General features: G+C 44.8%; 2 protein-coding genes across 4 annotated transcripts; one reads left to right on the top strand and one right to left on the bottom strand.

Moving 5' to 3' along the window:
- Nucleotides 1-87,474: 87,474 nt before the first annotated feature.
- On the bottom strand, nucleotides 87,475-123,387 carry LOC119033286 (B-cell lymphoma/leukemia 11A-like). The gene is made up of 3 exons (XM_037123610.1): nucleotides 122,909-123,387; nucleotides 119,345-119,737; nucleotides 87,475-90,661 (listed from the first exon to the last, which is right to left on the bottom strand). Exons 1-3 carry the CDS (start codon nucleotides 122,961-122,963, stop codon nucleotides 88,686-88,688), a joined length of 2,424 nt encoding a protein of 807 aa, XP_036979505.1. The 5' UTR covers nucleotides 122,964-123,387; the 3' UTR covers nucleotides 87,475-88,685.
- Nucleotides 123,388-127,936: 4,549 nt separating this feature from the next.
- cep170ab (centrosomal protein 170Ab) lies at nucleotides 127,937-143,952 on the top strand. 3 transcript variants are annotated; one of them, XM_037115663.1, is made up of 19 exons: nucleotides 127,937-128,143; nucleotides 129,654-129,797; nucleotides 129,890-129,979; nucleotides 131,194-131,272; nucleotides 131,485-131,543; nucleotides 131,947-132,109; nucleotides 132,786-132,923; nucleotides 133,090-133,524; nucleotides 133,630-134,000; nucleotides 134,104-134,232; nucleotides 134,332-134,464; nucleotides 135,723-137,195; nucleotides 137,312-137,555; nucleotides 137,733-137,841; nucleotides 137,949-138,107; nucleotides 138,508-138,596; nucleotides 138,997-139,090; nucleotides 140,912-140,963; nucleotides 141,085-143,952. In XM_037115663.1, the coding sequence occupies exons 2-19, from the start codon at nucleotides 129,693-129,695 to the stop codon at nucleotides 141,336-141,338; spliced, it is 4,176 nt and encodes a 1,391-aa protein (XP_036971558.1). In that variant the 5' UTR covers nucleotides 127,937-128,143; nucleotides 129,654-129,692; the 3' UTR covers nucleotides 141,339-143,952. The 3 variants fall into 3 exon arrangements, with proteins under 3 accessions (XP_036971558.1, XP_036971566.1, XP_036971549.1); XM_037115671.1 differs by having other exon boundaries at nucleotides 129,651-129,797; nucleotides 133,630-133,835; XM_037115654.1 differs by having other exon boundaries at nucleotides 129,651-129,797.
- The last annotated feature ends 227 nt before the right edge of the window (nucleotides 143,953-144,179 follow it).

Genomic DNA, 144,179 nt, shown 5'->3' with positions numbered 1-144,179 from the left:
ACACACACACACGTAGACACCATGTTCCAGCATTAGGCGAGTGTTCCAAGGCCAATTTCACCACCGCTGAAAGTCCCTCTCTCCCAGAAGCCCCTTTGGTTCAGAGGGTAGACCGGCCAGCGATTGGCCGGTCAGAGGCTAGTCTAGTTGGTGATTGGCCAGCGAAGGCCCCTGGTGCACGGTGACAGTAATTAGCACACGCCAACCATTAACAAACACAGATTAGGCATGAACCCGCATGGCATGCTGCCATCGCCGTGGTGTGTGGATGTAAGTGTGTGAAGGCTGGTATTCCCCCGTGAGCGTCTGAGTCGCTCTCATTTTCTGCCGTTTGTTTCCGTCTGTATTCAAAACTTGGCATGTGTGAATGTGTTTGTTTGCTGCATATGTGCTCGCCTTCTTTTTCTGCCTGTGAGTTTATCCTCCAACCTGTCTGTGTGCATGAGTGTATGTGCAGGCAAACGAGTGTGTCATCGAATGTGTCTGTGTGTGTGTGTGTGTGTGTGTGTGTGTGTGTGTGTGCATTTGTGTTCAGCCTCATTTCCTCTGTGCCTGCTGGTCAATTTTGGCATTTGGAGAGAAAGATGCTGTGCATTCCCCATGGCTCCTCCGCTTCTAGCTCTGAATTAGAGATGGGGCTATGATATGTGGAAATGATTTTTTAAACACCACCAATCTCTCTTTCTCTCTCAATCCCCCCACCCCCCTCACCCCACCCCTTGGCTGGTGAATCCGCCCTGCTGTGTGCGCTTAATGAAAGATAAGAAGGGTCCTCCACCACTGACACTGAGCCACGGACCCTCAGAGGACTGCGCTAATCTGCTTGGCCCCTAATGGGGGCCACTTTGTGTCTGCCGAGGATCATTTCATATCAAACAAATTGTGTCCTGTGAAACCCATTACATTTTTGGCCCTTTGGAGATGCTTCGCCCTTAGCTGACACATAGAGGACATCCTCGGCCCGACTTTTGATGCCGTAAATATTCCTTAAGATGGTCTTACACTGAGCAAAGATGAGCTTTGTGCATCTTTAAAACCTGTCTTCTCTTTCATTAAACAGAGATGGGGAGGGTGTGTGTGTGTGTGCATGGGGGGGGGTTTAAACGATGAATGAGCGAGGCAGCGAGAAGAAAAAGAGAGGGATAAGAATGTGGGAAATGGAGGATGGAGCGGAGGGATAACAGAGGGAGTGATGAAGGGTTAATGAACTCGGATTCTCATCTTACATCTATTCAGTTTCATAATTGTCTCTCTGCATGCGGTCTCGCAGCGTATGCCATCAACATCAGGAAATTCAAATAATGTTTGACACACGTTCTAAAATATCTTTATTTACATGTGATGACGGCCTTGTGATTATGCTATGAAAAGAGGGCGATGACACGGAGCTCACAAACCATTAGTTTCCAGCTTTCGACTTGGAATGCAAGTTGTTTTTTTTAAGGTGGAAAACGTGGTTAAAGGTGGTGTAAAATAGCCAACATGAGGAGGTGTGAAAACACCATCACAGACAACATGTTCCTAATACATCTCCACTCACCCTGCAAGGCACAACTGCCATGGTAAGCAGCAGCAGCTGCGACACATGTATAGTAAATTTCTATTTGTATTGACAATAGTGTAATCTGCTGGGACAGGTTCGCCCCTTGTGCAGGTCATCACTCTTAATGTTTACGTTATGTGTCTGTCCATATGCATGCGCGCGTGCGTGTGTGTGTGTCTCTGCAGATTGTCCAGTGTGTGTTTTCAAGTGTGCTTGTGTCTGTATGTGTATGCCATCAGTTCTGCAAGGGAGAAAACGGGTAGGGGGGGAGTAGAAAATGATCTGGGGGCCGATACATATGAAACAGGAGGGCTCATACATAAACATAGCTCCAAGGCCCCGGGGCCAGGCAATCTACGAGGCAAATTGCTCACCAGTCAGCCATGGAGGCCGCACTGTTTACTATGCATGAGGTCTTGTGACATGCTTTAAAGCCGCCCCTAAAACAGGACGACTGGCCCACTGGTATCGAGGAGTTGGCTGTTTCTATTACTATGGTATTCTTTCCTGTGAAAAATATGTTGTGGGTGGAGAACGGATCATCGTTTTACTCAGCCGAGCTGTTGTGCGGGGGTACAGTAGATGCCGCATGAAAGGCAAAATATGGGTGTAAGGGTGTGACCGCATAGCTGTGTGTGCATGCCTGTGTGTTCATTTGTGTACGAACTTAGGGTGAAAGACCGTGTTTGCGATGCAGCTACGGAGGGATTTCTATGCTGTTATACAGATTATTTCAGGTGAAGGTTTAACCTTTATTTATAGCAGACAGGAGATGTGGGGATGGATAGATGGCAACACAAGTTCCTGACACACTTTGTGTTGGGCAACTTGGATTACCTTTTGACTGAGTGTTTCCATTGAGAAGCAAAAATATCTATCAGAGTGAAAATGCAAAAAATGCGACTGAATGTGCATTTCCATCCGCTAATGTCAACTTAATATTCAGAGTTCGCAGTGTCGACAAAAACAGCTGGTGGCACGAATTCTCCAGTTGTCGCCACAGCATGCTGCAGAAGAAGAGGACACAACAAGGTAAAGTAATTAAAAGATGGAAAATAATGTAGAAAACTTGATTGGAAATATTCTATATATGTTTCTTTCACATATTATTTAATGCATTAACCCATCTTTATTCCTCTCTGCTCGTATTCGCCGTGCTCTGTTAAATTAAAGGCAAGGAAATGTGTCATACAACTGTAAGTAAATGAATGATTAGCTTTCACTGTTTATGTTTTTAAGTCACTAAGAAAGGAGAACAAGCTCACTGCACATGCTCACAATGTCCATCTCTGGTGTTTGACCAATCACCAGTGTAAATTATATCGCCACCTATTGGCCTGGCATGTCTCTTGCAGGGCTTGCAGTCATTTTTGCATCCTATTGCGTCTGAGATATTTTGCTGAACGAAGATCGTGTGGACACGATTTAGTTTTTAAAGAGAGGGGGAAAATATCTTCTTGGAAGAATATCAATATTAGTGTGCACAAGGTCTTTGAAGAGGCTGCGAGAGACGAGACAAAATACTGCTGAAAGAAAGTTTGGTAAAGAGAGCAGATGACAAGCCGACTCTGGTTGTTCCACAGCGACTTAACTCCACCTTTTAGCGTCAGGTCAGTGTGCTATGTATCGCAACAGAAGAGTATCAGGAAAAGAAAAAAAAACAAACAATAGGCTGAATAACCAGAGAATGGTTATTTCAGTACCATCTGCAACTTTTGGTGATGGAAATGGAAAAATAACTGTATTGATGTTTGGGAAGTGAAACAGACTGCTTGGTGGAACCAAAGCTAACCGGAATCGAACTAGTGACCCGACGTGCTGTACCAGTCGACTACCAAGTTGCCCCCTGCTGCCACTTTCCATCTCTACAGAGGAAGCTTGAGTGACAAATATGGCATATTGCTTCAATGTGCATTATTCCGCGTCCCCTTCAGTCTGTTTCTGTTGCAGTTTGTTGCATTTTGTTTTTTATCTATAGATCAACTCTTCCACATCAGTCAAGCTTTAAAGCAACCCATTTTGAAAATGTGAATGGAAATGCGCTTAAATTGACATTCTTTCACTCGGAGATGCCGGCTGATAATAGAGGTCTGATAAAATAAATGGTTTCTTTCTCGTGCTCCGTTGCTCTGTTTCGGGGAACAATCCAAAAAATCAAACAAAGCGTCAACCAGAACAACAGCAGCCTGTGTCAGAATCACACAGAAACTCTGTTTTTAATCACAGTTTCTAACATTTGTCAACACCGAACCCAAAGTATCCCTTTTGTTTCATGCGAGTAAACATTTTGTGAGAGAGATTGATGTTTTGGTGTGAAGCTCTCTCAACACAACAACAAAACTCTGAGGCTGACCTCCCATCAAACCCCGTCATTACATGTGAACATGGCTGAATACAACAGAACAACATAACCGGTCGGGAAGAGATGTTAACATGTAAACAAGCTGTCGGGACCACATCTGCTCCAGCCTGCATTTACCAGCCCGGCATCCCAGAGGGAGCCCTCCTCAATTCAATTTCAATCTGCTCGACCCCCAGGGTCCAAGTTCAAGTTCAAAGTCAGGCAACCGTGGCCCCAGCAGGAGAATTGCCCACCCAGGAGTCCCAGCCCAGAGTGAACTATTCCAACTACAGATGAGATCAGGACAAATCCAATACCAGATCTATTCAAATGTCTTTTACAAGAATGTCTTTCCACCAGTGTGCATGTGTGTGTGTGTGTGTGTGTGTGTGTGTGTGTGTGTGTGTGAGAGAGAGAGAGGGGAGGGGGGAGACGACTGTCACATTACAAACACCTTTGCTGCCGCTCTCTCTCTATTTCTCCGTCTATCTGTCTTTCTCCCTCGCTCTCTCAGGCTATAATTATGCTAATAGTATGTATATAGCTGTGGCCCTGGAGGCTTGGGGCGTATTGAAGGCTCCCAGGTCTTTCTCTCCTGTAACAGTATTAGGGTGCTATTGAAAAGCGGACAGCGGGTGAGAAGGGGGGGGAGGGGGGGCAGGATAGAGAGATAGCGCGGGGTGGCAAATGGGACATGACCACCGTGCTCTCTGTCACGACGCCGCCCATTGTCTGGCCAAAGAAAAGGGCCTCCGCCGCCAGTGGGACAATAATAAAGGAGCAAGAATGGGCTGTGCATATTAAACAACACGACGGGCCGCAAAGACCAACCTGCATGGGTACGATGAAGGGGGACGAAGAGGAAAACAGACCGAGAGAGAGAGAGCAAGGCGGGTGTAGGAGGAGTGGGAGGGAGGAAAAAAAAGGGTGGATCATGTGAGAAAGGCACAAAAAGAGGCAGAGGCACAGAGATAACTGTAAAACAAAATGTGGGTTTTGTTTCTTTAGAGAGATGACACCTGCTTATGTCAGAGGTCTGCTTCAGCGTATACAATGGAGGCCTGACGCCACATCCAGGCTAACCTCTGTTCCGCTAGCTTCCGTCTCTGCGATCTGTGACTGAGGGTTTCTTTTATCAGCCTCTCTGGAAAATGTAAACATGATCCCGGGCTCACTTGAAGTGGGTCCCAGGGATCCCGCTCCCTCATTATGAGTTTAAAAGAACACACTCTTGCAGTGCTTTCCCCTCGATACTCCTTTTGATTTGTTTCAGAGGTCTGCTACACAATTTACGCCTCACCCTCTGTGATGTTTGCTGGCAGACGTTTGGATGGAGCTTCACCCTCAGTAACTCCCAAAGAAGTCTGTTTGGATTTCTACTTTGTAACAGTTTGTTCATTAGAGGCCTGACAGGTAGCTTCACCCCAAACATAAGTAAATGTGTAGGATGACATGCTGCACGTGTCTTTGTCTAAGTTAGTTTTATATACAGTGTGTTCCTGCACAGTCCATAAAACATACCGAAACGTGATACATTTCATGAGATATGTCTCTAGAAACAATGTTTCTTGCTCATTTCTGTCACATTAAACAAAAGTAAGTGGCCAGTTTGGGGCCAAGGGAAATACTTTTCTACATCATGTCAGTCAGAAGACAAGAAAAAAGACATTTTGAGAAATACATTGATTTTGCACTTAAAGGTGAAACATGTAAGATTTTGACACCCTGGATTAATGGGGGGCTGCATATCACTAGAATAATTGCTAACTGCTGCGAACTGTATTCTTTTTATACATCCATGATCTGTAGCTACCATTAGCTTGTAAGCTCAGTTAGCCGTGCAGCTATCCAACCTACCAGAGGAGTGTTGCTGTTCACAGTGCTTTAGAGCCGTGGGTTGTTGAGAGAAAGAGGTTTTGAGGCCCTGACTGGCTGGTTAGCCCGCTAACTTCATGAGATATCAAATAAACACACTGTCCTTAAAGGACCGCACACTTTCATACTGTTTTACTTGGTTTATATTTGGCGGACCCTGCCACCTTCTTAGTTTCAAACAGCTGCACTGGATTATCTGCATTATATAATCATATGTGTATCATCAAGGTGATATTGATATTCATTTTTTAAAATATCACAGTTATTGTTAATACAGGTATACTGTGACACCCCTAATACAGGGTTAATAGTATACAGCTGTTAAAAAGACAATACAGACAATACACAAAGTTTCTGTCTGGATATCGATATATTTACATGGATAAGTGAGCTCAGTTTTCTTTTGTATTACAGCTGGAACAAAACCATTAAGTTCCAGTTTTACAAAAGAGATGCTGCTCATCAAATCATCCAACACCTCCTGCAATAGACTGCGTAAACCCCAGCCTCCTCCCTGTGCACCCCCCCGCCTCCCCTCATGGGTCCTGAGTATATTGAGAGGTGTCAACAGTAGAGGCGTGGGTGTGGGAGGCTCCACCATGCTTCACGGCTATCGCATGTGCCTCGGCGGCTCTGCAGCGTGGCTACCATCTGTCCGCATGTCACACAGTGCGCTGCTCTCTCACTTTCCTCCCTCTGCCTCTCTCTGCACATCTTCTGACCTTCTCCCATCCTTTTTAATCCTTTATCTCGCTTTTGTGTCCTCTTTTCACTCCTCCTCATCTTCCGCATACATGGCAACCGCTTCCAGAGCGAGCGCTTTATCAGTTCATTAAAGAGAGGGAGGGATGTGCAGGTTTGTCAAACAGACATGGCTCTGACCTTGGAGAGCGACACCTGCGAACCTTTCACACAGAAAGTCAGCAATCGCCTTTATCGGTTTTATTATTAGCTTAACTTCGCATGATTCACGTTGAATGCGAACTTTGAACATGACACTGCAACGCAAAAACTGTGACGACGTCTTGTTTCATTGTCCCCCCCGCTGTTTAAAATAGCTAAAAACACAGATGCACAGAAAGTGTATGAAAGGAGACAGCAGCACCTCTCACACACCAGTGAGTGGCAGTGTGCCACAGTTAGAGCAGACCCCCTTCAACTATTGTGTGGTACATGCACATTAGGGCGGTCAAAGAGTGAGCCCGTGTCCGTGTGGGAGGGGGGTTGCATATTGTGAATCCTTGAATGCATGTATATTCTGGTAAGTGTGTGCATGCATGTGTGTGTGTGCGTGTGTGTGTGTGTGTGTGTGTGTGTGTGTGTGTGTGTGTGTGTGTGTGCGTGCATGCACTCAGACAGCAAGCAGACAGAGTAAACGCAGTAGCCAACTAACCATAATATTGTCATTAAGGAATTCGGCAGATTAATAGCTTTAAATACCTGGAAATGTCCTATGATCTAGTGTCTTTAGCTTGTGATTTCCTCTCCAGGTCCTAAGCACTAAACCCGCTGTGTTGTTCTTGGCATTCCTAAGCCGGACCGGAGAACATCGCACGGACACTGATACCTTCCTCTGGGATCTATTCTCTCCTCCATTTGATGGAAACCAAAAAAGGGCCTTTGGCCAGGCAGGTCCCATTATGTCTCAATGACAGAGCCTGGGGGTGAAGAACACTCTGTTGTTTCTTCGGCTCACCTTTGGGTCTCAACGAGAAATGACATATGCCCGATGAACGGAAGAGGAGGTGATTTGCCTGCCAAATTTGGGTCAAGTTCTTGGTTACCGGCCTGAACTTCAGCGGTATTTTTCTGAGTTGTGAATGATTGGAGCTGTTTTCTCTCTTCCATCACCCAAAAGCTTTGTTGGATAGAGCGGGCAACCCTGGATATAAATCCTCCTCTAATGTGACACACACCGTTTTATCTTTTCTTTTTGTCTTTCACTATTTAGTTCACAAACATCACAACAGCCCTGGGCGCTAATGATCCCCGAGTCCAGAGCCCTCCTTGCTCCCTGTCACATTCCCACCTCATGACCTCATGACTGGATGTATGCATTAAACAGATGTGGCTGGCTACGAGGGGCCTGAAACAGGATAGGACAGCCTATAGCCTCTAGGCTGGTCTTCTCTGGCCTTGAAGCCAGGGGCCTCCGGGTACAGAGGACAGGATAAACACGATTGATGTGTGTGTGTGTGTGTGTGTGTGCGTGTGTGCGTGAAAGAGAGACAGAGAGAGAAAGAGAAACCCCTTTCCCACATGCAACCCATAAATGTGCAGGCAGTTTTCCATGTCACCGTCATGTGAGAACAGTTTCAGTGTGAGATGCTCCAATTTGCTTGCTCAGGGGAAAAACAGCAAGACTTCCACTAAAAATGTTACATTTGTATTAAGTGAAACACTGTGAAAATGTATAGGAAGCTCTGCATATTTATTAAAAATGGCATACGTTTATTTTGTATTTAGAATATTTCACAAGCATATACCACAGATTTTGGGGGCTCGGCAGAGTAATTTTTGTATATCATATATAATAATCTTTCTTTTTAGCATATTTTGAACATTTCAGTGTATAATAAAGTGGTAGTGCAGGTTAAAGGACCAGTTCACCCACAAATGAAAATCCCCTCATCATCTGTTCGTCGCCATGCTGATGGTGTGGTTTGGGTAGACATTTGAGTTGCACTGCAAAAAATACAGTGTTGTAGCACTCTGCAATGCTTTCTGCAATTCTGCAACACCCCATTCAACACCCCTTTAAAAACTGAAAATCCTCACCGTAGCTGCAAAGTTAAAAGCACTAACGTGCAACCCAGCGTAGTGTTTGCTTAAGCTCAATCACACGTCAAAGGTGTCAGTCACGTCTTTTCAATCGTGGATCCAAGAGCCTCGAGAGACTTGGAGTACGCCTGGTACACTAAATTGAGTTAAATTGATTTTATGTTTTCTTTCAGTTGTTTTTTTTTTTTAATTTCATTTTAAAACAAGTTGCCGCAGTTGTTTGGGAAAATGCAGCAATGCCGTTTTGCTGTGAAGATCAAGAAATGTCTGTGGACAGCGAAAAGTCACCGATGGAGAGTCATCAGGGAGAGTAGACGGCATCTGAATTTTCATTTTTGCGTGAACTTATCCTTTAAGGCTACAACAGAAAACCGCTGAGGGTGCAATTTTTTTCAATAAGTCTGCCGGGAGAAGATCAAACCCTGAAGACAATATGGGCATATGAAGCTCGGCATCGTTCAGATTTCTCTCTCTACTCCTTCTTATCCCGCTTCTTTCATTACCAGCTCGCTGGATGTTACGTTCTCTCTTTACCACGATCCTCCTCAGCCAATCGAAACGCTGCTTGTAATATCAGTGTGACTCATCGCAACCACCCCAGTCACCTCCAGTGCCCCGTGTCTGAGCTCATAAGAAGCCTGCTCCTCTTCACATCTTTCCAGATTAATTTTTTATTTAGGGACGGTGCATATTAATGAACACTACATTAAATATGTCCAGAGGCTAGTTTTCATCCATGGTCCCTTGCCAGGGGTAAAGTCTGGCAACCCAGATTACAAAAAAACAAGCTGACAACAACAATCATAACATAAGTTATGTCAACTACTGTAAAAGCGGGTCAAAAAGACACGGGCAGCAATACAGCAGAGCATCTGACTGTGTAATAGAGCACAGACAAATACACAATAACAAGCAAGCACAGACATGACCTGTGAGTTACAGAACAACAGACACAAGCAAGGACACATAAGAGCAGCGGCTGTCTTCACCCACCACGCAGGGCTTCGTTTGCCGCTTAGAATACGATTACGTCATGATGGGGTCTCGTCGTCAAGTATTCACATGTCTTATCCTTACTGTGCACATGTCGATAACTACTTCTAATACTTAGTCTCTCCTGTTTCAAATCAAGTTGGTAGCTTTTTACATTAAAAAAAATAATAATAAATCAGCCCCAACAAATTAAAAGTCAAATTAGAAGGTCTGTGCTTTCGTTTGCATCACCACGCACCGTTTTTGAATACAAAACACAAAGACGTGTCATAGCTTTACATATTTTAAGCGCGTTTAACCTGAATGTTGATTTCATTCCGCAGCGGAGACTCGCGTGTAAAGGATGAGAATCTACTCCACCTGAATAACTTAACGCGGCACCGTTGAGAGGTTCGCTGCGTGAAAGTAGCGAGCAGGTGTGAAAAAAGAGTGAGAATGAGACACTCAGTGCGACGTGTGGCTCCGAGAGAAAGATGTATCCTGAAGACAACAGATTGAAGCGACAATGCTTAAAGAGCAACAACTGCTTCGATGACACATTGATGAATTTTGTTTGTGATGGCTGCTCCCCTGGAGAGAGGGCCAATGTGGTGCATCACTCTTGCGTCTGCAGCGGGCTTTACCCGCTCACACTCATTGTCCTCCGCGCCTCCTCCCTGAGACACATTGTTCCACTGAGTCAAATAAAAGCATTAAAGATAATCAGCATAGAAGATGGATAATGTCGTACAATGAGTGCATGTAGAGCAGCCACACACTGCGCTCCGCGGCAGCAACTTGTGCTGCCACGCTAGCGCGGAGAGCCGCCATTAGAGGGACCGCCGCCGACCCAGGCGGTACACTCTAACTAGCCCACAGCCGCAGACCCATCTATTCTCAATATGCCACGTTTTTACTCATTTTTTTTCCCCCCAAAACCTGACACGGCAATCTGATGATGAACCAGCCCCATTATTTTCTGTACGCCAGCAGGAAGAGATAGATCCCCGAACGTTGTGCCTTCGTAGAACCAACATTATCCCTCTATGTCAGAGGTGGGTAATATCCTGGCGGTCTGAGAGTCCAGAGGTGCATACGGAATGATGTCATTAATCCTCCAGGGCAGTCTCTCTCTACCTCCAGCTCCCTCTCTCTCCTTGTACAACCGCTGAAAACAGAGCCGCATTTGCATGCTGCATATGTTGCCAGGTGGCTCTGTAGGCTGCGGGTACAAATTAGATTTCCTGACAACAAGGTGTAAGAGAGAGAAGAGTGGTGGGAGCCAGCACTTCTTTCTTTCTTGCTTTCTTTCTTTCTTTCTTTCTTTCTTTCTTTCTTTCTTTCTTTCTTTCTTTCTTTTCATATTTTGTCTGGTACAAAAGAAGCTCCGGTGATGCAAAATTAACAGAGGTGAGGTTGTTGTGGATGGAGGGTTTCAAGAAGTGTTTTTAACTAACAGGATATTGGCCCCTTCTCCTACCACAGTTCCAAGGGTACGATGTAGTTTTGGGGAACAAATTGAGACTCTGAATTTTAATATTTACAATATTAATGAGACTCAGAAACATGTATTTTTTCCCCTGTAAGTGAATAAACAAGCTGTTCTCAGAGGAAAATAAGGTCCGCAGAACACTGTACGAAGCTAGGAAGCATGGCAGGATCCGCCACATAATCAATCAGTCAATGAAGATCTTTATCTTCTGACTCAAATTTCTTCTACAAAACTGCAGAGTGCACCTTTAAATGAGCTCTCTCCTCCCACCCCACCCAACCCCCCCAGGTATGAAGACCTTCAAATTACACACAGTCTCGACAGGAGAGAAAAACGCAGGGTCACAGTTTCACTAAATGGTGACCTATTGATCAGGTGTGGGCAAATGCATCTGAATGAGGGGCCACGCACACGTAGACAAAACAAGACCTTCACCTTGACACTGGACAAAGAACGTCTCCGAATGAGGGCTTAAACTTTTCAGGCTGGACTTCAAAGCTGAGAGCTGTGTGCCCGTTGGCTGTGGTTCTATCCCAGGGAGGGAGCTGTGTCAGTCATCCCGGAGCTTCCCATGATGCTCCAAAGTGGCTTCACCCACATTGTTTACCACCATCTCCTAAACAGAGGACAGGAAGGAGCGTCTGTGACATTAACATTCCTCATATTCTTCATGTGTCTGGGGCCTTGATCTCTCTGGAGACAAAGAGTAGAGGCATGGAAGTGAAGACGGTGTTCATTTGAGTGTGTCACCGACACTCGTGAATGAGTGCTTGCTCTTGTGATGTCTGCCAGTATCAAAGAGGCAGAGCCTCCTACCTCGATTCCCCCCAAATTCAACATTCCATATTGATCCATCCCTTCAATTAACGGCCAGGTTTGTCCCCAATCAATTCCTATCTCCCTCTTCTGTTCCTCTATCGGTCTATCTCTCTCCCTCTGCATTCCCCTTTCTTCATTTTTCACATTACCCCCTCCCTCCCTCCCACGCTCCTACCTCACACCCTAAGGTCTCGGGGGTCACTCCCTCCAAGGTGATTCGTAAACAGCAGCTTGTGGAGAAATCAATACTATATCAACAAGCCACAACGGGCTTTTGCACTTATCCTATATGATCTTTGTGGTAAAGGCCTCCGAGCATCCATCTCCTCCTCTGGTCCGCTCCCTAAGCTCTGTTGCTAAGACAATCAGAAGAAAGGAGAGAGGGATGAAGGGGGGAGGAGGAGGGGCCAAAGGAGGGAGAGGAGAGAGGCAAAGGGAGAGGGGATTGTGCGGGGTCTAGAGGCTCGCTGTTAGAGGAGGGATTTGCTGCTCTGCTGCTTTTAGCTTGATCTGCATCTGATTAAGGAGAGAGGGCAGAGTGTTGTCCTTCACCCCCGTGCTCCCCTGTCCCACCATTATGTACCCTGGCACTGAGATCCATCATCCACCTACCAAAGGCCTGGCTGCCATAGCCTGGGGACTTATTAGACCGGCCCTGCTCTGTTCAACACAGCCCCGCTCTGCATACCATGGAGGGTAAAAAGCCTCTGCTGCTCTAACGTACTGTATATTTACCATGCATCCCAATGACTCAGATCAAGTGAAATACATGTATGAAAACACATACACCGTATGTATGTGCTGAGTCTAAATTCATTGTATTATTACTATTCATGTTCTGTTTTGGGTCCTTCAGACCGGGGTCCTCTTCATCCACTCAAAAACACACTTAACCTTGTTTTATCTGTTTATGTGTTTTTTTTTTTTGTTTGCAAACTCGCTCGCTTCAATTTGCCCCTTGAGGGACATATTAAGTATTTTTGAATTGAACTGAATAAACATGATTTTGAACTTTCGACATGTTTTAGAAGTCTGCCACAGAAAATGACTCACTACCGTCTGCAGCTCTAAAAGATGGTTGACACATTGGATTCTTTACGCTTGACATCTGCAATTGAGACAGAACCATTGCTCCCAAATCCCAAATATGTGTCTTTGAGCGTCGAGGATATGGAGCACATCAAACCTTCAGTCAGTGGAGGGGACAGAACACAAAAACTCCACCAAAAGGAGGATTTTTGGATTCGTAGACTGGAAGCTTTGAATTATCCTGGTCTCAGTGAGGATGTAGATTACACATATTTTCTGAATGGCTTCCCCTATTTGTACAGTCTTTGGGGGGTATTCTGTTATCTATGTGAGTGTCTACTTTGTATGTTGTATGCATGCAATGTGTTTTCATTCATCAATTTCACTGCTTCATTAACTTGCATATGTTACACCTGTTACTGTGTGTCATTATCTGGGTCATGTTTGTTTAGAGCCCTGATGCAGACCTCATGGTCAAAACATGATGATGGCTGTATGTGCATATATATATATATATATATATATATATATATATATATATCTATATATATATATATATATATATATATATATATATATATATATATAGGAGTGTCTGGACTGCTCGTATATCACCCTTTATCCTGTTTTTAAACTACACAATTTTTGTCTACATTGTATCAAATACAGTACCAGTCATCTTCTCTTTTTTCTCAAATATGTGTATTTGACTTTCTTTTGGTTGAATTTGAATAAAAGTAAATGTATCATGTAACATGTCAGTCTTAGATACAGTGAGTTATGACTCTCACATCCAGGGTCAGAGAGAGTGTGTCATCCTACAGTAAAGTTTTCATATGTAAGTATTTCTAACATGAAAAGCAAAACACTGTTTGGGAAAGTTAAAAAAAAAAAAAAATCGATAGCAACGATGCACAATATGATTTTTTTTTTTTTTAAGCTGATACCAGTGATAAATATATTTTGATTAGTTCACTGATAATTTACAACAGGCACTTCAAAAAAGTCCAGACAAGAAGTGGGTTATTGCTCCATGAGGGTAAGAAAGGGTCAGATGAAGTTAGCAAAGATGGGCGATTTAATGTCGCATAACTCTGAGAAGATGTGTTGTGTTAAATCCTTGATCCTTTCCCTCCTCTCCGACCCCTTGCGGATGAATTGAGTGCTGATCTTCTTCATCTTCTCTTTTTCCTCTCTGTGTTGAACAGTTTAGGTGCGTACCTTTAAAGTTAGATACAGACAGAACACAAAGAAATAATATGAATTCCCAACGTCAGGTCTACAATTTCTTGGCCCGATAGATATCATGCATCCCTACTTTCACATACGAGAGCAAATGTTGATAAAACCCACAGATGACAAAAAATAAATAAATAAATCAATCAATTCAGATATGCAAATGTGTAAAATACTGCAAGATCTAATAGGTGATATATTGTGATAAAACAGTGTGAAGCAGCATTTTGTAATTATATCGGGGGCATGTCAGGGCTGCTTGGAATATAATTTCAGATAAAATCAAAAGCTGTAAATTTCACTTTGCCTAATTAATATTATTATTATGATCTGACTGTGTCCTTCACCCACACTCTTTCTGAAAGTTTAAATCATTAACTCAAACTCTGGAAAAAGCAAAATTACATCACAATAAAAGTTCTGCGTATCGACACAACGACTTGTCTCTACAAGCGTCAGTATGAGGATGACGACTTAGGGTTTAATTCAGCTCTCCATCACAAGGTTGTGGAGGATTGTCTCTGTTGTCTGTGCCGTCTCGCTCCCAGCGGGTCTCGTCCAATAAGCCCACATCAAACCCGTCAGACTGAGAGTGAAAAGTGGAGGAGCGCGGCGTGTGCAAACATCAATCCTAAATTTCCAGCCTCAATACCATCATGACCTTGGTTTGGAATGACATCTATTTGCTGGCTGGCTGCACACATCTCTTTGCAAATTGTATGGGCCAGGCTAATTTGTTTTTATGCACGTTTAGTCAAGAATGTGATGCCACGTTAGCTTTTGGGAGCACTGCCAATGTGGTGCGGGGGGTTCCGAGTGACAGACAGAAAAAGGGTGATTGAGGATGATTGTCCTGCCGCTTGTGTTGATATATGAAAAGAAAGACCCACTGAACGCATTCTGGAATGGGTTCACGGCAGATAGGAGTCCTTCTGGGACCACCTAAAGCTGAATATCATCGCCTGTGCACGGAAATAAACAATGACCTTTAAAGCTCGAATCCTGGAGTGAAGACAGGTGCTGGGTAGTAGCTTAACAAATCTTAAAGGAGAGTACGCTCATAAAAAAAAGGTGTACAAGACATTTTTTTCTGTTCTTTAAAAATGAATCATTCCAAGTAAAGAAAATTTATGGACATGAAATATAAACTTGTCAAGCCTGTCGGCTGCACGCTCCCTTGACCTGCCGGCGCAACAATCGCCGCTCACCAAACTGAAATGTAAACAGTTCATGCCGGAAAATATTTGCCTTCCTCATAGCTGCATTGACCTCTCAGCTCCGCACAGTCAACCCCGAGCTGTTGTTTCATTATCTCTCTTCAGCACGAAATGGAGCCTCGGATGCCGCTGCTGTCACAAACGCTGCCTCATTACCATCATCAGTGTTTCAAAGTGAGGCCCCGTATAGAGCAATCAGCGGAATGAGCTCACGCTCACAGGAAAACCTAGCGCCCCTACACATGACCTGACTGTACAGCAAATTGATAATGTACAGTACACAGAGAGCAACCAAACACACACAGATAAGTCTTTATCACGCACACACATGCAACATGCACACACACACACACACACACACCCCCGCCACACACACATGTCCTGCAATGACCAGGGCCCGGCTCACACAGCTGACAAGAAGCTGTCTTCATATTACGTGACAGAAATAGTCCCCGGGGGCCCGCATATATACATGCTGCAGGGTGCTGCTAGGACATACATTCAAGTAAATACTGTCCATAACCTGAGATGTTTTCTTTTCCACATGCCCTGCACGTACGCACATTGGGCAATATGGAAACGTAATGTGAAAAGGGTCACACACAGATATGGACCTGTGCTCACACACACACACACACACACACACACACACACACACACACACTCCCAAAGATAAATGCACATACCGTGCTAACACACACTTGTACTGTACTCTACTGTACTGTGAGGATCATGTCAACGTGTCTGCAAAGGTTACAGTCCACAGACATAGTTCACATACTGTATGTCTTAATGATATATATGACTGGAGAGTGTTCACTGGTCAACATGCCTCACACTGAGCAGAGGGCAATGAGGTTATTTACACTGTAAATTAAACACTGTGTGTTCTCTCTCTGTCTGAAAAAAAAAAAAAACTCAGGGTCAAATCGTAAAGTCATGTTTTCGCTCAAGCCATGCAGATTGTACGGCTGTCTGTGCAAATCATTTGAGACATTAGCCCCTGAAACATGTGCCAGTACAAGACGTTGAAAAACGATCAGCCAGAATTTAAAAAAATGTTGCATCTTTTTGGACGTTGTTTTCCAACGTTAACAGGCGAAGTCCAAGTGACATTCTCACAGGATTCAAATGAAAGGTTTTTGCACTGTAATTTTAGATGTCTTTGCAACTCCAGTTACAGCCGTCTACAGAACGTCTTGTTCTTGTGATGGCCAAATTTCACTCCATGCAGCAAAAAGCCACAAGGAGGATTTAAACATTGAGCCTGAATGAGGCATGCACTTTACCAGGAGAGCTGTTCATCAGCCTTGTTCATACTAGGTCATCTAACCTCAAAATATGAGCCTATCCGATGAAGGTTGGATGACCAAATCATGAAAGCGAAAGAAAAAGCTGATAAATAGCTTGCCTAGTAAAATACATGCCTCATGTGGGCTATTGAGGTTGAGAACAAGGGTTCAAATCCTTGTTGTAGTTTTTGCCGCATGGAGTCGAAACTTCGACTGTTGGACGCCTGTGGCTGAAGTTTAAAAGATGTCTAAAATTTTGAACCTTGAAAGGATGTCGCTTGGACATCACCAGTGAACAACGTAAAGACGTGTAAAGAAGATGTCAAGGAGCTTTCATTCTAGCTCTCCACTGGACATCTTTTTTCAGCATCGGCAAAGACATTGAACTGATGTCTTCTGGATTTGTTTGTGCTCAGTGGGTGATGCTGAGGGCATTGAAAGCTTTGAGTTAACTTAATGGCTTGCTTTTTTCCCCTGGCTCTCTAAATCAGAACAGTTTATTCTGAACACGGTAAACTGACCTTGTTAATAAAAGCTATCTGGTGCTGATTTGTTTCCCACATAGACACTGTAGAATATGTATTTCTAAAGACCCAAGAATGAAAAACTAACTTTGCAACCATCTATCTCAGTTTATCCAGATGGTCTTGTCAGCAAAACACTTGTATAACATAACTCCAGGGTATGATAAAAATCCTTTGAATCCAAGTGGTAAGATTTTCACCAACAATAACAAAAAAGACTAACAACAAATTTTGGGTCTGTACACAGATGTTAGTAGTAAGTATTGTTATGTAATTATTTGCATTTGTTGCAGTGATATTATAGATTGTTACAATGTATAGATGAATCTGGCAGCTTGTCTGTGTGTTATGCCATGTAGCGTAGCTGCCATTAATACTGCAGTGGGAGCTCAGTGTCTGCTGCTGCCTGCTGGCGGTGACTGCAGCATGGGTTGGTGATTAAAAATTTTAAATGTAGACAATATTCACCTGGCGGCCATTTTCCTCTGACATCGCGGTCCAGGTGTGACTGAAAAGTCTTACTGCTGTGTGTTCTAGGTTGTAACACAGAAAGTCTGATCTGCAACTGAAAAGACAATGAATAGAGAAAATCTGGAGAGACATTGGGCCATATTTAAAGGTAAAACTACGTATTTGATAAACCATTAGCATCCATTAGACAACAGCTAATGTTAGCATTGAGCCACTTCCTAGCCAACAGCACAATTTCAAAGTGTTACATGATGCATTAGGAATGATGCACATCCATTTTAACATATCACACATCTTGGACACATTGGTTTAAGCCTGGAAGGGAAACACACTGGATTAATCAAATGTTAATGTTAGCTAGGAATTGGTTGAATGCCAATGAATTATCAAATACGTTGTTAAACCTCCAGATATGGACCTGATGTCTCTCCAGATTTTCACTATGTGTTGTCTTTTCAGTTGCAGATAAATCAGGAAGTGCCAGAGTTATCATTTTGACCCCAAAATTGACTGTTTGCCACATTTCAAGTAGCACTTAATACTGATGTTACTGTGAGAGCTGGCTGGTATAACCAACCAAGAAATGCATTAATCACTATACACCAGTTACATAAGTGAAAGATCAAAAATATTTAAATACAGTTTTGTGTTTTTTAATTAGGTATTCAACTACAGGTCACTCAAAAGGTCACAATGACTATAACATAATATTAATTAATCATTAATTAAGCATTTTTGATCCACATCTCTAAAACATTTTGTTCTCCATAGTACATCGTGTCTGACAGAGGCACACTGGATCTCATTGTGTTCATTGGGAAAGAGGATAAAATGATTGCCACTGATATTTAAAACTCAGTCTTGTAGTAACACGAACTGCTCCGCTGTGTTTTAGCATCTGACAAGCCTTCAAACTCATGCAATTATTACTCAAAGTGGACTTCTTAGAACATATTTCACCGTCTTACTCGTACCTGTGGCAACACACCCAACACGGGGCTATTTTTTGTCTCCACGTCAGTTAACTTTGATCAGTCCTGCACACGACTGCATCACACCGCCACGGGACATCTTTGATCTGGAATGTAGAGGGAAAAAAAACTGCCACTTTTCACAACACAATGAAATGTGGTAATTTTTTGTGAGGAATCGGTCGAGCTACTTGAATGAATCCTAACTCGTATCCTTTGTCCTTGTGTGTGAGAATGCGACGCGTTCTCAGGTCCGAAGATAATAGATGTCCTTTCATGCACGGCAGGCCTGATAGCCACACGCTGGCCTCGTACCCTTTGGCTGCCCAAGGCAACTCTGCGCCCACATCAAGTCAAACGTCGGACCAAAAATTTGATTGAAACTGGAATGAAGAGATACAAGAACATGTGATATGGCTCCGGGGATGGAGTGCAGTTTCGACGCAATCTCACAGACAGAGCGCTATCAGAAATATCAGGTATGCTTGTATAGCCGGAGGTTATTCCATGGGATTAGAAACCGGCATTATCTCTCGGCGGCTTGAATGTGAAAATAGACCACGCTGGGTTTAAGTGTGTGTCAGTCAAAGCACACTCAGGCATGCCATCCAGCAAAGGCTATCAAAGACATCATTTAGTATTCCAGCAGTTTTATGCAAAATATACATTAATATTCACTATATATGATTCACTGCTTTACATAAATCAATATCGCAGATGAGTCAGGTTCCATTTCTCACATGTTTAGAAGACGATTCAGGAGATGATTCTGTTTGAGGAAGATGGGGAGAAAAACATTATCCCCTGGTAAACAGCGGGTGAAAGCTGTTTAAGCTGCAGTGCTGGTTAACACACAACCGGTAAAAAGCTGCTTCCTCACCGAGGATTAGGGACAAGAACACCTACGGAGTTACCCTGCATCCACGTAGCCTGCTCATATAGAGAGGATAAATCGAGTCCACATGTTTATAAGGACTCGGCCTGTTTCTTCCTCACCTGTGAGGGCTCACGGGCCGTTTCTGCATCCAAAATCCACAAATCTTCTCTCTGCGGCATCTTCCCCCCTTCCCATTTTTTTTTCAGTCTGTTCTGCCATCTCCCTGTCCTCTAATTTTACCTTCCATCTCGACATCTCTCAGCCTGTCACTGATTCACACTCAACCCCCGCCCCCCCCCACCGACCCACAGCTCGTCCGGCCCTCCATCCGTCACTCCGCTGTCCCGAGGCGAGCGGGCAGGAGCCGGGCTGACTGTACAAGAGGTCTTGGAGGGGTGACCACTCCCTGCTGTCTGCTCGGCTCATGTTTACTTGATGACATGACCGTCCATTTAAAAGGCAAATTGGTTGTGTGTGTGTGTGTGTGTGCATGTGCAGCGATCTGTCTTTTTTTCAGGAAGGTAACGTATTGTTTATGCAGATTTGATTTTTTATTGCATTCATAAGGAGCATGAGCCAGACGCTCTGAACATACACTACTACCGCAAAGAGTTGCCTGTCCTTTCCACTGATTCCTCTGTTTTTCCAAACCCCTCTCTAGCCGGCCAGATAAAACAGGAAAAATATTTAACATCCATATTTTTTCTACTTCTATTCTACGGAGGGGTTTTTGTTGACAGTAACCCAAGGAGGTCATCCACATGCAAACCTCGGCAGCTCAGAGACAGATGTGGCACCGCTGTAACCACAGCTAGGTTACTGGAATATGTGGAAATCAAAGCCTATCGATGATTGACTCTAACACCTATTACGCATGAAAGAATTTCACGTGATAATACCTCATCTCACTACGGTATTTCTTCTGTGTGTTCAGTTGATTATTTGGTTCTTGTACTCTTGTTTCCTGCTGTTTGGAAGCTGCAGTGAGAAAAACACGTCTTACCTTTGCAAATGCCAAAGTTCATCCAGATGGTTCTGAAAGGGTCTCATCAGCCAGACTGTTTTGTAACAGTTCACTGGTAAAACATCAAAATCTCTTGAATCTGAGTAACAAGGTCAGGCAAATGATGAATTTCCAACCACAATGCCAGTACCTTTTAGAGCTATCCCTCATTTTTTAACATATGCTAGTTGAATCAATGAACTCAATGGTTCAGACAAACTTGTTGCTTAATTACACGTGCAGCAGTTTCAGAGCAGTATTACCATTTATTTGGAGACTTGTTTCCGACCACCTAGTTAATGTAAGTTCAGTGTTCACTCTCTCCTTTTAGCTCGGTTTTTGGGCGCCACCATCTCCTGAGGGAAATATGAGACTTTACGCTGCTATCCTCACTAGCTGATCACAAACTATGTCTGCTGTTGCGAAAAACAAAACTGTGAGAGTGAGATATAGTAATGTTGTTTCTGCTGTGCTTATTTTTGTATGTACTACGTTGCTTTGCGAACATCTTTGATATCAACCCAGCAATGTCATCTTGGACTAACTGGTAGTTTTGGTTAAATACAAGCTGCAATTGTCTGTGGCTCAACAGGTAAATGAGCTCTCCAATGTAAGGTGAGTGCTGTGCGTGCTATAATGAGATATGACATCATTAAACCTGCATTATAGCTGATTTAACATTAACATTTTACTCATGTAATGTTCTGCCTCATGCATCAAGTCAGTGTTTACTCTCTAAGACAACAAGCTTTCCTTGACTTACGCAATTTCTTTGAATTGCAGTAACATAACCATAAAAACATGAGTCATGCATTAGTTTCAAAGAGCAGATACTGTAGAGGAAGTTTACACTTTACAGATATGCGTAGTGCAAACACTTTACACTCATTTTGTTGATAGTAATTTTAGCATTAGCTTTCTTTTAAAACACGTTTGCTGTTGAAAAGTGGTTGCATATAAACTCCCTTTTGAGCAAAGTTCATCTGAAATCAAATCAACACAATTGGGTGTAATTATTCAATAGAATGTGTGGTGTGCTTGCAAACTAAGGTTGCATTAGGTATTTGCAGGGGGTTTGCTATTTTGCATAAGATAAATATACACAGTAAGGTAACTTCTGCAAACTTTGTTGGCACACAAACCAGCTGTATGGTGAATCCAAACCAACCACTGCGGTAATCTTGAACAGAACAGGAGGACCCAAAGATCTGAGGATAGATTGTGAATCTGCAATTGCTTTAAAACGTAAATACACATATTAGCAGTCAAATACCCATGTTTACACATCGTGTGTGTAAATTGTATTAAGCTGGTACAAGGTGAGCTATTTCATTGCCTCTCTATGTGTGTGTGCATGCGAATGTTGACCTGTCCCTGTGTCTGCTTGCATTTTAGACACTGCTGGACACAGCCATGCATGGACTTACAGTCATCGCTCTTTTCTCCATCAGCACTGATCACTCTCTCTCTCTCTCTCTCTCTCTCTCTCTCTCTCTCTCTCTCTCTCTTTCACTTTCTCACACGCACACACACATACACACATATCTAGGTCAAGGCAGCCAGGGGTAATGGGAAAAGCCTGAGGCGTATCTGCCAGGCAAATGATCTTATGAAATGATTAAAGAGTGGTTCCTCTCACTGAAGGCGCAGATAAAACAAGAGAAGTGGTGCATATGCAGGTTTACCAGTATGTATATGTGTCCGTGTGCATGCGTATGTGCATGCGAGCGAGGATAATCCAGGCTCAAAAGGTTCCCAGGGAAGAGGCAGACCGGGGCGGCGTGGCGCTGTAGTGGCTCGAGAGAAGATCTTTGAATTGGAAAAATAGGTTAAAACCCACATAAGTTATCCTGAAGTCCCTCAGCAAGACAAAAAAAAAGCCAAACCACCTTCAGCGGTGTTGTTCTGTACCCTGCATCTCTGTTGGTTGTGTGCTCCTATCACTTTAACCGTATTCCCAGACAACCATGCACTGTACTACATCATGGAAAATGTACAAGTCACACTGAGATTTTTAATACAGATTTTGATGAACATCTTAGGCCAAGGGAAGACTTTCTGCTCTAATGAAAGAGTGTGAGGACTTACGGTGGAAGTGGACAGGACGCGTGTTATTATCTATTCTAAACCTACAATCAAAGAACCTTGAATAGTTTTAAGATATAATATGAAAGGATTCTGCACTCAAATAAAAACAACAACACCTTTGGTAAATATTTTGTTGAGCTGTGTACTTATATTATCCCAATAAGATCCAACTATGTTTAAACTGAGAGAAGCCCACAGTTCAACTCAAGGTAGCAGTGTTTTTCATTTGGTCACCAGCCACTACTTTCTGGATACGGAGGTCAGCTAATGAGACTAATCTTCATATGAGTAAAAACTTTACAATCACATCGTCACATCGTTTAATTACTTCTGTCAGATCATGTGTTTACTCACCCCAGACAACCTGCTGATTGCTTTACAGTAACTTAGCTATGAGCAAGCGAGCAACGGCGCACGTCAAAGGTGTGTGACTCTGTGTGTTCAAGCTCAGGTCAATTCTGACTCCATTCTGCACTCACCAGAAGCCCCAGTTCTCTCTCTTTTCCCCCCTTGTCCTCTCTGTGATGTCTTCTGTGCAAAGTGCTTTTCTCCTCCAGCATTGGATGAATAAAGTTGCTTCTTCCCCAATGTTTTCGTTTACTCCACCCATCCACCACACGCTGTCTTAGTTACTTGTTACTTGTGTGAAGCATTACTCATTATAAAAACTATCCATATAAAGCTAGTTTTCCGGGGGAACATTCACTGATGTCTCAGTCCAGAGGGCTGACCGTTGTGGTGATTTATTTTCATCACAAACATTCGGTGAATAAAAGTTTTTTGCCGGTGACAGACGCTGTTTTTTGGGCAGAAATGTGACAAAGAGTTGGTAGGACAGGCAGGGGGGTTATCCTCATATAAGTTGCAGAAGACAGTTACAGTTACTACGTTACTTTTGTTTGGTCATGTAACGTTGCTTTGTGGAAAATTTCTCTTTATTGAGTTGAGTGAGGGACCTGTGCACTTATCAGAATGTATGACTGATACGTGGCTTATCTGTTCACACTGGTTCGGTTCGCCAATAATGCAGCTCGTGATACTACCTCAAGAGGTGGATGAGCATCGGAGCGAAATTTCACCCCTCGCCGCATCTGAAACTTTCACACAGAGGAGGATGCGGAGAATTGCTGAAGGATCCCCGCATGCAAACGGCAGTGTGAAGGGGGCTATTGTTGCGCAGTCTTGCCAACAGACCAACCAACCAACCAACCAACAAATACGCAGACAGATATGGTTGAAAACATTACTTATGACAGTTTCACCTTACCCCATCAGTGAACATGCTTCTTTCTTCTCTATTATTTCCAGAGTGGTGTCAATCATCCCTTCATGGAAATTTGGAAGAAAATGTGGTGTGTCCTGTGCTGTTTGTCGTCGCTAGGCCCTGAGGAAAATGGAAAGCGATCCGGCTGTCTTGGCGACGGGAGCGCCAACAATAACACCACTTGGAAACACTTGGTTTGAGTTGAACCGAGTTGAAAAGTTGTCTGTTTCCACTTCAAAGTATCAGTTCACCCAAATTACAAAAATACATATTTTCTCACTCACTGTGCCTCGTGGGGTATCCACCCATGCAGAAGCTGCAGTTTTGATATGTCTGCCCGTGTGTCATCTGTTCCCAACCAGTTAGAATGGAGGAGAAGGGAATTTTGTTTATGGTGCTCACAGTATTTCTTCTCAACAAAACACGGTTGTTTCAAGGGGACTTTTTCTTTACCAGAAGGTAGTTCCAGTGAAAAGTGCTGACAGGATGTTGTGAGGTCAACTCGGATGGTTTTTAACATTCAGACAATAACTTTAAATTGAGATGATTGGGATACGTAGAATTCATACCTGACAAAGAGAAAACAGCTTCTAGTTTTGCCTGGAGGCTGACAGTGACACAGACATTTTCACTTCTGGCAGACTGATGAACAGTTTCAGCCCTCCTCCTCTTTTATTTGCCGAAGGAACCGGCTCTATTGCAAAGTGCTGACAGATATGCAAACAAGCAGAATATGTGTTAATGACTGCTAGCTTAGTGTGTGAATAGCAAGGTGTTGATTAGTGCCGTTTGCAAGCTGCTGTAGCAAAGACAGGCCTTGCCCACCGTGGTGAGTTACAGCGCACACCCTCGGCCAATAATAACTAACTTCTGTCTGCAGCAACGGCTCTCACAGTCACTTCTGCTCTCGTCCTGACAGAGGCGATGCTGTCTTATTGCACAGCTTAAGTTGCCTCCGGGCCGTGTGGGGAAAGAGGGGGGGAGGATAAATGAGACCCTTTCGGACAGCGGTGAAGTGACCCACATGTTTTTATCTGGTCATCTCTCCATCTCGCCTCTTGTCTTCTCTCATTTTGTTCTATTTCCCTACTGGCCATCTCTCTCCTCCTCACTCTCTCTCTCTCCCCTCCTTCGCCTCTTGTGTTCATGCCCCACACCAGCGGTGTTGCCACAGTGACAGCAGACAGATGTTTGATGCCACTTTCGCATCGACGAAAGACACAGGGCAGGAAGTGGAGTGCACAATGCAAATTTATACACCAACATACCGAATGCACTGCACAAGTGACAGCTGCACCACGCTCTGTGTTTATGTGTGTGTTTGTGTGTGTGTGTGTGTGTGTGTGTGTCTCGCTCCCTCTGTTATATGCAAAGCACTTCAAGTAGATTCTTCACACAAACACGTATACACACACATACACATACATCTCCAGTGCCCACATCAGAAGAGAGAGGCTGTGTGGCTGCTGCCGGTGTCACAGGATCACCCTCGCCACAGATGACAAACAGATATAATCAGCTCTCCAGAGACCCATCCTGCTGCTGCCACAGTCATTACAGCTGGACTAATACATACATCAAACAATCAGGGGCCACTGGCCACTACACTATACTCGCACATGCTCACACAGATATAACCGCTACATATTTAACACACATATTCCGTACTATACACATAATTGCACGCGCTGTCAACACTCATTGTCGTCGCATCAACACATATCTCATATCAAAGGAGCTGTCCCTCTGACCCTCCATGGCACACGGACCAGAATAATCGCATAATCTCCAAACTAAGGAGCCGCATACATATCTAAATGACTGGCTGGGTCGTCCTGTCATTCCATCACTGAGGATTTGCATGTGTGTGATGTATTTAATACTTTCTCATGGCTGATCCAGCGCACCATAATAACACAGCATGTGAATCAAGCTAAGGCAGACCTGGGGCTGATTTATAGTCTCACCCTGGCTTGAGGCTCCGTCTGGGGCGTTTGAAGTGTCTGTGTGTATGAATGGATGCACACAGATACAGATATAGGTGTTTATGCATGTGTCTGTGGGTGGATGAAGGCGTGCGTGTGTCTGTGTGTGTGTGTGTGTGTGTGTCGGGGGGTTCATCCGTCTGATGCATGTCGTCTAGACAACATTTGTGCCCTGCGTCCGAAAGGGGTGATTGTCTTATGCAAATGAGGCCACGCTAGCTGTGACATGTCGTCCAGCATGTGGGTCATGTGATGAGAGAGAGCAGGGCGAGGCAGTGACGGTTGATAGTCTGCTTTTTTTATTTATTAGCACGGCCATTGTTCAGCGTCACCTCGTCAGGCACTGAAGACACTGGGTGGTATTCAGGCCAAGAGAAAGACTACAATGTGGGATTTGTCACAACCTTTATGTTGGTTTATGAGCCTAACACATACAAAAACCTGTCTGACTACATAGAAGGCAATGGAGATTAATTATACATACATGTTTTCTTAAAGGGTTGGTTCACACCAATGACCAAAAACAGATTCTGTTCCTCACTTTGAGCAAGCGTAAAGACATGCAGACAGTTTGGGTTTCATACGTCCAACTCTGAAGATATAATACCACGTGTAAGATCTGTACTGAAGTATAGACATGACTGAAGTATTACTTGATTACAAGTAAAACTAATGGAATTAAAGAAATACTTTAACTGAAAGGACAAAGTATTCTTCTCAAATGCTACTCAGAGTATTAGGAGCTTTCTAACCGCTGATAGCAGGCATTCAATCAAATCTGTGACCTCCAAAACTTCAGTAATCACTCACAGCTCCGGCTCTGCTCTGCTCAGTGGTCAAGGTCACCTGTCCAAACCTGGGCCGGCTGTCGAGTCAGGGCTTTCATCGGCATGTTTCTGCCTTACTGGCTACAAAAACACGGATGAAAGGTTTAGAAATTATTTCAAATTGCACTGAATCATGGTTTTAGTGATTTAGTAACTAATTATATCATATGGTGTAATGCATACTTAAGTATGAGTACCATCACAGACACTAAGAAATAAAAGTATCCAAAACAAAAGAGTAATTTGAGCAGATAGAATTAGGTACTTCCAGCCCTGCTCTAAACCTTGTATCTTCAAACACCTCGCCGAGTTTGCAGTAGACTTTAAGATGACAAGTCAAAGTTAGGGACTGTTTAAAAGTGGCCAAGATCGATTTTCAAAATTCTGCCCATCATTTCCTTTTCTTCCCACATGGTTAATAACAACATTATGTCCCATTTCTTTCAATACATTTCATCTCGTTTCACTGCAGACACATGGGTCCAAATTCACATTCATATGGGCAACTTCCCATTATACACAGTTTGTACATGCAACCATTCTCATGACGGAGAGAATTCACACTTTCAGCCAATTCATGTGAAAGCAGCCCTGTGCACATACATCAGTCTACATGGGGAAGCTCAAACATTCAACTGCAGGAGCAAGAAGAAAAACACATTTTGACTGGAAGGGGACTTTAAAGAAAAATAATGCAATGACTCCTGTTCTATTACTAAATGGAGCACTCACATTTGTTATTTAGAATCAGTTTGCACTTTTTCAAAAGTATGGGTTTAAATACAAATTATGTTTCAGTATAAGATTAACTTCAAAGTAATTTGTTAACATTTTTGCAATATTTTACATATTTTGTTGGCAGCCTGATTTATTTATATACATATGAGGAGTACAAACGGCTGCAGCAAACACATTTAACAGCTAACACTTTCGGCTACTTAGCATGAATCATAATACCGATACAAATACAGTTAATTTTGTGACATAAGCAACCCTACTATCTGCATGACTATAAAATCCCAGAGTAATTTGGGGGAACCGACCCTGTCATGTTTCTCCTCTTTTTTTTTTTTCTTTTTTTTTTCTTTTTAAAGACATGTAAAGACCTCAATTCAAAGCTGACACCAACATGTTGGGTTCTGTCCCTGACCCCGCTTGAGCAGCATTTCATATAGATAATGATGAGGCCTCATGTTGGGCGCTGTGGGATGCAACTCCTCTCCATCCCATCACACTCTCGGTGTGGCAGCCATTTTCCTGTAGCTCCCAGTCAAAATGCCCTCTTTAATTATGGAAAGCCAGAAAGGGCTGCGGTGGAGAAGGGAAACACTGTAAGGGATAAAGTCGGAGGGGGTGTTCTTGGCATGGTGGGGAGCAGCGCGGACTTGACAACCCAGGGCAAAAATCGTGTGAATGGATTTCAAAACAGATGACCTGCATGCTGATCTCGTGATCTGTGCCTTCCAGTCCTTCCTAAATGCAAGCCCTTTACTTCTCATCTCACTCTCATCATTTGCTCTGTTTTTCTCTCTTTCTCGTATAGAAATCCCCCCGCCTCACATGACACAGCCCGGGGTATTATCATAGGATATGTCCAGAGGTCCACGCTGACCTCTGACCCCGGTCTCTGGGATAGAAGGGGGCCCCGTTCTCTGCCTGAGCATAAAGAGTGGTGGGGCCAGCGGCGGTATTGTTGGAGGGAGCTGCTGACTGACAGGTCATTTTTCACCCATTGTTTTTTTTTCAAACAGCAATTTTATCTTGCAAAGTAATGCCTTGGCAACCATGAAAAGTGTAGCTTCAATGTGCTTGTTATTGTTAAGTGATGATCCAATGTCATTCAGAGTAGAAAGGTAGCCAAGGATTTCTCCGGGGCCCGTTTCAAAAAGGTTCTTTCTGTTGAACATGAGCAGTATTTTCCTAATTTGTTCCTGTCTGCCTTTCTAAAGTTAATGATAGAGAGAAATTAAAAAAAAAAAAGAAATGAATAGCCGTGCAATATTTCCAGACCTCTCTGTAACACAACCAAAAACAGAAATCCAAACCAAGCAACACAACATATTTTTCACATGTTGGTTTACTTGGGGTACTCGTGTGTTTACAACTGTGTACGCACCAACGCGAGGCTCTCCGTCTTCTGCTGGTATCTGGCGCTGAATCATAGCAGGGGGGAACGAGACGCGCTCCAAGTTTTAAATTGAATTTCATGCCGGATTAGTGGCACTTCTCTAAAATGCATGTGAGCCTCCCTTAATGATGCGCTCATCTTCGCACTCCAGAGACACTCTGCGTATGTGTGTGTGTGTGTGTGTGTGTGTGTGTGTGTCGTAGCCAATGGTTTGGGTGTTTTCTCCCATCAATTAGCGCAAGCAGACTGGTGGCACATAGCAGATATGTTTGCCTTATCAGTGGAAGTAATTGCCTTGTTGGGTTCGGTTGGCGGACTTCATCAGAGTCTGTACATATTATGACAGGGAGTGGTTTTCATTCTAAACCCCCTTTTATATTCAACAAACAATGTCAGATGTTTGTGTTTGACCTACGATGACTGTCTGCAGCACTGAAAGTTGCATAAACTTGGCTGCTGCTCAGTCAAATTCTTCATAAATTGAATCAAATCTTGAAAGCACACACTCAATGTCTTGTCCTCCCTCCTCCCTTCTTCTGTCCCTGGTCAGGTCTGGTGGGTCCAGGCAGCCTTGGGTCTATCTGTCCTTTGCCATGTGTCCTCTTTAGCACTGACCCATGCTGCAGGAGCAGGGACTGGGGCCTGGAGGCTGAGGTGGAGGAAGAGGGAAGGAGGGTGTGTGTGTGCACATGTGTGTGTGTGTGTGAGTGTGTGCGTGCGTGTGAGTGAGGAGGAAGGGGGGTTGGCCTCAGCTAGAGGCAATGGGTGAGCAGAGGGCAACAGTGTGGGGGTTGAACCATGCAAACCTCTCCTTTCCTCCCATCCACCACTCCACCCCTCCCTCGTGATCCTGGCCTGAATGACATGGATGAATAACAGAGATGTGCAGCGGTACAGGATGCCCTGCTGCTGACCCTGGCTGCTCTGGCCAGGCCAGGGACAGTGTGTGTGTGTGTGTGTGTGTGTGTGTGTGTGTGTGTGTGTGTGTGTGTGTGTGTGTGTGTGTGTGTGTGTGTGTGTGTGTGTGTGTGCATGCATGTGTGTAGAAGTTGTAGTTTCAAATCTGCTTTCATGTGTGCTCAAAGTGTGCATGTACACTATCCAGTATCCATGTGTTCAGGTCTTTGTGTGTGTTCACATATCCATATTTGTCTGTTCATGCATTATTATGTGTGTGCGCGTGTGTGTGGCCAGCAGGGGAAAATAAACAATGTGCTCTCCTTGTCAAAGGCAAGGCCCCAGGGCTGTGGAATATCTCGGACACAGCTCACACAGGGAATTAAATCAAGCAAAGGAAGAGGGAGAAAAAAAGTGGCTTCACTCCATATGGCACATGGCTGAAGCATGTCACTGTTAATGTGCACATGCATGCTTCTGTGTGTGTTCTTCTGACATTCATTGGGCTTTTTTGCAATATGTGCATTGATAATTATCTGCAAGTTTTGACTTCGGTGGATGTCCAACTGATCCTACATTCACATCTGCGCCAGAGAATTTATAGAATCATTTTTTTATAATGTGTCTACACACTCATATACACAGACACACACACAGATTTACAGAGTTTATATCCTTCACTCTTTCTATCATGTAAAACTTTCTGACAGCTAAAGTGCTGAAAAGATATGAACTCCCATTGTGTGTGTGTGTGTGTGTGTTCTTTGATCTGCAGATATTGTGCTGGGTCAGAATATCTTCAACAGCTCAGAGGGAGGGAGAGACAAAGTGAAAGAAGGAAAGAAAGAAAGAAAGAAAGAAAGAAAGAAAGAAAGAAAGAAAGACTCGTCAGATATCACATGTCCCTCGATGAAAAAACAAAGCCTTCAGGATGAACTGATGAGTGTGAATGGAGGTGATAAAGTTGTACAGATGTGTGAATATGCACTGCAAACTAGTCACATCATCAGATCATATTTAAAGATAGACAGCAGGGAGGGGAATACTCCAGTTTATTGAGGTGAAAGTAGCAACTTCACACTGTGAGATTCACATCTACACACTGAATATTAAAAGTATTCAGCACGAGAAAAAAAGGCCTTTATGAGTGTTATACTGTTATATCTCATATTTCATCACAATGAATTATGTGTAAGTAGAACATCAGTTGTAGCTGGTTGAGGCGAAGCTAATTTAAAAATGTGTACATACTGTTGGTGGTGTGATCACATTTTATAAAAGCTCACCATATGTTTGCTCTTTGTGAAATAGTAAATAAATAAAGGGGCACTATGTAGTTTTGGCGAATAATTTCAATTCTTCCATAAGTGAATAAACAAGCTGTTTTCAGAGGAAAATACGGTCCCAGAACACCGTTTGAAGCTAAAAAGGTGGCAGAGTCCGCCACATATAAAAAAAAAAAAAAAAAAGTAAAACAGCATGAAATCAGGTTGTCCTTTAAGGTCAGTTTGTTTATTCAGTTTATCTTGTCATGAAAACAGAGAAGGTTTGTTTACATAGTTTGTTTCAGTATTTAAAAAATTAGTCAATGAAGATCTTTCTCTTCTGATTGAAATGTCTGTCCCAAAACTACATAATAAACCTTTAATTAAAAAAATAAACAAACAGATGACTACATTAAGGGTGCACTGTGTGGTTTGGGGGAAGCAGCTACATAAACAAACTCTCTTTGTTTTCATGACTGAATAAACAAACTGACCTTAAAGGACAACACATTTTCATACTGCTTTACTTTGTTTATATGTGGCGGACCCTGCCACCTTTAAGGCATCAAACAGTGTTCTCAGGATTGAATTTCTTCTGAGAACAGCTTGTTTATTCAGACGTAATAAATGCAATATTTCTCTGTTCCCTGTATGATTACCTTATTAATATCGTAAATTTAACCTTTTTGAGTTTCTGAATTTCTTTTCCAAATGTATATACCTTACAAACTTGAGATGGAAATCAGAAAAACTCAAGTACAGTGTATGCACCTCAAATTTTATACTCAAATGCAGTACTTTACTACATGTATTCCACTGCAGAGGATAAAACAGAATATGCAGTGAGCTCATTGTGCACATATGCTCAGTCTATTCCAGCGCACGTTAACAGGCATAAGCCATTTGAATGACTGTGCCAGGAAGCATTATGTAGCTGGATGGTGCTGTGAATGAGCACTTGAAGTGCTCCTTATTGCACCTAAGAGGCTGAGCAGCAGGCTAAAGGTGCTGACTGAACTCAACATTTTCACAGCAAAATGCAAACCATTCTTTTTCACTTTTCATGAGTATACTATGTGTTGGTTTGCAGTGAGCAGTGAGTGTACTGCTACACCAACACATGTAATATTACACATCACAATCTATAGTATTATTAATATTACTTTCATTATAATGTCGACAAAAATATGCAAATTCATTGTGTTCCATTTTGATCTGTTAGAAACCACTGATCCCTATTCCCTGCCACTGTACTACATGCACTGCCACTGTACACCTTACTGTGTGGTCCGCTGATTAATGGCACAATAAAGACAGACATTTCCGACAACTGCGCTGACACGTGCGGCAGTAACGATGCTATGCAAATTTGCAGCAATCAATCTTGGCACAGAAGTGGTTAAGTTTCAGAGGGAGGTGGAACAAAAAGCCAGCCATATTGGCGGTGCTGTGTGCCAAGTGGTAGTCATGGCCCCTGCCCAGCCCTCCTATTACGAGGCTGGCAATAAGTTGGCCTGCCCGCTGGGGAAAACAGGGAGCTGACACCAGGAACATATGCAGCAACACCTGATTGCTGTGCCACCGCCGCAGACCTGGCTGCCAGAGAGCACAAACATGTAGATTCAAAACACACACACACACACACACACAGTGCTGGAGGGGGGAGATAATGTAGTATGTATTATAATGATGTGTCCTTACGATCCGGATGAACCTGTGCACAATATAAAAAAGACAAACGTGTGGACCATCATTCGTTTTTGCTCATCATCACTCATGCTACCCAAGTAGCCCAGTGGAGCACATGCGTGCACAAACACACACGCTCTGACTTACACAGTAAACCCACTGGGGATTAATTTCCTTACTCAGGGAGAGTGTGTATGCCAGGCTTGGCTGGTGTGCCAGTCGCCCGCGGTGCACCACACGCTGCCATGCTGTGCCAGCAAACAGCACTGATGCCCTCCATTTGCAGTGTCACATATATCAAATGCATGCTGCTATCACTTAGCCCTCAGTAGTCTGAACCCTGCCCGCCTGCCTGCCTGCCTGCCTGCCTGCCTCGCTGTGCAAATGTGTGTGCGTTTGTGTTTAGCATCTGGTTTCACCCGCCGCCATGTACCCCGATGGATATTTGATTGACGACGGTTGGGTATAATGCCATGATTGATTGTGTGGAAATCAGAGTGAATGAAAGTGTTTTCGGGATTATCTGTGACCAGACGCTCACCCCGCTCTGCATCAACACAAACTGACACTTCTTGGGATTTTATTTCCCGCCATTTTATAGAACTTTAAACCGTATCGCACACTCGTGACCTTCTTAATAATCTCACACACACACACACACACACACACACACACACACAAATAACTTGCCCGCGGATGCACAAACACATTTTAAAATTGCATACAGATTTTCTACCTCTTTGGCCGGTAAACCGCAGTCAGTACATCATTATGGAGCCATGTGTGGTGGAGGGAAGAAAGCTTGAGAGAGGAGGAGGAGGGGGAGGAGGAGGAGGAGGAGAAGGGTGGGGGAGTTGTTAGAAACTAGGCCCGCATTGTCCGCTCCCTCTCAAAAGGCTTTTTTACTGTTGTTCATGGTCACGTTCTGAACTGGATGCGACCCTACAGGTGTCCCTGCTCTCTAAATGTGTTCCCCAGACCCTTCACCAGCCCCCTCAAGCCGCCCGTCTGTGACCCCTGACCCCGCAGACCCCGGGAAGTATGGGTAATGGCAGGCTTGTCAATAAAGTTCAGGGTCACTAATAGACTAGCTTTGTTCTGCAATGTCAGCCTCCAAAAAGGAAAAAGAAGAGGGGGGAAAAAAAATAAAATAAAAAAAAATCTCCCTCTAACCCACCATCCTTATAACGTATCTGGATCTATTCAAATTAAAAATGGGTGCTTTTGATTGTAAGCCCACCACCTCTCTCCCCCCTCCTCCTCCCTCCTGCCCGCCTGCCTCTCCTCATCTTCTTCCATCTTCTTGCCCGGCTCTCCTCGTCTTTAACTCCAAAGAGGTGCTTGTGCGTTGGGCTAAAAGGTCTTAATGTGTCTGCATTCATGGAGCCAGACCATAGAAGGCTGTTTTTAACCCTGTTTACGGCCTTGCATCCATTTGGCCAGGAGTCCTTCACTCCTCCAGCCCCTCCATATATCTCTCCATTTTTCAACCTCCTTCACTCTCTCTTGCTCTCTTTCTCTCTTCCACCCACATCCCAATCCCTTTGTGATAGGATATGAATGCACTTTGCTAGTTGATAATTACACTCTCCTTCTCTGCCCTTCTCTCTCTTTCTGACAGTGGGATCCACAGGCAGTCCTTATTCAGCCAGTAATTTGCCTGTCCTCCTCATTCATTGAGAAGGTACAAATTATCCCTCACACGGGCACTGGCTATTCTTCCTCTCAGCCAGTGTGATGAGGACTGCACTAAAAAGAAAATAGCCAAGAATATGCACTTTGTATCTGCTCTAAGTGTAATTTAAAAAAAAAAAAGAAAAAAAAAGAAGGGATTTGTTTTCATTCAGAAAGTACAGATTTCTAGTTAATATGGAAGGCAAACGGGAAGAAGTAATGATGAACTCGCCTAATTGTATGGCATTTTACAGTAAGAAATTAGATAATGATGCTGCAGGCCTCTCTTAATAGAACTGATTTCAAACAATTTGTTTTGACTGTTTTACATCATATCCAACACAAACTGTTTGACTTAAAGGTGTAGTACGCAGTTTTTTTTTTTTAATCAGAAAGGCAGAGATTTCATGTATGCCTAAACAAACTAAATAAAAACACAGTCTGTTTTCATGCCTGAATAAACTGAACAAACAAACTGAACTCAAAGGACAACACAATTTAACTCTGCTTCACTTTGTTTATATGTGGCGGACCCTGCCACCTTTCTACCTTCAAACATTGTTCTGGGGACCTTATTTTGTCTCCGAGAACGGCTTGTTTATTCAGTAGTTGAAAATATATATATTTATGAGTTTGTGCCATTACCTCATTAATAATGCAAACATAAAATGTTCTGTTCCTTGACTACATAGTGCTCCTTTAAGCACAAATTACAGTCGACACCGCAGTCAGCCATCTTGAGATGATTTCCGGCTGCACAGTGTCCAGGCTCGGGCACATTTGGCCATTTGCTCCTCATCGCCTTCTCATCAACACCCATAGCTGAGGTCTCACCGCCGACCCAACTGTGTTTAAGCCTCGTCCAAAATAGTCCGAGCGACAAACAGATAGTTAGCAAATGAAAGGATCCCACGACAAATTACTTACAGGACTCTGGCTTCTTCTTGCGAGCATATGTGTCTGCAGCCATTTATATCGCCTTTATGAGTGTATAGTTCCTTCAAGATTTATGGCTGGATATGAATTGCATTACAGTATAACACCCTTCAAGTCTGGGGTGTTTTGAATCCTGAGAAAGGGGTTGGTTTATTCCAGCATATCTGTGTGAATTTAATTACAAGTGCTTTGCTCAGTTAAAAAGTAAGACAGCACCACGGGCCATTTTGGTAATTTATTTATGGGCTGCGTTGGCAGGGTAGAGGAACCTCATTGGCTGAGAGCAGGGTTCGAGCAGCCGGTGGCGATTACAGGGCAAACGTGACCACTGGACAGACAACGACTGGCCCTGGGAAGTCAACAGGAAATACTTTTTTAAAGACCATAATCATGTTTTGTCAAGTAATTACAGAAGGAGACGAAAAAATAGGAAAACACATGGTGAAGATGGCACAGAACATTGAACATAAGCGTACAGAATGATGGTGACGCCTGATGGTCATGCAGGGACAATGGAGTACAGAGGCGCCCATTGTTCCTTGACTCGATGAACTATGTAGCTCATTAGGTGGAGCTTCCCAAGATTAAAGAGATGGATATGAGCGGAGGAGCCAAGGCCTGAGGTTAGAACTGGGGGGCGAAAATCGACACTCTGCCACAGCAGAGATGATCCGGCTCCCGAGCCCCTGACCCCACAGCGGGCTGCAGTCTTTGATTCCTCTCCTCCTTTTCTCATCCCCACATCAAGAACACACATCGTTTCATCTCTTTGCATATTATCAGACTCCACCCCATCCTCCTCATCTCTAATAAGGAGTATCCGTCTCTTCTTCATCTTTCCCCTTTCCTTTTATTTCTTTCTTCCAACTATTGTCGTCCCTCTCCCCGTAAGGGGTCCGTAATTGATGGATTTCATTGAAGGGTGTAGGTGTTGTATGTATATCTGCCAAAAGCACTACGCCATTGATATTCTCCCCCAGGCAAAGGAAGAGAGAGGGAGAGAGACGGAGCGGGAGAGAGAGGTGACCCTGCTGGCTGAGTGGCAGTGGCCGTCATGCATAGCATCTCTAAAATGGAGGGAGGGGGGGCCGAGGGAGGGTGAATGTCACTTTCAAGTGTCTCCTCGGCACTCTCCCTTAATGAGAGATGGGTTCTGCTCCACAGACAGCCAAGGGGACCAAGGAAGGGCCCTCCCCGCCTCCGCCTCACTCCTCCCCTCCACCCCTCAGATCTCAAATCCTCCAAGGAGCTGACAGCTCGAAGATCGGCAAGCCTGCGTCTCCTCCACCTGCGCAACCTCATTTCCCCATCATAACAACAACAACAAAGGTAGGAGGGTTCCTGTTTACCGGCACTGTCCCTGTCTTTACAACATGCACATCTTCCGTACATCACTCTCAATCAGAGTGACCCCCGCTTTCATCCTCACTGTATTGGCTCATACCTTTCTCACTCTTTTCTTAAGTGAGGGACGCACACCGATGCTATTTAGCTAGCCCGGCTAGTGATTCATCCATTCCAGCTGAAGGGAAAGGTGAGAGGAGAGATCTCCCAGGACTCCTCGCAGCCCCCATCTGTCAGACGCACCCGGCCCGCTGATTTACATTTACCGCAAGGATTTATGGGATGCCCGCCACAAAACGAGTCGAAGCAGCAAGAATCATGGGGCGAGAGACAGAGCGGGGAAATTATTCAAAGCAGTGATTATTTTGGGACGGCCATTACGCATGCACACCTGATCAGGGGGTGTCACCCGTGACTCCCCCCATCCACCATGATGGAGAGGGGCCTCATCTGTGCTGCGCTCTTATTTTACCTGGCTTGCATAAAGGAGAATTCTCTTAGGCACAAGGAGAGCCTACTAAGGCTAAATTAGGCCCCCGGACAGGCAGAGGAGAAGGGAGAGAAGAGCAGATGAGGCAGTTATGTATGCACAGGGGATTGAGATGAGGGATACTGGTCAAATTCACGATCAATCTTCAACCAAACGTATTGTGGCCATATATATATATATATATATATATATATATATATATATATATATATATATATATATATATATATATATATATATTCACAAATATTCGCTGCTCTCTGTGTAGTTATTCTTGTTATTTGAACATGCTGGACTGGATTCGCCCGCTTCACCATTAAGTATATGAAAGCTGCAGCATTGCAAATCGGTCGAAAAACTAAATGCAGCAAATGAGCATTAATGTGAGAATTTCTGTATGTTTAACAGATGACATTTGCTGGTCCATCTGCTCCCTCTGTAATTCAGAAGCCCAGAAAATGTCACAATGACAGCCCTCCTCTCAACATGCCTCTTAAAGCTCTGTTCACTTGCCACCTTCAGTGAGGATCATCACTTATAGTCATTACTTACAGCACTTTGCAGTCGGTAGCTGGAAAAGGTTAGCGTAGCCAACTTTGAGCACATGCTCCTGTGCTGTAGCGCTACAACTGAGGTCAGCTCAGCTGCATCTCTCGGCCCTCCTCCCGTCTCCTCCTCCCCGCTCCACGTCTCCTCGCCAAGTTCATTACCAGTGGCCCCCAGGAACGACCTGATTTCAATTCAGACGCACTTTGTTCAATTGCCCTACATGGGAGAACTTGCTGGAATGGGGCCAGTTGATTATGCTCTACCACCACTATGCTTATTTTATTTAATGCCCAAAACAGGAGATAATTTTAAAAATCTAGGGCAACTAATCATGAGGTTCCTCCTTTTTTTCTCTCTCTCTCTCTCCTCTGCTTTCATTCGGTGCCTCACGTATCCATTTCTTCCACATGTTATTTTACACTCCGAGGCAACATGCTGGAAATGTTTCATGGTTCGCTTAGCAAGTGTCTGAGTGGTGTCAGAGAGCAGCAGAGAACTGGTGATTAGCCGTTAGCAATTAGCTGACCTTAAGATGAAAGGAGCAAGGATAAGATCTCAGCTGTAGTGATGAGGTCACCATCACTGACCTCCAGCGGAGATGTTTTGACCTCAGAATGACAAAGAGATGACTTCAAATCTACACTGAATGATAAGCAGAAGGGCTAAGCCGCAAGTGCCAAGTTAGCAGATGTGGTGTTTTAGCGAGCGCTTGTTATTCGCTCTGCCACAGGCATTTTCCTGCTCCTTTCATGTTCTCTCACTGCCGGCGACGTGGTCTCATGAAATTTTGCGAGCCTGATGTATTTAATGACAGCTCAAGCCTGATTTATGTTTTCACACAATTTTCCATCCCTTTAATGTACTGTAAATTTTGAATATTTTACATCAGCTGCTGTGATTGAAGACATTTTCATTTTATCCATGGCTCCCATTCAAGGCAACAAGGCTCACAGAGAACTCGCACGAGAGTAAAAGTGAAGCCTTAAAAAAGTGAAAAACAATGCTCGAATTGATTAAAAAAAATATCACACTGAATTTACACTGAAAACACTTTAGAATAGTTATTTTGCAACACAAAACAATTGCAATCCTAAAGATTTAAGACCTACAAGAATATAATTTTTATACTTAGTCATTCAGTATTTTTAGCTTCTATAATTACGTCTCTATAGTTAGTATAGTATGGTTTTCATTGTTGGTGGCGGGGTCCTCCACTCTGGATCCCAATTGCCCCCCTTAAGCATGCGCTAGTTATACTCCTGGCAAATCAGCTGTTCAAGGAGTGTGTGTTACACATAGAGACCTGTTGTCAGAAAAGAGAATACATTGTTTTTTTAAAAACATAACATAAATGTTATAACTAACGATATATATTATAACTCATTTTTCTTGTGCAGGATTTAATTTTGTTCAGTGATGGCTTAGCGTTTACCCTAACCTTAATCAAATCATTGTATAACCCTGATTCACAAAAAGTTTGGACGCCGTGTAAACCATAATGTGGTGATTTGCTCAAACGGCACAAAGATAAAATATTTAGGATTTAAAGCAACATTATGTGCCAAATTACCCAAAATGGCAATTTCTACGTAATGCTGCTTTGACCCCATCAACTTCATTGACTTTTGTAAATGTACACTTATTCTAAATTAGATGCCGGCAGCACATTCCAAACAGGTTGGGACAGGGGCACCTAAAGACTTGGAAAGCAACAGGTGATAGTCTTGAAGGCTAAAGTCATTCCCAAGCGAGAACAAGCGACTTTCATTTCTATAGCGCTTCTCCACTCTACTGACTGCTTTACAGCACTTATCACATTCACACGCTGATGACAGAGGCCAGGAGCAATTTGGGGTTCAGTATCTCAGTATCAGCGCAAGGACACCTCGACACGCATCTGGGTGAGCCGAGGATTCAAAGCGGTAAGCTTCCGATTACTAGACGACCCGCTCTACCTCCTAAACTCGAGGTTCTCAATTTTGGGAGACACATAATTGGATAAAGGATACTACTGCACAGGCTCGGAAACACTTCATTGACACAGTTTGCTTGTAAATGATGGAATTCTGCTTTTATTTACATTTCACACAGCGTCCCAACACAGCGGACCCTGCCACCTTTCTACCTGCAAACAGCGTTCTTATTTTGACTGTGAAAGCAGCTTCTTTATTCACTAATGTTTGTGTTATTCCTTTCATTAGTATTGTAGATATTAAAATTCCGAGTTTTAATTTCTTCTCCACAGCGACATAGTTCCCCTCTAACATTTACCAAACTACCAACACAGACTCTTTGCCAACATCTATTTATAGCCACACCTCTTTAATGTTTAAGCAAAACTGCAACTTACTTCTTCAACATTTTGCGGAGGTAGAGAGTCCTTGCTGGAAAGAGTCTGTATATCAGAGGAACTGGGGTGTTTTATTGAGCCTCTCTGGCCAAGGCTGTGATCTCCTTACCTAAGAGACACATTTACAGGCATTACAGAACTGGACAAAGTTCAACAGCGAGCAGTGCAATATCTCTGTTTTACTACACACTCTTTTCCCTACTCATCCACTGCCTGACTGCTATATAAGGGTCTTTATGGAGATGAAAAGCAGACTGAGAGTCACTATTTGAATCGGATTCAAAGAGTCTTATTCACTCTATGATAGTCTTTTTCCTGGCAGTGAACGACCAGCTCACTAAAAACGGTCCTGCTCTTTGTGCCAGCTGATCCCGAGATGATGAGTCGTTTCAGCGGGTCCAAAGGAAAGTTGATTTGCCCCCAAAAACACAGAATCCTTATTTTGTCTTTTTGAAAGTAGAACACAGAATGAGGACTGACTGTAGTCCGTTTGTGCCGCGGCTAAGTCTCACAGAGAAAGAGGTGCGAGCAAAGCCCACTGTAGGGCTTAAAGAGGCGAGAGGGAGAAAAGCGGCTTGGACGGGAGAAGCGCTGGACTAGGTGGGCAGATTAGTATCACGAGGATCCCTCAGAGGGATGAAGTGATGATGGAAAGTCTGCTTTGCATTATATTCTGAAATGTTGCGGCTGATTTAGACAGAAAATCACCACATTGACAGATTAAAGCGACAAAATGCGTGAACCCCCACAGAGGACGGTGAAGAAAGCGAGGTTAAAATTGCTATGGACACTTCACTGGCACCCACCAATGGATGAACAATAACCAATGTAATGGCTATTAATCATGATTAGCATATTCCTCAGTGCCCAGACCCCTCACACCAGTGTCTTTGTCATGCACTCATACAAACCGGCGGACATGGTGATGGTGGATATGTGGAATAACATATGTGGGAAATATTCTAAGGCTTTTGTGGCCTGACAGAGGACCCACCTAATCTGCGGGATAGCTGCTCCGTCAGATAGCAGGTCTGAAAGGCTGTTAAGAGAAATAGGACAAAGGGACTCTTAATTTCCAATACGGTTTCATCGGGTGTCAGCACAATTAACAGATCAGGAGGGATCAGTGTGTGACAACTGTCAGAGCACAACCTCGGGACAAAACCACCATTGTGCCTGAAGGAAACCTACATGCCCTGGTCAGATAGACGGACGGGTAATAGGTAAGACCCAACACGGGGTGAAGGACGTCTGCAGTCACGTAAACATGTCGCCTGTGTGTGATCGCGCACAAATATCTCCTCTCATTTATCTCCGCCGCAGAGGCCAGTGTGCCAGCCACGCAGACAGTATTTGCGGCGGGTTCGCGGCAGTGTTGAGGATAAGCGCTGGTGACAAAGAGAGATGCCTGCAGGACTCCTCAAACGTCCATCCTCACACGACATGAAGCGGACAAGACCGGCAGCGGCTCTGAGATGGGATGCCCGTCTGAGCATATGTTATGCAGGGGTGGGGGGCAAAGCACCGGAGAGAGACAACTAGAGAGAGCCGGCGAGGGAGAGGCAAAGGGGTTAATGCAAGGCATGATAAGAGAGAGAGGGTGAGACAGATAGACAGACAGTCGGACAGAGAGAGAAATTAGAGTGAGAGAAATAATAAACAGAGAGGTGAAGGGGGGACTGGATGTTGAAAGGGACAGAGAGGCTGTGCATGAAAGGAGGGAGGGAACGAGGAGGGGTGACGGGGTGAAGGAGAGGAGGGGGTAGAGAGAGGGGAGGAAGTTTGAAGTAAAACTGTTGGGACGTGTGTGACATTAGGACACTGGGGCCCTGGCAGGAGTTGTGTCATTGGTCCGTATGACTTGTGTGTTGCCTGGGTGAAGTAACACGTTGTAACAGTGGTGGAATGGTCACTGTATGTCACTGCCCTTTCCATCACGAGCCCTGTAATGACATGTCAAAACATTTAGAGGGGCGGCGCGCTGAAATGCCGCTGATGACTAAATGTCCCCTTGGCTTGAGATTCTCTGTTTTGGTCAAGAATTAATCATTTAAATAAAAATAAACGTATCAGGAGAAAGTGTCACATCCAGTCCAGTCCGTCTAATGAAAGCTGGATTCTTGTCTCCCCTGGCCCTTTGTCACGGAGGCCTGTGTGTTTAGCCGCTGTGGGCTGATGAGACTGAGCAGAGTCCTTCGGCCATATAAACAAAATCCCTCAGCAGAGAAAATGCCAGGGTACCCCAGACCCCCCTACCAAGAAATGTGACTTGACAAGAAACAGACACAGGTTCAAGCCTTGGCCTCCAGGCCCCCGCTGCATTCTTCATCATTCCCCAAAACATAAAGCCGTGCAGAGATGTTGACATTTTTCCCGTTTTTTCACCACAAATTAGTCACACAAATAAGAAAAAAAGGTCACCTCGTATGAAATAGGAAATTGCATTAATGTGTATGTTTATTCAACTGTATCGCTGACAAATGACTTTCATATGGAAATATTTATTTTGCATTAGCAATTGAGCTTTGTGCAGGGAAACATGTTCACGCTCACGACCGGACATTTACCGGTTTGGCAAACATGTAAATGCAGCCTGTTGTAATACTGAGGAGAACGGGCTGGTTTGTGCCAATACAACATAACACAGCTATAAAGTAGAAAATACACCTGACAACACTTTAGGACATTTAAAGGGGCACTTCACAGATTTTGCACATGGAGTTCAGTCACTCATCCCGGGGAGTACTACTCAGCCGGTGGAAATGGATGTTTAATATGTAATGGGGCTCAGACAGAGCCGAGAAAAAATAACTCTGGTGATGTCACCAGGGTTATTTCAGGCTGAGCATCGAGACTATATATGCAGAAATGGGAAGCTTGTGTTATGAAGTGGGGGTTAGAAATTTGAAATCTGACGATGCTGTTGATTAGCATTATGGCAAATTAAATTATAATGGGACGGGCGTTAATCATTACTGGGGACTCTTTAAATGTAGCAAGTGTCTGTTTTGCAAACTTTACGGAAATGTTGCACTAAAGTAGCGGAGAACCCCTTTAAATAAACAGGACGAAATATGTGCCTAACTTTGATATTTTTATTCTTTAATTGTTTAACCGTGATCACAACCTTCAGCCTTAACAATGCAGTTGTGGCTGCCTAACCAGGTAGGATTATACTATATACTATAATTGAGCTGCTACGTGCAGATTATTAAGGAACATGTGGATTTGATGTCTTCATTACAAACAGTAGAGTGACATCAGGAAGAGAGGGAGAGTGAGGTACACCAACGGCCCCTGACCAGACAGGACCCTGTGAATATTTTAAATATGACTATCCTGTCTAATTCATGTCAGCTACAATTATCAGTTCCTGAAAAGTAAAATAAACATGTTTGTGCTTAAAGGTGCACGATGTGGAGGAAATCTTAACGAGAAGAGAAAGATCTTCATTGACTGATTTTATATATGCTCAAACAAACCAAATAAACAAACTCTTTATTTTCATGACTGAATAAACTGAATAAAACTGAATGACCTTAAAGGACAACACACTTTCATGCTGTTTTACCCTGCCACTTTTCTAGCTTTAAACGGTGTTCTGGGGACTTTATTTTCCTCCGAGAACAGCTTGTTTATTCAGCTGATGAACAGCCACATATTTCTGTGTTTGTATTATCACCTCATAAATATTGTAAATATCGAAATACTTTATCTGAATTTATTCTCCAGAGCTACATAGTGATCCTGCATGTCTACTGTCCTGTAGTTTTGGCTCATAATTACCACAGGGGGACAGTTAACAGTCAGAAGCTATTTTTATTTTTTGTCTATCTGTTATTTGTCTCTTCTTTAATAGGTAACTTGCGACAGCTTGCACCCATCAAAATCAGATGACTTGAGAATGTTTTGAGTCAATCTGGGAAATGTTGGGAACTGCATTTGTAGAGCATTTGCCACATTTAAACAAACATTCAGTGTTTTGTTGAATGGATTTCACCGAGAAACTTTTTCCTGCCTGTATCAAAGCCCCGAGTGTCCTTCACCAAGCACCGCTCAGAAACAAACAGGAGCTCATAATAAAGACTGACCAATCCAATGTCAGATAAACTGGACTCCAGTTGTGAATTGCCCGTCGGCCTTGGGTCACTCAGTTAGCTAAACTGGCTATTCATCCCTCAGGGTTGAACTGAGGGAAGTGAGTGGAAACACAGATAAAGAAGGGCATTTCAAACTTTAACTTAAGAGAGCACTCACTGCGGGCCTTCGCGAGGATTAACTCTTTGTTCTCCGAATACTCGCCGATCAATAACCGACAGGCCCAGACATCTTTATTCGCAGACAGCTCAGATGCCTCTCAAAAGGAGGAAAAAAAGAACAGAACCCCCTATTCTGCTCCCTCCGCCTCTTTAAGGCACAGTGATATTCCTGTCTCCCCTCCTTAATCTGGCCTGCATTCAAGTTGGCCTTCTTCATGTGCAGGATTTTTGTGTGTATGTGTTTTTATGAACATATGCAGCATCAGCCAAGCAGAGCTCATGACACCTAATGGATTAGAGGCAATAACAATTTTAATGCATTTAAACCAATAGAAAAATGTACATATGTAAACTCAAGATATATTCTCTAAAATTAATCTTTTTTATTAGGAATAGGACAAAAAAATAATTAGAGTAACAGTCTGGGGTGAAAGGAGCATTTAGAAAGTGCAGCTAAAGCACGAGAATAACAATAGAGGAGTGCACCAAACATGTGTTTGCCCACCTAATCCCGGGGCTTCACTCCCACATCCTGGCTTCTTCTGGCTAATCCATCTGCAAACAAAACAACAATCTTCACAACACATCTAATTATTAGAAATATGACAGAATAAGGGGAAAACCACGAGAGAGGAAGGGGGAAAAAAAAGAGAAAAAAAAAAATAGTTTTCCTCTTAAAATGTGTGTCCTCATTCCTTTCTCCCCGATGGTGGACTCCCACAGTCCTTGGGCCTTTGTGTCTGTCTCCTCTTTATGAATAGAGGCTTAGCCATGGCCTGAAGCAATGCGTCTTCTGCTCCCTCATTGATAGCCAATGCATTATTCATTTATTTTCATCATATCATCAGACGTGCATAAGCCTCACCCAGTTATTTTTGTGGGGCGCCACGTTTATTATTATTATTCTTTTTCCCTCCATTACTTCTCAGGGAACACATTGGCACTATTCAATCATTCATGGCCTCTCAACTTTATCAAGACCCCAGCTGAGATGAAAGCTCGTCTTTATCATTGATTATCAGAGGGATTAGCTCCCAGTGAAAGTTAAGGTTAGCCCCCCGATGCCGCTCGTCAATGGAAGGGAGCTGGCCCCTTTTTGTCAGGAGAGTGTCACTGCACGCTACCCTCTTGTGTGCACGTTCGATGCTTTGTGCGTCTGCACAGACAGGAGAAATGATGTTCAAATCATACATGCATTCTTAATAGTCTTATTTTTTTTTCTTCACTTCATTCAAACTTCATGCACCCGAGGCCGGCGATGGAAAAAAAAAACACTTTTTTTTTTCCATCTTCAGCAGACAAAACACGAGCGGGCCAATAGGTAAGATGAGGAACAAAGAGTTTGAAACTCTATATCCTGTGTCCACAGCCCTGTGTGTAAGTCAGCGCCCTGGACCAATTATCCATAGCTCTTTCCCCAACCTTTCTTTACTTAGAATGAAAGACAAACAAAAACCCAAAAGCAGCTGGCTTCCTTGGTGCTTCTGTGTGAAAGCACTGCTTCTCTCTCTCGACCCTCTCCTCATCCAGTGCCCACAAGTCTCCAGCCTTGACCATACATTATCTTTCAGTCTCAATGCTCCTCTTCCTCCTCTCCTTTTTCCTCTTCTCTCCTTTTCTCTACCTCTACAAGAATAAAGCGCTCCTAATGACCATGGGCTCTCAAGGGCCTGCTGGTGCCCGGGTACTCGAAAAGTGCGGCTCAGTGGAAAGGGGGGCACCTCCTCCTTCTCTTCCTCCTCTTTTATCACAGGTGAGAATAGAGGGTCAAGAGGGGTTAATGTGCTGCTGTTGCACAGAGGTTTGGGCTATCACCATGGCAGCAAGCATGTCGGTGTATTTCCTTCCTCCTAAAAGAGAGGTTTGTTGTTGTGACTTGTTTTTTTGGCCTCTGGGATCAACTTCATTTTCAAATTGTGGGCTGAAAAGGTTTAGCTTTGACACTGTCAAGCAAGTTGAGGGTGAAAAGACGACGGTTTACCAGTTTTTGTTGCGCCAGTATTAAGGAAAACCTTGCCCATGTCCAGCGGCCCAGCAGAGAGCACTAAACCGCCCCAAAGATCCAGTCTTTAAACACCAGCACATTTGTTCCTACGAGGCCCGCAGCACGCAAGCGCAGAGCCACAAGGTCGAGGGCTGAGGTCACCGGATGGGTTCAAGGGAAGATAACAACTGGCCGCTTGTTGCGAGGTTCAGCGGTGAAGCCCTAATGCACACATGCTGTACGTGCGGAAAAAACAGTTTTGCCTTGGCAGGCCCGGCACAGATACACTTGGCTTTAATTGTTGGAAGCAGAGAAATTGTTTTGTATGGGGCAGACCTGAGAAAATTAATCATTAAAACCCTGCAAGGCTCTATGCGCTAATTTAAATTCCGCGTCTACAATAAATGAGCTCTCTCCTTTATTCTTTCTCCCTCAAACTTGAAACAAATGCAGGCAAATCTAAAATAATTAATTTCAAAGGGTGGGAATTAAAGAACATTTCCATCTAACCATTCCGACGCAATTTGCATTTTGATTTCTGCGATTTCTGCACTTTTTTTCTATTATTTCGCTCCCTCGCACTCTCTTTCTCAAGGTTCTCGCTTTAATATCAGAGTGGATCAAAAGCCTTTCATTAAGGTTTTCTGCACTCCTTCCAGCATTGTTTGGCTCCTAGGATAACAACAAAGTGCTTTCCCCTACTCCAGGGCCAGGTTAGGGAGAGAAGAAAGGAACAGTTATTCCTGGGCTAAGTTCACATCAAACACAAGGGGCTCCAAGTGAGAGAAGATGAAAGCGCCAGGCCTGACCCGGAAGATTAGACCAACACTGCTGCCAGCTCTGTAACACCCAGGGGCCATTCTCACTCCGGGATCCTACCCCTCCTCTTCATACCGCACAATGGACTTTAGCACAGAACAAGCCTAAGAGAAGAAGACGACGAAGAAGAGGAGAGTAAAATACGAGGAGGGAAGGAGATGGAGGAAGAGCGGAGAAACAAAGATACAAAGGAGCGGAGCGAGGCAGACAAAGAAGGAGAGAGGGAAGATGGATGAGAGGGGAAGAGGAAGAAAGAAAAATGTAATATCATTTTCGAGAGTGTAAAACTGCAGACCATCCCAACCTACTTTTTTCTCGCCTCTGCTGCCGCCTCCTCTGACAGATAGTGGTGAGGCAAGGAATAATGCAGATTATCATAATTGCTTAAAGTGTGTGTGAATATTCATGATTTCTGCAGCCTTATTATAGCAACAAATCCACACCACAATGAATGTAAATGCATTGTGATTATTTTACATAGCAAGATGCCCCCAATCCTTCTCCCCCCTCTGCGCGCGTGCATGCATATGTGTGTGTGTGTGTGTGTGTGTGTGTGTGCGTGCGTGCGTGCGTGCGTGCGTGCGTGCAGACTGCAGCTGCGGGTGTCAAGGTTGGGTGCTATCTCTAACTGGCCCTCATCAGCTGGCCGAGCTGTTGCCATGCATCACATACAGAGGATGGAAACAGTATGGTGGGAAAGAGGCAGGATTCAAGTAAGAAGAAAGAAATGAGGAAGGAAGACAATGACAGGATGATCGAGGATGTTGAGGAAAAGAATATGTCAGATCGGAGAGAATGAGGGGTTGTCCACGCACAAGCAAAATGCCCTTTCCCATCATGCTTTGGTGTTTGACGGGAGGGTTAAAGAAAGAAAGACAATCAAAGAATTAAATAAAAAAAGTCAGTACAGAATGTTGAGGTGTCGAAATTAGGGGTATGAAGGAGTGTGGTTGGGGCACATGGGAAATACAAGACACATAGCATCATAATATTAAGGACCCCCCCCCCCTTCAAACCACACACACACACACACACACACACACACACACACCCTCCTGCTCCTGTGCCCATGCATCTGAGGTGCCAGATGGCACAGGACAAACCCTCCTTAGGGGAAACAGCGTGATGACCCCTCCCTCTCTCACCCATACTTTCTCACACATTGAAGACACATGGAAACAGAGAACAGAGATGAACGGGATGGAGGGGGGAGAGCTGAGGTTATCAGTGATGCCCATCAAAGCACACACACACACACACACACAAGCTCCGCACTGACTAACTCCTGAGATACAGAGATATCAAGACATGTCTTGACATATTCCGAGGCAGCCGAGGAATTCGAATAGCCTTTCAAAAGATTTTGGCTTCTCTGCTGCCTCGCGGACACTGCCCTACATCAAACATGAGCTGACTTCACTTTTTTTTTTTTGCCTGCCATCCGTGCCCTGCTGCTGCCGTACCTGGAGATGCTATCTCCACCTCCGCCTGCATGGTGCACGGTGACCCGCCCCTAGACCTCTGCTGCCATGCAGCAACAGGACCCGAGAATCCTGTCCAAGAGCTTTCATAAGGAGTGGTGGTAGTTACGGGTGAGCGGCGCTGAGACAGAGAGAGAGATGGAGGCGATAGGATGTTCAGGAATGAATGTGGGTGAAATTAATCAAAGCAGCTCTGTGGCAAATGTCAAAAGAATGCTGGTTGTGAAACTGTATCATAAACACCAGCTTATTACAACTTGGGTCTTACGGTCACAGCTTTGGCAGTTATTGACAACGTCACACCAACACGGTGATGCTGCTGCAACAAATTGCGATGGCTCAGACCAGATGGACTTAAGCACTTAATCTGAAGGGAAAACCGAAAGTGAGCATGTCCCGAAATGTTCAGTAACAACCTGTCGCTGCACTAAAGGCTCTTTTCCTGCTGCAGGAAGTGTGGGAGATCAAAGCTGAATTAAGAAGTCGGCCTGTAATATGTGACGAATGTTTACAATGGACAGCTCGGGTTGCCTCACGTGATCGTGTGATCTCGCGAATCCATCTTGCCATCTTGTCTGCGTAATTTGAGAAACCACTGGTGTCTGCCAGTCAGCCAGCAAGACAGACATGAACATTGGCAGCTCCTCAAGGGGTTAGAAGCTGCCGCCGCGTCCACTGTGTCAGAAATGGAGATTACATTTCATTAAAAGAATAATAAAGAACAGCACTGAACTTCATTCTTCTCAGGTGAGAAGGTGTTTTTGCTACTCTCTCGACTGGCTTCAGTGAGTAATAACCATCTGGCTCCAACTGTTGATCTGATTGGTTGAAGTTGGCCCATGATCGATGGTTTGTCCAATCACCTGCCAAGTATTTTCTGGAAGTGTGTCTGCCCTTTTCCAACAGTATACATGCTGGACACGCTGGATGCCTGTGTTCTGCATGGCGGCTGCGTTGCTGCTCTTCTCTGGCGTGTTTGTGTTCACATAGGCTGCGCTTGCCTGTGATATTTGTCGATAAACATGATGATGATCCACTTTGAATGACCGAAAAAGGAAGAGAAAGTGAAAGCAAGCTGCACAGATAAGGAACTGCCCCTCACCTGATCAGTGTATACACTTCATGTCTGTGACATAGTCTGCACATACAGACATCAAACCTGCAGTAAAATGCTGGTTTGATGTGGATATGACTGTCCACGTGAGAGTCTCATGCATCCAGTGTGTCCAGCCTGTAAGGGTACGTGTCCACAGGATCTGTCTTTTCCACGCTTTGTATTAATTGTCTACGCACGCAGAAGCGGAATCCATTCTGGTAGCGGAGAGTCGCGATTGGAGAGATGTGGCGTCGTGATGCCTACTTCTCATTTACGTTCAAAGTTTAATTCTATTCATTTTGCTATTTTGCATTCTCATGTAACAGCAGCTGACTTTGAAGGAAACAATCTTGCTATCAATATCAGGTCAATTCAAACTAACATGAACTTGATTCTAATTCATTTCAACCCACAGAGTCAACTTCTCTGGTTTCACGGTGCCTCTGTTGCCTCACTTGAGAGACGAGCTAGCTTACTGCAGAGCGGCTCGTCCCCACCTCTATCATCAAGTTCATCATCTATGGTGTGAAATGCTTCCGCACGTTACTTCTCGGACTGTCAGGATCATCTGCTCAGCATAGCAGGGAACATTTCAACATTTTGCATTAGAGGAAATATTGGTCGCCTTAATGAGGGCATCAGGACACGCGCCAGGGCCGGTCTGACCGACGCCACGTAGTGAATATTTCTATTTTCCCACATTCCAAAGGTGGCTCGAATGTGACAGACCTTAATCTCTCCTGAGCCATTCAGTGATATTTGGCCACAGTTCCAATCCAAAATATGTCCGTCTTTCCGCGGCTGAAGAGTGGCCTATTTGATTTCGTCTCTCTCTCTCTCTCTCTCTCTCTCTGTGCGTCGGCTTGGAAGGAGAAGACTGCACTGTGGAGGACAAGCCAAGCCATCCCAACGGGCTCCACCACTTATCACCAGCCTTCTGAGATTCCACCAAGATTCACCCCCTTATGAATAATCTCACCCAGAGGCACAATGGAGCACTGGAAGGGAGGGGGGCAGATTATTTAGAAAGACACAGGGAGGGTAAGGGATAGTTTGAGGGGGAATGAGAAATAAAATTTAAAAAAGAGAGGAAAAAGGGAAGATGAGAGAGGGATGCGGGATGGAGAGAATAAAAGGGGAGGAGGAGGGTGTGAGGGGACGAAGGGTTGAGGGAGAGAGAGAGGCGAGAGGAAGTCTTTTGATGTGTCTGCCTCTCCAGAGCGGGCATCAGGGCGGATGGCGGATCCGAAGCTGGCCCCGCTGCTCGAAGGGACTGACTGGTTTATTAAACGCTCCCACCGCCCCCATGCCTCCGAGCATGATGGGATTAATGCTGGCATAACCCTTTACTTAATTCATTACAGGGGGACGCTGGCTAATTTGATTTGATATTATTTTAATAAAGTTCTGTGATGATTTGGAAGATTGTTTCAGGCTATCAGAAATAATTTTCCAGTTATTACCGCCGTTCAGGCAAGTCCTTTGATAGTGGCAGTCAGTCTTGGTGTGTGCAGAATACATTAGCCCTAAGTGCGAGTGCTTTAGCTACAAAGCTACTGGAGAAATACTAATAATGAGACCACTCCGAATTGCTGAGTGTTGTGAAATGATGCCGAGATGTGCTGTGGGCAGGCGCCACGTAAGGCAAACATGACGGAAGGAGAAAAAGACGAAAGAGAAGAAGGGAAGAAAGAAAGAGACGGAGCAGAGGAGAGATATTTTGTATGCATTGAGCTTACACATGTCACCATTGTTAAATCTCCTAGGGATACATGGTTGCCTTTCAGAGGAGCGCCAGTGCTTTGTGTTATTCATGTGGTTATTGAAGAGTCTCCACTGCTAGCGTGGGTGTCTCTGAACAAAAAGATGGAACATTTTCTCTCTCTCTCTCGCTCTCTTTTTTTTTTTTTTTTTTTAACGCCTGTGGATCTTGCTTGTCAGCACGCAAATGACCAGATCCGCGGAATGAAAAATGGCACGATGACGTCTTTAATAATATATAGTTTCTAGCAGTTGTTTGGAGGGTGTCTCTGATGTATTCAGAATGTTTTATTTCTTACATGTGAGGCTCAGTTTGTACAGTAATTGTATCAAATAATTAGGTTCCTCAGTGATATATTGGCCGCTCTGTGTTCGAATAATCCTGTTTTCCAGCAAGCCTTTTGTCCACCTCGTGTCATGAGCCGTTGCCAGTTGCATATAATCCCGCCACTGTCTCTTCACTTATTTACATATTCCTCAAGATAATTGGATACACTGTAGATGTCTCACACTATTTCCTTAAGCCTGCGTCCAGACCCGGCAAGTTTTGGAAGAGAAGGGAAAAGAAAGTGAAGGACCGGGGGGACGGGGGGAGGGGGGGTTTGGGGAGAGAGTCCTAACTGTATGGTTAGTGACAATGTTTTTGTTTTGGTTTTTGCTTAAACCCCAAATGACACACATTTCCCTCTGAAAAGATAAGCCCTCAGTCAAAGGCCGCGGGAGATGTCTGGGACCCTGTGAAAGAAGTGGGAGAATTACCTACCAGGGGTCTGGCATGAAGGGAGAGGGGGGAGTGGAGAGAGAGGTGGAGGGGGGGGGGGCGGGGTTACCCTTATTCATTAGTCCGTCTGGGGTCCAAGGCGGGGTCACACAATGTGACGGTTGTTCTCCAGACCCCCAGACCCCAGCAGACACGTTTAATGGCCACCGTTTCCTCTCCAGACAGAGAGAGAGAGAGGGAGGGGGGACGGAGGTTGGAGTGAAGGTGACGAAGGGGGGATGGACTTTGAGAGACTAAAGAGGATAAAGATGTAGAAAAAAGGTAAAGTGAAAAAAGTGAAAGAAGAAAGGAAAAAGACAAGATCTTGGGGAGTGGGAACGAGGCGGGGGGATTTAGGTGGACGCGTTTTTGGGTCATTGAGGTTCTCACTCGGAGCACGTCGGTACCTGTCCTGGGAGAGGAGCGGAGCAGCATTCCACCTCTGGATGCCTCCTTCTCTGTTTTTTCACAAGCTCAAAGGTTCACAGGTCACAATTTGGAACAATTATTGGGGTTAGAGTTCATGGTTATCCTGGGTAAGTGCAATCTCACGAATGTTGAATTTCACGGCCCACAACAAATATTTTTGTTCTTTTTTTTTTTTTTTTAAAGAACTCTTTAAAGTGGATGGTTTCCACTTTACATAAATACTTCAACAACACTTGACACAGTCATCCATAAAATCCAATTAAAACTTTGTTGTAATGATTGAGATCAACACCTGCAAACCAGAGGGGATGGTGTGCAACTTTTCCAACACTTATGGAAATGACATGCAAATCATATGTATATTACAACGTATTTTTGTTCCATATGTGCGCTTTAACCAAGGCGTTTGATAATGTCAAAGTGTCAGAGGTTTCCGTAATAGCTGGCTTTCTTTAAGTTCATTATATCCGCGGAGATACGCTGCTCCAGGTTCAGTAGTATGGCCCCGGGCAGAAATCAATGTCCGCAAAAAGGTTTTTTGATACCACAGCAAGTAATCAAGGTCACGGAAAAGGGCACGCATTAACACAATTTCCCTGAAATATGCAGAGTTCATGTGCATATGTTCCGAGATTAAATCAAGGACTCAAATGTCAAGTGTAAATGCATGCGGATTCTAGTAAATAGGGCAGAAATGCTGATATTGATACCATGAGTGAAAGGCTCCGAGATGTGTGTGATTTCATTTAACGATCGGGTCGTGAATGCAAACCAAAATACTGATGAATGCTTATTTAGCCTCCATTATTGTATTAATTATCAGTTACAGATTTCATTTAGAACACGTTGGAAAACTTGTATTTGTAGCCCAAACCCTACACACTCTAAACTGTTGAAATATGCATATGTATCATCTGCACATCAAAATGAACACATGCTCTGAGCAAAGCATAATGGATAATGATTTTTATCTAATGGACTGTTTTTACAATGGGGTTTAAGATGGAATTAAAAGATATAACATTAACTACCTAGGTATCCGCTCCTACATCCATCTCTAGAGGTTCCCTCGTAGTCCCTAGTGTGAAAGGTAGTAATTTGTCACTTTACGCCGGCTCCAATTAGATTAATTGCATTAGACAGGCTAGTTTAGTGAAACCCCCTCCTCTGGAGCTGAGAGACATGGGTTTTCTGTCTTCTTTTCTTCTCGCCGTCCTTTATGCGCCGTCTCTATCCCCAAAGGTTTTAGTCATGATCTTGAAAGATTTTGTGATCTGCTGTTGAATTATATATTGTAAGAGGAAGGAGCGAGTTAAATTATTTTAATAAAAGTGCTGTTTTCCAAGTGCAATTGAACATCCAGGAGTCTTAATATTAGCTTGGAACATTCAGGCTGTTTGTTTAATCATTTATCAAAACAGCACAAACATGCACCTTTCCCGCCACCAACATGTCTCAGCAGCGCTAAACACGCACAAATAAGAGCCTGCTTGCCAATAAAATCCTCCGCGTTCTGCACCTTCCTCTTAAAAGTCTGGTGGCCAAAACACATGTTGGTGCTGCCAAAGTCTTAGTTAGCGTCGCTCGCCCTGCTGACTAGAGCAAGAAGATTAGGGGTCATGTCAGCTCCAGATTATTGGAGGATTTTACATTTATAAACCTGTGCTGGCTCTAATTTAACTGCACCTTCAGGGACCTTAAAGCGCGGCTGGAATGAGAGAAACAGATGTGGGGGCCTGTTAATGGGGAAAAAGCAGCACTGGGATGGCCCAGCAGTCACTTGAAAAGAGCCAAAAAAGAGCTGTGGACATAAAGACAAGGCCAGACAGGCTCGCTCATGCCCCCATATTCTGCATCTTTGTCTCTTCTCTTCTCCTGTGATTCTCCCCATTTTCCACTTCACCACTGTCACAATGTTTCTCCCTCAATCTTCTCTTTCCTCTCTTGCCACTTCCTCTCCGCTGCCTTCTTCTTCCCCGTCTCCTCTTCTCAGGTGGAGCTTTACAGGGTTTTGTGGAGTGGGTTCTCTGCCAAGCGCTCAGCGTCCAGGGATACTCGCCTGGCACTGGCACACTGGCCGGGGCCCAGGTGTCTGTAGCTTGTGCTCTGGTCAGCTGGCAGAGCAGTTGAAAGTTAAACACCTTGGACTGTGAAATCAAAGGCACCACAGTGATTTGACTTGTACGATCTTTGCAGAATATTATGTCACAGAGTCATGAGGGGAAGAAGGGTGGAATGGAAAGAGATTACCGGACGTGAGATATTTTGTGCTGCATTTCTAAAAGAGAGAGGGTTTTAGCCGCAGGCTGATCACTGCAGGGCAAATAATACTGACTTGAAAGAAAGTGAGAGCGGAGATAAGGCATGAAATATTCTGGCTAAGTTGCTGGTGCACTAAGTGTGCAACTAACTGATTGCAATTTGAGTTTGTTGGTGCATATGTAATACTAAATGCTAATATTTCTTGTGAAGCTCCCTCCTTCGGGTTGTCGGTCTGAAGTGGGTCAGAGTTTAAAGGGATCTGCTTCCCGTTGGAGGGCTCTCAGCATCTCACCATGCCTAATGACAGAGGGCACTGGATTCCTCTTTCTTTCTCGGTCTGAGAAATCTCACCGTGGAAGGAGCAGCTGCCATGGAGAAGGCTGCACGGCTGCTGATTGCTGGGTTTCAGAGCTGCCTTTACATCCATCCAACAAAATAATGAGCAGTATGTTGAGATGTGCTGTTAAAGACATCCTGTGGAGTTCTCTTGGACACAAACACAGTTCTGTTTACAGTCAGGGTTTCTCACTAAAATGTGTAGTGTGCGCTCTTGAGGCCTAACAAACTTGTTCAATGAGTTTCTGTCCACATTGAATGCTACATTGTTTAAGGGGTACTATATAGTTTTGGAGAAGAAATTCAAACTGGGGTAATAATACAATCAGAAATATTTATTTCTTCCACATTTGAATAAACAATTTGTTCTCTGAAGAACCAGAAGACTGTTTGAAGCTCAAAAGGTGGCAGGGTCCGCCACATACGTTTAGTTTTTCCCCCAAATTACATAGTTCACCTTTAATATCAGCTCGCAGTCTTCTTCCTCCAACCTTTGTTACATGTTGCTGCCACTGACTGTTGATGCTTAATAGTGAATGGATTTATACATCACTTTTGGATCCTATGGACTACTACTGCTCCATAGGGAGGAATTTAGGGGTTACGTATCCTGCCCAAGGATACTTCAACTTGCAGCCAAGGGATCCAAGGGATTGAACTACCGACCTTAAGATAAGTGGACAGCCGGCTCTACTCTGAGTCGGAGCTGCCGTGATCAGTGGAATAGCGTGAAATTGTACTGTGTATTGTATGCACCACGCATTTGAAATACTGAAGAGCATTATTGATGAGACGATAGAAACCTGATTAAATTTTAACATAATTCTAGCAGTGCTCAGCATAACAGTAACTTTTTCGCTTGATTTAGTTTCTGGATAAGGTGATCTAGTGGGAGCATATAAATTGAGAAAACAATGGGTCCAAGTATAGAATCCTGGGGGACCCCACAGGAGAAGAATGCTACAGGTATAGTACATAGAACTTAACTGAACCATTAGCATATTGCAGATATTTTATAATCAGCATATATAATGGATAATATAGTAAATAGAAATTACAGACAAGAAATTCCATTGGTGTTTGACGTAATAAAGAAATGTGTCACTGGAACAGTTTGTCCATTTTCAACAGAAACATACATACATACAAACAAATAATTGATGTCAAAATTTCAATTCAAAGGCAAAAACTGATCGTAATGAGGTTTCAATTTCTATCATCAAAATCAACGATCCTTCTGGAGTTTTTTTTCTCATCACCCCCACCACAAAAAAATATATAACATCACTTAATAGATGATGCAGCTATGTTAACGGTCTGCAAATGCACTTACATACATTTATCTTGTGCACATGAAAATGATCAACTGACCCGGCGGTAACTTCAGAGACGTTGGGATTATTTTCTTTGTCAGAGATCCTTTATTGATTATTTTAGAGAGAGGGTTTACTCCGGACAGATTTGAGGAAACAAACTCCGTAACAAACTGAAGTTCTGTCTTTTTGTTGCTCATTGTTGAACTCTTACTCTGGACTCTCTGGACCCAAACCTGCAAAAAGCCACCTGGATAAAGTTAAGCTGTTGTTGCAGGTTATACAACAACTGTAAATGACAGTTGTCGAGGCTGTTAAGCTCCACAAAGCCAGATGTGATAGTCTGACAGTAGCATAGCTGTTGGTGCAGAAACAAAAATCAATTCAAATCTTAAAACACAAATCTAACCAGGGGTTGGGAGAACTGTGACACCCCTAATGAATAACAATTGATGAAAGAAACTAATTCAAGATCAAAATGTTGCCAAGTGAGACACTGAATGTTGAATAACTATGAGGAAAACCAGTTTAAAGCGAAGCCAGACCTCTTGTCTAGATCTTCAAGCTGTCATTGAGAATTAAAGGGTCTTTGTGTGTATTTTGTTTTTGCCTCTACTTCATTGTGTGTCAGTGGGACCATCAGGCTGAGCGAGTGTCATGTCATGTGTGACATGAGTGTACGATAAGTTGATAAATATAAGCTGTCCCTTCAGATCAACTTACTCATAGTGCCTCTGGCAAGTCCTCTCGTCCCAAAACTGCAAAACTGAATCATCCTCAACCACATAAAATTACTGCCCTGTCATACACACACACACACACACACACACACACACACACACACATAAAAACTCACCCCTGTCATACAGTGGCTTGGTGTGAGAGGGGCAAAGCGGTGCCTCATCAGTGGCCAATCAGTGGTTCTGTTCCATATGGCACAGATCGGGAGGCATCACATGCTCGCCGGCTTCCCAGTCCTACTGCCAGACAGGCCTGTTAATTGGGCGACAAGATCAGAGGCAATATTACAAGCCAATTAAAGCGATCGGGACAGATTGCCAAGTGATGAGCTCCACTGCGTAATTGAGAGTGTGAAGTGCTTGTCGCCCCTCTCTCTCTATATCTGTCTGTCTCTCTCTCTCTCTCTCTCTCTCTCTCTGGGTGCATCTGAATAAGTGATGAGACTGTGGAGCGCTGAAACTAGTTAGCGCATTAGTGATGTCACATGAGGCCCCTTCATCACTACTCTTAGAGCAGGACGCAGTGGATTTAGGTTAGAGGATTTGCTGCACCGCCTTTCTTTAGCCGTTACTGTGGTGAGTGGGCCCATGGTGCTGATGTACCAACATCAGAGCATACGGCCGACATTATACAGTGAAACTAAGGCTCTCTCTAGACCCATCCATTCAAGTTTGAGAGATTTGTTGTTTCATGAATCTCTGTTTGTTTGATTGCTGTCGCTCTCCTGCGATTTGAGATCGGCTGTGTTATTAGTTTGTTTTTGGGTTTGTTGTGTGTGTGCGTGTGTGTGTGAGTGAGAGAGAGAGAAAGAGAGCGAGTGAGAGAAGCATAAAGAGAGGGAGAAAGTGATCCATACGACAGCTACTTTAATTTGTTCTGGGAATATTGTTGTACTGGTGCAGTCCACTGGGTAGCACCTGCATGCCAAGTTTGCTTAATCATGCAAAAAGAACAGAAAAATGCATTACAGATGTCAGACTGCCTCCCGGTAGAGACAGAGATTTGACAAACACCTTGAACCCTGAGAGAACAGTGGTGCAAAATTCATTTTGTAGCGTTCAAGTAGATCTCCTTGTCACCAGAAAATGAGTTCTGCTCCTAATATTTAGTACATTACTTGTGCATATATATATATATATATATATATATATATATATATATATATATATATATATATATATATATATATATATATATATATGTATGATACACATACATATACTTATATATATGTGTATATATGTGTATGTATGTATGTATGTATATCTAGATATGTATAGATAAGTGAGAAGGGAAGAGCCCTCAACAACAGTCTAACTGGAGGATTTAAAGGGTAGAAACTAAATATAATAATCACAATTATGTCTTCATTAGTGTATAATCACCTGAAAATAAAAATCATATCTTCATCTTTTATTACCATACAATGAGCCTTTTAAATGTTCACAGCGAGCAGATCCTCCATAATGCACCACTTTGTTTCTACAGTAGAACAGACAAACCAATCATTCAGTGTGTTTACATGCACAGTCGGATTACAGCCATAGTTTGACTATGCTACTCAGTCGGACAACTGCAATTGTCCAAGTATACATGCCGGTGAGAAAATTGAATCACTGGCCGAAGCATGTCATACCACAGTACGATGGGTGGCGCTGTACCCATTTCAACTAATGGTAATAGAGCCACTTCCATTTGTCCTCTTACGTCACCAGCAACAACAAACTCTGCCTCGGCATTCAAGAAAGATGGCGTACGAAGAGCAAGACGAACCTACATCTTTGTGCATTTCGTATATGGTGTACATAATATTACACAAACTAGATGCACAATGGCGCTCTTGCTTGTGGTGATTTCGGAGGAAAGACGTCACCGCCACCATCCTTTTATTTCCGGCTCACAGCCCCAGGAAAAAAATTTCAAGCCTGTGCAGAACACAAAATCCCAATCTAATCTGATAGAACGTATACAAGCAGGAGTAATGTGACTATCAATCGAATAATCTAGGTGTTTTAATCCGTCTATGAGAAATCCGATCTGGTTCAATTTTAGTCAGACTGAGATGTATACATGCATCTTAAAAAATTCAGATCAGAGTCGGACTGGGTTAGTCCGACTCTGATCGAATTCGGTTTTCAGTGTCACCCATGTCTTCCAAACTCAACATGGCCATTTTTAACTTGAGAATCTGAGAAAATCATCATGACGTCACTATGACATCATCGTGGCTATTTTCTTAGACTTGGCCAGCCGCTCCAGAGCTGCAGAGGACTTTATACAATTGTTCCTACAGGCTGAGAAGTCCTGACAATTTGTTATAGAATTCTTATGAGTCAAATGGTGGAGTATTTTTTGTACGCATTCTATTTTTGTAGATAAATGATTAATTTAAAAAATAGCCCCTACGTGTACAAAAAGCCTTAATCACTTTGAGATTTCTGCTTTCTTTTGTCAGTTATCCGTTTAAGTGTTGCTAATGTCCAATTAGGATAAAACCTTCGGCAGCTGAACAATCCGTTTTTGGATCTTTTATTGTCCGGATTTTGTTTTGGAACACATCTGCAGAATAATGTTCAGTTACAACCACGTGAGATTACAATAGTCCCCTGACAATCCTTTGTAGAGCAAGAGGCGATTACATCGAACCCCAGACAGATTTGCAACCTCGGCTTGCTGATAACCAACAGAGGAATCTCACAAACACAAAAAAGACATGAAAATCAAAAATCACAGCTTTTTGATGTTCATGTATTGAGCTGTTGGAGACCTCCCGGGAATTTAAAAACAGCTGATGAAACACGGCAGCTACAGAGGTCGGTTTTCATAAACCAGTGGCAACAGAGCTCATTTACCGCAAGCTCCTTGTGATTATGTTATGACAGTTATGACACTGAAGACTTATCTTTGGCGATAGCTCCATGTCACGTGTGGTTGGGAGGTAGGTGGTGTTTAGCGTAGCTTAAAACCAAAGTCTGTGCCCTTTGCTATCTGTCTCTCTCTCCCACTCTGTCTCTCTATCTCTCTCAACCACTCTCTGCGTCTGCCTCAGCCTCTCCCACATCCCTCCATAATACCACGATAGCCCTTTAATATCCAACGGCTGTGATTATCCAGTCAAGTCAGAGATTTTCTCTGATATTTTCCATCTGATTTTCAAAACTAATAGGGTGTTGGTGCGTGTTCTGTGTATGATACACTTTTTAAAGGATCGCCGGGGCTCCTTTGGAGGGCTCGGAGCCATTTCAAACAGTGGCTAATGCTAGACTCAACTGGCTTTGTTTGTTTTAAAAAAGAGAGAGTGACATTTAGTGGCTAACCGAGGGGCGAGGGAGAGAACATGAAAGTGAAAGTTTCGTTTTTTCAAAAAGAAAATGCCAGCCGAAGGTTTCTGTTGCAGGCAGGTTGTCGTACCTCACACACCCACCCAGACCGCACGCACACACACAGGACTTAAGTTCTCGACCTAACGACCATTTTCAGTTTTCCCCATCAATCTTAAATGTCCTGCAAGGTGCATCCTCGTCACATTTACGCACACTTCTCTTTAAATGGGCCATAACTTTAAAGGGAGTTGACACCAACTTCCCATTACAAAACAGTTACAACTTTCACAACCGTTTTTATGAGCTTTATTGACAGCCCTCCCTGCAAAGCGGCACACTGGCAGTTCAATAGTTGAATTGTCCCTCTCTTCCCTTCTCCCTCCGCTCGCACTGCTGATGTTGTTCTAGTGCTACTCGGGGAATAAGAGACCTCACACTGTGGGGACTTGTAAAACCACTGTCATGTTGATGGGGAGACTCAGCAGTGTGTATGTTTGCGTGCGCGCATGTGTGTGTTCAGATCGTGTGTGTGCGCCTTTGGATGTGGGTATGAGCACACTGCAGAGACCAGTAAAACGCTGTCTGAATGAAGTCCCAGTGCAGCAGTGGTGAGTAGTGTTTGATGGCCATGTGATTTGTTTGTTCAGCCCCAATGGCCTTTTCTCCTGGCTGAGGGAGGGAGAGAGAGGGAGGGGGAGAAAAGGGAAACCAGGAGAAAGTGGAGGGCTGACCGCTTCACACCTTCTCCCCTCCTAGCCCCACCAATGAGCCATTTAATCCTCCTTCTTACAGCTAAATCAACACCTCTCACACACTCCGAGCTGGTTCGGACCACCACCGCCGACTGTCTGCCGCTCCATCTCACTGTCTGTCTCGGTGGGATTTCAGTTTTCGACAGTTTGCGTGCAAATTTCTGTTTAAATATCCGTATTGGTACATGAAGGAAGTAAGGAGTAAGTGTCATTTTGCTGTGCAATGTGTGGCCCTTCACTGCATCTAGTCCATTGTAGCGACCACTTCTCGAAGGAAGTCATGATCTAATCACCCCCATGGTGGTGGAAAGTCAGGTGAAGTTTTGTACTCCACAAAACATTTCTGGAGCTTTACAGCAAAACAGCGTTGCAGCATTCCCCTAAACAACTGAAGCAGACGGGGACTTGTTTTGTCCAGAGGTAAAATAATAACAGAAAAAAAAACATGAACGCCCTCAGCCCCAATTTTTTTAGAAAAAGATGTTACTAACATCCTTGAGCAGTCGAGCTCATGCAAGACAGGGTACATGTTTAAGCTTAGCAGCTCCAGTCAAGATTTTGGTTTAAAAAGGATGTAAATATTTTTTTTTCCTATGAATTTAGGAACCTGATGCTTCCAAAAAACTTTTTATGACAACAGTCTGTTGTATGGAGCCGTTATATGTTTTCTGTCACGTCTTTTTTGTCATTGTTATTTAACATTTTAAAACGAGTCCTCATCTACTTCCACTGTTTATAAGAATGCTTCAGTTACGTTGCTGTTAAGCTCCGGGATTTTTTTTTTTTATGGACTGAAAACTTTTTCTGACTTTCCATCAGCATGAGGGGTGCGCAGATAATGACGAAACTGTGTTTTTTTGGTTGAGCTGGTCCTTTAAAAAGAAAATGAGAGTTCTCTTTCTCACATCATTTGCAGCACATCGTAGAAGAAGAGCGCAGAAGAGACGGAGAAGCAAAGGAATGGAGGGAGAACAAACAGGCCGAGTGTGTGAATAAAATATACGAATAATGGAGAGCGAAAGGGCGAAAGCATCAGAGGGAAAGAGGTTTGGAGAGAGTATGGAGGACCTTTGATGGGTACTGCAGATTGTGGGCGGCACATTTAGCCCGGTGTGGTAATTGTGTCTCTGGGGTGAGATCCTTGGTCCTGATCCTGGCTGAGATCAGAGAGCCAGGCAGATCACTACAAAGCAGAGGAAGAAAGAGGAAGAGTTTGACCGAAGGAGAAAGAGAGCGAGAGAGAGAGAGAGAGAGAGAGAGAGAGAGAGAGAGAGAGAGCAGGGGAATGCGATATATGCTGGTACTCATATGTAGTTTCATGAAACTGTCAGAGTGAATGTCTGCACAACTTTATTGCCATTATTCTGTTAAATAAAGGTCAGATAAAGTACTAATAACAATGAGTCAGTTTCATTAAATAGGCTGGATAGATTAGATAAAATAACACCCCACACTTCACATAGTGATGTCAAATGTCTATTAATTTCCTGTGACCTCAAAGGATAATTCTGGATTATTACAACCAGGGTCTCATTTTTGCAGTTTCATTCAATTTCATTCATTTCACTTGTGGTCACATTGTGCTCGTTCAAGTAGATTGCAGAGACAAAAACAAAAAAAACGTCAGATTGTTGAAAAATATAAATAAGCAATAAAATAATATGTGTTCTAATAAAATCCTCAGGATAAACAAACATAGGTGGACAGAACTGAATTGTTAAACTAAACCATCCAGTGTAAATGTGCTGTACATCGTTGGTTTACAGCCAAACTTCCTGCTTCAGCTTTGACCCTGATGTACATTACGTTTAGGCCGTAATTATGAGCAACCAGTGTGCCCCAAAAGTCCCACTTGAGTTAAAGTAAAGACATTGTGCTAAAATACTGACTGAGTAAAAGTCAGGAGTTAAAGCAGCATCATGCTGTATTATGGTGCTTTTTGGGCCCCCCATATTGTGACACCACTGTCCTAAATACAGATCCCAGGTCTGTAACCATGTCACATGTAATTTAGGAGTGAACTACAGACAAAACTCATTACATCAAACAATGTCATGTGTTGAAAACTTGTATGTTGAAGTAAACATGTATGTAACGCTGAGATCCGACCCTCTCACTGAGGTCACAGTGTGCAGAAACAAGTGATGGCGACACCATTCACCCTGTTACAACACAAGCTGATACTTTAACCTCAAAAATGTACATGATGATGGTTTAAATGTACTTATGTATCAAGTTACAGTATATGAGTAAATGCACTTAGTTACATTCCATCGGTGTGAACAGTAACTCTAATCAGAATCTGTTCCGCCTTCTAGTTTTAATGTGAGTCTGTCAGCACCATCCACCATCACCAGCAGTCACAGCTATTAACACTAATACAACTAATCCTGCTAATTTAAAAGGACCCTCTGGTATAGACAGTTGATCACCTGTTAATGAACCTCTATGAATATGTAACCCTGCAAAAGTAAAAAGCTGTGAATGCAAGCTTTCAATGTGGTTAACCACCTTGGACTAAATAATGGGCTCCCCTGCTCGCACCGCTCTGCAGACATGAATGCAGCAATGTAATGTGAAAAGAGACCATGTCAAAAGAGATTATTAGCATTATCATTTTGAGTAGCTAGCATTTAGTTTACCTCTGCAACAGTTAACCTTTAGAAAACGTCTTATTCCTTTTAATTCATGCACTTCTAAACCTCTAATTCAGAAATGTGTTTCTGAGACCTTTTCAGGAGGAAATCACAGCTTAATATGATGGTCACCATCGCCACATCTCACCCACAGGACACATTCTTCAGTTATCGAAGCATGTTTCATGTTTTGTTGAACTTTGTGGTGGAGATTTTTTTAGATCTGAGAAGAAATGATGGCAAAAGCACAATAAGAGGACCTGATAAATGATCCATTATCACAAACAACACGCAGGTTTTCATTGATGAAAAATTAGATAACATGCCACATATCAGATGAATTACCTGTGATCATAACATGACAAATAAAACAATAGTAAACCTATTTAAGCTCACTTCCACATGCTTAGTGCACACGTCCCGCTCAGCTAATGTGTGAAAAGCTGTTCTGGGCTATTTTGTAGCGAGCTAGTGTGCAGAGGGGCCACTACTTTGCTCCCTGCTGAAAGACCAACATACTCTCGTGTGAAACACCTCCTTATCTCCCTCTCCCAGAATGACCAGGTTTGTTTCCCTGCAGGCCCACCAACACGCACACACACACACACACACACACCACCCAGGGAGCTCGCAGGCCTGTTCACAGACACATGCTGATGCACACATAAAAATGTGTATGCAGTCGCACAAATTCAGACACACAAATGTACATATGCTCTCTCACCGTCTCTCTCTCTCTCTCTCTCTCTCTCTCTCTCTCTCTCTCTCTCTCTCTCTCACTCACCCTCTCTCTCTCTCTATCTGGTGACAGCGAGAGAGCGAGGGGGGAAATGTGAGCGTTGGCGGTCCAAGTGCCTTGGTGTCGACTGACAGATATAATTACAGGAGCGGTCTCTAAAATCTACCCCCCCTCCCCTCCTCGCACCCCCCCCACACCCCTCCCTTTTTCCTCTTGCTGCCCCTCTACCCCCCACACCCTCCATCGCCACTCTTACCCCCTCGGCCCTAACCATTATTTATTTTAGCAGCTCCAGCCCGCTTCAGAGGGCTCAGCAGCACTCACAGGGCCCCTGCCAAAAAGTGGCTTTCTGACTGAAAGCTTTCCAAACAAGCTCCGCTGGTCCATTTGGCCGAGGTCCAACGCTGTGCGGTCTCCCTACTACCGCTCCCTCTCTCTCTCTCTCTCTAAGAAAGAAGGGAGAGAGGGAGTCTGGTTTGCATTAGTATGAATGTGTGTGTGTGTGCGTGTGTGTGTGTGTGTGTGTGTGTGTGTGTGTGTGTGTGTGTGTGTGTGTGTGTGTGTGTGTGTGTGAAGCCACATGTGCGGCCATACTTCTGCAAGTCTTTTATGTGTGTGTGCGTGTGTGCATGTGCGCGCCTGTGTGTTTCTGGCGATCTGACCCAGACCCAGAGTGATGGTCCCTGGAACCTGAAGCCACACCGCGCTGTATAAACAATGAGCAGTGTATTTACACAGAGCTAAGAGAGCAGGAGACTGCGGCTCCTCCAGTGCATCACAGCAAAGCCACGTCTCTGATACTATGCAGACAACCTGTTTATGGCCTTGCGTGTGTGTGCATGTGTGTGTGTGTGACAGGTCGAGAGAGACCGTGCCAGGACTCTTCTCCGGTCTACCTCCCTCTCAGGTATCTTATCACTGTCTGTGGAGATAGGAGTATATGGAGAAGGCTGTTATAATGGCCCCTTAGATAAGTCTGTGTACAGGAGAGCGAGGTGGGCAGAGAACTCATGATTAGGTTGGAAAAGGTGGTCAAACACTGGAATATAATATGTTCCATATTGCTGCCAGTCAGCACAAACACATAGAGAAGTGCCTTACAAGTACGGCTTAGTATTGTAATTTTAGAAATGTAAGCAGGTTTTCCCTGCATTTTTTTTTTATTTTACAACAGGACAGCAAAGTTCTCTGATGGTTACTTTTAAAGCACACAAGAGCATTGCCCATATAAAACTGTCTAAAACTGGCAACATTCTGATCGCAATCTGCAACTCTCTGATCACAGAACAAAAAGATTACAAATGTAACCAGGCAGTTGATGCCAATTTATGACACTTGCACACTTGCCAACCTTGAGACCTCCAAAACTAAAATCAGGATTTCAAAACCGGGGCCGTCATCTCCCCCCAGAAACATTTGAGTAACAGAGACTTTTTTTTTTCCTGCATTCTGGTGACCTCTAAAAAAAAAAAAAAAAAAATGAAATGAAATCAACAAAAATAATAAGTACACTACAACACTGCTTGTTAACGGTGCACAGAGCAACTCTTGCTGTTCTAGAAACAGCTCTTGATTTAAGGAATATAATTTTTGCCTTTCCGTCAGTCTCTCACTCATTGAGGAGGGCCAGCTGCAACATTACATTACAGCAGACTGCATGCTGTACACAGCCAGAAACTGGTTGTGATGACTAGAAGTTGACCAATATGTTTTTTCAGGATAATTATTAATCAAGCAGACCAATAACCGATGTCTGAGAAAGGATATACGGTATATCTGTAGTAAAAAATAAATACCTTGGAGATTTGAATAAGCAGTGATACAAACAGGGAGGACGCTGCATCAGAGCCACAGTACCACATGTTAAAACACATTCGATCCTCGTGTACGAGACGAGTCTTGCGAATGAGAAAGCCAGCAGTCACAGAAACAAAGACAACCAGTACGTGTCGGGGCTCTGTTTGTGACTTTAACTGTGTGTGTGTCTTATGTCATGGCATTTGTGTGAGACTCTGCAGCTGTCCACCCTTCCAGGAATCAGGAACCAGACCCAATCTCACCTGACCTCCTGCGAGTGGTGGAGTGTGACCGAAAACACACACGTGCGCACACACACACATGCACGCACGCATGCACGCATGTACATGCCCGAGAGGAACAGAGCAACAGGACACACTCTTCCCCAGGCCAGCAGAGAGGAAGGAAGTAAGGGCTGGTGGTCACAAAGCACGCCAACGGTAAACCTGCCTGTCACACAAGGCTTTTCCCTTTCAGCTATGTAACCTCCAAAATGAATAGACGTCATAATGAAATATGTGGGGTTATTCAGCTTTGTTCCGTTTTAATAATCAAACGTGAACACATTCTATTCATCACCGTGACACTTGAACTCCACACCACTACAAACTCCTCAACACATCTTTTCATTGTAATACGCTGAACACTGCTTTGAAAAAGACATTATTTGACAGCTATACAATTATCAAGGAATTTTTCGTCTAAAAAGTTAATTGTTAGAAGTCAATCCGGCAAAATTTCTAGTGCATAAGACATTTCAGAGTTTTGAGGAAAAGGTGACAAGGTTTCTACATACGCACAGTCATGGCATAAACATTAAAATAGAGTTTTTGAATGCTATGACATAAGTCATGTAAAAGATATTCAAACAATATTACTTCAGAGCTAGCCAAACTCATGAGCAACAGAAGTCAGCAACAAAAGTAAAAGAGTAAAAAGTTTTAAAAAATAGTCCTTCCCTTTGTGTCTGTCAGGAGAGTCAAGACTAAAAAACAGCAAAACCTGTAGGGACACACCATAAACCTGCCAGGATGTCTATAGGATTTAGATCATTTCTTTTTTTTTTTTTTTTGGTTTAACAATAACAGCTACATTTTCAAGTAGTCCGTGTTATTTCAGTTGTTCAAATAGTTCACTTCAAGGCCATTGTTGATCGTTGTGATGTGAAATGGAAATCTCCAGGTGTCAGACGGTAATGTGAAATGTGGACTTGCAGACTTGGCTACATATCTGCTACACGTATCTCGCAAATTGAAACATAAGGCAGTGGTGAAGCTGCAAGTGGTATAAGATGCACTCAGTAGAGTATCGTCACTGGAGGTGGTGGCAGATGAGGAAAATGTTTGGGATCTTGGTAGGTGAGTCCAGGCGCTGGAGCGATGAGCCCCGAGGTGAATGGGGTGGAGGAGGTGTGATGACGGTTCATACTGTAATGACAACTGACAGCCAGAGGGAGAGCAGAGCTAAATTTGACAGCGAGGACATGATTGGCTGATTGATGAGGGTGGTGAAATCTGGTTGGTTAACTTTAGAGAGAAGACCCCTAATCAGCTGATAAAGTGTACCACATGTATCACAGTCTTACTGACTGAGGTCATGCAGTGAGCCTTATTCAGATTAAAGTGTTTCCTATGTAAACTTCAAATGTCCAACATGTAAAACTCTTTGTTAAAAATGTGCGTACATTTACTAACATGATCAACAGATTGTAAATAATATAGCACTTCCCGTATATGCACAGTGTTGCAGAGATATCTGGTCAAGTGAGCACACTAGCTAGCTAACGCCTGGCCTGAAAACCTCTCCCAAAGCTCCTGTGCTAGCGGCGTAAACACCAACGCACCTATGATAGGACGGCTAGCTGCGTGGCTAACAGAATTAGAAAGCTAGTAGTAGCCACAGTCATGAATGTAATATGAATACAATCAGCAGCTGTTACTCTGGTGACATTCTGCCCTGTTTGTTGGGCGTATGAATTCAACAGGTGGCTAAAACTTACGCATTGTACCTTTATGAGAAAATGGCTCGGTAATGTTTGTTACAAATGCAACATTCTGAAGATATTGTTGAATGTTCATAAATGTATAGCTGTATGTGAGGCAGAATTTAACTAAAGGTCTAAGATCTCCGTGTGCACAGTTGTGTTCCTACACATTAGCCATTAATAGGTAGGTTCACTGCTCTCGCCGAGGAGGAAGGGCTATGTTTGTGTTATGATTTAAGTCAGATTAAGTTCATGTCATGTTTTATTACACCTAATGTGCGGAGTAAGTGCCACACTTTGTAGTAAAACTGCCAGTGTTTCTAATGGTGTCCTCTGAGTAAATGATTGTTCAAAGAAAAACAGATCTGTTTTTTAAGAAGAAGGAAATAAGATTTTATTTGTCGAGCCTGGAACAGAAGACAAAGTTTGATTGCAATGTAATGTTAGATGTAAGAACTTATGCTTGTCTTATTGTGTAAGAGTTTCAGTTCCAAAAGTCAATTCTAATTATCAACAGAACGTGAATAAAAACAGTTTTGAGTTTTCTGTTGTCTTGCAGAGAAGGAGCACGCTGACAAGCTGGACACTTTGTGCTTCGATGTGCCTCCCCAAATTTTATTTTGCGTATGAATTCAACAGGTGGCCATTTTTCACGTATAGAACCTTTACAGTAGCCAAATATAACAGCTGACTAACTGAAAATTTGTAGTGCAGCAGATATTGTCATTCACAGCCCAGTAACCAGAAGCATTGCGCTTTAATGCAAACCACAGACACATTCAGATTTGTACATGCCATACATATCGTATCAGCACTTCTACAGCATGTATCATATCACGTTCACATTACATGTATAAGCACTGTATTAGATGTCAGCGATGGTGTTGGCCTCAAGCCAGAGACCACTGCTCAAGAGGGCGGTTCAACATGTGCAAGTGCTAAACCACTGGATATTTTTTTTAAATGACAAGACAGGACATTTTTTGGCCGTGCTGGTGGTGACGGAATAAGATAAGCCCACACATGATCAATTTCCAACTGTAGAATTTCCCTCTACAGTTCAACCTATTTAGTTCTTCTTTTTTTTCTTCTTTAACATGACGAGCCTGCTTATGAAACACTCGGTGGTAGTAGTCCCAGGGAAGAGACGAGGCGAGTGTTTACTCTGCTGAATGACAGCAGACAATAACAGCCGTTTGAGCGACTGAGTTTTACGACACCAACAAAAATGTACAAAACTGGAACAGCTGGTTTTATGTGCGTGTGAACACAGTGTCCATGTTAATAACCCGCGTTTACAGGAGCATCGGGCGACGTAGCGGCACAGAGAAGCGATTGTTCAGCTAGTTAGCTTGCAGCCGCTGTTTATCAGAGGGGTCAAGGCTGGCGGTTATTGTTTGAGTGCAGCCACTGGTCCTCTGCTGCACACAGACGACTGGAACGAGCACGAGGTTGCCCTCGCTGATAACTGTCGGCGAACCCGAGTGTCACCATTCACATCAATCATTTCTCCGGCTGCTCGGTTCACCCCTTTTTGTCTGTCCTTTCTTCCTCTCTTCCTCCGTTTTCTTTCAAATTTTTTTTTTTTTTTCCCAGTCTTTTTTTATTACCCTGCAATTACAGCTTATCTGCAGTGGTAAACTTGGCCCCTCCACTTCCTTATCTCTATGCCTGGGCAGAGCAAGGGTCTCTCGAGTAAGAAGACAGGGAGCACAGACAGGAGGAGGAAGAGAAAGAGAGCAAGGGAGACAGAGAGAGAGGGAGGGAGGGAGAGAGAGAGGGGGAGAGAGGAGACCTCAAGCAAATGAATGGGCAAGTTGCAGAAAGGAAGCAGGCTTTGCTTGTGACTTCCTACCGTCCGTTGTCCTCTGTAACAACCATCACAATACATTTTCACCCTTTCACACTGTCAGGCTGATAAAGAAAATGGCTGGATTATATTGATGAATTTACATTTGCTGAAAAAACGATTGTTGTACATTAAGGAACTTTTGTTTTTCTTGTTGTTTGGATGCATTATATGTTTATTACAGTTTTGAAGCCAGTCTGTGTTACCAACACAGTTGTGTTACCAAGTCTTGGCCAAACAAGTGATCTCACCTCAGAAACTCACACAAAACACTTCATGCATGCGTCATTAAGATTGTTGGACCCTAACGCTGTCACTCACAGAGCAAATGTCTCTCAATTGTCTCAAATTGTCTCTCATAACACACATTTTTCATGTCAATCAAGTCAGTATTTCATTATAGAAAAACATTTTTCTGTCTACAAAAATATAAATGACTACTATACACCCAATGCCATTTTCTCATAAGAACTCTGGACATTGGCCTTCAAGATAAACTTTATTATCCGACAAGTGGGAAATTCATCGCCTTTCAACCACGTGGAACACAATAGGAGATTGTCCGTGTCAGGCGTAATCTCTACAACTGGAAATACTCCTTGTGGTTTGGAGCTAGCACCTGGGTAGAACATGCAGAAAGAGGATGTCGCGACTGTTGTGCATTGACATCAACACTACAGGTATTTGGACTTAAAAAACAATCATCAACATGCCCGAACGCTCACTGTGAATTCTCCAGACAATGACCTGCTCTGTTTGCCAGAAGTGGCAAAAGTACACACATGCTTTACTCAGGTAGGAGGACATACACTTGCAAAACATATAAAGGTTGGTAAAAGTAGAGGTACTGATTCAACTTCTTAACTCAAGTTAAAGTGAGAAATTACAGGCACTGAAACGCAAAACAGTAAAAGCATCCCTCTGAAGGACGATTCTGTGCAAAGCTAACTGAACCTGAGCCTTTGTCACGACACACCTTTACTCTGCACTCGAGTCAAAACTTGAATTGTTTCTGTTTTGTTACGTCTTTATGCTGGTAAGACTTGCTTCCAATCCGTGTTATGATGTTGGGAAGGTGGCGCGCAATGACGCAACATGAAAATAATTGATGATTCCCCTCAAATGCATTCAAGCTAAAGTAATGAGCCTGTTCTGAAAATGTCAGGAGTAGAGAATACACATATTTGTGTTAAAATGGGGGGAAGTAAGAGTCAAAGGTCAAAAGCACAGATAGCTGAAAAATCTAGGACAGTAACTAACTCCTCACTCAATCACAAATTGTACATGGGAGCCAGCTGTGTAGAGTGCAGGCCACAGTGTCCACCCTCACATACAGTGAGCGATGTCTGGGAAATGTCATGGCAGAAGCATATATGAAAGGGGCTATAATGCAGCAATTTTCTTCAAAATCCTTTTTATATATATATGTATTTTTGCATCATTGTATATTCTGTAATATCTTGCTTTGGAAAAATTAACAAGTTGACGCAGTAATAGATAGAAGTAAATTCCTTGGCTGCGATGACAATTACAAAGAAACTCGTCACCATCATGCATCTCTTACATAGAACACTGTGAGGGCTCCAGTCCCCCCTCTCTAAAAACTAAAACAGGGCACCTGGTTAGGCCTCCAGCTGGAAATGATTATTTCATTTTATTGTAAATATTCTGCAAACATTTTAAAAAATTCCGTCTCAGTGTGTAAGCGTCTGACAGATGTGCAGCATATATATGATGTTCTGCAAGTGGCGGAGTTTGAATGAGAAGACGGTTGATTTGGTTGGATTTTGAAAATCACATGTTCCCTGAATGTGTTCAAAGTGGAAGTAGTGAAAAAGAAAGAGTTCCGACAATGTGAAAGTGGAAATCACCTACATGTTAGAACGGGCAAACATGACGGTGAGAACCGTGAGAATGTTCTCCTTGGTATGACTGACGGGTCCAACAGGACAGCACCGGAATGGGATCTTCTCTGGACTATAAAGTATAAATGTTGCATTGTGACAGCAATGGATATTGCAATCTGTTGCACGGATGTTCTTCCCACTTATGTTTGCATTCCTGATTTGTATTCATTTATATGTCCATTTTTCTAATTTCTTCATTATCGTACCACTGATACTACTATTATCGTACCACTGAATTTATACTGCAAGTAACAAGGCTCCTCTCATGAAGCAAAATGATGTTCTGTCACGCACCAAAGACAAAAGCAATAAAAATTTGAATTAATAAATTTGAAATATTAACAAAAGGAGATGTGACTTTAGTTTTGACCAGTGTGTCTTAGTGGTCAAAAACACAAAGTGACTTATCTGCCGAGGTAAAACATATAACACATACACACTCAAACATTAACCCACGTTTCACCATCAATGCCTCTATTCAAACTCATCCGTCTTTCCTCAAACCATCCCCCATCATTCCCGTCTTCCACTCCGTCACCCCTCCTTGTTGGCCTGGCTGGACAGTGTGTGTGTGTGTGTGTGTGTGTGTGTGTGTGTGTGTGTGTGTGTGTGTGTGTGTGTGTATGTGTGTGTGTGTGTGTGATTGTGCGTCTGAAGGACCACTGGGGTTAGGGAGTAGACCTTGGCCTTGTGGTCTGACCCCAGAGAAGAGACTGGTGTCTGAGTCTGAATGCCCCGTCTGACCTTCCTGTCATAGCCTGTGTGTGTGTGTGTGTGTGTGTGTGTGTGTGTGTGTGTGTGTGTGTGTGTGTGTGTGTGTGTGTGTGTGTGTGTGTGTGTGTGTGTGTGTGTGTGAGGAGATGCTTTGTGTGTGCATCTATAAGTGCTATTGCGCATATGTCTTCCTGTGGATGTTTGCACGCACGCATAGTCTCACACCCATGTGTGCATGCACCTATTTATATTTGACTATTTGCATGTGTGCATACATGCATGATCGTATTTGTGCGCTTCTGTCTGTGTGTGTGTGTGTGTGTGTGTGTGTGTGTGTGTGTGTGTGTGTGTGTGTGTGTGTGTGTGTGTGTGTGTGTGTTTGTGTGTGTGTGGGTGTCTGTGTGTGCACATTATCCATCCCTCCCACTGTGTGCTGGGGGGCAGGGGGGCAGGGCTCTGGCCAGACGAGACAGAAGTGACAGGTATTGATCATCGTTGTTCCAGTCAAGCAAAGACCCTCTCAAGCCTGTGTGCTTTTGGGAGCGTCCTGTCTGCATCCAGGGGGGAGAGGGAGAGAGGGACAACCACAATCAATGTCTGATCCTCCTCTCAGAGCGGTGGGGTCAGCCTGGATTTACCTCTCGTTTTTGTTGTGGACTGACAGCAGTAAAATGAGACATGTCAGTAAACGAACATCCAAACAACAAAAAACGCCTGAATCTCAATATACATGTTTTTTGTTTTTCTATCAGCCAAAAAAAGATACAGAAAATGGGAAAGGAGGAAACACTGATGACAAAATGCAGTGAACTCTGCCAATAAGAAAAAAAAAACTTAATTGAAAAAAAGTCTTTAACCAAATGGATGCTGATTGTTATTTTGACTTTAAAGGTGCATTATGTAGTTTTGAGAAATACATTTTAATCAGAAGAGAAAGATCGCCATCGACTGATGTTTCCTAAACAAACTGAATTAACAAACTGTCTTCGTTTTCATGAATAAACTGACACAACAAATGCAGTTTCATACTTTTTTACTTACTGTTTTACTTACTGTTTATATGTGGCGGACCCTGCCACCTTTCTAGCTTCAAACAGTGTTCTGGGGACCTTATTTTCCTCTGAGAACAGCTTGTTTATTCACTTATGGAAAAAGTAAATATTTCTGTTTGTATTATCACCTCATTAATACATTTCTGAATTGCTCCTCCAAAACCACAAAGTGCTGCTTTAATTATGATTAAGCAAATTCACGTCCCTCTGTGCTAATTGGCCTTATTGAAAGCCTCCTCATTTGTTCAAATGGTGCAAAGAAGTAGCGACCATGACATTGTTTTCAGGAGGGAAAGTTGCATACCTCAGTCTTTTCACCGAGTCGTCCTTTGAGCTCCACAATCCCCCCCCGTCCCACCTCCTTGCCCTCACCCCATCCACAGACAAATTGATTTGCAAGGGTCCGGAGCTGGCGAGCCCTCAGAGCACCACCTTTTTTGCATACAGAGCGCTGCGGGGATAGCACAATGACTTGGTCCAACAAAAGACGAGAGGAGAGAGGGATGAGGAGAAAGAGGGAGTGAGAGAGTGAAGGGGAGAGAGAGGGGGGAGAGCAAGGAGGTGGTTGCACCAGGCCAAACTCAGCAGGACGAGGAGAGCTGGCTGGTTCAGGGGTCCGCGGTATCACAGAACACGCGCAAACACACACACATGGATAAAGCCATGAACTCACTAACTCACTCACAGGCACACATGCATAAAAGAGCACATGTGCACAGAAACACACACACACACACACACACACACACACACACACACACACACACACACACACACACACACACTCCAGTGCCCTCATGCCCTCAGCCCTCCCTCCTTGTCCCTTTATCCCTGTCTGGTTGGAAAGGTCAGTGCATGTCTGGGAAAAGGGGTCCCAGGATCCCCAAACCCCTCCAACCCACACACACACACACACACACACACACAGAGAGAGAGAGAGAGAGAGAGAGAGACACAGACACGTGTAACAATCATTTCATTTTCATGTGAATTCACCATTATATCAATACTGTACACACGTAAATATAAAGCACACTAACAGTGAAGCAGCTCTGGTAGTAGTGTGAAGGGGTCTGAGAGAAATGTATGTGCGCTGGTCAGCATCAGCTGAGCCCCCCCCCCATCCCTTCCCAGACAGTGCACCCCCGCCCTCTGTGAAAGAAGAGAGTGAACACATTCAAATGGAAAACATAGTCCATTGTGACCGGTGTTTTGTCTCCTCACCATGTAAATAGCTACACTGGCCGGCAAACAGAAATATGCAGTTGTAGCAGATAAGAACCCAGTCGCCGTCAGTGATGTCATAGGACATCACATGTGACCAGTGGCCTTTTAGTTACACCTTTAGCAACTTTACAACAAAAAAGTATTTGTGTGATTGTACAGTTAATGTATTTCTATGCAATTTAATAGAGTGGCAGCGTATACAGAATAAAGCACTATACGTACACACACATGTCTGCATGTGTGTGAGTGTGTGGCGAGATGATCTGCTGTCTGGTTCTTTTCCTTTTTCCCCTGATGCCCCTGAGACACCACACACAAGCACACACACACACACACACACACACACACACACACACACACACACACACACACACACACACACAGTTTACAATACAGAGGGAAACCCTCTATATCCTTCATGAACCTCCCGACCTGGAGCCCGACACAGCCCTGCCAGGACAGGGAGGGAAAGAAGGGGAGATGGGGGAGGGAAGGTTACAAGGAGGGGAGAGACTGCGGAACCAGCTGGGGTGGGGGAGGAGAGTAAAAACCTCCCTCACCCTGTGCTCTCTGACCTGCTGCATGGCGGAGGACTCCCCGTGTCTGGTCCACTTCATGGCTGTGGACAAGTTGTCCCGCACTTCACTCTCCTCATTCTGAGTTTTCCTGGCCCATAGTAAGAGATTTTGACTTCACCTAAGGTACCAAGGAGAATCAAACACCCTTTGCATGAAGTTCATGAAAATGTCTGGTCTCGCGTTTCAATTGCAAAACTGTGTGAGAAACAAATACCTTCATGTTACAGTGCAAGCCCACCTTAACATTGCTGTCAGACAGGAACATCTTTAATACCAGGCTTTAAGATTAGACTGTGGATCTAACTGTCAGGCTTTTTTGAATGTTGATTTAGCACCTGCTGAATTGGGCAAGTCTTGTTTCGTTTCAAAGTGCCACAGACATCTTTCATTTGGATGTAATAAGAGTTTTGCATTGTTTGCCATGTTTACTGGTTGGCTGTTTGCTATTAATCATATAATAATAATAATAATAATAATAATAATAATAATAATAATAATAATAATAGTGGTGATGATAATAATAACCATAATAATAATAATAATAATAATGGGGCAATGCTCAAAAGTATCTCCCCTGTTAAATACCACTATCAGAGGACTTGAGAGTTCTTGTTGATGAATTAAAGGTCTGAAATGTCAGAAGGTGCCAGGTTATCAAGAGCTTTGAAAGGATCTTAAAATGAATTCTAAAAAGAAACAGGGAGCCAGTGATGGATATCTAAAATTAGAGTGATGTTCTCTCTGCTACTAGTTTTTGTTATAAGTCCTGCACTGGAGGTCTGAACTAGCTGGAGTTTTCCCGCTAACTTTCTTTGGCAGACCAGTAAAGAGAACCTTGCAACAGTCCGACCCACTTGTGATAAAAGCATGAGTCAACTTCCCCGAACCATGCTGTGGTAAGAACAGCCTCAGTTTGGCAACAGTTCTCGGGCAGGAGAATGCTTTCCTCTTCAGGTCGCTGATACAGGTCTCAAAGAAACAAATCAGCATCCTCAAATACACAGTAAGTGTATTGTCTTGGTTAAGTTTCAAGACATTTCCACTCATCCGTTATTAATGGCACATTTTTTAATCCAGTAAAGGAAACACCTTGCCTTTGCTTTGGCTCATTTTCTGCATCACTGCAGGTCAATACTGGTCCAAAGGCTCGCTGACTTCTTACCTGCTTCTAGTTTGTTCACACACTGGACATCTGCAGGGAGTCTGTCTTCTACTAAACTAGTATTAGTTCCATGTGTCTGAGTGCAGATCAGTGCTTTTTTGTGGAAGGAAGCTGCCAAATTAGCTTTTTTTTTCCCTTGGTGTATATGCTCTTCAACTTTAAAATAATTATTAAGTTGTCAAATTACGAAGCTTTGAAGATCATAGATAAGGAGTCAAATTTACTTTACATTACATACTATAAAATGTTGCTGTTAGGTATATATGATGGAAAACAACGTGGAGATAATGAAGCTGAGATGCTGTCAAATAAACATCATGGAGGAAATGATCATACTGAGAAAAAGAAAGTCAAACAGCAGCCGAAGCAATGTTCATGTCCACAACATCAATCAGGCTCGTCTAGAGGATGTTGAACAGGTAACCTTGGTTACCAGGTGACGTGTGCTCACTGAGACAAAGCCTCTGGTTGTTGACTCCAGCTTAAGAGGGGTCTTCTTCTTCTTCTTCTTCTTCTTCTTCTTCTTCTTCTTCTTCTTCATCTTGATCTATGCTCTTCAAGCAGCTGCCTGGGGGGAGAGACACGCAGACAAAACACTGACACGGATCCACGTCGAGGACGAAACACACAGATAAATCACAGAGAAAGAAAACCAGAGCGGCAGAGGAGGTGAAGGCTGTGTTGTGTCTGAATAAGTTGTTTGCCCGTGACACTGACGGTTCGCCTTCGCTTTGTCTGTGTGTCAGTATATGTGTGTGTGTCTGTACAAGAGCTTGTATCTTTGTGTGTCTTTAAGTGTGTTGTTTGTATATTTACACGTCAGCGCTTTCAATGGATGGGACACAGGGTCATTGTTAGCCTGGTCTTTGGTCCACTAGGTGGTTCACACAGAAGCACACACATACACACAAACACACACACACACACACACACACACATACATACACGGACACACAGCATAAGGGTTTGTGCTGGTCCTGGCCCTGATCTGGGTCAGAGGAGACCCCATTCAGGTCCATTCCATCCCCCCGAACCCCCTGCTGCTTCTGTGCTCCATCCCCATCCCAGCAGCCTCTCACTCCTCCATGCCAGGGATTGTTTCCAAAGATTAGACTTAATATGAATATCCATAAACAGAATGGGACTCCCAGACTGTGAAAGCTATCAAAGACATATTTGCATCTAATCCTCAAAGAAGCCCCCTCCCACCCCTTACAGAGAGCTCGCTACCCCCCTTTCGGCCCCCCGAAAAAATCCTACTAAACCTCCCCCGAAAAAACCCTCAAACCTGCCATCCCCCCAGCCCCAGAAACCCTCCCCTCTTGCCCCCCGGACCATCCCATCCATTCCCCAACCGTTGGGCCAGACAAGACCAGACCAATTCTGTTGGGGATTATTTGGCTTAGTGATGAATAATGGATGACCATCTCCCCTCTGGCTCTCCACCACAGCAGCACCTCTCAATTGGCTTTGGCATCGAGCCATTCACTGGCCTGTCTGGATGGCTGCTTGGCCGGCTGGCTCGCTACCCAACCCAAGAGATCTGCACGATGATTGCAATATTGGGAAAGTATGGGCAAAATATTAGTTCTGATTATTGAAAAAAGTGTTTGTTTGGTTACACAGTTTCAAATCTGTTGTATGTGGGGGCTCAGTGGAGGCAACCTTTATCCAATTAGCAAGCAAAATTGTCTATTTCCCACAAAGTGTCATATTCATTTTGGTGTTTCTATTTCGGTATCAAGTGTTTAAAACTAATAATGAGGCTAATTTTTAACCATACAATTCTGGAATTTGCATTCGTCTGAAAGCGTGTCTCTTCCCTTGAGATATTTACTAGAAAGCTGCCCACTAAACATGAAATTAATGAATGCCTTTTCATGAATCAAAAAATAAACTGATGGTGTTGGACACTTGGTCGTCCACGGGGGCAGAGAGAGTGTTGTACAGAGCGTGGGAGAAAGGTCTGAACATTGTCCTTGCCCTGAAAAGCAAGGAAGCCACTCTTCTTTTATTCCTCCTCTCATCCTTGTTTTGCACTTTATCTCTTTTCATTCGCTCCGCTCTCCGTCTTATTTTCAATGGAGCACTTGGGGCCAAAGAGATGTCAGTGCTGTGGATACACACACACACACACACAAACTCACACACATACACACAAGGACACACCTGGGCATAAGAGCGCCAGCTGAAAGGAGACAAGTTCATCCAAAGGGCCTGGCTAACAGTAACACAGGAGGGGCCAAGTCCCATTGTGCCCCAGGTCCGCTCAGAAGCTTCTTACCCCTCACTTCTCCTGAAGACAGGCTCCCAAGGTGCAATTCGACAAGATGGTTTTTGTACCCTCATTATTTGTGACCCTTTTTTGTCTTTCATTTTCTTGTTTTACGGCTTTGTTTGTTTGTTTCTTTCAAGCGAGGAGAGAGTAGCCTTGGGTCTTTTGACGACAGCTGTGCTACCGAGCGCTGCATAGAAACAACACAAGTTCGGCACAATGACTGACAAGCGCTTTGTAGGACAGGAGGCCCACAGTGAATGTGTCCCTACTAAAGACCACCGGTTGGCCCCATAAAAAAAAAAAAAACAGAATATTAGAGACTGCCTGGTCCAAGAGGGTAGACTGCACTCCTGCAACCCCCTGGAGTAGTTTGGAGGGCCGCGACCTGGTATGTGGGCAAAAGCTCTGAAAACGCGCAAGTTAAGCGCAACTGGAGCAACATTTTGAAGACCCACAAAGGAAAGACACAGTGTAGATGAGGATCATGAGGTGTATTTTCATTGTGTATGTCTGAAATGGAGATTATGACTTGAAAAGGGGACAGAAAGAGTTAAGAGAGAGATAATACAATTCCAAATATGGATGTGACACAAACTCTCTCTCTCTCCTGACCCTGACATTACATAGAGCTTAGTTAAAAGATGTACAAGTTCATATACAAAGACTGTAAATACTGCAGGCAGGGGGAAGTATGTGCAGGGTGTAATAAGGTCGGTCTGGCAGGTCAAACATGTGACCGTGGCCCTGCAGTCCCTCCTCCCCCTTGTCCCGCTCTCTTTGACCCCGGGGCCTCAGGAATGAACCAGGAGTGAACCAGGAGTGGCGCAGCAGTTCTCAGAAACTTCCAGAAACTTCCCGAGCCCTCTCACCCCTCAGCCTAGGCTGGTCTTAGCCTCTGTCACCCCCGCAACAGCTGGAGTGGCTCAGAGGGGTCTGCTGATTCCCCTCAGGGAGGGTCAGTGCCAGCGTATACACCAAAAATACACGCAAACACATTGAGGGACATGAGAATTCTTAAGAGGTAAATACAGATAAGAATGAATGGGGAAAGCAAACATTAGGCAAACACAAAAGAACTATGTGAACAGGATAAGACCAGGGCTGTAGGCAGGGTTTTAAAAATGCAGAGGTCAAACCCTTTCTGCTCAAGAAAGATCGTGGTTCTAACAAATATAACATGGTGACGGTGAGGTTATGTTTCTGCAGCCAAATCTTGGTTAAGACAGTGGTCATGGTGAATAAAGGAAGGTAAATATCCCATACAGCTGAGGGACATTAAATAAATATTTTTTTGATAAAAGTCAGCAGAAGCTGATATATTCTCACTGTTAATCTCAAGTATAGCTCAAGCCCCTAAGATACTGGAGCCTACATTTCCTGTGATGCAGCTAAAAATCATCTATCACTAGAGCCCACTTACTTGTTAATCTTCCAAACTCCATGAATGGACTTTGTAACAAAGGCTTTCTGCTGTACATGAGCATGAACATTGCTTGCTTGGCTCGTTGGTTGGTTGGTTGGTTGGTTGGTTATTTTATTTGATAAGTACCTCTTTAAACTGGTTTAACTGTTAAATATGAAGCTACAGTCAGTAGTAGTCCATCCTCTGTGGCTCTTCCTGAAGTTTCTTCTGTTTTTCCCTGCTACAAGGTTTTGTTTTTTGTTTTCCACATTTTCCCTACATCTTGGTGTCATCGTTGAAAGCTAGAGTCCAGGACACATCAGAGACAGGAAAAAAAACAGCAATAGCTACAGAAAGCTACGTCCTGGGGGTTTACATAGTTCACAAGCAATAAATGATGTATTTTTCTGAGTTGGTGTCCATCCGTAACTGACACTGAAACATAGTGGCATAAAGAGGCCAGAGGCTGAACTTTGCCCCTTTATTCCCAGGACAGTAAACAGACGCTGTACTGTCTCCCATTGCACACATCTCACTCACACACAGATACACATGCAGGTGCCCTGAAGAACACACACAAGTCAGAGGTTACTGATAATATGACCCTGTTATAGAGGTCATATAAATTCTGCCTGCAGTGTTGCACCTGGAGAACACACACACACACACACACACACACACACATATGACACAAAAATATGACCATAAGGATCCACTAGCCTATATATCCATCCGTGCAACATGTCCACGCACGCACGTTAACATGCAGTTTTTGGCAGCTGCAGCTACTGTAAGAGCACGGTGACTCTCTGGGCTCCACGCCCCGCTGTTCAAGGTCAGATCAGCCACTCTCTGGAATCCACTGCCCCTGCCCCGCCACACCTCACTCACCCCCTGACCCTCCCCTCGCCTCCAGCCACCCATGCTCTGGAATGAGCCACCCCTGCAGTGTGCCAAAGGAAACCCCTTCCACGATAGAACAACCACATACTGATACTGTACAGCACGGAGAGTGCTGACTTGTATGAGTGCACATACTGTACGCACACACACACACACACACACACACACACACACACACACACACACACAAAGCAGCACAAACACTTGTGGATCTGGATTATGAGTAACATGCGGCACAGATTTTGGGAATGTCAGACGTCCCAAAGGTCGGTAATAAAGGCAATACCTTAAGGCTCATATCTGATTGCACACCATGAAACCAAAAGAGTCCGCTCAATTATGGTCAGCGTGGTGTTTAAAACACCCCCCCCCCCAACACACACCCCTCACCCTCTGTCCTTCTTTTTCACTCTGGGGTCAAAGTTTTCACCTTATCTGGAAGCCATCAGCAGTACCAGTCCCACCTCTGTGACTCATTTAGTCGAAACTGTTGCACGTCGTTAAAATCCTTCTCTCTAGGTCTGAGAAAAAGGGAAAAAAATCACACACACACACACACACACACACACCCACACACACACACACACACACACACACACACACAGACATTTAAAGCAATACTTCACAAGCGAGGTAATGCGGGTCTCTGCCAAGATTTTCACTGCCAGTTAGAGCACATAGTGTCTAGCGGGCAGACTACGACTCAGATGTTGTGAAGGCGAAAGAGGAGGAGGAGGAGGAGGAGGAGGAGGAGGAGGAAGGGGGATTCTGCTGTGATCCAGTTTACTATTTTGGCTGGGGCTTTCTTCTCGCTGTGTGGTCATGGGGGAGATCGGCGCAGCCAGCAGGCACACTGAGGACACTGGCTGGCCGCAGCCCGGCACAGAAGCCACATGGCCGAGAGAAGACGGGGAAAGGAGAGGGGGTTAAGGGGTGGAGAGGTGCAAGGAGAAGGGGCTATAAGGTGAGGAATGTGGGTGAGGTTGTTCTGCTGTTCTCCTTAATGTTCTCATGTTTTCTCACCTTCCATCTCTTCTTCCTCCTTGCACTTCAACTTCAGCCTGACCAGACTTCAACTTAAACCTTGTCCCCTCCATCCATCCCTCTGTCCCTCTTCTCTCCCAGCCCCCACCCTCTCTTGCTCTCTGTCTCTCTCTCTGTCTCTCTCTCTGTCTCTCTCTCTCTCTCTCTCTCTCTCTCTCTCTCTCTCTCTCTCTCTCTCTTTCCTCAGACAGACACAGCTACCCTCCTGGACGTTTCCTTTCTGCTGGCCTGCCCCAACAAAGGTGTTCAGTCATGTGAAACCTAATCTCCAGCCCCCCAAAACCTGACCCTTGACCCCTTCAGTCTTCACACAGCCAGAGGGGGAGGGGAGCCGGGGCAGGAAAGGGAGGCTTTTGGGAAAAGGTCACATTCCCGAAGACACTTTTGTGTACGTACGTGTGTGAGTGTCTATGTGTGTGTGTGTGTGTGTGTGTGTGTGAGAGAGAGAGAGAGAGAGAGAGAGAGAGAGAGAGAGAGAGAGAGAGAGAGAGCGTGCATGCACCCAATCCATTATGTGGTTTTCTGTTCAGGCATCAGCATGTGTGTTTGATTCTGTGTCTGCGTACAGAAGTGCACGAGGGGACGATCGCCTGTGTACCCCGGTGCTGCCTTTTAACTGCCTTTTAAGTTTTCATGTGTGTGCATGCACTCGCGTCTTTGTACAGTAGGTATGAGTGCGTGCATGCACCGCCGCACTGTAAGCGCATTTTTGTGAGAAAGCGCTTTCAGCCCCCGAGCGTCGCTGCCCCATAGACAAAACACAGACTTTGTTTTCTAGCCGAGCCAGACCTGTGAGTCTTGTCTGGGCAGAGCTCCTCTCCTTCCACCCTTTGCTAGCAATCCTCAGATCTTTGTGTGCGTGTGTGTGTGAGTGTGAAGCACAGTGTGTGTATGTGTGAGGCACTGTGTGTCAGCTGTCCTGGGTGATTAGTGCTTTTATATTGTTCCAAGGAGCCCGGACGAGGCCCCCTCTTCACTGCACCACAGCACAGCTGCAGTCTGCCTCTCCATCTCTGCTCCTCAGCCTTCTTCTACTCACTGACACTCGTGAGACGGGCTCGGGCCCAAGAAAAAAATGAGCCTGAAACAGAGGCGAGAACTCGAGGAAGAGGAATGGACAAAGAAGGGGAGAGTATGGGGAATGAAGGAAAGAGGGGGATAGGCGAGATAAAGAGGGATGATCCACTGACAGTTGAAGCAGAAGTGACAGAGAGATGGAGGAAGGCGGAGAGCAGCGTACAGGGAGAAGTGGCATATTAGGAGGATTAGGGAGTCGATTCAGCGCGCCGGCTCTCTCCTGGACAGGATTTCCCCAGCTATGCCTGGGAGGCCTCCCCTGCTTTAAACACACAGGCAAGTCAGGACAGAGAGAGAGGTGAAGCTGAGGAGGAAGAGTGAGGGGGGGGGATCTTTATCTTTTGCAAGAGTGTCTGTGAACTAGTTTTGATTAGCATAATGAACCAATAAATTCTTGCCCTTCAGAAGAGAGCCAGTGTATCCCCCCAGAGACTTGCTAGAAATGAGAGTAACAAAAATAACACTTTTCATTTTCCTCCAACAGCTTGTTTAACAAATGAAAAACAAGTTTGATGAAGAAAGCTGTTCAAACAGGACTACTCGCTGCACGTCTTTCAGTCAGAGAGCTGTGACTGTTGCCATTACAAGTTAAGGACATATGTCTACACGGGGAGGAAGAGGAGGGGGGGCCAGGGACGGTAGGCAAGGGCCAAGAGTCTGCTATGGGAAAAGTATGTCTGCTATGCACGGGTTGTTTGGTGGCGGGATTTGTGGGCCAGAGCATTGTTGCTCTCTTGACATTGAACTTGGGAGATCGGAGAGAAGGGAGGGGTGGGGGTAACCACCCTCCCGAACATTATAAGTGTGTGTATATGTGCAAGAACACACACACACACACACACACACACATACACACACACACAGGCCAAACAATTCCTCCCTCCCAACACCCAACCAGCCACCCCCACTTCCTTGCGACTCTGCTTTATCTTAACTGTCAACACCTGGCCTAAGCAGGAACCTCTCTCTATCTGTGAACTTTAATCTGGCCCTGCTAGGCAAACAGCGCCGGGCTCGGACAAGGAGAGCGATTAGTCTGTCACGTTGCCCTCCAGTGCTTCAGCGGTGGAGAGGAGGAAGGCGAAGGGAGAGGTTTGGAAGAAAAGAGAGAGAGATCAGGACATAGGAGAATATATGAAGTTAGATAATGAAAAAAGACAGAAAACACACAAAAGGAAAGGGGAGAAGAGCGGGAGATGGTGAGAGAGCGGTGTGTTGGCGGGGTAAAAAAGGGGGATGGGGGCAAGATGGGGAGAGAGAGAAGAGGAGATGGGAGGGTTGCTGGAGATAAAACACAGACGCCTCGCTGACCTGACAAGGCCGCAGACCAGAGATATGGTGGTGTACCTCCACCCCCCATGACGGGTGAAGTTGAGTCATGCAAACACACCTGGGTACATTGTAGTTTATGTACTAAGCCTGATGTGTGTTTAAATGTGGGTGTATTGGTGGATCTTTGTACTCTGAAATGTCTGAAATGATGTGTTCTGTGAGTATGCGAATAAAGAACAAAAGCACCAAATTCAGATATGTATGTAATACTTTTTATTTTTTTCAAGACAAAATGGCTGAGTGAAGAATAATGCAGACAACAGCTGAAAATAGAGTGGCATCTCCGTAACTGAAAAAACAACAACAAGAACAAAATCTGTAAGTCGAGCAAGAACTCATGAATGTTGGTCAATGACCTTTGGTCATCAAATAGAGTAAATTAAGCCATCACAATTCATCAGGAGGGAGAAAAAAATGAACTGATTTTGTTTTGCAGTGACTCTGTTCTGAACAGAGCATGTGTGTGTTTGTGTGCGTGTGTGTGTATAGTCATAATAAATAACGTCGACCAATGCCGTTGGTCAACTTCAAGTTCAGTTCAGAACAAATAGCTTGAGAGTAAATACAGAACACAGGATGAAATCAGGTTGAAAACTCAAATGTACCTCAATACCATCAGCAATGATAACATGTACCAAACTTTTGTCTTTCTAGGATTTCTGTTATATTTAGAATATGCCTTGCATATGAGATGTACCATATTTAAATTATAAAGCACCATGGTTCGTTTGGCAATGAAAACAAAATAATTCAAAATAACAAAAACAAAAAATTGTAGCAAAAAAAAAAAATGCTTTTCAGATTGATGTTGAATTGATTGCATATGACAAAAGGTCTTTTTCAAAAACGGCTGGAATGTTATTAGGTGGTACATGTTCAAGGACAGTAAAAAGTTGGCTACCGAGAAAACCCAACAATAGCTTGTATTACTGCATATAAAATGGCAGGAGAGAAAAATATATAAAACAAACTAAAAAGATATGTACAACCACCTGTTTTTACCTCATTGTGGTCACTCCAGCGGGACTGCCTGAAAAGGCCATTACATGACCTCTCACCCTTGGGGAACACCACAACATTTTCTTTTCAAAAAACATACTTATTTTCAAGCATACAAATTATTCACACTATATTATCCTGCCAAATTAAGAAAATATACGGTGGCAGCTTGTTGGGATTTTTTTCACTACAGAAAAAAAAGGGTACATTGAAACCTTTAAAGAGTACAGGCAAAACAGTTAAAAATACAGGCTCCAACATAAATACTATAAGTGCCTACACTAAGTGAACATTAATTTCAAATACCATTCTAAATACAGGAAAAAAGTAGACCATAAATGTGTTTTGAACATAGGAACTTACAAGAGTGTGCATTTTCCTATGTGTTTTAACTTCTCTCTATATATTTATATATCATAAATCTCTCCCCAATGCAAATTTTTGTTCAACCTGAAGACTTGTGTATAGTAAAGGCAAAAAAGATGAGAGACATGTTCATTACATTTCATTACATAGTGATCAAGTCCTGGATCTCACCAAGACAGGAAAGAGAAACAACAAAAAAAAAGAAAACAAAAAAAAAAAAAAAAAAAAATACAAAGAACATAAAAAAATTGAAACAAAATTTAAATAAGATTCTCCCCTAAAGATATTGAAGTGTTAAAACTCGACAACACAATTTACTTATCTTTTTAAATCAAATTTGTAGAACTTTTATCTTTCAGTACTGAGCGGTATATTTCTATAGTTGGTGTGAAGCAGGATATTTCTATGGCGGTTCCTGCATTGATACCCCGGAGAGCCAAACTGATGTTCAGTTCTCAGGAGGAGACATGGCTGGCAACACTTTCTAGTTAACCCTCTTTTTTTTGTTGTTGTTTTGTTTTGTTTTTTTCGCTTTTTTCTCTGTTTGTAATGCAAAGCAATGACACCACGCTAATCTGTCAGCATAACAGCAAGTTTTCCCTTGAGCGTCCAACTGTAAACTGGGAAAATTGAACAGTGCACGTAGGTAGTCCCAGATCTGAAATCCGGTCCTCATTTTATACTCAACCGACTGTACCTCCGATTAGAGAGACAGATACAGAATCCAAGGCAGAGTGACAAGTGCTATATTATCAACAGTGGCAGGGGATGGAGATAAAACATAAAACTACCACAATGAGGTCTCCAGCATGTTAACTGAAAATAACAAAAAATGTTGGAACATTTGACTTGTGTTGAAGGTGAATGTGTTTACTAAATTCCGATTTTTTTTTTTTTTGATTTTTTTTTTTATTCATTTGGATTTTAAATTTAAGATCATTTCCAATGTGAATTCCTAAAAAAAAAGGTTTCAGATTACTTAAGGGGTTTTCTAAGATCTAATGCAGTAAAGATAATAAGCGCTATAAAGACATAAACATTTGAATTGTAGAGACACCTGGTCGACCCACTCCCCACCCGCTACCCTGAACCCTCACCCTCGGACACCCACCCAAACCCCCACCACCCAAAATCTGTCTGGCTTAGAACAACTAAAAACCCACTCTGTGGTCTTCAAATGGCTGCTGGCTACAACTGCCTGCGTGCTGACACCGAAAAAAAAACATAACTCTGTGCTACTTACAAAAAAAACCTGCAAACTTTTAATTTTCAAAGAAAATAAACACTCTGGAAAATTAAGAGCTTCACGTTGGTTATTAAAACAACTCGTCAGACTACCCTCTCAGTGTGGTACACGTGTACCAGAAAAACATAAACTCCTAAACCAAAACTCTACACACCAAACTCCTACTCCTTTTGTTAGCATGTAACATGCCAGTAAACAGAATCATAATCTGGAGAATAACAATATACATGAGTCAGGCAGATAAATGATTTACCAGAGATACACATAGCTTTTTTTTTTTCGTTTTTTCTTTTTTTTTTTCGTTTTTGTTTCAGCTGGTTCCTTATGCTCCGCTAAGTCACAAAATGACAGGGGTCGTACAGGTGCTTGATGCAAGGACCTGCTTGTTCCATATGTGCACAAAAATGTCCTGTAATCTTCTCTAGCTGAAACTCCGAGCTTATAGCAAAAAGGAGGATTAACTAATGCAGGTAAAATATCCAAGGCACTCTTTGTTGTCATTTCACACCATTTTGTTAATTTCATTGCTGTTTGTCAAAGAAATATTTCATGGCGCTAGTGCCTAGCATTTCATAGGCAGCCCAATTTTTATATATACTCTATATCTCTTATCTCAATCTTGCATGGAAAATCTTTCACAAAGATCTGTTTTAAGTGTGACCCTGCTTGTCTTGATGTTTTGATAATGTGACACTGTCCACAATGTTTGAACACAAAACTGTACATGATATGTAAAACAGTATGTACTGTATGCAGCATGGGTTCTCATAACTAACTTTTTTTTTTTTTTAATACGTTGAAGAAAATCAAAAGTATCAACAGCAACACGTGTACAACCAAACCCACCAGCCGAGGACAATTTTCTCTCTAAGTAGCCAAAACACACCGAGCATGCTGTCCAGTTACAAAAAATACAAAACGTGTAAATTATTGCACAATAGAAAGGCTCAAAAAGTTTTGATGCAATAGTATTGCCCCAATGATGGATCATGCATTCAGCTTTTTCCAGTTGGGGATGATAACAGGGCTGTACCGTGTACTGGTGTCTAACCCTGTTGTCCTTTCCCCCAATTTATTGGCTACTTAGCCAGGGTCACTTTTTAGCCAGGGGAGCTGAGAGAGAGAGCTGCCAGCATGCTGCTCTCTGCCTACTCAGTCTTAATGTCATTAGCCAGAGGGCGGTCGCTGTGCCACTTCTTCATGTGTTTCTCCAGAGTGCTGTATACACTGAAAGGCATGTGGCAGATTTCACATTTGTACACGTCCTTGCCCATCTGTCCATGGGTCTTCATGTGGCGGGTGAGCTTTGAGCTCTGGGCGCACGCATAGCTGCACAGCTCACACTTGTAGGGCCTCTCTCCAGTGTGACTGCGTCGGTGCACTGTCAAGTTGCTGCAGTTCTTGAACACCTTGCCACAAAACTCACAGGTGTCACTGCGGCGGCCGTCCTTGGAGCTCGGCCTGCCATTCCCGTGGGGAGTGCTGGCTCCGCTGCCGGTGCCGCTGCGTCCCGAAGTGGCCCGCTCCCCGTCCAACTCGCCGGGGGGAGTGGAGAAGCGCAAGCTGCCATTTTCTGACGAGTGCTCCGATGAGGAGGCGAAGGGCGATTGTCTGGAGTCCCCACCTGTGAAGTTGATGAAGGGGTCCTTGAGTTGCCGTGAGGCTGCGTAGCCAGCTAGCCACTGGGAGTAGACGTTCTCTGTGTTTGGGATGGTGGGCGTGGGCGGGTCGAGGTCCTTCTCCACCTTGATGCGCTTGGACAGGGGACTGAGGGACCCGGGGCTGACCCCTCCGCCCAGCAACTTCCTGGACAGGCTGTCAGTGGATATAGGTCCCAGGCCATTGATGGTAGTGGTTCCATCATCTGCACGGTCTGACTCCATGGCAGAGTCCTCATCACCAGGCTCCCGGGACAAGCTCCGGCGGTTGGGGTGCAGGGCCTCACTGTTCTGGTGGTGGCGGGCCCCTTCTAGCCGCAGGCTAAAACGATAGTCATTCCTTCCCTCTCCTTCTTCGGCTCCAGGCTTACTCTCAATTTCCTCCTCCTCCCCCTCCTCCTCTTCCTCCTCCTCTTCTTCGTCCTCGTCTTCTTCCTCTTCTTCCTCCTCCTCCTCCTCTTCCTCCTCTTCTTCTCCATTTTCAGATATCAGGCCATTGTTCTCACTCTTGAACTTGGCCACCACTGACTTGAGAGCATCTGTGGCGCTGCCCATCAGATCACTAGTACCCGGTTCAGGAGAGCTCGCAGTCGAGAGGCCGTCATCTGACTTGGCGTTGAGCGCCGAAGACTTGCTCTGACAGTGCGTCTTCATGTGTCGTTTCAGTTTGCTGGCCTGGGTGCATGCGTGGTTACAGAGGTGACACTTGAATGGCTTTTCCCCGGTGTGGCTACGTCGATGAACGATTAGGTTGCTCTGGAACTTGAAGGTCTTCCCGCAGAACTCACACGACTTTGCTTTGAGAGGTGTGCCCGGTTGGACCGCATTTGATACGGCATTGGGGGTGGAGCGAGAGCCAGAGGGTGACTGAGAGGTGGAGAGGGGAGGCGTAGCAGAAAATGGAGGCTTAGAACCTGGCTGGAATGGCTGCAGCAGCCGTTGCATAGGGTTGGGCCTGTTAGGGGAGAGAGGTGGTGAAGCCCCAGTGGCATTCCCCGCAAGCTCACGGAGACGTCTCGAAAAGTCCATGCTCGGAGGGGTTTCTAGCGGCACTGAGTTCAGCCTCATCACCCGGTCAAAGGCGCTGGGATGGTGGGTTGCCAGGGCCAGGTCATCGGGGCTGAGGTGGTGGCGCGGCGGTGGGCTGAACAGCGGTGGCGTTCGGGGGTAACGGCCCTCACGAGGTGTGGACGCCGAATCCCGGCCAGACCCAGAGCCCGGCATCCTCAGGAGGCTGTAGGGACTGCCATCTGCCAAGTGGACAGCATGGAGGGGAGGCTGGGAGGAGGCACAGTCACCCCCCATCCCAGGAGCTGCAGCCACGCGGGGGGTGAGGGGGCTGCCAGGCTCGCTCTCCAGATAGATGCGGAAGCCGTGGGTGTTCTGGGCATGCTGGAGCAGGAACCAGGCACTGGTGAAGGGCTGCTTACAGGTGGTGCAGGTGTAGCTGCTGGGCTCATCTTTATCTGACAAAAAGAGGGACACAGAGAGAAACACATTTTTAGAATTGGCCCGTTAAAATGATAAAATGGACACAGTTTATGACATTTCCATGATGAAAGTGAGGTTTTAAATTACAAAATGTCCAATATGATCATCAGAAACTGAAGGAATGTAACAGCATTTAGCAACAAACCAATTTCATTTTTTTTAACTACGCATTCACTGCTCTTTTTTTTTTCCCCTTTTCTAGTACTCTCAAAACATGCCCCCATTACATCACTAATTATATCTGGCCAAAATGACTGTGATGAGAGGGAAGCTTTAAAAAAGATTTAAAAAATCTTGAACTGGTGCAACAAAATTGGATGAAAATGATTTTGTAATCGGCGAGAAAAAATCCACCTTTTTACTTCTGTGCTCATTAAGCATGACTGAATCTTAACACACTACGCAACGCATTTTAAAATTGTTATTACAAAATCTGACATCCTGAACCTTATCAGATGTGAAAGATTAAATATGCATTTTATATATTTTTTCAGACCAGCATACATTTCCAGTGGGATGAGGGCTGAACAAAAGAATAAATAAAACAATAATGAGCGATAACTCAGGCAGCAAATACACAATTTACACAGTTGAGCAGGCATAGGAATATTTCAAACAATAATTGACTTTCAATAGCACTTGCACACTGACCGGAGATTTGCCTGACAATGCACGCCTAATCTCGTTAAACACACTCATCTCCCCTCCAATGCTATGTTTACAGAATTAGCTGGGCTAAAGTGGGACATGTATCTGATGCTGCATATTAATGCTGCATACAAATAAGAGGTCACATGTTAATAAACTGTACCAGCGTTTATCACAAAAAACACACATTCACAGCAAAGAGAGGCAGAAGGGAATATTGTGTATGTGTGTTTGTGTGTGGGTGGGGAGGCTCCTATGAAAATGCATTTCATGCATTACTTTTCTATTTCTGATATTTCATGCTTTATGGATTTATTTAAATCCTCTCAGGTGAATAGAAAAGGAGAAGAAGGGGAAAGCAGAAGTGAGAGATATGCAAAATAAGAAGCATCCGCCACTTGCAAATGTGCTCCCTCTTTCATCTTTTGGCTTTCTTATCCTTTCTTCTCTTTTTTTCTTTCTTCACTGGAGGGCATTTTTCTGAAGTCATTTGCAGACACTGAACCCAAAACCACGGCTATACTGTGCTGGAGAGCAAGAACAAGGGAGAGCGAGGGAGGAAGATAGGCCGCGTGTGCGTGTGATTGCGACTGCGAGTGATCCCTAAGATGGTGGATGGACAGTCTTGCATGTTTTTAAGCCTGCTGTGGCTGAGAGACAAAGGGGTGAGGAAGAGAGGATGGCTGCTGAGTGAGAAGAGGGGTGTTGTGGATGAGCTGCAGTCAGAGCAGACTGGCGTTTTGTGGTTCTCCTCTCCGTCTCATGTGTCCACGGCCACCGTGGCCCCCTCCGAACAATCTCACTTAAAGAGCAGAACACGGCACAAAATGTGCACCCAATCAAACCTACACACAAACCTTTTTCTCTTGACTGAAAAGAGTTGGAAGGGGGGTATACTGGTAAATTATGGATCATTACAATCTGCAAAAATTACAGTTAATTGCTGCCACCTGCAAGGGGCTTTGACCCACTATGGAATTTTTCCATCATAAAAAAGCCATTTGCCCATACACGTTTTTGCTCCCTCTCTCATAAGCACAAATAAAATGTGCCCATTACATTGGCTTTGGCTATATGTATGTTTCCTGATTATGTGTGTTTTTATAGCTTAAATAGAAAGCCCCATATCACTCGTAAAACGGTTGCAATAACCTGGCCTCTCCTGTTCACTTTGCTTTGATTTGCAGCCTATCCACACTTCCTCAATGCTGCCTTAATGTGCGAGCAGAGAGTGTGTATGCACGAGGAGGAAAATAGATTAATTTTTCTGTTATTGTGAAGGACGAGCGAGGGAGATGGGGGGCGGGTTGGCTAGAATGTCGTCTTCTCCTCCGAGACACAGCTGTGTCCGTCAGAGGAAAGAAAGAAAGCAGCGATCGTGGACGTGAAGGGGAAAAGAAGGAAGTAAGAAGAGAAGTGTGCCGTGAAGGGGACATTTTCTGACGACCACACACCACATTTCTGAAGGGCACAAGAGCCGCGACATGGCACTTCAAAGCCGGTAGTCAATCCCTTTTCTTATGTATCAAAAAAACAGCATGTCTCGTGCTATGCAATCATGAGCCCATCTGTGGACATTTGACAAACTGTGCTCAAGCCACAAGCAGCGACGATAATTGTTATTCCCATCCAAGCAATGGACACATTGATGGGCATCAACACATTCACAACAACGGCAGAGAAGATATCTAAATAAGCCCACTATTGTCCTTAATAGCTGTCCTCAACGGGATGGAAGGACAGTTATTCAAAAGGAGAAAAGACAGTCTGACAAGGCGTCTGACAGCCTTGAAGATTTTTTTTTTTCTTCTTGCTGGTAAGAAGAGCAGAGGACTCTGCGAGGGAGGACAGATGATCTTATAAACGAGTATGTCCTCTAATGGAATAAAGGAGAGCTCCCTCTCGCTCTCTCCGTCTGTTTCTCTCCCTTCCATTAACTCCAAGTCTGTGGAGAGTTAGGGCTGGAGAGCAGGAGAGCTGGGGCTCACGCTGGATCTCCAGGTCCCTTTGAAATAGGATCAGCAGAGTGGAGAAACCACACTGACAACCCCTTAGCTGCCATTTCATGGCAGGGGCTGAAAGAGGGGACTTTGGGGGGTGGAGAGAAGACAGAGAGCATAAGAGAGAGAGGGCAAGGGGGGATCAGGGGCAGAAAAGTGGAAGAAGGGAAATATAAGGAACTAAAATGGGGAGAGAGAACAGTCGGAAAGGAGGAGAAAGGGGGTTTAACAACTCCTTCAAAGCCATTTCAGCACATTGCAACACAAAGCAAGGGAAGGCTACTATAGTATAGAGTCTAACGAAAAGGCTATCATGCAGAGAGTATGATCCACAGCGCGAGCAAGAAAGCACAAGGCCAAATGACGCAAGGCTGAGGCGGAAACGACGGCACCCTAAACAGCAGATATGGCTGCACGTAGCTGCTTCACACCGCCGTCCCAGACAACAGCACTGACTAGACAAAGCAGTCCAGGAGGAGGCCGAGGCATCATGTACACTTTGCTTATGCAGATTGCTCCATTGTGAGTGACCCAACCCCCAAAGCCAGCATCACACGCACCCAGTCCTTCTCAATCGCCTCACCAGTGCCTTCCCCCCCTCCCCCTTCATCCCAGCAGACCAAACACAAACAAACAAGACAACAGACGCCAAAGAAACCATGACCTTGACCCCGTGTTTGCAGGTTAATGATGCATTAAGAAAAAAGTAAAACCGCCATCAGCCGTCCGTTTGTCCCTTCATCTCTCAATCACACCCGCCATCTTTCTCGTGCGCCTACTCCCTCAAACTTTCTATCCAAGAGTTGGCAGACTTGGCCTGACCTCCCTTGGTTTTTTTTTGTTTTGTTTTGTTTTGTTTTTTGTCCTTGACCGAGCCTAATGGCAGGCTCAGGCTTGTCCTGGTGTGACCACGCAGCTCTCACTGATATTGGTCATTTAGCTAATGGAGGAAAAAGCTAACAGGATTAGCTTGCATGTCTTCCAAAAGGAGGAAGAGAAAGGTACAGAGACACGGTGGTGGAGGGGGCACAGGGTGTCAACGCCATTACCCAAAGTTATCAGTCGCCCGCACTCGGGAGCACTCACACACACCTGAAAAGTGATTATGCTAATAGCAGGTCTTTGCCAATATTCATAAGTGTTTATAGGTGTTGGAGTGAGTGCCTCGGGAAGACGGAGGGTTGTCAATACAGTGCCTCTTAAGAGTGCCTCAGCCGTAGCTGCCGTTAATGTGATTACGACTCTGTTTATGTCATTAGGGTATTCACAGTCAGGGATTGGACAGGGGCGAAGGGTGAGGCAGGAGAGGACAGGTGGAGGGGGAGAAGGTGGGGATGCTCCGAGGAAACCCATTAGAGCCCTTCTTCTGAATTCTCTCTCTCGTCTTGACTTTCACCTGAGTTGAAGGTCGAAAAAGTTGAACTGAAATAATTCAACAAGGGCTCTTCAGAGTGTGAGCGGGATTTATTCCACGGCCAATTTCCTAACTGGCCATCTCATGCATGCTATCGCCCAAAGATGTTTTATCAGCCTCTGCATCCGTGTTGTTCGTGAGAATACCTGATAGAGCAGCTGGCTGGCCTTGACCTCCCTCCTCACCTCGCTATCTCCCCCGTTCCCCCCCTTTCTGTTTGTCCGCCACAGCCACACACACCAGGGCTCATACACTCACTTCTTTGTCCCGGGCCAGACTCGTCGTGGTGCGCTGAGCCACTGGCCACACACAAAAGGCTTGTTTGACCAACACTTGTTCCTGAGACAAAGCCGGATGCAGGAAATACGGTTTACTAAACAGAAAGCCAGCCAGGGAATAGAACAGGCCTAAATCCCAGCCTTTTTACAAGTCTGATGTGGAACGGGGCCTGCAACACTGGCTGGTGTTGGACTCACACATTACACAATCGAGAGAAGCTGACCACTAACCACTAACACACATCGCGCACACAGAAGAGAAGTGGAAAAGGGAAAAAAAGGAGAGAACGGAGCACTAAGAGAGCATGAGACGGGGAGGTAGAGTGGGGCAAGAAAAGCCGAGCTGGCATGAACGGAGAAAGGAGGGGGTAGGCAGATCGCCAGATAAAGATGCATGGTGGTCTTTGAGGGCCTGTGCCCAGTATTAAGTAATCTGCTGGCTGTGGCTTTGTCTCCAATCAGACTTTCACACTTCTTACCTTTCCTTTCCCCTTCTCCTTCCCCTGAAAGTTGATAAGAGCAACAGTGGAACTGAGGCGTCACTCGGAGCCACTGAGAAACCATTATGGACAGATGGCACCCACACAGGGGCCGATGAATGCACGCACCATACACAATAGACAAATGGGTGTGCGTGTGTGTGTGTATGTGCTTTTGCATGCATGCTCATTGTTAGCAAGTATGACCACATGACTGTTTCCATGTATTGATGCATTTGTGTGTGTGTGTGTGTGTGTGTGTGTGTGTGTGTGTGTGGACATTAGTATGTTATACACTTGCTACAATCATTTCAAAATTAGCATCGCTCTTCGCTGTCTGTTTCCCGGCGTAACCTTACTCCCTTTGATCTTTTCTCGGTTGAACTGTGTTTGAACTGACCGTCCACCCACCCATCCATCCATCCGCCCGTCCGTCCGTCCGTCCGTCCGTCTCTCTATCCCTCCATCTATCCATCCATTCATCCATCCCGACTAAGCCCAGCTGGACAGCTTCGTGCTTGGGTGCGGCTCGGTCCGGCAGACCTTATAATAGGCTGGGCCAGCCGTGTCTCTAATGCAGATCATTATTTGCTCTCTGCTTACCAGCGTCAGTGGGAGGCCGCACGCTGTTGTTTCTCATCCGAGCTCTAATGGTACAGTGAAAAGACCTCTGGGCTTCTAAGCTTAACCAGTCTAATTAAATGGACCATCGCTTATGTAAGCATCCGCAGAGATTATTTATTGAGTTGGGATCCGCTTCACAGGATCAAACCACCGTCAACAAAAGCCAACGCTCCGTGGAGCAGGTATTAAATAAAGGAGTGGAATCAAAGAAACTGCAAACTGCCAAGTGTCAGTTTAAGCACACATATCCAGGTACATAAGAAGACTTAATCAAGCAGGAGTATTTTTGGACTCGGGCAATATCCCAGATGGGCGAGGAGTCTCTGAACACTTCAGAGGGGAAATGTGAAAAGTGTTCTGTCAAAGAAAAGATATGTCTCAATAAACTGCAGCTTAAGGGGACCAGAATGGAGAAAATAGGCTAATGAAGAATATAATGGAATCAAAATGGAATCCAGTAGGATACAATAGAACAGTATTTGCCTTCTTCACTATCTAAAATTCAGGCTGCGACATTCAGATGAGAGCATCTGCTGTCTTTCCTTACAAGCATCATCCCTGTTTGAAGCGAAAGCCTCCGTAAGACATGAGGCCAGCAGCCTCAGCTCCACTATCTCTGCATAGCTCAGCTTATGACAGGCTGGCGTCCCCGCAGAAAGGATGGAGGGGGACCAGGGAGGTCGACTAGCTGCACATTTCTGCATAAATCTTCAGATAGATAGCATCAGGAGAGGAGAGGCAGGGGAGGGAGGCAAGCAAGCAGCGGAGGATGATAAGGCCCCCGGGGCAGGGCATTCGACACTGTCAAAACTGTTTCGTCTCTGGCTATTGGACGAGTGGAGCGCGTTATGAGCCTGCATACCATTTGCCAGGACGCGATTCGGCTTCACCGGAGCATACAGGGCCCTGTATCTGACCTCCCCGCTATCCCCCTCTTCAGTCTTCGCAAGACATGCAGGGAGATGGACAGGAGAGCACACACACACACACCGCATGGATGAAGACTAGGAAGATTTGAAGTGAGCACCTTACAGTCATATTATCATGAAGCTTCCAGAGAAGCTCTGATAATCCAAAGCTTGACTGGTGAATATTGTGAACTAACAGAGCTCATAAGAAGTCAACATGACAGTTGTTGTTCTAATGGCACAAAAAAAAACAGGACTTCTGACACTTAATAGGACTGTCACAGTTATGACCACCCAACTGAATCAGCATATTTGTAACATACACACAAATATTGAAAGTGAAGAAAAAAAATAATGTGAAAATAGTGCAGACAAGCTGACATGTCACGACACACAAAGAGCAGTTATACATGATCCATCTTTATCCTGCTGTGAATCCAAATGTGCTGATTAAAAAAAAAAAAAAACATAAAAAAATGAATCAGCTAGAACATTATTAATCATTTCCTGAATAAATATTTCTACTTTTTTTGTCAGCCAGGTCGCAGCACCCTTGGATCAAGTACGAATTACCGATCCTGCTCAAAGAGTGTGATACTGGTTTTCACATCCTCTAATGCACAAAGAACATGGCGCTTTCCTTCCTGAGAATTTGTCTGCCACCACCTGCGTGACGCGCCGTTACATTCAGCCCGTAATATCTTGGTGTTTCAGTTATTTTTTTCCACCTGCTGTGTGTTCAACCCCTTAGGGCACAAGTGGACACACAAATATGCGTACAGCCATATAAAATGCTCCGTAATGCAAATTGTGACACACACGATTGAAAGGTGAAAGAAGGAGGGAAGTAAAAAACAAAGGGCAACACTTATAGGGGCAGTGTGTAGTTTTGGAGAAGAAGGAAAATTGAGGCTAGACAGGTGGCAGGGTCCGCCACATATAAACAGTAAAATAGTATGAAGCTGTGTTATCCTTGAAGGTCAGTTTTTTCTATTCCATTTTTCAATTATTAAAAAGTCAATGAAGATGTTTCTCTTCTGATTACAACCCTTCCCAAAATGACACAGTGCACCTTTAATAATAACACTTATTATTAAATGGTTGATTAAACATTAGTTAATACTATAAGAGGAAGAGTGGACAGTGTAAGTTAAAGACTCAGCATGAGCTACAGGCTCAGACCTGCAGTCAAGGTTTCTCTGAACTGATAGAAGTCCGGACATGCACACACACACAACCAAAGTGAGTGTGGCTGGACTGAGTAAACACTTGAGCCTGTCTGGAGGATAAAGTCATTCCTTCTCCCTCCAGCTCTCCGTCCCTCATACAGCCTGCATGCTCCTTTGTTACTCCTCCTTCCATCACGCTATTTCCTTAACGCGTTCTGATGACAGCACTGAGAGAGGTTAAAGCGAGTCTTTCTTTATGCACACACACACAAACACACACACAAAGACAGCTTCTCCCTTACCCTTCTTTTACCACTGAAATCCTCTACCCTTGGCCTATAACACAAATAGTTTTTCTGAGTCTCTTTTCTTTGGCTAAGAGGGACGCTACCTTTGGCTGTGAACACCTGTGCCGCCATACACCTCTCGTCTTTTCCACCCACTCATTCGGAGCCGGACAGATCTCAAAAACCATCCGGCAGGCCAGTGTGTACAAGCCTTTTTTTTTTCTCCCCCCTCCTACCTTTGCCTGAGGTTTTCTGCCACTGTAAATAATATTTTCAGAGACAATGAGACACACAGAGCCAGGCAAAGGAAAAAGGGAAGGGGCGAAGCAGGGAAAGATACTCATCATTATCTTAATCTCACGGCGCTGAAGGTGGGTTTGGGCTTCCAGACGCACTTTGATCGCCAGTAAAATACCACAGTCAAGAAGAAACAGGAAACTGTTAGAAAACTCAGAGCTCCGGCTAACGTTGACCTCAGTTGTTTGTTCCTGAACACGCTCGCAGTGGCCCCAGAAGCTCTCGAGCATGGGCCATCACTTAGATACTGGTGAACAAGGGCTGATTTAAACATGCAGTTATTTTTCACCCTGTCCTACCACCTCAGGGTGAGAGGACCAGGGCATGTGAGCTCGGGCCAACCATAGCAGCTCGTTATGCATACGAGCCTAAAGGCATTGTGGAAGGACATGGCACTTTAAAACAAGAGGGCCAGTGTGTTGGAGTGTCCCGTGGCCCGGAGCTGTGGAGGATGAGGGTTTAACACGCGTCCCATCTGCTGTGTGTGACTGTGCACACGGTGGTCGAGTGGTTAAGGAGGCATCAATAGCCGGACTCTTTAGATCAAGGGGTATCTCAGGGTCAGATGTAGCTCGAAAATCCATTTTTCTTAGAAAAAGTGTAGCGGGAGATGCGCTCATACATGTGGCGACCGCAGAACTGAAGTGTGGACTTTGGATGATTCTATCACAAGTTCAGTGTGTTCCTCCCCCCCCTTTTTTTTAAATCCTCATTTCACCCTGTTAAATTCACTGCAATGTCACAACGAGTAAGGTCTGAGACATGATGTTCCCCCGATCCTGTAATAAGGACGCGGCCACTAACAGTGAGATCTCAAAGTCCCAACCCACCAACATCCATTCACCCGACCCTCCATTTCCTGTTCCATTATTAATTCATGGGGGGGGGGACAGTGCTGGGACACTTCTCAACCCTAGATGCTTTCCAAAAACTGATTAAAATTGCAAAATGGCCTCCTGTTCAGCCCCTAATTCAGCCCCTTCAAGACATTCTGACAGAAGCGGGAGGAGACGTTGCGGAGCGAGGACGCGGTCAGATATCCAAAGTGACCTACAAATGTTCCCTTTTTACCGCTCCTCCACGCTGGAACTTGACACCAGCGCCGGACCAACCAGGGCCACACCTTTATGACGTGATGGCAAAGTGGTTGCCAAATCAAATGAGTCAAGGTTTCGCCGTACATTACAGTGCATGGTATTGTTTTCCGATGAGACAGGGGTGTACTGTATAAGCCAGAGAAAAGCCCGTAGGGTTAGAATGGGGTGAAGGCAGCCAGTTAATACCTACATGTAACGTTTACTATCAGTAACAGTCGGTAAGATGGATGGGCCATATGCTTGGCAAAGGCAGGCCACGCTCCACACTATTCTTCATCTCCGTGGCTCGCCGTACCAGATTCCTGCCTACTAATTGAAGACATGTGGTCTGATCAGCCGCTAAAGCGATGCAAGAGGAGCGAGTAAAATGGTGGACAATAGGACCTGATGAGGGCCAGCAAGGCAGCACAATGAGCTGCATTCTTCTGTCTTCCAGCGGAATCCACACCCATGTAAGTGATGTGTTTAACTTTAAAGGTGCATTATGTAGTTTTGGGGAAGAAATTTTAAGAAAAGAGCGATGCTTAAACAAACTAAACAATCGGACACTCTTTGTTTTTTGGGGCTGAATAAACTGAATAAACAAACTGACCTTAAATGGCAACACAATTTTTTTTTTATATGTGGCGGACTCTGCCACCTTTCCACCTTCAAACTGTATTCTGTCTTCTGGGGACTTTTTCTTCTTTATTTCATTTTATTATTCAGTTGTGGAAAAAATATAACATATGTCTGAGTTAATATTATTACCTAATTCATATTTTAGGGAAGTTTGAATGTCTTCACCACAGCTACATGGTCCCCCTTTAAGAATCGTCTAAGGGCATGTTTGACGCAGCTACCTGTGTCTTCTCTGTGCACACCCACACGGTCACTGGCCTGTTAAAAGTACAGCGTGTGGACCCTTCCACTTACTCTCCCCAGAGGTGTGTCAGGAACATGCATAGGTCCAAGCAGTAGCGAGCGTGATATTAATTAAGGAAGCCAACCTGTAGGTTCCTTTGTGCCCAGCTGTAGAGCATAAATCAGGCTTTTAACGAGGCTAGGGCCCTAAGATCTCAAACCGTGCTGGAATGCTACCTGCACAGCCATGCCAAAAATCTGTCTGGGTCTAGGGCTCCTATAGATCACCGTGTTTATAAGGGGGGCTATAGCCACCTACCCTGGGGAGGGAAGGAGGGAGGGCGGAGCAGAGGAGCAGAAAAAAGGAGGGTGGCAAAAGGGGGGCAAGAGCTATTTCTATTGGGTCATCAGGTTTAAGTAAATGTGTGGTGCTGCTGTGTGCAAGTGTGCGTGTGTGCTGCACCGCAAACAAACTCTTCAAAACTAGGGACGGAGGAAAGGTGATAAGACGGACGGAGCTAATGAGAGAACGACAGGCACAAACTTCTCCAGTGGATCAGCAAAAGTCAAAGAATCATCAGCAGAAACAAACAACAGTAAATTCCTCCCTCCTGACACAGTTAATACGCATCCAAAACAAGCGCTAAGACCTCGGAAAGAGCTGATGAACAGGACACGTGAAGAAAGCCTGTGCGCCTTTGGTGACAGAAGGATTTATTCACAGACAGCTGCAGGACAGGACACACATGTGAAGACTGACAGACTGACTGACTGACTGACTGACTGACTGGCTCGATGCATGGCAGACTTAGTCCACCTTCAAGCCATCATTTCAGCACAGAAAGGGTCCATGAGCTCAGACATTCCACAACAGGCAGTGGCAAGACGTGCCTACAGCCGATGCAGCCATGATGCAGACACACTACAGCATATTATGGAGTCAGAACTCTGTGCGTTATATAGCACAGCACTTCTTTTCCAGTGCGATGCCTACACTCCTGGAAGGCTTACCAGCTAACCAACCGCATATAAATAAGTCAGCGTGGAAGTGCGGAAATTTGGATTAATGGCTGATCAGGGGATGGGTAGCGCTTGTTTCCCGGGCTGCACTCGGCAGCACCACCTGAGATTTATGGGCCAGATGTTTGTGCCATTGCTTCTCTAACAGACTATAAAACTTCATTTACAGAGGGCAGCGGAGGAGCCTCGACGTGGAGCGTCACCAACACGCAGAGATTTTTTTTGCTGCAAATGTCAACTGCGAATAATTTTTTTAAAATGTCATTAAATGTAATTGTTGGGTTTTTCTCGTGTGCTCGCTCTCTCTGGGCAGGAACGTAACTCCACTCCCTGCCAACGGCAACTCAGGTTCTCAAGATCCACCCTGTCTCTATGATCAGGCTGTCAACCGCTGACTGAAGTAGAGGTCGCGGGGGCATCGACCCCAGCGGACTGCTTGTGTTGCATTCCGACAGATGAACTTCTGTTTGCGCGAGGTCATACTGTAAAGATCCTATATGCTCCTTCCCTACATGTCCAGCTGATAGGGTGCAGGCCTGCAGACAATCCAGGGAGGAGAGCACTTTAGAGGCAACCCGACAGCTATCTGGTGTACCTTTGACACGGCCTTATAGATATATAAAGACATAAAAAGATATGTTTGCTCTTAAAACACATGGCCTTTATTGCTCTCGTCCGGTTTCATCACCTCTGCAGCACACAGAGGGGTAAGCTGATGAAAAGAGGAATTAAGGGCAGTGAAAGAACAAGGATATTATCTGGAGAGGAAGGGGTGTAGTTGAAGGGTGTCAAGAACGGCGTAAAAAGCTGTGGAGAGCAGAAGAAGGGGAAAAACAAAAGAGTGGTGGACAGCTTTACACTGCAGCACCCCATTCTAGATTACATTAGCGGCAGCTGCTTCCTTTGTGTGGTTTTATGGCCTGGCCCCAAGAAAAAGCTGCTAAAATTTCATTTAATCTGCTGCAGAAACTCAAGTGTCTGACAGCCACTCAAACAAGGGAGCCTAAAAGCACCATGCTCTCAGATAACGGAGGCAAAATAACGCTAATAATATCTCTCTCCGTGGCCGTACAGGCAGACATTTTGTGTAACCAAAGAGGGCTCGCCTGTGCCGCCGGTGCATGGGAAACTGGCCCGCTCTGCAAGTCCAGGGGCAGGCCCTTAATGGCGGGTGAGGGAGCCAGACAACGTCCCCCTTCTTCCCTCCTTCTCTCCCTCTTTATCTCCACCTCCTGTTCATCCTTCCAAGTCATTAGCTTATGTTAATCACTAAAACTAGCGAGAGTGACCCCCAATTTCATTTAGTATGCCACTATACTTGACAACAGATGAAGACGCAGCTGCTATAACTGATTTATTATGGTAAACTAATTGTATGACGGAGCCTGTATTTTGCGCTAATTTGTATGAGTTGACCACACTCTCGGGCGTTAACGCATACAGTGAGCGATGAAGTGAAATCCTCATTACAGCTGCAACAATTAATCAATTAGTTGTCAACTGTTAAATCAACTATTCAACAATCAATTAATCGGTTTAAGTAAATTAAGCTTCGTAAATGTCAATATTTTTTTTTCTTCGCTCGTCTCTGAACTGAATGTCTTTGGGCCGTGGGTGAAACGAGACACTTTCTGATTTTTATTTTCCTCTGAGAGCAGCTTGTTTATTCAATTATGTAAGAAATAAATATTTCTGAGTTTGTATTATTACCTTGTTCAAAAAATAATAATAATAATTTATTCTACATAGTGCCCCTTTAAAACAAAATCAAAATCCATGCGTGCAAACTCAGCAGTCGTTTTCATGTGGACAATAACCTTTTCTGCATCATGTTCAAATGTGCTCTGTAAGAACATATTTTACCCTACAAACTGCAGTCCAAGTCCCGTAAAATGACTTTTGCCAAGAATTGATCGTCCAAGGTCCAATAGGATGGGAGCCACAAACAACGTAAGCCAAAAAACGTTAAAGTGCCAGCATCATCCTTTAAAAACAAATGCTACATCTCAACTGCCTCCTCAATATCCTGTTCCTAAAGACCCAGATACCCAAAGTAAACACACAAAAAGCCCCACAACATTTCACTGGCCGTGCTCGCCTGACACGGGGATGGAGCTTTGACAGCAGCGGTAACTGACAGAAAGCAGTGGCGCAGGCAGCGGTTAGGGGCAGCTTCCTTCCTGGGCTATGGGCTCACAAAGCAGCATGTCCACATACGTCCAAATACATTTTATTCAGATAAACTGAGGGGAAGAAAAAGGAGAGGTAGCGGGGATGGTGGAAGTGACTATTTTGCCTTGTGATGCCACTTCTGTAGCTTCAGGCAAGAAGGAGAAGAAGAAGAAGAAGACGACGAAGGGAGGAGGAGGCGGAGGAGGAGACAGGGGCCCCTTTCTTTTGACCCCTGAGATAACAAGATGGCAGGAGTGAGGAGAAGCAGAGGGGTGGAGGGAGGAAGAAGGAACTGAGAGGAGCCAGGAAAAGCACCGAGCAGAGATAGAGCGACGGGGGAGGTGTGTGTCCGAAACGGAATCTCTGCTCCCTGAGAGTGAACGGGGCACATCACAGCTCTTCATCCCACAGGAGCGGCTCTCACTCGCACACTGCTCATCCTCTCAGGTTTGGCTTAGGCTTAAGAGACGGACACCAGTGTGTGAGCATAATGACAATGAAGTACAGAGCAAACTCCTCTACCCTGGTCATAGATAGGCAGCTTTTTTCCCCTTCACTATCTACTTAAAACAATTCTTGGAATTGTTGCAAACACTGCTGCATTTTTGGCTACTTGTTGAGCAAAACTTTTTGAGAGTCAGTATTTTAGTGTCACAGCTCTGACTAGAAGCGCCGGTGCGTGGCTGAGAGGGATTAAGTGATGTCACCAATCTTTAAAGGGGCACCATGTTGTTTGGAGAAGAAATTCAAACAGAAATATGTATTTTTTTCCCAAAAACTGAATAAACAAGCTGTTCTCAGAAGAAGGTAAGGTAGGAAGCTAGGAAGGTGGCAGAGGCCGCCACATATAAATAAAGTAAAACAGTAAGAAACTGTGTCATCCTTTAGGGTCAGTTTGAGTCTATTTATTTAGTTTGTTAAGGGATGAAAAAAAATCAATGTGATGTTTCTCTTCTGATTAAAATTTCTTCCAAATACTGCAAAGTGCACCTTTAAAGAATCCCCTTATTTTGCTAAGCTGCTGGCGGTAGCGTCATATCTAAAGTACATTTTGAGACATTTAAGATATTTAGGTGATATCGATTTGCTTATTTAAACCGGGGCAAGAAAGCGTTTAAGTGTATTTCCCGAGACGTCTGACTGTTTCTGAAATCCTCCTTGTAAAGCTTCCTTTACACTGAGGCAGCTCAGTTTAATCAGAAACTGAGCTGATTTTAACTTGAATTGCTCAGCTGAGGCTATAAAAAAAGAGCACTTTGCAACCATTGAGAACAATTTGAAAAAAAACATGCCCGCTCAGACAAAAATATGCTAATGGACATTCACCCTTAACTTTTCCATGTAAAACGGTGTTTACAAAAGGCAACTGGAAAAAGCAAGAGAAAGAAAAATTCAAAGGAAAAGCAACACAGAAGCACAAATGAGTGCTAATGAAGACATAGCGAGCTGTGGAGGGGAAGGAGGCGGAAGAGATGGGCGAGGGCAAATTAACCTTTTTAATTGGAGAGTGGTAGTCCTCTTTGGACCCTGCAGTTGGATCCAGAGTGCTGACAGATGATGAGAGGAAAATGGCAGGCCTATTACAGGCAATCTGGCCCTGCGACTTGGCAGACCACAGCAGTACCAGAGCCTGGGGAGAACAGGGCATGTCCAGCATGGAAAGCATTCCCTGCCAGACTGCTTGCTGGCAGAGAAGGGCTTGCCTCAATAAAGGTATAAATAGGGAATGGTTATCTTGGCACTTTGAACTATGGGGTAAAGGGTTGTCATAAGGGAGTCTGGTTTCTTGTCTGATAACAAAATACTACCTGGTCGAGAAAAGGAGAGGGGCTTTGCTTTAATGAAAGAGAGAGGGAGAACCAGTCTGACAGGTATGAATGAGGAGAAGGGCCGCGAAGGGAGGAGAGGGTGAAGAAATGCACGCTGAAAAATTCACACATCGCAATGTCTCTGTGCTCATGCACGCGCACACACTTTCAAACCCAACACATCTGCCCGCTGTTCACCGAGGAGGAGCCAGATGCAAGAGAAAGACATCAGCAAGGATAACTTCTTGTCTGCGTGTGTATGTGTGTTTGTGTGTGTGTGTCTGGATGCGAGAGCCATGTTTATGTCTGGGGATACAAGGAAAACAAGCATCAAGGTCAGAGAGGCTGGAGTCTGTCCAAGCGATAGATAGCCCCCTTCTTAACAGGAGCAGGCCTGTTTGAACATACGGCCCCCCAGGGGGGACGCCAGGATTTAGACAGAGCCCTTAGGCAGGATTTCATATTGAGTCTTGGAGTTTTTGAGTCTTTTCACCTGACATCTGAAAGAGACATGCACACAAGTGAACAGCACAGCTCATGTCTTTGTTAAAGGGGAACTCCACCTATTTTACACATTATAGAGTGCTTACAGGTCTTTTACAGAACTATTGCAAGAGTGAGAAAGCAGTAAAAAGCCTTCTGTGGCTCCAGAAGAAGATGCATGTAATCTGACAAACTGCCTCCAGTTATGTCACTCAGCAGCTAAGTTGCATTGTGGGTAATGTAGGCAGCAGGTTTTAAAAAGTAAAAGAAAGTGGGCAATAAAAAAGGCTGCTGTATCACCGTTTTTAAATTGGCCATAATGAGTCCTACAGTACCTACATTACCCACAATGCTGCGTAGCTAGTGAACGACACCACTGGAGGAAATATATCAGATAACTTGGAGCTTCCTCTGAAAACAAAAGTCTTCATACTGCATTTTTTTCCACATATGCAGTGGTACTCCCTGAGACCTGTGAACACACTTTGATGAATAAAATTGGTGGATTTTCCCTTTAAAGACAAAACACATCTCATACGAGGTGATCAGTGCCTCAAATTCTGAACAAAAGGAGGATCAAACACAGACGTTTAACTCTGTGTTCTTTAAAATAAACACCGGCCGCCTCATTCGTTGTCCGGCAGACAGTCGTTGTAAACATAATCCTGACGCCTGCTCTTTAATGCTGACCCCATTAGCCAGACGTCCATGGGCATCTCTAGGTCATCACCAGGAAGACAAAGAATCACCAGTCCTCACCTCTGTTCTTCTTCTCCTTCCCTTCCCCCTTGTCTGTCTGTCAATCCAAACATTCCCTCTCTCTGTCTTTCCCTCTCTGTCCGTCTGTCTTGCATTATGTATTCTAATGCATTTCGAGAGTTGCTTTTAGTCACATCACGCAAGGGATGCTGCATTGAGCTGTGTGAGGCCTGACAGTCTCACACTCTTCACGTACATATATATATATATATAAAACCATGTGCATGCATACACACACCCACACAGTCTATCTGTGTCCCTCCATCAGCAGCCTCTGTCTGCATCTCACGCACACAAAGTCTCACTTGCAAATTTCTCCCTCACTCTCTCCTTCTTTGTATCTGTCTCTGTCCATAAACACACACACACACACACACACACACACACACACACCAGACACATGGCCGAAGAGAGCAGACTACCATCTGGGAGTAGTGGCCGGCTTTGTCTGGGGGGGTGAAAGCGCCAGCACGACCCCCCTTCAACACACACACACAACCCTTGCAACGGCCCCCATCGCCCTCCCCATCCAACTGCCCTAAGTGTGAGAGCTCTTCTCATACAATCTGCACATATACATATGCAAATTTGCAGGGGGGCATTATAAAAACAGCCATCATCACACACACACGCACACACACACACACATACACACACACACACACACACACACGAACAGAAGCGAGATATTTTTGTTGGCCTCGGCACCAAAGTAGCCAACGCAAGAGTTTTGGAAAAGAAAACGCGTTTTCTGAGAAATGGAGCAAGAGCTGGAGGGCTGGGAGAAAAGAGCACATGAAAAGAAGAAGATGAAAAGGAGAACCTTCTTTATAAATAACAAATTAATGTGAGCATGTGTGAAATACATGCAAATGGGATTGCCTGCATTTACATGGAGACACGCACAAACACATGCGCACACGGACACGCAAACATACATTATCCATGTTTGCCCTGCAGGATGCATGTGATGAAAAACTCACTCCAGCAATTGACAGGCAATGGATCGCAACTCTGCTTAGATTCAACATCACATGCGGGCAGGAGGAGGAGGAGGAAGAGGAGGCGGAGGACGTGGAGGAGGCCCGCACAAACAATAAGCATGATGCACCAGACTTCATTTGATTTTTGTAGGTTTAGACGCCTCGTTAATCTAGAGTGGGTGGGGTTGGGTTGTTGTTTGTAAGGGTTTCGGTGCAAGCCCCAAACACTGCTTTCCTTAGTTTGAGAATATTACTATCTAACAAACTTCGCCAGAATGCTCGGCACATCAACAACATCTCGCAACTAGGGGTGCAAGTAATCGACTGATCTGCTGGTTATATTCATGATCGATCAATTTCAGTATATAAAAAGTCCACAGATTCTGCAAGTCCTCACATTTAAGACACTTGAAGCAGCGAATGTTTGACCTTTTCGCTTGAAAAACGACTGAAACATAAATTGATCATCAACTCATTCTTTTCGTGTTGCAGCCCTCAGCTTCGACTCCTCCTAAAGTCTCCTGATTTACATGTCACTGTATCTTGATCAAAAAAATAAGTAATGACTCTTGAAATCTAACCAACCATTCAGTGCCAACTTTTGATATTTGACACCTTCTGATGCCTAACTATAATTCCCGTGTGAAAATGGGACCATGTGCAAACATTCATCACAGGTTTTTCTCCCTCAAAGCATGAGAGGAAATTAATAATGTGAAGACATTTGATACCAGATGAATCAACGTCTCCACGGCTGCACGTGAACTTGAACTCTTTTGCCTCGTGTCCATTCGTCACAATCCAGGACCACTGGGCTCTGAGTGAGGACAGAAGAAGACGGGGGCGAGGGAGAGACAGACAGAGGCAGAGGGAGAAAGACTCCTGCGAGGCTGGCTGGGAAGCTGACACCTAATCCTCTCCTTTCCTTACATAAACCTCATCACACAACCTTTCACACAAGTTTCACACTTTTCAACATCACCTCAGCGCTCCGAGCACACTTCTTTAATTTAGCCGCGATCACATGTTTTCCACTTCGGCTTGATACCGCAGCCATGTGCATGTCAGACACTGTAAACATTAAAATCAACCACAGAAGCACTTTAATCAGGATGATGGACGGATGATAGCTGCAGCCCCGAACGAGGACTCAAATTAAGAGTTTCCACAATCCTGCCGAGATAAAAATCTCGGTTCCTCGAATTCCTCAGATGTTCGTGATGTGACGGGGGCTTTCTGATCTGCCATCTCGAGGCAGGACTCGGGTGTGTGTGTGTGTGTGTGTGTGTGTGTATGTGAGCTGAAAAGCATTTGAAGTGGAGTGGCGAACAGCCTGCTCTCAAAACTCAAGGGACACATCTGAGTCGTAATTAGGAGAGGAGCTGCGTCCATATTTTAGCGCGTACACAGACACAAACACATTCACGGACACGATTTCCATTACCGCGTACACCGTGTGTGTATATGATACATGGATCCGCGGGCATTTTCACGCATGTAAAGACGACACAAATAGGAGGTTTGCCCGCCCACGCCCGCACGAGAGTCCATTATGTACATCTTCCATATCAAATTCTCTCCCCCTCCAGTTTTCACCACTCTCGTGTTTGCTGTAATGTTTTCAGTACACAATGGCAGCGCTGGTGTTAAGCTCATGTTGCCCCATCAAGAGGAGCGCACCAACAACAACCAAACACTTTTCCCTCCTCTTCCCACCCTGTTTACGACCGGATCCTTTCGTCCCCTCGCTTTGTTCCCACGCTCCCTTGCTTCTTTTTTTTCTCTCCCCCTGCATTGTCCTGTGCCCTCAGGTTAGAGGTTCTCTCTGTTTCCTCCTCTTAAAGCCTGGAAAATAGAGGAGGAGGACGAGAAGAGCGAGAGAGAGAGAGAGAGAGACAGAGAGAGAGAGAGAGAAAGAGAGAGAGGAGGCCTGTCCGTCTGCCTCCTTCGGCCTGGCTGGCTAACCGGTCTGAACTGGTTCTGACATAGGTGAACCAGAGACGTGTCCTCTTTCGCCTCTGGACAAAAAAGAGACCACGGTGGCATTCCATCCACAGTCAGCAGGTACCGGGGACAGTGTGCATCCATGTGTGTGTCTGTATGTCCATGTGTGTCCGTGTGTGTGTGTGTGTGTGTGTGTGTGTGTGTGTGTGTGTGTGTGTGTGTGCCTGTCTCCCAAGACCTTTGAGGCCTGGACCATTGCCAAGTTCATCTGTTAATGGACAGCTACGAGGAGAGCTGCCCCATCCCCCCCTTCTTTTCCCTCCTCTCTCCAGCAGCCATGCCTGCTCACGACCCCCCCTTAACCTCCCCAACCCCCAGCCAGGCCTGCCCAGATACAGGCCCTCACTCTCCCTCTCCCCTCTCCCTCCTCCTCCTCCATTCCCTTTCTCTCCCTTCCCCTGAAAGCTATATCATTCCCTTTCTCCTCCTCCTCCTCCTCCTCCTCCTCCTCCTCCTTCTCCCCGCTGCCCCCCCAACACTCTGTGCTTCTCCTATTCAAGATAAACAGAGTGCTTCAAGTTCAGGGGACACCCTGGGACCCTTTAACAAAGCCATCTATCATGCTGTCTGCCTGAGACTCCTTTGGCCATAGCGGACTCTGCTGCTGCTGCTGCTGCTGCTGCTGCTACGTCTCTCAATCTGTGTGTGTGTGTGTGTGTGTGTGTGTGTGTGTGTGTGTGCGTGTGTGAACATGCACAGGCTGGACACAGACCAGCCATCAAGCCTGCTAACCCTCACTAGCTACTTGCTCTAGCTGATCCAGACCTGGACAATTTCCCCATTGTGTTCGCGGCCCTTCCCGGCCCCTCCAAGACCAGAGCAAAGACAGACCCCCACCACCACGACCGCCACCAGCTCTCCTCTGCCAGTGCATCCCCTCCCCTCCTGCTCCAGTTAAAACGAGACAAACGCGCGACGCGAAGGAATGCCACGGAGCGGAGAGCAGCACGCACGCGTAGGCCACTTTCTCTCCACACCTCGGAGACGGACTCCGCTGACCCCTCTCCGGTTCCCCTGAAGTCAAACTGCGGGACGATTAACCAAACTGTCAACAGCTTAATAGTCTGGGAATAAGAGACTGACAGCAGGCCTAGGAGCTGTGTGTAAACACTATGGAGATTGTGGATGGTACACAAGAGAGAGAGAGAGATGGAAAGAGAGACGCTCCTTTCATACACGGATCCTGAAACATTCATGGCTTCAGTCGTGTAGGGAGATATTCTATGGAAATATTCCGTGGCAGGTGTTTTCCCAAGTGTTGCGGTATTCATGTATTATTTTCTGCTCATTACAGGTGGCAGCAAATGTTAAAAAAAAAGAACAACGGCTGAACAATTGAAATGTTATCAAAACTGCATTACGGACGTTGAAATTTACTGATAAAGGAAAAGAAACAGCGTCATTTTGTAGCAATTTTAAAAGACCTTTTTCAATTAAATTTATGACAAAATAATTGTAATGATGTTTTTTCATTTCTCTGGATTGTGCCATCTTTAAATGCAACAAGTAGGAAAATAAGGACGCAATAGAGGAAGGTGGGCCTAACCTTTTCATTTCATAATTTAAGTGCACCTCATGATATATTTGAATGTAATTTCAAGACTATCATGGGTGGAAAGGTACAAATATGTGTTTGTCTCTAAGTATTTCTAAATCACAGTACAAGCAACGAGAAAGAGGATAACATCAAGCCTTTTTAAAAATCTGCTACATTTCTGACACAATGAAAATGTAGTCAGCCGGGGGTTTTTTATGCACACCTTGCTAAAGCAAATGCACCAACAATTCCTACATTGTTGAAGGTTGCAATGCGTTGTGGTCATCTTGCAGGCTGGAGTTTGTGTCGCGGTCAATGAGTTTTGTCTCGGACTAGCTGCGGAGTGTATTTTGCAATTACATATCATTTTAATGTTGTGCAACAGTACCGTGTTCAGTGAGTAGACATGTTTTCCAGCTCAGTGCTCCCGCGGCTTTATCCCTTGTCATTCATTATTTATTTCACATTTCTTTCAATTAAACATGATTCGATTAAACGTTTTTTTTTTTTGTTGCTGTTGCTTTGCTCGACCTGTGAAGAAAAGATTTCCAGAAAATGATGCAAACTCTTCGAGCGTCTTCAACACAGAAACATTTGCACCTTCCTTTCCCACATATTGCTGACGGTGAGGACTACAGGAATATTTATTTAAGGGCCGAGACAGTTTCCTGGCTAACAGTCGTGACACCACAATCTCACTGCGGGCCTCAGAAAAGGGACCGGCACTCACATCACGGTCACACAAACACTCGCACACGTTTTCCATCCCTCCTCGCTCCCTCTCTCCCTCGTCTTTCTCCTTGTCCTCATGTCTCAGCCCCCAGAAGCCCAGCAGCTGCTGTCCTCTCCCGCCTGCAGGAGAGGGGGACCGGCCTGCCGGTTTTAGAGCGCTAAATTATCCATTAGATGTTATCAAGTTGTAGCAGGGCGATGCCATTCTGCTAGGAGCCATCAATCTTTCATAAGTCCCAGGCACGGCGTGCGTTGGGATGCACTACCAGAACCTCCCCGCCGCTCCCCGCTCACCGCCGGCCCCATCCCACTCACCCGATCGCACGCAAACTTGGACATGTACACACAGTCAGGCGAACATCCACGCACACAGTCAACAAATACACATGCTGACATAAATGCAGCCAGGTACACGCTCTTGCACTCAAGCTCCTGCGGAAACAAGCTGGTTTAGGGAACATCCGGCTCTACATTTCTTGCCTCGCGTCTTTCACGGCCCCCCCCTCTTCTCTAGGTCAGCCCGCTCTCCTCCTTAAACAAAACTAACATTTTGAGCCAAGCATCAAAATTCACGCTGCCTAAACCGTGTTTCACTGCCCCTCACACCACCTTCCCTCGCATGCTCTCGCTTTTTTTCCTCTCTCCCTCCCTCCCTCCCTGCCCGCCTCCCTCTCTCCCTCTGCTTCTTGCCGTGGCCTGGCAGGCAAGCAGGGCAGACATGTTCAGAATGCGCTCCGGTAATGGGCTAATCAAAAATGCAAAACAATTGGCAATTACCGCGCGGGGCCCTAATGGTCATTAGAATTTACAACAAGGTAATGAACTGAGAGTCAGCTCAGTCCATGCATATTCATAAAGCAATCAGGCCTTTGAAGATTAAAGAAGCGCTTCAAATTTAAATGAGGGCGCCAGCATGTTATCAGTGAGATTCAGCCTGCGAAAGTAAAGGGTGCCTGGGACAGGAGTGTGCATTCATGAGTGTGCGTGTGCGTGTGTGTCTGCGTGCGACGAGGGCTGGGGGTCAGTTTGGCGTGGGGGGGGGGGGAGGGTGGGAGCGGAGGTGTAAGTATGTGTGCGTGTGTGTGTGTGTGTGAGCGCGCATGCATCCTTGCATAAATGATGGCGGTGTGTGGCGTCCGAACAGCCGTGCCAACTCGTGCCTGCCCGCTTTTGTGCGATCTACAGCGCACCAGTAGCTCTGCGTTATCGCCTAAAGTGATTCTAATAACCAAATTAACACTCTCTTAAAAATGAATGAGAGCCCTATCGTCTGATCATCGTTTAAAAGACGTGGGATTTGAATCTAAGATCAAATGTACAGTTAACTTGAGCTATTAGGGGGGAATGAGCTTTTGAACACAGAGCCCTCCGAGGAATACAGCAACCTATTAGTATACATTTATGAAAAAGTGCAGCAGCAGACATGTTCTCACTCACACACACACACACACACACACACACACACACACACACACACACTCACGCTCTCTGCACACACAAACAGAGGACTGTGAGTTTTCACAAGTGCACCGTCAGACACAGGGCCCCTCTCCGTCCTCTATCTCTCCCCGCTTGAGATAAGGCTGGCGAGACACAGCTATAGACGACCACCCACCCACATACAAAAGGTACAAATAGACTCGCACACGCCCATTGACACACACATTCTGACGGACCAAGCCCAGGGCTGGGACCTGCAGAGGGACAGATAGTGGAGGAAGACAGATAGTGACCAGGATCAGCGGGTTCAGACTGACGTGACGTTCTCCTGGTTGTGGCTCTCCCATGGCCTCATTATCACCGTGTGTGTGTGTGAGAAAGACAAAGCAATGGTCCGTCAGCACCGCAGCCTTAAACGCTGCAGTCACAATAGGACCGGCTCCTAGGTTGAGCTGACACGCCGGGCAGTGATACGGGACGTGATAACGCAACCAAGACTCCCCGAGATGCAAAATAAGAAAATTTGGCTCCGTTTCAATCAGTGACCCAAATGAGGACTTGCAGGAAAAAAAGGGTTCATTTTTAAGAAAAAATTAAAATAACCTCCGTTCTCAAACCACTTCCTAAAATACCACCTCTGTCCCTTTTTGCTCGAGCGGCAGCTGTATCAAAGACACTTTTTCTTCTCTGTTTCTGTTCTGTCTAAAAATAAAGTCATTAACCTGCAGGTGGTGAAGCCGGCGGCTGGCGTGACAGGCCCTGACGCTGTCAGATGACCCCTGACCCTGTGATGTGACTGCCTGCCACGCTATTGACAGGACAGAGGCAGGACACGCTTATTTCTGAGGATACTTTTTCATCCGGCGTGACGCGGCTGTGGACAAACAAGGTTGTTTCTGTCGTATAGCTTCGTTTGACAGTGGGTAGAGGGGATAGAAAGAGGCAGCAAATGTGTGTGTGTGTGTGTGTGTGTGTGTGTGTGTGTGTGTGTGTGTGTGTGTGTGCGCCTATTTCTGTGTGTCTTCTGGCTTGCTCTGCAGCCAAAATCAGTGAGAGTGAGAATGAGCTCGAGAGTGGATGTTGGAAGCCTTTAAGAGGTGCAGACACACTAATGTAGCCAAAACTTAGAGTTTCCAGTCCCCCGAGACAAACTACTGGAGCGGTGTGTGGAGAGAGAGTACGAGCGAGAGAGGGAGGAAAAGAGATAGAGAGACATAGAGAGAGAGAAAGAGAGAGAAAGAGGGAGAGGGTGGTGAAATAAGAATCATATGTTTCTGACATATCTCGTCAACTCACAACACATCACGGCGCCCTCTTCCACAACACATTTATTACAGACAAAACACAGGTTCACTGGAGGGGGTTTACACTGTACATATGTGTGTCATGGTGCGTGTGTGTGTGTGTAAGGGCAGGAGGGGAAGGCATTGTTGTGTTCATAAAACAGGTGTGTGTGTCTGTGTACATTTGTGGGAGGGTAAAAGGGTGGGTGCATGCATTTGTGTGAGCCTCTTTTTACGTGTAATGTGTGCATCTGTGTGTGTGTGTGTGTGTGTGTGTGTGTGTGTGTGTGTGTGTGTGTGTGTGTGTGTGCGCATACTTGAACTAGCCTCCACCTGAATGGCCTGAGGCTGTGGTACCGGGGCTGTTAGAAGACAAACAGAGACACAGGAAGCCCGAGCTAGCAGCCCTGAGGACAGCACACACACACACACACGCACACACACACACTCCTGCTGTCAGTCACACGCGTAGCAGCCACCTCACCATAAGTCCTGCTTCCTAAACCCACAAAACGTTGCTTTAACACACAGATACACCTCCTCTACCTCCCTTTTTTATACTTTTACACACACGCACACACACACACACACACACACACACACACACACACACATTTAGGGCCCAGCCCGTCCCTCAGGCCCAGCGCTGTGTGCCAAGTCTGGCCTGGCATGGTCCACAGAGGGGTGTCCTCAGGCGAAGCTTGCCAAGTCAAAGACCCTTTCATGTTCAGCTTGCACGCCCAGAGTAGTAAAGCTTTAACAAACAGCCCGACACACACACACACACACACACACACACACATTCTCTCCTTCTCTCACACACACATATGCGGAAAAGCTATAAACAGTTTTAAGTGCTCCAAACCGCACTCACGTGCACACATATGCACATACATTAGTTTAACACCACTTCCACGCCGGAGATGTAAACATCCACTAGACTCCAGCACTTGAACGCAGCCAGAGCCACTAACACTCGGTCCAACAACAAAGGCTGACGAATCTCCGCCGACAACATTTGTGGGTGTTTAGAGCTTGGCTTCGGAATACAAAAATGTCCTCTATGAAAAATTCATCCTAAAAACCATTCCTGTTCACCTTCATTAAAACTTAGTGGAGCCCACATCCAAAAATAGGAGCGATTTTATCGGAGCCCAGAGCAACTGTAGGATCAAATTAGAGTCAGTTCCTGCAGACAATGGAGTGCTTATGGTGAAAATATTAGCTGGTGTCCAATAATTACAATAGCATGCATCTGTGCCTTTTCACCATCAATTAAAGTGATCACCGAAACAAAGGCGCGCGCCACATGTGCGCTTGCGAGCGACCCATATGCGCGCACAAACACACTGGCCACAGGAAAGAGATATTACTACCACCTCTCGCTCCCCCACCACCACCACCACACACACACACTCACACTCCATGCACTGCCCAGCCCCCCAGTTCAGATACCCAGTGTGCATACATGTGTGCTTATGAAGGAGGTGGGTGGGGGGGGCTGGTGGATTGGAGAAAGGTGGCACGGTGCCAATACGGAGCCTGCTAAATACCTTTGTCTCCACAACACACGGGGACAAACAGGACGGGCAAGCTGCTGCGGGAAGACGCGCCGCAGCCACGGAGAGGTGTAACGAGGAATACGGCTCCCGTCATTAGAATGTTTTCCTCCTCATAAAGAAAAAGGGGCGAAAGGTGGCCGCCATAATTAACTCAGTATCGATTCAGAGTCCAGGTTACAAAAGAGGCAGGAGTGTGAGATGGTGGTCGATTTGAGCGGCTACAATGGCCTCATTAACACACATGGGCTACTCCGGCGCTAATGCTGGGATGGATAAATACAGGACACGGTAATGTAGCAGAATGTGGTACAACACTCATAAAATGTAGAGAGGGAAAAAAATACTAATTACGGTATATAGGACAGTACAGAGCCTATAGTGTGGCTGTGTGTCCTAAATCATAACAATGAAAAGCATCTTGCTCCAATTACACAAAGTAGGAAGACCAAACAGTCATTTATTGCCCTGATTACAACCACATTTAGTCGCTGGGACAATGGGTGTAAATAAAAACTGTAAGTCTGCTTAATGGCAGCAGAATAAATCCAGTTTTACACTTAGTTTGTGTGAGAAACCGTCATCTGCTCTTTTTCTGGGCCATCCATAATCTGGAGACAAGCTCCGGTGTCCCTATGCATATCTTAAATTGTTTATCATGCAAATGATGGCACGCAGGCTGCTCTGCCCTCTCCTAACGGCCCAGAGCTCCAGACTGCAGACCCCAGCCCCAGCTGCAGCCGTGAGACTCCCAGACGGCCTCAGCTGTCCCAAAGACGGAGGCCGAGAGGCACAGCCTCATCTCCAGCTCTGGGTGTATTACAGACAACTGCCCCCCCACCCCCACCCCCACCCCCCTGCAAGTTCAACCATCCTGGGTCTCCTTCAGTCCAGCAGCTTTTTTCCTAAACCTGCAGCCCGAGCGCCTGTCTGTGCGAGCTGCTGTCCACACAGAAATCAATCTGCGTCTACTGACATTTCATGAGGGAGGGAGGGAGGGAGGGAGGGGAGCGGCGGGGTCGCATTCATTCAACTGTATGCAGTGCAGCAGGATGTCCTTTACGGGTGTAACATATATGACACACTCCTGGAATAAACTGGACATGCAGCCGGCGCAGCAGAGATGCAGCGTGTGAGGACAGTATGTATTGAGATGCCTCATCTCAGTGTCAGCCTCTAACAGAGCGGGGTGAGAGAACATGGCAGCTAGCATATGGGGTACGGGGTGGCGCGCTGGCACTGCCAGTCTGGATCCATCAATCTCAGGCACAGAAAGCAGAGGTGGAGGAGAGGGGGGGGCTTTTCTTGCACATGTGACTGATGTGTGGTGAATCCTGCGCGGTGGCTGCCTCCTCTGCTCCACCCAATAATCTGTTTTGTTTTTTTTTTTGCTTTTCTTCTCTATCTGTAATCTCCACCTCACACACCAATTCGCAAGCAAGACATTATAAGAGGGTTATAACACCGTCAGACGCGGTGTCACAACCGGCCGTGACCTCCCTCCACATTAAAACCAGATTAGAGCCTGACTGTTACACAATGCCAAGACACATAAGGCGGACAAATAAAGCTCCGAGTGACCTTATGATATCATGTGAACTCCGCTGCATGATGATCTAAATGAGCAAAGAAAAGCATGTTCGAACAGCTGACAAGGCCGAGAGGCATGTTGGATGTGCGCGCGCGTGTGTGGGAGGATGCGTGTGTGTGTGTGTGTGTGTGTGGCAGATGTTTAACAAACTGCACACTAACGAACAGTGGTGGTCATTCTGTGTGACTCCGAGCCGACGAGCTAGCAGCAGATAACAGTGGTCCCTTCACAATGACATCTGCAGAGCTGCGACGCTCACTAACGCAGTACAGCGGTGCACATTATTGAGCACCGCTCTCCTCGCGTTTAGCCTGAATTGGCTCCAAATTAAATCACAACCGCTCCGACAATCAGCCCAATCTGGCACGCGCTATCGGAACTGTTAGAGGAAACGAATAAACATTCAAAGAGGCTGGTCAGAATCGAGCCCCCCGCTCTGTGGACGCAGTCATGAGGGAGCCGCGCTCGTTTGCCCAGCGACTCCAGTCTCATTTAGCCCCGGTGGACAAACAACAAACCAGCCGCCTTAAGAAGTCCTTAATTACTCAAATCAAGGAAAACACTGACAATTAGTGGCTGCAGGCTTCCTCAAATAAACGCTTCTTCCTTGACAGTCGAGCGTAATTACATTCTGCTCTATCTCCTCTTAATTTTAGCATGAGCGTGAGCCTTCGCAGGCGCATATTTGAGGGAAGGAGAGATATGGCAGCGTAATAAGCCAGGGAGGGATAGAGATACATCTCTCACCACCACATGAGAGAGAATGTGGAGGCCACAGGATCTGAGCACATCTGTGATGCAGCAACAAACCAGAAGAAATCCATCTCTCCCTCTCTCTCTCTCCCTCTCGTTCCTTCTCTCCCATAATGAGTTTCTTTGTCTGTCTCCGTGTGTGTCTTTTTCACTATCTGCAAATATTTCCTTTGCTCACAAGCGTTTTCAGGACGGCTGGGCTTCATGTGGGTTCGTGGCTGAGCCGAGGCAGATACACAGCTCCTAAATGCAGCGGCAGATATTTCACACGTTACGCAGACTGGATGCGTCCCTGCTACCAGAGGCAGAAGGGAGAAAATCAGAGACGGCGTTTGTTCCCCTTTTTGAAATGAACTCCCTATGGACCTCAGCATAGCGTGACACCCTGGGCACCTTTAGGCCTCACAGACTCTCCTCCCACTTTTTTTCTCTTTCCCGCTCATTTATTTACCCGTGCGTGGCAGCCATTTTAAGCTCCCCCAGTGTTTACCTGTGATATTCTCCTGCTTGGGGATTATTCCTCGCAAGGGCGCAGATAAACAATCCTCATCCTCGGGCGACACCTGAATGGCCACCTCCACCGGGTGGTACACCCTCCGCGGGTGCTGATGGTGGGTCCGCGAGTGCGAGGAGGACGTGGAGAGGGGCGAGGCGAGCGGGGAGGACGGCGGCCTGTCCAGGGGTTTGTCCGTACAGAGGCTGCCGTGGCACTGCCTCCGCTTGTGTTCGATGAACAGCAGGATGTCAGCCAGGGGGAAGCGGGAGTGGCACTGGCCGCAGGTCAGCAGGTCCGGGTCCCCTTTTAGGGGCTCACCCTGAGCCACTCCCAGCCTGGGGGAGTCCTGAGAGTCTTCTTCCGGTGAAACACCTGACAGTGGCTCAGCTGGACGGGGAGACAAGAGAGAGAGAGGACTGTGAGATATAGTGCAGTGACAGGTGGAGCGGGTAAACAATTGTGTCAGGGGAGGCTCACACCGTATGCAGACATCTGTAGGAATAAGGTCAGGTTGTAAAATGTCTATAGAGTATTTTTAGAAAGGGAAGAAAGAAGGAGCACACAGACTGCTTCGATAAGGACTGACACGTTCAGCTCGCAGGCAGCAGCCAAACGATTAAGTTGCTTGACCCTCTTTATTGTGCTGCCAATCTCGCTTTTTTAATGAACCTAACACCTCTGAGAATCAAAAAATAGATTCTAATTTGAGTTCAAGATGATTGGACCCCATTTCGTTAAAAGTGCTGGGATCTCGTGAACCAAGGTTAGACATTGAGGGGTTGGATGTGGAGTAGGTCCCTGAAGTACCGACAGAGAGGGAGAGAGGAGAGGGAAAGAGAGAGAGAGAGAGAGAGAGAGAGAGAGAGAGAGAGAGAGAGAGAGAGCATTTTAAAAGAAGTAATCTAGCCACACGGTAAACGACATTGGGCGCCCCGACTGGGATGTTGAGATAAGATGTGATGAATTCTTGCCGCCGGTTCAACCTTTAATTCCGTGTCGGGTCAGACGAGAAGGTGGTGAGGGACTATGCAAGATAGGCCCTGTTACCTGTATGTTCGACTGCATTAAAGATGAGGGAATTCACTCCCTATTTTGCTGGAGCTTATCTTAACCAGCTTATGCCACGGACATAGGCGAGGTGTGTGAGGCTGGGTTAGGTGGAAAGATTTTTCTTCAAACCAAATAATCTCGTTTTGATGCTGCGCGAGAGTGATGTGAATAACTTTGAAAACTAAAATATAATCCTTTTTTTCTTTTTTTCTTTTTTTTTCAGACATCGGACTGCGCCAGAATTTAAAGTGGTTTAGGTCAGAGTTTCCCACCGGGCTACAGGAGTAGGTCTGTTTCACTATCAGGGAAATCATCAGGGCTCCTCTTTGTACTGGTGAGGACTGTTATGACTCCTTGTTAAAACCAATCAGCAATCACTGAAAAAAGTCAAAGAGGAGATTTTTTTTTTTTTTCTTCCATGCTTTAAATGTATTGTTAAAGGCGGGCAACGTAGTTTCGGAGGATAAATTCAAACAAACATGGAAATATGATTTTTTTTCCATTACTGAATACACAAGCTGTTCTCAGTGGAAAACAAGGTCCACAGAACACTGTTTGAACCTAGAAAGGTGGCAGGGTCCGCCACATATCAAAAAAGTAAAACAGTATGAAACTGTGTTGTCCTTTAAGGTCAGTTTGTTTATTCAGTCAGGAAAACAAAGAAAGTTTGTGTGTTTGATCAGTTTAGGCGTTTAAAAATATCAGCCAGTGAAGACGGCACTCTTCCTTCCAAAATCTACATAATGCACCTTTAAGATAATGCATGGAGCCTGTAGGTATACCTCCACTCTGGCTGCATAAATATGTAATGACACGTCCCTATCTTACATGTTAATGTATCATTGGCACCAGAACAAAATGTTGCAGGGTGTATAGTATTCTACTGTTCAAATAATTAACAACAGGAATATATCAAAGCATCAGCGTCACCTCACACTTAATGCAGCTGAACTCAGAGGATGTGGGTCAGATCCAAAAATAGCCGTTATATAGGCTGAATGAATCCTCCGTCTCTCTGTTGTTGTTTTATTCATGCACATATATTTGTGTGAACTGTTCGACGCAAACATGCCTTTGCAACAACTTGTGTTTGCGTCCTCTTGGAATATTTCCCCCCTTGGTTCTCTCCTTCTTTAGAGAGCACACCAGAGCCTCGCCAGGCACATAAGAAAACGTGATCGTCACTTCTATCTAATGAAATGATCCTGTGCGTGCGCTCGGTCGGGCTGCACAGAGGATAAAGTGGATCAAGTTCAAGTTCATAAGCGGCGACGGGACCACAATCGTATTGCGCCCCCCACTGACAAACCTTTTGACAATTACCCCGAGAAAATGAAGGCATACATGTTGCGAGAGCGTAATTGCTTTCAGGCCGAGTGGAGAACAGCACGCAGAGACACATTTACCCCAAAAAATACGGCCAGGAACAATCGCCGCTCTGAACTTCAATTATAAGAATCTGTGCGGCGTTTTGGAGACGTCGCCGCGCTCGCCGACGTGCGTGAGTCTGTATTGATAAGGCAGTTCCTGCAGTTATCAGGCAGGACGCTGCATGGGAAATAATTCCCCTGCCGAGCGCGGCCGTATCTGCACGGAGCGGAAATCATATCGTGCAATCTGCAATCAATGCCCTGCGATTTTATCACACACACACATACACACACACAGAGACACACACACACGCGCGCGCGTAAAACGACTTTCCTGGTTTCCTCTCTCACAGTTGTAAAAACAGTGTCGCACACGGAGTTCCCCGTGGATTCGCGTAAAAACACGCAGCCTGCGCACAGCAAATATCTCTCTGTGATACTAAGTGTGTTAGAAACGCGCTGTTGATGTTTTTATTGTTGTTGTTGTTGTTGTTGTTTTGTTTTATTTGAGCAGCGGCTGTGAGGAATGTGTGCCACAGAGACCGTGCTCCTCCTCGGGAACGCACACGAGGTCTCCGCGCCGCGGACAAGTGTGGATGTAAACACCGCTTCCCCGAGCCCAAAGCAGCTCCAGCCCCTCTGTAAATACACCCTGACGGCAGAAAACACGCGAGTGTGAGGTGCTGTGGTGGAGAAGCTTTGTGCGCTACACCTGAAAACTTATGAGGCGGCGGCGGCAGCGGCGGTCTGCCCGGGCTGCCGTCATGTAGCCAAAGGTCTCTGGCCATAAAGCCCATGCATGCCCTTTAATGGCGAAAGAAACCTTGAAGGCTGCGTTATACAACACGCTGGCCAGCACAAGTTGAAGCCTTCCTTCAGTCACGTTGTTTCAAAACTTCCACAGCATCCTGGAATCAATTAACACACAACGAGCGGCGGTCTCGGATGAAATGTTCGCGTTATGTCGTTCGGTTCAGGACAGCGGCGGCTCCGTGCGCGGCCGCGTTATCCTTACCTATCCGAGAAAGGAAAGAAAAAAAAAATCCCCCAAGGAAGTTGCCCTATACACGGCTCGGACACGAGAAGCAGACACCAAGCAGCCGAGCCGAATCAAAATGCGATTCATCTTTCCACTTACGCGAAAACTCCCGTTTGCTCAAGTGCTGGGGTTTGCCCTGCTTGCGGCGAGACATGTTGGATCAGTGGCGGCGCTTCAGCTGAGTTCACATTGGGAAATCCGTTCCTACAAGGTAGACTCCAAATGAAATATCTTCATTGATGCGTCTGACATCCACATAGGAAAAAGGAAAAAAAAAAAAAAAAGGGAAGGAGATAAAAAAAAAAAAAAAAAGAAAAAGAAAAAAAAAGAAGAACCGAGCTGCGGATCATACAGAAGGTGAGGCGTAGCGCGCTGCGGGCTGTGCGGACCTCTTCATGACTTTTTCGCAAAGAGAGAGTGATGGGGGTACGACGGAGCCCCCCTGAGCTGCAAGTTCAAGTGCGGACGTGACGTTCCTGCGAACTTGAACGTCAGGAGATGGACGGACTGAGACATACAAAACATGGGCAGGGCGAAGCCGGCCAGTGGGAGGGGGACAAGCCATAATAAAAACCAATGGACACTCATTATGGACTACCTATGGAAGGGAGCGGGGAGGGGAGGGGTGAGAGGAGAGCGAGAGAGACCCCGAAGACACCAATGGACAGAGGGCACCCGAGGGGGGCTGGGCCGAGAGAGAGAGAGAGAGAGAGAGAGAGAGAGCGAGAGAGAGAGAGAGAGAGAGAGAGAGAGAGACCTGAGCTATCCAAGGAAGTGGAGGAAAGCGCATGAGGCGGAGAGCGTCGTGTAGCGGGGATGAGGTGGAGGATAAACCCGGCTTTACTGCTCCATTCATATTTATTGGAGTTTATTTTCAGGCTGATTTGAATATGCAGCGATTATGTAAATGCGCGGTGTCGACCGGAGGTTGTGTTTTTTAACAAATAAAGTGCTTTTAATTCATCAGAGCAGCTTCTGCTGCAGCTTACATTTTTGTTTTGGAGGTGACGGTGGTTCATTTTCTTTCATATGGGAGGGTGAAGCTTTGTGTCAGGGGCCCGCTGAGGAAGAGCTGCTCATGAGGGGTTCCCCTGTTTCTCTGTGCGGCCGCAGACTGGATCCGCTCAAAGTTTCCCGGGCTGACTGATCGATTAATTGCTCTAGAGTAACGAGTACTCTGACAATGAATACCATGATCTGTAATAAGCGCTTTGATAACGTGGCCTGTAAGCAAGCTTGGGGAGTAACGGGAAACAAGTAACAGGATTATTTAATTAGGATACAATACAAGGGGTCAAGGCAGCTGTAACGGTAAATAAATAAATAAATAAATAAATAAATAAATAAAAAGGGGGGTTTACATGATTACAATATTATAATAATGATACACTGTACTCTTGCACATGCGCACACACGACAACAGCAGAACACACACACTTGTCATCCTCTTTATATTTATTTTCTCTCGACTTTTGGGTCCAGAGGTAATCCAAAAGCGACGGGAAGTAATCACATCACATTAATTTGACATCGCGATACCTGGATTACCTTACTAATTATATTTCCGAACAGGTAATTAGTAACTGTATCGGACACAGTTGTTTTTATTTTTACAGTAGCCCTCTCAGCCCTGCCTGTGAGAAGCACGCTGACAAATGATGACTGTAAAGATTGCTGTCATGACAGGAAGTGTAGCGAGCACGTGGCTAATTTAGGTCAAGATGGCAAATATGTACACCGACACTGAGGCTACATGGTTGTATTTTATTTGTTAAGTTTTGCACTGTGCAGAAAAAAAAAGAAAAAAAAACATCTGGGATAAAAATACAAGCTCCAAAAAAAATTTTAAAAAGAAAGAAAGAAAAAAAGTGGATCTATACAGGCTACTTGAGTTTTGCAGAGAGGGAGCCACAGTACCGGTGTGAACCCAGGTGACCTAATTGCACCTGAATGAGATCAAATGAATATTAATGTCATGTTTCATGATCATATGTGGGCATGTCGGCCTACTAATGAAGGACGACAACTACACAAAAAAAAGAAGCGTAGAATCGTGTGTCTTTTGATTTACAAGCCACAAAACACCGCTGATGTCGTGACAGAGTGGACAATGCACCTGAGGCTGAGTCTGTCGATGAATCAGAGGTCCGTGTTCTCGTCTTATCTTAATGGCTTGGTCTGACTGGCTGTCTATATCTGACAGATAAGCGCAAACATTTCCTCACACAGTGCAACAGGCTGAGCACTCGCGATAACAGAAATTTTAAAAAGCCCTAAACTCACATTCAGAGTTAACACGGGGGTCTTAGAAAACACACGGCGCTCAAGTGCCTGCCACAGTGTTGGTGTAAAGCGAGAATAATACTGTAGGTCTGGAGGATATCCGATTGCTTATTGCTCTGTTGAGTAACCATTTTATAGCTTTATTGCGACGTTATGGCCTTTACTGTACAGAAGCACGGACAGCCAAGGCGTCTGGACTGAAGCGACAATCACAAGCAAGCAGACAGATAATTACACATTTGTTAGTTGGGAGCCAAAATAAATGAACTCAGTGTGACAAAAACGGAACAATTTGGACACTCAGCTGCAGTTCTCCCGCATTGTTTGTTAATGCTGTCGGCCGAAGCCTACAAGGCATAATGTTTATGATAAACATAAAAGCGCAAGAAAAACGAGCCGAAGGATTAATGAGGATTAATGCATCAGTGGAGTGCGGCCGCGCTTTAAACGATAGGATAATTAATTGCTGCGTAATGGAACCTCAAAGGTTTCTCCGCGGCTAAAATAATGAATGCCGGGGAGTAGATGAGGGGAAGCCTAAAGCACGGGTCTGCAACTCACCTGGGCCCCCTTACGTTTAAAATGACACAGTTTAAATATTAAAATGATATCAACGATGGGATTTGTTTTATCTTTTTAATATCTGTTCGGTTTCATGTAGCGAATACATTACTGATAATGTAATGACGGATTGACTCTGCGCCGAGTTATTCACATGTGTAGACTGTAAAGCTTCATTTTAAACAGGTTAGGTCCATTAACAGCAACCAGGTGATCTGGTTCACTTAATCCAGGTGTCATATTGGTGAAAAAAATACACAGAACTGCCCTTCTGTTATAAACTAAAGTGCTGGTGTTATGAAACATGCACTTGTGATTTAGTTTTGTTTTGATAATTTACATGTTTGAATTGGGAATTTGCAATAATTGTTGGTTTGTTTTTGGTGCCATGAATGCCTCATGATTGATCGGGCTCAACACCTGCAGAGCGCTCTGCTACGTCACAGCGCGATACTTTGGCGCCATCTAGTGTTCAAATGATGCCTGACTCCACGTGCAAATCATGATGCAATTATGATAATACACTCAAACAAATAATTGTTCATTAAACGTTGAGTTTGAGTGTTTTAAACGCACTGCATACATTTTCCATCCAATTATATATGACAAGTGGAGTGTAGAGGCTCAAATTTAAAGCAATATTTTCTATCATGTTGAGTCAGTGTGACTAAATTAAGTAACTAAGATCTGATTACATTAAATAAATGCGTTATGAGTTATACATAAAGCTCAGTTTAATCGTCTACATCATATAAAGTTAAGGGGAACTTCTTTATGAATATAATGTGTTTTTACAGAAAAGTCATGCATTTCAAAGAGGTAATTCTGCCCCCTGTAGAAACTAATCATACATCTAGTTATCTAATGTATTCACATTCAATCAACATGACAAAAATCCTTGACTAAATGTGACAATGTACTTGTGTAACGGAACATTTACATGCCCTTAAATTACTCAAAGGTGAAATTAGTAAGATTTTTTTGTTCAAAACTTTCAAAAATGATCAACAGAATGTGAAGAACTATCAGTACTGATGTTGTGCAAAAGATGTCTGTTTTGTGTTGAAGACATAGCTGCTGATATATGTGTGCTAACCAGCTGGCTCCAGGCCTGAAAACCTCTTCCTCCCAGCGAGTCCAAAGCTCCTATGATAGCGGTGTAAACAGTCATGCTCCCCTAGTAGTCTGGCTAACTGCACAGCTAACTGAGCTAACAAGCTAACAGTGGCTGTGTCCCAATTCCGGAGCTGCATCCTGTGGAGGACCTGGCCTTTGCGGCCTTCGAAGGCTGCATCAGCTGTTGTTAAATGGGAAAGTCTAGCCCTCAGAGCATTTCCTGGTTGTGTCACCAGATGTTCCAACCCTTACCCTTACGTCACGATTTCTGCCACCCAGGCCCGCAAAAGTGACGATCTACACCACGTGATGTCACCATTTTCTTTCTTTCTGTCTTTCTTTCTTTCTTTCTTTCTTTCTTTCTTTCTTTCTTTCTCCTTTTTCGGGTGCACAAAGAATCTTGGGATATGGGAGGCCGCAAAGGATAGTAGCCGTGCATCCTCCAAAAAGAGGGAAAAGAAGGCCGCATTTGTAGGGTGTATTTGAAGGAGCCTTCAAACTGGGACAGCCTTCAATACAGTGTTGTGACATAAGTGGCCTTCAGATGCGTCCCTCAAAGGATGCAGACCCTGAACTGGGACACAGCCAAGAGCTAGGCCCATGTAGGATGTATACATAGAAAACAGTTGGCAGCAGGTTGCAGTTATTGTGGTGACATGCTGCCCCCTATTTGTTGTTTGTAGAAATAAAGAGTGCATTATATTGCCACTGAGCAAAGCTATGACAATGTTTTTAAAGGGGCACTGTGTAGTTCCGGAGAGGACATTCAAATACTAATGACAAACTCAGAAATATCTATCTTTGCCATAACTGAATAAACAAGCTGTTCTCAGAGGAAAATAAGGTCCCAGAACGCTGTGTGACACTAGAAGGGTGGCAGGGTCCGCCACATATAAACAAAGCAAAACAGGGTGAAACTGTGTTGTCCTTTAAGATCAGTTTGTTTATTGGGTTTATTCAGTCGTGAAAACAGAGAGAGAGAGAGAGACATAAAAAATATATATCAGCCAGTGAAGATTTTTGCCTCCTGATGAAACTATCTGCCCCCCAAAACTACACAGTGCTGCATTTACATTATTCCCCCGTAATCTACTTTATCATGCTTAATGTTACATATGATAATCTCTTATTTAGACCAAGCCTGTATTGCTTGTATCATGGTTCGCACGCACTCTCATGACCCACTCACGGTTCGCTGTCGCCTCACTGTTACATAACCCGGTGCGCTCTCCCTCAGCCAGCCCACAGCGCCACCGCGGGGTGAAGACGCGGTGATGTCAGAGGAGCAGGGCTGGGCAGCGGGCTTGCAGGAGCAGCGGCTCCGCTCATAATCCTCCTCCACACATCGGATGCTGACCGTCCGCAGATCACCTGGTGAGTGACATGAACGTTCCTGTGTGTGTGTGTGTATGTGTGTGTGTTTGTCTGTGCAGCGGGCCGAGCCTCCCCGCTGTCTCGGGCTGCTTCCCCCCCTCCACCCGCGCCGAGGATGAAGGCGATGAATTGAGCATCGCTGTGTTTTTGTGCGACAAACCCCGGAGCGCCCTGTCGTCCATAACAGGAGAGACTCGGCTGCTCATTAGCGGACAGCCACTGTAACCCGATTTACAACAACACGTGAAAGCTGTTGTCGCTGATGTGTCTGAATTGGGCTATTATTTGCGTGAGAGAGCGTGCGTAAATGAGGAGGGACATCCCGAACGAGCAGCATCCGAACGCTCCGGATGACAAGGCGCTAATAAACAGATGCACTGCATTTATACGTTTATTTATGCCATCGTGTGCACGGCCTATGTGTGACCGTGGGGTTTTGTATAAGTGAATATCCATGTGTCGCCCGGTGTCATGATTGAACGGCTCCATGATGAACGCCGGACGGAGACACGGCCTAACTGGGCTAATTTTTCAGGCTCTGTCATTGGCCGACTGGCCGGTCGCCTCCCCTGCCTCCGCTCTGCACTTGATGCACTGTCGGCTTTTTTTTTTTTTTTTTTTTTTTTTCTCAGAGATTTATATCTGGAGCCGTGTGTGGTCAAGCGTCTAAAACAGGCAAATGTGGGCCAGCGTGAAGCCAGGCCAGTGAAAGGGTTAACCAGTCCGTTCGTCCATGGGGAGATGGAGATGGAGAGAGGAGGAGGAGGAGGAGGAGGGGAGGGAGGGAGGCTGTCAGGTCCCATTGGGAAGGGTCTGATGCATAAACAGGGCAGGATATGACAAAGTGTGCGTAATTAAACCCCGCTAATTCACCTATGGCTCGTTGGAGAGCGTGAGTCAGCAGCGAGGCCTGCGCTGTGCTGCTCATGATGCTCCTGCAGAGGGAGGACCGGCTGCTCATCCTCACGCTGACAAGAGCTTGTTGTTGTGCTGTTCTCTTGTGCAAGGGGGGGGAAGACTGGCATGTCATATGAGAGCATCTTGGGGAGGAGTGTGTTAACGAGGGAAAAAAAAAAATCATCACTGTTCTCTTTATCCTCTGTGTGTTTCCTGCCTGCTTCTGGCCTCTGGTCACTCTTTCTCTCTCCCTCTCTCTCTCTGACTTTTTCTGCAGAGCATTTAATTCAATAAGGCCGTCCTCAAGTGTATAATCTCACTCCCTCCCAATATCTAATTCCTCCTCTGTTCTTCAGTGGTGTGGCGCTCTCTTTGGTGACCAGCGCAGAGCGATTCAATCCAGGAGCTCGTAGGGTTCCTGTGAAACTCTTTGTGGATTCATCTTTTTATGTTGGAGAGATATGGAGAGATAAGAGTGTCAGTGTCCTCGGGCGCTACTGGAAATAGACGCCGTATGGCACACACAGATGTTTAAGCAACGTTCTTCCGACTCGTGAGAAGGCTCCAGCATAAATAGATGGATGGCTCTGACACTGTCGCCTGTTTCCAGCAGGATGCGTTAAGGGTCAAAGGTGAGCTCCCCGAGGCCGAGATGAGTCTGACTTCCTGGTTCCTGGTGAGCGGCGGGGGGACGCGCCACCGCCTCCCCAGGGAGATGATTTTCGTGGGGAGGGACGACTGCGAGCTCATGCTGCAGGTAGGCACTTCTTCATGCAGCGGCTGGATTATAATCTGAAGCGCTGAGATTAACCCGGATTACAGTGATTGACTGGATTTTGTGTGATTTAGTCCCGCAGTGTGGACAAACAGCACGCTGTCATCAACTACGAGCCGAACGCAGACGAGCATAAAGTCAAGGACCTGGGCAGCCTGAACGGGGTGAGTTTTTATATCAACCACTGTCCTGCGTCTGAACTGCTTTGTGTACTTACTGGTCAGAAAAGACACGGCTTCTGATATGACACCAGAAGTCCTCCTCCACTCAGAAGGGTTTTGGTTTATTGTCACTTTTATCAGATGTCTCATTGTGCAGATGGACGCATGTGCAGTTAGTTTTCACATTCACCTGCAGAACAGGGGAAGTCACTCAGTTACTCAGCGGTCCTCAGGTGACTCTGGCCTGACCGGGAGCTCGGAGCACCAGGGCAGTGTTGGTGTTTACACCGCTAGCGCGTGGGCTGAGGGCGGTATTCAGGCTTTGGGCGACAGGGACCCAGCTGGTTATGCTGACATAACATTAAAACAGTGATTTCAAACACATTATGTTGCAAATTTTAGTTACATTAAGAATGTTTTAAACCAAATTTGTTACATGTTGCACCTTTAAAAACATGTAGGATTGAGATGGGTTTCTGCCAATCCAGATGTCAGCACTGAAAAACAGAATCTCGAAACGTCTTCACCCAGGAGAGAGTTTCCTTTTTCAGTTACCTAGAATATAACTTGTGTGGGCAAAAGGCCAAAACACACTGAAAATGCTACATTTTGAGAAATACCCATGGATTAGTGTTGCAATTTATAATTACTTTTATTATCAATTAATCTGACAATTACTTTAACACCTAAAGCTGCTGTCAGCATTGTCGTCAGTGCTCCCCCTGCTCTGCCATCACTGGTACCAGAACAGGAGGATCCTGCTCTCTGCTCGTTCCCCATGCACACAGGACCGCCCCTTTATGGTGTACTCCGTCCTGACTGGATAAAAAGGGAGGGGATGCCAGGAAATGTCTGTTGTCTTTTCCAGCAGATGTTTGACACTTTTGCTTGAAAAATTACAGAAATGATTTAATGAGAAAAGTAACTTTTTCTTGGTCAACTCGTTACATCACTACCGCTACTGACTTTTTGTACTGATGAACTTGATGAGATACCTACTGAAGTTAGCATGCTAACCAGCTAACCCCAGGCTCTCCTTTCTCATTATACTGCTCCAAGCTCCCAGTCCAGATCGCTTGCTGCACGGCTAACCGAGCTAGATTGCTAACGGCAGCTACACATCGCATCTCATCCATACTGTTGGTTTTTTGGTTATTTTCAGTATCAGATGTAAATATTAACCTGTTCTTCTTAATCCCACTCCCTCTTTTTTGCAGACTTTTGTCAATGACGTCAGGATACAGGAGCAAATCTATGTAACACTGAAGATTGACGACAAACTGAGGTTTGGATATGATATCCTTTGATTGTGATCTTGTCTATCTGTGAAACCCAGTGACACCCAGGCACAAGGTCAGTGTGGACACGGGCGACATTGTAACTGTATCTGTTCCTGAATAGCTGTGAATGCTCACTGCACTCTGCCTGCTGCATTATAGATGAGGCTATCAGTGCATGTTTCCCACCCCTGCAAAGAGCTTGTCGTCTTTTACCTTAACCTGCCTCACATACCAACCTGTTCACCGTCGTCCGAGGAGAGCTGCATATTCCGGAGGAGGCCCTCAAGGTTAGACATGTCATGAGAAACCAGTAGCCAGTGTGTTGTGTTAATGGGCAGAGTAAATATGTCTCCCAAAGGTAGTGTGTGCTGGATGTTGGTGTTTTTCATAGTGCGTATAAAAACCCTGAGATGTGGATCGAGCCATAAATTCTGCTGAACCGGACAAAATACTAGTTTTTGAAGACTGAAGAATGTGCTGTTTCATCACAGCAAACTGCCCAGGTAGCTGCAGGAGGAAGGAGAGGATTTCATCCTAATGAGGACAATGAAAATTCAGCAGTAATGTCTCTTTATTTATGTGCTGCGGCTGAAAAACATCATGTATAGTCTGGAGTTACGCACAACGTGAGAGACTTGAATGTTTTCCCAGATTGCTGCTCTCTCTAAACGCTCCTTGCTTGTCTGCCAGCATGAGAAGTTCAGCAGCCAGCTTCAGCTGAACCAGAAGAAACCTCCAGAGGGGGAGGCGTCTAGGTCTGAGGTGAAACCCTCTGTAGCGGCGGCAGCATCAGTGAGCGAGGGGGCCGCCGCCAAGCCCCCCGAAACCGGCAGGGCGGAGGACAAGATGTCAGGTGATGCAGCGCACAGGATTGGTTACATCACTACATGAGCTTATCAGTGTCATGGTAACACTGTAATAACTATAAACTGTAAATGATTGGTGATTCCTTAGGTAATTCAACTGTAGTTTATAGTTATTTCACTGTTAACAAACAATGACATACATTATAAATCATTTATTAAACAATTTTAAGGTTGAAAAACATCAGTTGTGAACATCACAGTCTTTGTTAACATTTACTAAGTATTATAAACATCAGTTGCAACATGCTTAATAAATGGTTTATAAAGCACTTAATTTATTAACAGTGAAATAATTATTAAGTAAAGTTGGTTTAACTGTAAAGTCACAATATATAGTAATTATAGTTATTAAATAGTGTTACCAATGACACATTCTTTGTCTTCAGATGTCAAAAAAAATTTTAGTGCTGTGAGGCATGCTAATGTTTTCTACTTAACCTTTAACAATTATTATTAGTTGTCATTTTGTCATAAATGCTTAATGGGGGCAGGGGTTAAAAGATAGATGCATTAATAATCAAAACCATAGTTAGTTGCCCTGGTAGCCCAACAGTACTTTGTAGGCAGTTGATTTTCGCTTCTTAAGCTTTCAAATGTTTAAGTGAAAGCAAATGCAGCTGTGACATTCACACTTAAGGCTAATGTATGGGTAATTTTTGCCAGGGGACATAGCAGTGTTGCACAGAGGCACGCCCCTCTATGGCCAGCCTGCCTGGTGGGGAGATGGAGACAGTGGCGACCATCAAGCTGGGAGGCCTGAGGACAAGAGTTCAGATCGGAGGAGAGAAAAAGCTGAAACAGGTATTTAAAAAAACAACTTTATGTGACAAAATGTGAATGGTGTTATTTAAAAAATCTCTATCTTGGTAACTTGGCTATTAACAGCTTTAAATATGTTCAGTCTGGGTGAATATATGTTATACCTCTCTTACATATAGTACACAGATGTTTGCTTTGATTCTGACAGAAACCAAGAAAAGTACAGAGGCCCCGAAGTCTGCCCCACAAGCCAATCAGGAGCCTAGCTACTTTGAGATCCCGACCAAGGACACTCCCTCAGCAGGTAAAGCGAGTGGTGAAGCCCCCTCACGAGAACAAGAGGGTGGTGCAGAGCCCGCCCATGGCCACGCCTCCTTCACCATTGAATTTGACCCTGGGGCCACAGGTAAAGTGACTGTCAAAGATCGGGTGGCGAAGGTGGGGCCGGAGACCAGGCCTCGTCCTAAAAGGGCTGTCGGGGAGGAGCTGAGTCCACTTCAGACAGCCATGGTGGCTGCAGAGGTCAAAGTTGCCGACTGGCTGGCTCAGAATGAGCTGCCGCTGGCTCTGAAAGACACGGTTGCAGAGGAGGACGGGGAAAGTGTGAAGAGTGATGTGCCTGTACAGCTTAAAAGTCTCAAAGGTGAGTGTGTGTGCAGGTGTTTGTGACTGTCTTTATCCTAAGATGTGTGTATTACCGGCTTGCTTACACTCATCACTGTCTTCTGTCCGCCTCCTCGCATGACAGACAGTAAACATGAGGACGGTACACAGAGCGACTCAGAGAACGCACTTGGAGAGCAGCGCAGGGCTGCGGCAATGGATGAGCGCTCGTGGGGGCTTTGGGGCGGTCCAGGGATGAAGATCAGAGAGGGTCGGGCTAACGTACCAGAGGGGCTCTTTGCAGAGGAGGACAGCCCCGCTCGGCGTCGCAAGTCTTCGACTTCCAAAGTGGTAGGTGGATTTGTGGAGAGGCGACGTGGCTCGGCACCACATCAGCAGAGTGGCCGTGATGAGTGCTATCACCATGGGGATGATTATAGTGACAGAGGGACGTATACCATTGAACTGGAGAATGGAGATCATGAAGAGGAAGAGGCTAGGAAAATGATTGACAAGGTAGTAAAAGTAAAGCCCCGTTTAGATTCAGTTGAAAGTCGCCGTCATGATGCTTTTCTTGTAAGCGTACACTTGTTCACTTTTGCATGTGTGTATGTTGCAGGTGTTTGGTGTGGATGAGCAGGAGGCTGTGTGTGTGTCCAGGTTGCGGGCTGGTGACCAAAGAGAGAGGCTCACCTCCCAGAGGTCTGACACTGTGGACAGAGGGAAGCCTGAACGCATGGAGACAGAGGTGCACAGAAGAAAAAAGAAAATCACTATCTGATCACTAATCACTACTGCTACTCTGTTAGGACACTGTTATTTACGTCTTGTATCATTCTTGGTCCAGGTTCTGCCTGAGGAGCTGGTGGTGGGTGGTCCTCGCTGGGTGTCGCAGTGGGCCACTCTGGCTGCAAGTCACATAAGGACGGACCCTGAGGGTTCAGGAGGGGAGAGTCACATCATGGTCACAGAGGACAGAGGTATTTAAATCTCATCTGGACATCAAGAACACAAAGATTTTGAATGGTCAGCTCATTTGAAGTTCATGGTCTAGATTGGCTGAAATTTCTGAAATGTCAAGAAATGAACCTTCTGCCATACATTGTTAGTGAAATGAATTAGTAAGTGGGAAACCTGGCCTAATTTACTGACAGCTTGTGATGAATGTTGTCTCATCAAAGTATTTTTCTCATTGGATTCAGGTAAATAATGTAATGGTATCAGGATATTTCTAATTTAAAGGGTAACTCCGCCAATTTTCATGTGTTCACACGTCTTTTACATATGTAAAAGAAAAGTAGTATAAAGCCCTTTGTGGCTCCAGAAGAAGCTGTATGCAGTCTGATAAATTGCCTCCACTGATGTCACTCAGTGGTTAAGTTGAATTGTGGGTAAATTAGGCACCAGGTTTTCAAAAGGAAAACAATTAAAAAAGGCCATATTTGTGGTTCTGCTGTATCAGACATCAGCTGTTCAAAATGTGGTGCCTATGTTACCCACAATGCAACTCTGCAACTGTGTGTGACATCACTGGAGGATAGTTATCAGTATATTATAGTTATCACATGCAGCTTCCTATGCAACAAAAAAAGAGAAAAGAGCAACAATAGGCTTTGTGCTTAATTGTTTTCACATATGCAGAGCACTCAAGACTTGTAAACACTCTGTAATGTGTAAAATTGGTGGTTACTCTTTGAAGAAAAAATTCACTGTATAACTTTTGCAAAGCAAAGGGCACTCTTGCCACGAGAGGCAATTATGGGATATTCAGTTACACAGCATTTTATCTAAAGTTTGCTAACATTAGCTAAAATTAACCACCATCAGCTACTGGTCATAGTAAGAATGGTATAACTGCAAAACCTCCAAGTGTACTAGAGTGAAAAAGCTGCCATTTACTGGTGATGAATTCAACATCTGATCTGTAAGAGGAAGAGTTAGTTCGTGTTGTTCTTGTTTAAAGTTACATAGTAACTTGTTATGCTAACAGTCTCATGTGGGGTTTTACTGTAAAGGATCTTAACACAACATTTTCAGCACTATAAAAATGACAGACTGCTTGACAGTTCATTAAAGTGTGAAGCATATGATAACATCTCATGGGTTAGATAGAAAGGAAATAGCTGAATCAAAAACACTTCACTGATGCATCACTTCTACAAGCATTACCATTGATAAGTAATTTACAAATTATCCAGGTACCCACCTAACTAATAAAAGGTTTTCCTCTCCTTTAAGCTGAAATAAGTGAGTCCAGCCACTCGGCATCTTTTGCCTCGTCTGGCTACACCGAGCGTAAGAGAAGAACCTTGCCCCAGCTGCCCGGCGAGGAGCTTGTCCTCGGAAGAAGGACCCCAGGCTCAGGCCTGCGTGTTGATATGGGAGAGAAACAGGACACAGAGCTGCAGGAGAAGGAGAACCAGGAGCAGAAGATGGCTAGGGGAAAGAATCGGCCTGCTCACGGCACTGGTGGCTTAGGCAGTCATGGTGGTAGCCCCAGTCGCTCTTCACCAGCCAAGTCGCAAGACAGTGGTGGTGGTAGATCAGACAAGTCAGGTGTGTTGGCCAAGCTCCCACCTCGTCCACTGACCAGCGGGGAGAAAAGAATGGAGGAGTCACGGAGGAGGAAAAAGGAAGAGGAGAAGGCCAGGGAAAGTAGTGGGAAACCTTTGTTGAGGCAGGAAAGTTTTACTGTGGAGAAACCAAGCGCCAACGTGCCCATTGAGCTCATACCTCGTATCGATGGGCTGACACAAAGCAAAAGTAAGGAGACTGGCATTGACAGTGCCACAATTCAGAAAGACTCAGAGGCTGTGGCAGCCTTTCTAGAGACGACCGTGTCAGACCAAGGTGATCCACCAAGTCAGTCCATTGAAGGCTCCATGTCACCAGAGTCCGACGTGGACACGACTAGCACAGTAAGCCAGGCTGATGGAGCGAGAAAAGTGGTTCAGAAGCGCCGGACTCTTGCCGCACAGCAGAAGGAGAGAACCATAGTGTGCTCATCCAGCAAAAGCATCTCTGGGGCCCGAGAGACCCAGGACAGGAGGGTCAAGACTAGGGCATCTGGTCCTAACCCACAGCCCAGCCGCCCCTGGACTTCCCTGGACCTCACTGACGATGACGTCAACTCCAACTCACTCCTCTCCGACTCCCAGCCCACTTCAACACAGGAATCTAGAAGCTCACATGCCAGAGCCCAGACTGGGAGCACAACAGTGGGTGCGAGCACCAAGTCAAGTCGGGCTAAAGTCACTCAGGCTTCGGCCTCTTCTGCAACCAATAAAACTGCCAATGTACCCAAGCCCCGCCCCACCAGGGCTTCCCTGCTGAGGCGAGCCCGACTTGGGGACTCATCAGACACTGAACCTGCTGATCTTGACCGGATGTCAGTAGCCTCTGAGGCCTCCACTACAAGTTCTACATCCAGGACAGGGATGGCAAGAAGGGGAATGTCCAGGATAGAGGCTCTTGCACAGCCAAGGAGGCCGAGGGTGGGTTCCCCGTCAGCCCAGAGTGACTCAGAGGCCACTGTGACGCGGAATAGAGGGCTTGGGGCTCGGAGTGCTGCGGGTGATTATGCCATCAGACAAGGACTGAGAGGGTCAAATTTTACCGCCGTGTCTGGACCCAGAGCGAGGGCTAACAGCGCCTCCAAGCTGCCGGACAAGAATAAAAATACCTCTGCTTATGGACATGTCACACCTGCATGTAAGTAGTTTTTGTTTTTTTTTTGGTTTTTTTAATAGAGAAAGATTCCTTTCAAGTCCTTGGAAATGGAAGCACTATTATCTCTAAACATAACTTCAATTATCTTCTATTCTTAGCTGGCTCTCGGTGGCGCCGCGTGCCTGTGGAGTATGCCTCAACATCAGAGGACGAGTACGGCTCAAACCGCCACATATCCAAACAGAGCCACACACGGCCGTTCCCTTCCACTCGGGTAGCTCAGCTTGGAGGTTCAGCCCCAGCATCTCCTAGTCCCACAGGTCTGACTCCCCTGAAGCAGCACTCCAGGGAACAGGACGAGTACATGAGAGACTGGACTGCACACAGCGAGGAAATAGCCAGGTACGTAGGTGAGAGATGCTCCAGTGCTGTTTGAGAGCTGTGATGAGTCATGCTGATGAGTGGTCACACAGGCCTCTCGCGCTCAGATCTGTGCTGTTATAAATTTTCTTCATTTTGTTTTTGGCTTTTCATGGAGATTTCGTATGTGTGATTTTATATATGTGTGTTGGTCATCAGGATAAGCCAAGACCTAGCCAAAGACCTAGCCATGCTCGCCAGAGAAATCCATGATGTGGCAGGAGAGATCGACTCAGTCAGCCCTGCGGCCACTGATCCTGGAGCTCTGGTAGTCAAACATCATCAAATTCTACGAAATTTACAAAAGTTCCATTTTGAAGAATCGACTAAAAGTGGGATCCGATTTATTTTGAATGCATACTAATTCTGTCTTAGATGGAGGAGCGTGTATTTGAAGACAGCCTGGATGCAGGTGGTCCTACAGAGAACAGCAGCGTTACGGGAACAAATGGGCGTTCTGTGGAGCTCCGACCCCGAGGCTCCGGTGGGCAGAGCTCCCGCTCCATCCGCCGACAGACATGGAATAGAGATGATGTGAGTCAATGTTTAAATATTTAGCAAAAACTAAAAATGTACTGGCATTCTGCATACCTTAGGAATATTCATTCCGGTTTAGACGATTTGCTGAACAGCTGTATGTTAAAAGATCATCATATCATCCTGTACTATGAGCATGCCACTAGAGGGAGCTCCCTACATGCCAATTACATTCAGCCCTGAACAGACAAACTGTGGTCCGACAGCTACTGAACAGATAAGACTATTTTTGTAAGTGCATAAATAGCAGGGTTGTAATTAGGCTAAATTTAGCAACAGCACTGGTAAGGTTGTGTTAGCTTCGGTAGTTACTCTTTACAATGCCCCCGCCTGCATTTATTTTATGACACTGTTAAATAAAAGGGATTTTGATGTGTGTCTATTCATTCCCTGTCAGCTGGTGCTGGACAGTTTGCTGCTAGCATCTGTGACTCAACTCTCCACGAGGATACGTCAGTCGGTCGACAAAACAACCTGCAAAATCAGGTGAGCATTGTGACGCGTAACCAAACAGAAAGGTGGTCCTTGGTGGAACGTGCTGTTGTTGTAATTTGGTGTTAATAGAATGCTGAGAAAATGCCAGATGCAGGATATATTTGTCGAAGCAGGAACATGTTACAGGCTACAGTGTTTTATGTCAGAACTAGGCCAACCAGCACAACCTGAGTGGCACTTCACAAAGGCTTCTGCTGACAACCGGCTACATATCTTGCTCATTATCACACGCAGGATGACAACTCAAAGGCCTCTTTCCCTTCCTACAATCTACAGACAATGCGCAACTGAAATAATTTTTGTTAAACGTCAACTAATCTGTCAAGAAGCATAATAAGAAAATGTTTCATGTATTATCTTTCATCTATTTTTGTATCAACTTCGCTTCCAGGATCCTCTTCAAGGATAAAGAACGAAAATGGGAAGAGATTGAGAGCAAACTGCAGGCGGAGCACGACTCCTTGCTGCTCAAGAGCTCCAATAAGGTGATGAGCCTGTCCAACTCTCACACTTTGTCTGTTTTATCTGCTGAAGGTTCGTGAATAGACGAGACAGTAATATTTATAGCCTTGCTAGCAGCACGGCTGTAGGGATGGCAATGTCTGTCGATGCACCTTTTGTCCAGACTGAAATATCTTAACTCCTGGATGAATTACTGTACAGTTATGTTCATTAATGTTCCCTCAGGATGAAGTAATCTCTAAGGTGATCCCTCAACCAAATTTCACATTGTCTAAAGTCCTTGTATTAATTATGCTTCACTCAGCCTCATCTGTACTTTTGCCATTAAGCTTATATCAGCACTCCATGCTAAAGGTGGAGAATATGGTAAATGTTGTACCTACTAAACATCAGTGTGCTAGCACTGTCATCGTGTAACTTCAGTGAGAGGGTCGGATCACAGCGTAACATACATGGTTACTTCAACATACAAGTTTTAGACCATAACATTGTTATGACGTAATGAGATTTTATTGTAGTTAGCACCTACATTACATCTGACACATTGTTACATACCTGGGATTTGTATTTAGGACAGTGGTGTTGCACTCACAAAAAAATGCCAATTTGTCCATAATGTTGCTTTAAATGGAAGTTTTATACTATATGAAGATATACTTTCTCCTGACTTTGATGAGGTGAAACCACTAAACTACTTTTTCTGGCATTTTGATGGTAACCTTGGGTATGTTTGTAAAAAAGAATAACTAAATTTAAAAACATTTAAATAAAGTTTGAGATTAGGAATTTATAAACGGTATATTTAATGTACACCGTTTATGTTCTTTTTCTGTGCCCCCTGGTGGCAAGGGGGCCAATGGCCTGTACCAGGATCCAGCCCAGCTCTACTTAGCTTTAGGACAACCTCACAGAGGTGCCAGCATAGCTATAGACTCTTATTTAAAAATATGTTTATTTTAAAGTCATGCCTGAATCATCATGGGGTTGTAACCATGGCTGGCAGCTCTTTTGCAAGATTGTCACAAAAAACAGGATGAGTGTGTGGCTTTGCCAGTGTGTGATTATCCTGCCTCATACCTGTATAGCTCCTATATATTTGGCTGTAATTTATTTGGAATATCAAACAGTTTTTTCCAATGTAAAGAGGTGCCTCGTGTTTGTTGATTGTGAGACGTTTTAGTAATCAGCATAATGTTTGCTTCTTAGCATTGGCATAAATTCATATGAAAAGACAGTGACTGAAAGGCAATTTGATGTGGCTACAGTAATTAAATAATTTGCCTAAGAATTTGTTTACGTCTGTAATCCATTAGCTTTTCAAAGGATGTGAGTAATTTACCCCATCACGTCTCCGTAGCTGTAGAAGCCACACAATCTCTGATTACTCACCAGAGTAATCATAGTGAGTGCTGACAGTATTACAGCTGTCCGGGCGAACAAATCAAAGATACTTCAGTCAGACACATAATATTCAGATTGCCTTGCAAGTTCCCTTTTTGGAGGGCAGGGCACACCAAATATGGTTGTTTTAATGGAGAAGGGAGACTTATGAGCTTTTGTTGCAGATGCAAAAAGTTTGAGTCCACAAAACTTCATTGTGGTCATAAATTCTGCATTTAACCCAGTCTGGCCTCGTGTGAACCCCCGAAGAGATATGTCTACCCACCAAACAGTCACAGAGCTCATAAAGCATTACTGAGTATACACGGCACGGCTCCAAACTTACTCCTGCAGCAACCGAGAGATGAACTGAATTGATTTATGTAGTGTACAAACTTTCACGCACTTAAACACATCCTCAACGTGTCATGATTCTTTATTTATGCTGTTATTTATCTTAATAGGAGATTTCAAGCATCATTCACGACCTGAAGAGAGTGGAGAGACAGCTGCTCGGTATGGACGTGATGTTTTTCTGATGAATACTGTAGTGTCTAGTGTAACTATCACTATTTTGCACGGCTTGAAACTTTGTTAACATCAAGAATACTCATGGTAAATGTTTGTTATTGATCAGTTATCGACATGATGGTGGACCCAGACGGCACCTTGGATGCCCTGACCACCCTGGGCATAACCAGCCCTTTGACCGACCAGAAGATGAACCCTGGGACTCAGCAGGGGGCATCAGTGTTGCACCCTGGAGCTGGAGCTCCTCCCGGCACATTCCCTCCATCCAGGCCTGAAGGACACGCCACTGAATTCTGCGGACCTTCAGAGCATGCAGAGCAGGACCCAGGAAACCAAAAGAGCTCTAGACCCTACAACTGATTCACCAAGGACATCATTTCAATGCATCCTTTATGTTGGACATATCCTGACACTCCTGGAAGCAGACGACATTGTGAGGTTAGAAGGTTTTAGAGTATTTGGTTTCATACAAAGGAGGAGAGTGGTAGGAGGTTGATGCCTGACTGCCCCAGCTGTCAGTCAAACTGACTCGTGATGGGACTTTAAAAGTCCAATGCTACCAAATGGCAGTTTTCTTGGGACGTAAAATATACAATAAAAACATTACAGTATTAATTGGTGGGCTAATGAAGAAGCTATGACATAATAACCCATCTGTGTTTTTGTGTTGCTGCTCATTCCTATTATGCATTATTCTGCATTATGTTGAAAGATGAGAGGGCGTAAGGTTAGTTCAGTCTTGCCATTTAATTACAAGCCTTCAGATCTTTGTGTTCGCATCATAAGCTCGTTAGTCAGCTGACTTGAAGAGGCCGTTCACCCCATGATTTGGTGTGAGTTGCAGAGTTTTCGAGATGTTGGCTGTAGAGATGTCTGCCTTCTCTCGAACATGATGGTTCTAGATGGCACTTGTGATGCTTTAAGTGCCAAAAAGAAACCTTTGAAAAAATCAACAGCAGCGTCTGTTTGGAATTATCAATCCAATCCACAGACGTTGTCTTGAGCAGGTTCGTGTAGGAACTATTTGATTCATGTATCACTGCGCAGAAGGAAGTGTGCATCTTCTTATGGATGACAGACTAGCTAACCAAGCTAAATAAACTAACTTGCGTTATAGCTGACAAAGATGCCATTAAAGGTGCATTATGTAAGAACAGTCCACCTGACAAGTTCATACTCTGAACAAAATGAGGGAAACATATCACCAGAGTAACTGCTAGCTGCTGGTAACTGTAGCTGCTATAAGCTAGGTAGCACAGTTAGCCATGCAGTTAGTGGTCCAGGCTGGGAGCTCGGGGACCAGGGTAGTGTTGACGTTTACACTTCTAGCGCTGATGTGTTAGACCAGGACGACTGAGGCTAGCTAGTTAGCATGCTAACTTCAGTAGATATCAATGTAATACAATACACAGACAATATGACGTCACAACTGTTTATTTATAAAAAAAAATGTATAATTTTAGCACATTTTTGAATGTTTTCTAAATGTTTTACATATTGCATCATTAATGTTTTCATCCTGCACTGTCATGTGTACAAGCCCCTTGTCCATGAGTAGCCGCACACTTCCCTCCCTGCCCAGTGATATGTTTGACTGGTGTAGTTCAAATACAAAGAGTAAAGTTCCTACATGAAACTGTTCACAACAAGGTCAGATCACAGATTATTTTGACTAACCAGGTCATGATTTCTGGAAAGAGAAATTGTTGTTGAGTTTTTCAGATGTATTTTTCTGAAGCTTTGAGCTCCTCAAGCCCAGTGCCACCTTATTCCTTTATATTCAAGAGAAGGCCTACATCTCTACAGGAGACACTTTCAAAAGCAACCCACAGCTAGATAACCTAGATGGATATATTGCACTACAGGAAGGAGGAAATATGATTGTTGTTACACCCCAATTGATTTTGGGGTGTAACAACCCTTTAAATTTAAGATAGAACCCCAAACCAGAAAGGTGCAATGGTGTCAAATGGAAACAGACGTATATGTGAAAAGTGTTCTTCTATCCTGCCATAGAATTATTTATGAAAATAAATATGTTGTTGGCCTGTTGCAGTTGCAATTCCCGAGCCTGTCTCAGTAATGATTTTCCATCAGAAAAGGCTATGTAGCTTATTTGCTGGGAAAAGAACTGGGTATGTACAGTATGTACCGGTGTAAATGTCTATTATATTTAAATCAAAACTCCCTTCCATGCCTTTTTTCTTGTGGCGATGTCATTTGAAACCAGTGTATCAAAGATAGACCATGTGTGTCGATAGAAACTATGAAATCAAATGTAGCTCCCAGAAAGATTTTTTCCTATTCCAAATGTATTTTGTCACAAGTGCCCTGGATCAAACAATCATTACAGTCGGAGATAAGAGATGCTAACTTGTACAAAGTGTGGTGAGGCGGAAGTGAAATAATTTTTTTTTTTTTGCACATTACAAAGCTGAAACATGTTGATATTCATCTCTGAGGGACCAGGACAGGATGTTGCCCCCCGTGACACTCCTGTATCATGTTAGTGTCCTCGACCAAAAACAAAGCAAGGTGAGAGCCAGCTGTAGATGGGCGCTTTGTCCAATGATTTTTCTGATCACAAACAAAAATGTTGTGTTTGAACCAGCATAGACAGGGGCTACCTCTGAGTCCTGCAGCTGCATTTCATTGTTAACGATGCAAAGGAAGGATGGACACTGTAATGACCGTGGGTTTTCCAATGTCTCGCCTCATACCAATGTTTACACATGAATGTATCCTGATCAGAACTGTTGACAAATTTTAGCCAAAACAACTTTATTATAGATTAATAATTGCATTTTGTCTTTAATTCTGTTTGAGCATTTGGAGATTTTTTTTGTTTGGATGTTTTGTATGAAGTTTTTCTTTTTTTCTTTCTTTGTAACGATGTTAGGTTAAATGTTGACCTTGCAATACCTGTGTATTGTTTGTCTCATTTCCAATAAAATGCATGATAATCATGACCTTATTTGTTTGTTCTGGGGATTTTTTTTCCAGTGGTAAATATTGTATGTTTGCTACACTACATTTTATAACAGCTGTTTGTCAACATCATAAAGTGAACAGTGAAGTCGAATAACTTAGCACATCTGTCCTCTGTAACAAGAAAAAGCTTTCTACATGTTAAAGGGGCTCCGCGGAACCTCTGTGTAGCTATGGAGCTCCTTTAATGCATCAGCTCTAACGCTGAAAGGG

This window comes from Acanthopagrus latus, chromosome 1, assembly GCF_904848185.1.
Source record: "Acanthopagrus latus isolate v.2019 chromosome 1, fAcaLat1.1, whole genome shotgun sequence".
Taxonomy (NCBI): Eukaryota; Metazoa; Chordata; class Actinopteri; order Spariformes; family Sparidae; genus Acanthopagrus; species Acanthopagrus latus.
The sequence above is the reverse complement of the archived record's forward strand: the minus strand, read 5'-3'. Positions and strand labels throughout refer to the sequence as shown.

What these genes read in the sequence shown, in the direction of transcription:
- LOC119033286 (XM_037123610.1), bottom strand. Translation starts at nt 122,963, where the DNA reads ATGTCTCGCCGCAAGCAGGGCAAACCCCAGCACTTGAGCAAACGGGAG. An exon ending in GAGCAAACGGGAGTTTTCGC is followed by an intron (nt 119,738 to 122,908) that starts GTAAGTGGAAAG and finishes CTCCCCGTCCAG; the next exon opens with CTGAGCCACTGTCAGGTGTT. An exon ending in CAAGCAGGAGAATATCACAG is followed by an intron (nt 90,662 to 119,344) that starts GTAAACACTGGG and finishes TCTTTTTGTCAG; the next exon opens with ATAAAGATGAGCCCAGCAGC.
- cep170ab (XM_037115663.1), top strand. Translation starts at nt 129,693, where the DNA reads ATGAGTCTGACTTCCTGGTTCCTGGTGAGCGGCGGGGGGACGCGCCAC. An exon ending in TTCCGGAGGAGGCCCTCAAG is followed by an intron (nt 131,544 to 131,946) that starts GTTAGACATGTC and finishes CTTGTCTGCCAG; the next exon opens with CATGAGAAGTTCAGCAGCCA. An exon ending in GGCGGAGGACAAGATGTCAG is followed by an intron (nt 132,110 to 132,785) that starts GTGATGCAGCGC and finishes AATTTTTGCCAG; the next exon opens with GGGACATAGCAGTGTTGCAC.